At 39.9% G+C, this 144,179-nt stretch overlaps 1 non-coding gene across 1 annotated transcript; it reads left to right on the top strand.

Annotated features, from left to right (window-relative positions):
* The first annotated feature begins 9,929 nt into the window (after positions 1 to 9,929).
* Positions 9,930 to 10,032, top strand: LOC142447469 (U6 spliceosomal RNA). The gene has a single exon (XR_012784168.1). It is a non-coding gene; the product is annotated as a U6 spliceosomal RNA (small nuclear RNA).
* The last annotated feature ends 134,147 nt before the right edge of the window (positions 10,033 to 144,179 follow it).

The raw sequence follows: 144,179 nt of genomic DNA, 5'->3' as shown, positions 1-144,179 counted from the left end.
AATAATTGGCCAATTTTAACTGAAACCCAAAAAACATAAATATTTATTTCTGATGTTTATTTGGGAAACAAAAGTCCTCTTCATTTTCCTTCCCTGCACATTTGTCTTTATCAGCTGTATTTCTATTTATATTACACATTTGCAAAGCAACATTGTCATTCATGCCTAGCTTTTCTAAATTAAAGTCTTCCAGAGCAATTTTGTATTGGATGCTTTTTAAAGCAGAGAAAATGTTGGTGCTGTGGGGAGTGGCAATCCATTGTCCATGTATCTTATTCTTAAATGCTAACTGGTTCCAGGCTTTCTCTGTGGGTTTCTTATTGAATTACTTTGGCCTTTTAAGCATGAATACAAACGAGAAATAAAAGAAAAAGAACATTTCAAAAGAGGGTATTTATCCTCTAAAAATCATTTGAGTTCTTCTATTCCCTTGATATGTGGTAACAGACAAATTCACTAGTCTCAGCCTATTCTCAAATGTTTTTTTTCTGAGGATTATTATTATTAACTTATTTTAGAAGCCATTATAGTCACTGACACCTGGATGCCCTTAGTCCAGCCCCCAGCAGGCCCGAGAGTGGAATAAAGGGCTACATAAATATAAAATCCATCCTACAGTGAGATTAGGAAAGGGGAAAGGGACACATCTGGTGGAGCTCAAGTACATGACTGTAGATAGGAAAAGTGGGAGGCGTGGCCTGCAGGTGAGGGGAAGAATGGCTGAAAATACTTTGTGGGACTCTAGTGGTAGTGTCCCTGGAGGTATGCACCAAATGGGCCATATTGGCCTGGGTTTGGGGTGTATCCTGGGGACCCTGGCTGGTTGTTGTGGGTCACAGGGACATGGAATGCTGGATCTTTGGGCCACAGGGCATGCTCCACAGGCTCCATCAGTGAGATCTGATGTGGAAACTACAAGGTGAACTGGACTCTACCTCAGACACACCTGAGGACTTAAAGCTGAAAACTCATGGTGTTTGAGAAGCAGAAGACAGGTGTGCCAAGACTATTGTACTGTCAGTAGGCAGACAATCATGGACTTACTACATCAATGCCCTCTCTGATGTATGAAGATCTATATTATCCTACCAAACCTCTGAGATTCTCAGTCAATATCATTGTACAATTCCCCTGACAACCAACTCCCATTGTTTGCGTAAATAGTGTCCAGCCATGAAACTATTCTGTACAAGTAAATATTCAAGTATTGAGTACCAAGTATTGTGATACAGAGTTAGCCTACATGGGCCCAGTATCCTTCTCACAACAGCTCTTTAAAACATTAGTCCCAGGGGATAATCAATGACAAAATTAACAGAAGATCTGTATGCCCCAGGGAGATGATGAATAAGACTCTCTACCATAAGTTAACAAGAAAGTTTTGAAAGGGAACCCAAGTCAGGTAAATATGCATAGATGCAAGAATGGGTTTTGGTCTCCCACTAAATTCTAGCTCCAGCTTAAGAACAAGTAGTTCTTACATCATGCCTCTGCTCAAGGCTCACCTGCAGGAAGGGAACACATAAAATATGGTGACATAGCAAAGTGTGGTGAAGAAATGGGATGGTGCCCAGCTATCAGATAAAATGGCATCTGGGGGGCTTAAAGTCTTATTTCCAAATAAGCAGCCATGTAAATGAGATGTCAACTAAGTCCACATGGAAGAAGCACAACATCAACAATCCAGGGATTGTAAATTATATAAGCTGAAGCCAAACAAAGGAATAGTATCACAGCCTACACTGTGAGAATCTGTTTTGCAGAAGACTATGAATGACAGATACATTTGTGAGATCCACACAGGAAATAAGCCTCTGATAATTTCCTTCTATTCATAATAGAGGAGGGGAAGAATCTGGTTATCGGACAGCGAGTGTTGGAGAGATGACTGTAGCAGACTAAAATGATCACTCTGACGCGAACAGTTAAAACCCTGTCACTTGACCTCTCCTGTAATACACTTTGGGGTTGATCTGGTTCTATATCTCTGTGTTTTAAATATATATTTTAGGGTTTATCTCTGTTGTATTTTGTCTTGTGGGTAGCCTTCTTGAATCTTTGTTATGCATTTTTTTTTTGGCATATGAGACCCAGGATAGATGAACTTGTAGACACAACACTAGAATAGGAGTTCCTGGGGCGGGGTTGGTGGGTGGAATATTGTGAGGGAGGGGGAAGGGGGGGAAGGGAGGAAGGGGGAGCTAATATCAAGGAGTTCAAAAGGGAATAAAATGTTTTGAAACTGATTTTGGTAGCATTTGCTTGATGTGATTGAAGTATGGAATGGTATAATGTCTGGATTAGCTCCTAATAAAATGGTTTGGGGTGGGGGTGGGGGTGGTGAGAAGGTTAGGTAGGTTTGTTTGTAACTACAGCAGTCACAAATATACTGTATTGATTTCCAAGTGTTGAGATATTTAATGACGCCAGCGTAAAGCAAATGTGTACGCTTGACATAAAAAAAAACTCAAGAGACTAAATATCCAACTTTCACAAGTGTAAAGTTTGTTTTTCTTCCACCGATTTCTGCTTGGATTAGAGGCTATGGTCCTTTCATTTCCTGCAGGTCATAAAATGGCGAGATTTCTCTCAGATGTTGTATAGGAAGAAACTAGGACATGAACTACAGATAAATTAGCTTTGTGTGAGATTTTCTTAACCTTATCAAAAATCAATTCAGGCCATCTTTTCCAATGCATTCTGATATATATTCTTTCACTATAGTCCATGTCAGTGTAAAAGGATTTCTTAATAATTTATGTTGTTTACTTTGGATGTGATTACTCACAGGAGGCTAGAGAAATGAATCAATATATCCTTAGCAATGTAAGAATCTACCAGCACATCTCTAAAATAAATTGGAAATAATTGTTAATGTAATGCCTATCAAATTAATTCCCCATCTCCTCCTTATGCTACAAGAATCTTAATTAAGAAACAACTAAGGTTGTCTTTTCTTATTGCATGTACTCTTGAGCTCAAGGCTTTAAATAAAGGCATTTAACCGCTTTGAGGTATAAAATAGAAATAACACCAATCTCACCAAAGTCTACAAAATAGTAGCTATGCCATGCATTTGTAAAAGGGATTTACAGCAAAGTATTTCTATCTTCTCCTCTGAACACTGTTCATGTTCTGTTCTGTGAGGTCTAACTTGGGCCTTCGCGGAAGCTACTTCAATCCTGCACAGCCTCACACTGTATCCAGCCCCAAGCTCCACATTTTAAGAGGATCATTGACAAATCAGTCTCCCAAAAGGAGAAAAGCAATTACCTAAGTAATAAAGTCTGTGGAAACCAGAATGAAAGGAGAGTTTGTATTAACCGGGGACACTTAGAAAAGATCCGGTGGTATAGAATTAATTCAGGGAATCCTGATGGCTCAGGTAAGGGCATGGCTGTTAACTGAAAGGTTGGCAGTTCAAACACCAACCTCTCCACAGGAGAAAGCTGTGGCAGGTGGTTTTGTAAAGATTGCAGCCTCGAAATCTTCATGGGACAGTTTCACTCTGTCTTTATAAAGTTGCTGTGAGTTGGCAACAGGTTTAAATTTTTAAAATTTGTTTGTGGGGTTTTTGTTTTGTTTTGAATTTGCAGGGGAGGGCGTTTCTCTTTGTTGAGTGTCAGTTGTGTGGTTATGGTTGTTGAGTTCCAACAAGTTCATTCTAAATGATAAGAACCCTACGTGACAGAGTAGAGCTCTCCCATCGGGCTTTTTCAGAGCAGCAGAATCATTGGGTGGATTTGAGCTGGTAATCTTTTGACCAGTAGCCGAAGGCTAAGAGGTTGCCCAGGGCCTTAAGTTTACAACTTGTTGTAGATGGTAGAACAGCACTGCTGAATGACAGTTAAAAGGGGACTGGGAAACATTGATATGGGATCATTTGACAGTAGAAAGAACTGCCTGCCCCTGGCCAACCCAGGAGCTTAAATTCTGGTATTAAGGTATCCTGTGAAGGACTAAAGGACTACTTGGGGGGGGGGGGGTGAGGGTGAAGGTCAATGCTAAGGGGGTATGAGTATAAGTCCACACACTTGTCCTTAAAAACCTGTCAACTTGGGGAAATCATTCCTTCCTGACCCCACATTTTGACACTTTCAGCATGAGAATGATATTCTAAAACTCCAAACGACAGAGAAAATGATAAGGTAATTCTGCTATCCAACAGAATTAACCATTTCTAGGGCACAGACTAGGTTATTAGACAGCAAGTTCAGATGTCAAACCCCTTTCCCAGAGTTTAAACAGTTCATCTACAACCTGCCACGTCTGCTGACCTACCTAGTCTAGCAATTATTACATAATTTTACAGTTAGCTTTACAGCTACTCAAATATCTGCGATAGTGAGCTCTTTAAGAGCTGAAACTATTTGTCTTTATAACTCCATAGCTTATCCAAAGCTTGGCATTTATGAGATACTCAATATATGCTTAATGGACAAATAAGTTTATTCCATTCCAAGAAGCAATCCCTCGATGCAGGCACTGAATGGCAAGATATACAGAATTAAAATAAAAACAATTCCCTGCATTTAAGGAGTGCAGAGGTTATCCATAGAATAAATCTAGGAGTAATTTAGGGTATCTATATTAAATACTTTTGTCTTTAAGGTTTCCTGTTCTTCTAAAAGATTATCATTTTATGGCCCTTTCCTCAATTAAAAGATTTGTATTTTGGCAACTGGGGAAAACCAGTGGATCTGAAATATCATAACTTCAAGTTCCCCTCGCTGCTGTACTAGCTAGCCATGTAAAATCCCCTAATCAAAACAGAAAAAAAAAAAAAACAGAGAAAAACCCTTCTCAAGGGGACCAGGTAGAGTTTCTATCCCTGAGACATGTGAGTTTCAGTTGGCTGACAACCCTTGTGAATTTTTTCAACCAAAGACATGCTCATCTTCCTTAAAAACCAGGGGGCGCTCTACCCTGTTAATACTATAAAACCTGCCTCATAACCCCTGCTGCTTCACTCTTCTCCCAGGTGCAAACTCCACGTGCGTCTTGCTTTTGTGGTGTTGTCTTCCCCCAGGCTATGAAATAAGGGACCAATAAATTGCTGTCTTCTGTTAGCTATCATGTGTTTAGCCATCCTAATAATACTCTTACCAATGAACTGAAGAGGAGGCAATCAGGAAATGTGGCCACCCCATATTAGGCGATAATTAGATTTCCTTGTTTGTTAACCAAACTGTGGCAATACAAGTCAATTTTTAACCAATTCAATAATTTGAGGAGTCAACCGACAGTAAAATTTATGAAGTTCTTTTAGTTAATATAAAAAGTTGGGAACAAAAATCCTTGCAGAAATTTGTAAGAACCATACAAAATATAGTATTTTCATATCCAAAATGGGCTGAAACACACTTGTAAGAATGGCATATAGTCCAACAGTTCTACTGTGCAGACGATTACTGTGAGTTGAAACTAATTCAATAACAGCTAGCAATAAAATTTCAATGTAATACAGCTTTGATTTTAAGAATATTGTACAAAGAAATCTAGTCAGTGTCCTTTAGAATGAACACAGTGATTGTCAAGTTGACTGGAAAGTATTCTCATAGTTCGGCAGTTGAGGTCTCCTTTGTGATGTGACTTATTACAATGTAAACAACTACATGATGGGATCTGCTGTGAGTACTCAGTCAGTTTTAAGAGGATTAGGGAGCTGTGTGAACTGCTTCCTCAGGTAGTGGCCATGATACAATTGAAAGGAAGCTTCTTTGGGGTGTGGCTTATCCTTATTTAAACACACTGTGGGGTGTGGCTTACTCTTATTTAAACACACTGTGAACTTCTCTTCTTGCAAGTCTGAATCCTGCATTGACTATTAGACCCACTATATTGCCTGCCGGCCCTAGGAGCTATCAGCGGCCTGCCATGTGAAATGTTAATATGGGATCCACTCACTCTGCAGCCATAAGCCTAGTGGCTGCGTAGTTTTGTCTTTTGCTTCCCGGAGACATCACTCCAGCAGCTGCTCCAGTCAGGAAATGCCCCAGCTCAACATCTGACCCCCGGGCTTGAGTTAAATTGACGTAATTGCTTCTACACCTGGGAGAGCCATTTTCTTAATATAAAATTATATCTGTATGAAAGCATCAGTGGTCTTGCTTCTCTAGGAACCTAGCCTAACACAGCGACCCAGTACTGTAGCCCCTCCCTCAGTTCCCTTGGTATTATTTACACAAACCAAGGCAGTTACCCCCTTCTTTGACCCATTCCTCATGCCCATGCAAGAAAGGAAGCAATCACATTACATACATTTAAACACTTGCAACTGGACCATGAATAAAAATGACCCAAAAGGGATTTATGTATTTGAATTATGGTGCTGGGGTACTGGTCAAACAATCGAAAAGACCATGAACTACCAAATGAACAAACAAATCTGTCTTGAAGAAAGAATACCAGAATGTTCCTTAGAGTAAATAAAAAATATTACTTAACTGTATTAATTAAATAAAATATATTACTTTTCACATTCATAAAACAAAAAAGATAATAAACAATTTTTCCAACCATTCTGACATAAGTAGGAACTCAAGTTTGTTAAGGTATATTTTGGAAATGGCTGAACTTCTCTTGACTTAGGTTCACATCTATTATGTTCTTAACTTTGTGCTCTTACTAGTTAATTTGGACTATATAACCAATTCTATGTGCCAGCTGCCAAGAATAATTGTATCTTAATAACGGAAGGAAATCTTACTTGATTTTGTAGGTGGCTCATGGAGTTTGTTAGAAATTGATCTTATCCTCCACAGTTGGATTCAAAATGTTAAGCAAAAACTGAAGATTTCTGACTGTAGGAGGTGAAACTCACTCATCTTCTTTTGTAAACAAATTAACAGTGACTTGTTTTCCTCCCACGGCATCACCTTAGCAACATGGTTATAAAAACAACATGAATCTTCCTTCAGAGAATACTGTCATATTTAGCATGAAGAATCAGCAAGTGGGACTAACAAATCTTTCCATTTATTTTAATCCTTAAAATCAGAGTCAAGATTTCCATGAAACATTATTGCTTTCAGTGGTAAACTTGAAAGGGGTAGAACTTTACTTACATAAAAAATGATAAATTATTTTCAGGCCTGTACGTAGCTTTTTAATTTTTCCCCAAGGTGGCAGATAAAGGTATCTTTCTGTGGCTTGACCAGGTATAAATTAATTTTAGTGCAAGTAGAAAGGGAATATAAGTGTTTCAAATAATTAGGCCAGGCTTATTTGAATGGTAGGTCCTGTGATGCTTGCCGATTCTAGTTACATGTCATTACTCTCTTAGGAAATGATGAGCCTTGGAAAAGTGAGAGAATGAAGGCCCTATACTGAAGCTGTAGAGTCCACTCTGATGTCCGGGGGCTGATAAGCCGTCGGACTTTGGCAAATCCTGCCAGACAGGTGAAGTCAGAAATCCGTGGGAAATGAATGAGCCGTGGCTCTGTTTTGTGCACCTGCATACACCTTTCCTCTCAACCCATTCCCTCCCTACCCTCTGCCCCATCCCCTCGCAAAAAAATACCTCAGAAACATCTCTGCCTTTTTATGAGTTTTGCCCAGATATTTTTAATTGATTGATACATATCCTTATTCTAGACCAGTGGTTCTCAACCTTCCTAATGCCGCGACCCTTTCACACAGTTCTTCCTGTTGTGATGACCTTCCAATCATAAAATTATTTTCATTGCTTCTTCATAACTGTTATTTTGCTACTGTTTTGAATCAGAGGACCCCTATGAAAGGGTCGGTCATTCAACCCTCAAAGGGGATGCGACCCACAAGTTGAGAACCGCTGCTCTAGAGGCTCAATCCACGTGAAGACCCTGCAAATGGATTTCGGGCTTTCTCCAGGAAGAACGAGAGGAAATTTAGCCACATACATTTTTTTAAACCAAAACAATAGTAAAATTGTATTTGTGTCTAACAGGATTACACTAAAATGCATACAACTCAAAATGTGACAGGCTCATTTAAACCTAATACTCTATAAGCAAACAAAAATATAGTTTATTGGTCCATGCAGTACTTACATAATTTCATGTTAACTTGATAAATAAGTCTAGGGGTGGAGTCTAGCTTGTCAATCTTTATTGTTCAACTATTTCAAACTCTTTTTTAGTATATATCTCATTGTCTACGGTAAAAACTAATAGCCATTGCAATACATACTATAACTTAAAAAAAACAATAGGTGAGAATAGTACTTAATCTCACATACTTGGGGCATGTTATCAGCCTTTTCACACCCAGTCTTGGGAGCCCCAGCCAGCCCAGCAACCTGGCAAGAGTCAACTGCCCCCACATGACCCTGCAACCTGCCTAAGACTACTAACTTCACCACAATGCCATGGAAGCAGCAGTCATAGTACACCCCCCCCCCAAAAAAAACACCCAATAAGAACTGCACAAACAAATGAACAACACATAGGACCAAAGGATTATTCTGCAGAAAAGACCCTGGAATTATTAGAAATAGAATGCAGGAGAATGATGTTTAAATAGCCACAAAGGATGGAGGAAATGATTGAAAAAAAAATAGAGATTCTACACCAAATAGAACTCTAGAAGATATATAATGAGATTTAAAAACGTACAACAATAAATAGAATGAAGGAAATGTCTAAACTTCATCTTTTGTGATAATTGTTCAACTCTTTAATACATTTAAGCAACTGAATTGGATGGAATGTGAATTGTTTGTCAATAAAATCACTAATAAAAAGGAAGACATCATGCTTGGCAAAGTAGTTATCAGCAAACAGAGGAAGGCCTTTAATTAGCTGAATTGACACAATGACTACAACAGGGTACTCAAATGTAACTTTGACTGTGAGCATGGCACAGGACGAGGCATAGTTTCATACTGTTGTATATAAGGTCACTATGAATCAGACCTGATTCAACAGCACCGAAACAAAAAATGAATATGAAGTTATATTTGTAATAAAATATCCTGTTAGACATGGTGTTTGTTTGTTTTTGTATCATTCAAGGTGATGAGAGTCTCTTCAGATGTACAATGTACAGATGTACAAACCACTCTAGAATTTTCAAAGAGATTGATTTATACAACTACTACAGGTTGGGGGCACTAAAAGGCAAGTATGCCTAGGAATTTGGGTGCATATGACTTTATGAATTAGGCTCTCTTGGAGAAGTTTGTAAGCAAGGGTGTGCAGTAACATAGGGAAGAGGGGAAAATCAAGTCCAGTAAAGCCTGGCATCGCCTGATGCACAGAGGTCTCTGGACATAAAGCACGCCACACAACCATCCTCTTCTTGCTGTTAGGCAGCTTTCTATAAACTCTCTCTGACATCACTGATGTGATGCCTATCAGCCAAGAGCAAGTCTCAGAGGAGGAAAGTGTTAAGTCCTTAGAAGTCAAAGTTCAGAGTATCCTGATGGATTCACTAGGATTTAAGAGGATCTAAGGCATTTACTACACTGAGGGTGGAAAAACAGAGAAGCCAAAGAAAGGTTAGTGAGGCCATCAAGCATTTGCAACAGCAAGAAGCATTTATGGATTGTGAATCCAAGAAAGACAAAATCCTTGACAACTTCAACTATAGGAGTAGAGCCTTCTGGATCGTCATTATCTGATGGGGCATGACACACGGTAAAGAGAAATAGCTGCAAAAATCTACTGATGATCAGAACTTGGAATGTGTAACATATGAATCTGGGAAAATTGGAAGGGATCAAAATGAAATGAGGTGCATATAGATCGATATCCTTATTATTAGGGAGCTGAAATGGACTGGAATTGGCCATGTACAATTAGAAAATAATATGAGTTACCATGGCAGGAATAACACAATGAAGAGGAATGATGTGGCATTCATTATCCAAAGGACGTTACAAAATCAATCATGAAGCACAATGCTGTCTGTGATAGGATTACATCTATCCACCTTCAAGGAAATACAATGTGCTTTGGCAGCACAGATACTAAAATTGCAATAACACAGAGAAGATTAGCATGGCCCCTGTGTAAGGATGACATGCATATTCGTGAAGTGTTCCATATTTTTTAAAGGAAATGCAATCAATAGGACAATTATTCAACCTTATGCACCAACCACAAAAACTAGTGATGAAGACATTTCATTCTATCAACACCTTCAGTCTGAAATTAATCAAACATGCAATCAAGATGCATGGCTAATTATGCTGATTGGAATGTAAAAGTTGGAAATACACAGGAAAGGAACACTGGTTGAAAACAATGGACTCTGATAGAAATGAATATGGAGGTCGCATGATAGAATTTCACAAAGCCAAAAACTTGTTCAGAAAAAATACTTTTTTTCAAGGACACAAAAGGCAACTATACCTATGTATTTATCCTAATGGAATACAAAGCAATCAAATTGACTAAATCTGTGGAAAGAAACGATAGAGAAGCTTCATATCTGCAGCTAAAACCAAGCCAGGAGCTGACTGTGAAACAGACCATCAATTGCTCATATGCAAGTTCAGGTTAAAGCTGAAGAAAATTAAAAGAAGTCTATGAAAGTGAAAATAAAACTTTAAGTCTATCCCACCAGAATTTCAAAGACATCTCAAGAACAGATTTTCTGCATTAAACACTTATGACAGAAGACCTGATGAGCTGTGCAAGGACATCAAGAGGATCATTCATAAAGAAAGCGAACACTCATTAGGAAGGCAGGAACAAAAGAAAAGATCACAGTGGATGTCAGAAGAGACCTGAAACTTGTAGTTACTAGTAGAGCAACTAGAGCAAATCAAATAAATGATGACATCAAAGAACTGAATAGAAAATTTCAAAGGGCAGCTAGAGAAAACAAAGCCAAATATTACAATGAAATGTGCAAAGACCTAACATTAAAAACAAAGGGAAGATCAAGCTCAGCATATGTTAAATTGAAAGAACTCAAGAAAAATGTCAAGCTCCAAGTTGCAAAACTGAAAGGTTCTTAGTTTAGGAGATTCAAACCAAGCACTAAACTCAGTGCCTAATGAAACAGGAAGTTGATTCTAACTCATAACAACCCAAAGGACAGATTAGAACAGCCCTTTTAGTTTCTGAGCCTTTAAATCTTTAGAGGAGTAGACAGCCTCATCTTTATCCTACAGCGAAAATGATAGCTTTGAACTGCTGACCTTGTGGCTATCAATTCAAGGTATAACCCACTACACTACCAGAGGACTAGATGTCCAAATTCAGGGCACCCTCTCTACAGGAAATGTTTCTCTCTGTGTTGGCTCAGGGGAAATCCTTGGCTTTTCTTCGCTTCTTGGTAGCTATGTGGTATGGCATCTCTTCCCTTTGCTTGTTTATTCTGCTCTTTAATTTATCAAAATGGAGTATTCTAAAACACCTTACATCAATACTGCCTCATTAACATAGCAAATAAAACACATTGCCAAATGAATTATAACCGAGTGTAAAAGTTCAAATTTATAAATCAGATGTTTGTGAGGCACAGTTCAAACCTGACACCATCACGTATTGCTTTCTAAAGGAGTAAAATTCTGTTTGTAGCAGATTGAGGGGAAAACTCAATGAAATTTAGGGAGAAGAGAAGTTAGGCAGAGCTATCTTCAACTTGAACACCATTGCTAGCCCCACAACCATGGCGATAGTCCAGCCAGCCTCTGGAAATGGAAACCGAGCGAAAGCTGAGCTAAAGATGTGAAAAATAAAGGACGATAAACCAAGAAAGCACACAGATTTGGGGGTTGGGGAAGCAAGCTTATCTTCCATTCCCCATTTAAAAGCAATTCTTCTTTTAAATCTACTCTTCTATATTTGTTAGTTTTATTGATCACACTCCCTCATTTTTATAACATCTCTCTCCAATATGACTAGAAAAATGTGCTGTAAAAGGCCACCTACACTCAAATAATCTATGGGATGTTGATGAAATCCTTTATCTCAAACCTTTATTTAACTGGCAGTATTTTGTAGGGGTTTTTTGCGAGTAGCTTTTTATTGTTCTGGTTGTTGTTTTCTGACTTTCTTCTCAAGGTGCTAATGATGTATCAAAAGATCCAAAACAAACAACTATATCAATGCAAACAAGGGAAGGGAGGTTGGAGTAGAGACCCAAAGCCCATCTGTAGACAATTGCATATCCCCCACAGAAGGGTTAGAAGGAAGGGATGATTCAACCAAAATGTAGTATAGCACCAAAGAATCACACCTCATTCTTCCAGTTCCTGACTGCTTCCTCCCCCCACCCCCACTACCATGACTCAGTTCTACCTTACAACTCTTGCTAGACTGGAGAATGCACATTGGTACAGATAAGAGCCCTCACACATGGAATTCAGGCCAGACAAACCCCTCAGGAACAGTAGTGGGAGTAGCGATATCACAAGGGTAGGGGGAGGTTCAGGAAGGGGGAGGAAGGGGAGAACCCCTCACAAAGTTGGATATATAACCCATCACCCCCAAAGGGATGACTAACAGAAATGTGGGTGAAGGGAGACAGTAAACAGAGTAAGATATGAAATAATAACAATATAATAATTAATCATGGATTCATGAGGGTGGGAGAGTGGGGGAGGGAGGGGTATAAAGAGGAGCTGATACCAAGGGCTCAAGTAGAGAATGTTTTTGAAATGATGATGGCAACACATATGCTTCATACAACTGATGCATGGAATGGTATAAGAGCTGTAAGAGCCCACAGTAAAATTATTTTTAAAAGAAAAGTTAATGAACAAATTATATTATCTCTTCATTAAAAAAGGGAATGATGATAAATTGGCAACTTATAATTTGATACTATATTCAGACAATTCATTGTCTTGATTCATAAGTTTAGAACATCATCATTTGATTCTCAGAAAATATTTTCAAGTAGACCTCTTCCTATTACCAAAGATTAAAAGATTCTGGAGGCATGAGGTTCAGATCAATTCATGAGGTATTGCTTGTACTCAGGAGGGCCTACAAAGATCAAATCCATGTTTACATGTAAGAACTTTTTGATGTGCTGGAAACAACTGTTAAACCCTCTGGGACGTCTGGTGGTCTATGCTGAGAAATCTTTATATATTAACTAGCAAAAATTGCACGATCAGAGATAGCACAAGATTAATTCCCATAGTAGTGTGGTCTGAAGGGGAGAAAATAAATTATAAATAGAGAAAAGTGCAGTTGGCTTTTTTAAAAATCAGCTTTAGAAATGCCCCCTCTGATACCTCTAGCAGCCTCATCCTTCTTTCTGTTTTGATATTGCATGCTGGTGGGGGGTGATATGAAAGAAAATGTTGAAAAATAGAAAAAGAATGTTAGAGCAGAGAGTGCTGGTATATTCTAAAGAGACCAGAATGGGGGAGGGGGTTGTTTGTTAAGCTGCCTGCCCTTTATGAAGTAGACAAGGGAATCCTGGACAGAAAGTAATATTTTGTTTTAAGGTCATCTAACCTCACTTCCACCTTTTAGGCAAAAGTATACCCGATAAACACTTAAACATAGATATAATAAGAAAATTCCCCTGAAATTTTATGTGACCTAGAATGAAGTGGTCTCTCCTTGGCCACCTCCACTTACTCCCATTATCATAAGAGTTTCAAGTAGATGGATTCCTTTTTACAAGTTGCTGAAACCAATTACTGCATCTAGTTTTCTACCATGATGTCAGTAAACTTAAGGTATTAGGAGATTTCTCGAAAAAAGCTCTTCCTAGCCACGAATTTATCTTATATCTGGCCGTTGTCTTTCTCTTGGTACCTGGGATTCATCAGTCTCCTCAAGTACACATTTATCAGGCTATTGCTTGTTTGGGTACACTTTGCACCGTACTGTCGGGGATGCAGGAAAATGACCCTGAAGTCCAGGAGCTTCTTGATCCTCTTACCTCAGTCTGAGCAGCCTATTTCTCTCCTTTCTCACCTTTTGAGACTCTATTAATCTTTAAAGATTGAGTATCAATTCTACCTTTCCATTAATTTTCTTACTGCAGTTGTTTCTTTTCTGAATGTCTCTTGTTTTTGTTTTGTTTTTGTCTCACCTTCTGGAATCCAAGGGCTACCAAGATGGGAAGTGGGAGAAACAGTCATCAAAGTCTCAAGTGGCTAAGAAATAGAAAGACATTGAAAGACCAGACCCAAAGAGTCAGCCAGCATGGGACAAGTAGGTATGAGAGGGAAGACAATGACAAGTGAAAGGTACAGAGGTGTAGAATCAAAAACACCCTATATGTGTTCTGAGTAAGCTAATGGGAACGATTCTTATATGAAGCACTCATCATGCAGAGAAGTTCTCAAATTTTGGACCACTGATTTCCAATAGAAAGTAATGTTACACAGAAGCCACGTGGAAACCCCTGGCAGTGCTGAGATGCTTACAATGCCACTGGATCCATAAAACTTCCCACCCACTGACCTGTGATTTTCCTGCGTTTGGCATCATTGCATGTGTTACATGAGTCTGAAGAGGATTTTATAGATTAGTATTGGACATATGGGCTAATATCAGACTTGTGGACTTGATCTGGACTGGGCTGGGATGTTTTCTCTATATTTAACTGCTCTTGTATATAAAGCTCTTTCTTGTACACACACAGTAACATTAGTCACATATGTCATTCTCTAAGAGAACTAGAAATTTTATTTTTCTCTAAGAGAAATTCTAAACTTTATTTTAGAATTTTCATTTTCTAAAAGAAATTCTAAAATGCTTTTTCTAAAAGAATTAGGTGACATTTATTTTAGTAATATGAGATTCAGTAAAAAAATATTGCTATAGGGTTCCGGCTCATGCATGCCTAGGTTCATTCCAAACAAAACATTGAAACAGGACTCTGTGATCTCTGCAGACAAATTTACTCAGCAATGCACATCTTAATTTTGTTAAGGTGCTTGCTGTAACAGTTCTGCTTGGGCTGCTAACTGCTAAGATCAGCAGTTTGAAACCACCACTCAGTCCTCAGGAGAAAAACAGTGCTTTCTACTCCATTAAAGAGTTAAAGTCTTGGAAACTCACAGGGCCGGTTCTACCCTATCCTAGGGGGTTACTATGAGTTGGTATTGAATCAGTGGCAATGAATTTGGGTGTTTTATTTTTTTATTATAGCAGTCTCTCAGCAATTGTTCATCAAGACAGAAAGGTACAAAATGGTTGAAAGTGAAAGCTTGTTTGATTGATCAAGCAAAGGAGCGCAGGACTAGTGTCACAAGGATGGCTCCCAACAGGCTCAACAGTATACGTATGGGTAAGGAATTTTGAGGGACTCTGAAGTTGATTGGATGATGCCAAGAGATGATTTGGAGGTTGATCTTGGTTTGTGTATGGTCTCAGGATTTTTGTGACCCTACAATGGATGCCAGGAGAACAAACTGGCAGAATCCACCACCATGTTGGTGATGGTCCATCAATATAGATTAGCCCAACCTAGGTATTCTCAAACTGGTTGATCTGGTTAAAACCAGTTCTTTCATCCCGACATCTAATTTGTTTTTCTATCACCCCTCTGAATTCAACCCTTAAAAGGTTAATAGTGCAAAGACAGAGCTGGTATTGTCCCAAGCAATTAGGTCATCCAGCAGTTCTACATAATCTTGGGCATTGTCTCACTTTCACAAAATAAAAAAGGTTCAATTAAAAGTTTGGCTTCCAAGATGAGTAAAGGGTTACACTCTCAGTCAACTATATACCTGTTCTGGAGAGTGGCTGATTACAGAAGTATGAAACTTGTACTACAAGCCATCCAGTTGATTTGGACTCAAGGCAACCCAATGGGTGTCCATGGCTTGTCTCTCAGAGCTAGACCACCAAACCTTTCTCGTGTGGTACCTCTGGATGGGCTTGAGCCTCCAGCCTTTAAGTTAGAGGATTAACCGTTTGTAACACCCACATGTTCCATGATCGCTATGCCTATGACCCAATCATGTTATTTGTTTACTCAGAATAGAGAAATAAAACAGAGTTAAACAGTGGAATGTCTATAAAGACTGTGGAAGAATGGCAACTAAAAGGGGGAGAGAACAAACACTAGAAATAAAGAGACATTTTGTGAGCAACGGCATTCTATTCAATATTCTAAATTGATTGATCCCTACAGTGCAATCTTCTCCCTTCCACCTGTTACTCCTAGTCTCCCTTCTTCCCACCCCTAAATGTTGTGTGTCATCAAGCCAGATTCAGCATTCTTCTTAAAACTCGAGTCTCTAAGGGTCTAGAGCCTTTCAATGTGAGGGCCTCTGACTTCATGCAGAAATCCCGTGAAATGAGTTCTCCAAGATGTCCAGAGTCAGTGGAAACTAGGATGAACAAAACCCAACAAAGCTCAGCTGTTCTTGAAGTAAGAGTCTTGAGTATTGAGATGCCTAAAGACAGAGATGTGGGTGAGTGAATAAGTATAGTTTATGATGAAAACAATGATTACAAGATCTAAGCCACAATATGCACCAAATGTCGTTGCTGCGCACTCTGGGAGAGCAGAAACAGATTGTAGCCAATATCCACAGAATATAGATCATATTAAAGCCACGGAGAACATGTCACAACAAGAGAGGAAGCGCTTCGGTGTCATAGTGGTCTTCCTACATTGCCCCATTGTGGTAGTTACCTAATCTGGTGTCAATTTGAGGATTAAGAGTATTGGGGTGGAGTCTACCTTGTGAATCTGGAGATAGCCAATGAGACCTCTATGTGGGCATGGCTTTCTCCTAAGAATTTTGGGAAATCTGTTTCTTAACTCCTAGGAGGTGGGAAAGACTCTCTGTTCACTCCCCGGGAAACATTGCAGCTGATAAGGCACATGGAACTACACTAGTGCCCTGAGCTGGAGACGCCTCATGGACCTACCCTGATGCAACCAGACCTACCTCTCAAGCCAGAGAAGTCATGTAGAGACCCCTGCCAGCGCTGAGATGCTTACAATGCCACTGGATCCCAAGACATTCTCCCCACTGGCCTGTGATTGTCCTGCATACGGTGTCATTGCATGTATTTCATGAGTCTGAAGAGGACTTTATAGATTGGTATCAGACATATTATTGAATTTATAGGCTTGGACTGGATTGGGTTGGGGTGCTTTTTGAACGTACAATTGCCCTTTATATAAAACTCTTTCTTATATACATATGAGTTTCTATGGACTCGTGTTTTTAGTCTACCCAGGCTAACACACCCATAGATAAACTTTAACCTGTTTTTTGTTTTCCTTCTTATTCTTTTTGATGTGTGGAATTCAACCTATCTTACCAATAAAGAACCAAAAAATGGCTAAGGGAGTGATTGTAGACATCAGTCAACACATGTTTAAATCCTTTTGTAGTCCATGACACACATATAATCACCTACCAAAATTTCAGATTCTCAGATCTCTTGGGAAGCTTCTACCCAGCTGTACTATGGTATGTGCTACCTCCTGGTAGGAGATGGTCGAGCTGGATGACTCTAAAGAAATGGGCCTCAGCTCAGCAATCCTACTGCTGAAATCCACTTGGGACATACGTGTTCCCTTAATTGTATCAAAATCCATATTACCTCCAAAGCACGATTTCCCCTTGACTTCAGCATGGCCAAAATCACAAGGCGTCAACAAAAAAATTCAAAGCTGAAAGGTTTACAACTGTTATCCTATCTCCACTGTAGTTCATATCAATCTTTCTGTCTCATTTTGCAAAGAAAGGCTGGTTCATTCCTATTTTAAAATTTGAATAGAGTGTCAGGTTCTTAAGAAGTTTTAGGGTGAATCTTCCAGAGCCTTTCTTTCATCCTTCGTTTCCTCGTCCTTCACCTGGTATTTTCTTTCTGTGCCCTGGTATCTCCTTTTCCTTATTGTTAGTCCAAATTCTTAAAATATAGCCATGGAACCCTTAACAAATACCAAGCCCTGGAGTTCCAATTGCAGTTCTGGGGTAGAGTCCTCACCGTCCATTCAAGAGACCCAGATTGGATTCCTAGTGAAGGCACTTCAGGCGCAGCCCGCACCTACCCATCCCTGGATACTTGCAGATTGCTGAGATGCTCAACAGCCTTCAACAACGCTTTCAAACTAAGACTAAGGGGAAAGGCCTGGTGATCTACTTCTAAAACTCAGACATTTGAAAGTCCTCACAATGTCTGGTGCACAGGGGGTTATGGGTGTCATGCAGGACTGGGTATTGTTTCATTCAGTTATGTGTGGGGGTCACCATGAATCGGGTCAAATGTCAGCAGCTAACAATAACAACAAATTGGCCATTAAGTTTGACCATGGGCCTAAATATTTATTCTGAGGAGCCCCCTTGAAATTCCTGACCTAAATCTTGCTCAGAGTCAGGGCTTCCATTTCCCTAAATTAGATTGTCCACACTCAGACCCATAGTTGACATGCTACAAAGCGGATCGCTTTGATTTAGAAAATCGTCACAGTTTTCTTTCAGAAGATCTTTTCTCTAACTCATTCCAACAGTACCAGAGTTTATCCATTAATTTGAAATCACTTTTAACTTCTGAAAAAAAGGAATTGTTTTTAAGACCAGGCTATCTCGATTCAATTTTTTAGATCCAACTAATCACCACAGTTTTCTTTGATGTAAGCATTCATTTCCTCCATCTATTTCCACGTGGCCTACTTTTGCAGGTAATTGAGAATAGTTGACCGCTGTATTATAAAGGTATGTGCTTGTCCTTCTGTACCACTACACCTCAGCTTAAACAAGAGATCTTGAAACTCTAATTTTCACTCTCACCCCCACTTTTCAAAAGAGAGAAAGTTAAAAGTTATTTGAATCTAAGGCTTAAAATACCCAACTGATGAGCAAGTTCACTTTTTAAAATGACATTAATAGAAATGCTTCATCAGGTCCTGGCAGAGATACAAGTGATTAGAGGCATTTATACTATGCAATTAATGAAACTAAAAGATTAAAGAAGCCCCAGTTCTTAGAATTGAGACTAGAATTGAGACTAAGAGTCAGTATCTACTTTAAGGATTTCATCAGAGAGTCAAAGTTTGTTACTGATGTTTTAAAGCTTGGTACAACAAAACTCAGCGAACATTTCTCAACACGGGTGGACATCACTGGGCTTTTTCAAGGCACTGTGCTTTAGAAGCTTGGAAAATATATTCATGAGCGCTTAGATTTCTGGGAACGAGCTTGCTGTTGATTGTATACTGAGTCGGCATATGAGCATTCATCCTGGGCCACTTTCTCCACGATGTGATCTGCCATAAAATAGCTACAGTAGATACAATATCCCTACTGTTATTTAATTGGTATGTTTTAGAACCTCCTACGTGAACTTTTTCATGGATCACCACTCATTAATATTAAACCTGAAGGATAAAAATCTTACAAGAAATGACTTCCCCCTACGTGCTTTACTCAGTTAAGCAAATCGTTTGTATTTATCAGCTAATTCTCAACTAGGTCTTAATTCTTTTCAAACGAACCAGTTCCCAACATGGACTTCATGCCAGTCACTTGGTTTTGAACCTACACAGCAAAATAAGGTAAACAAATATCCATCCACAATACGGTTCCATCACAAAGCTCTTAATGTGCACGTGCGCTGCAGTAGAGAACTGAGCCTAGAGGCTTTGGGGAAACTATACTGGTGAATTGTACATGAAAGTCAGGCTGATCTTAAAAAAGGAAACACTGTCAGGGTATTCTGATTAATAGTCTGGAGAACTGTTAACAATAGGAGGATAATCTACATCTAAAACTCAAGTACATATTTTAGCTGGCTGTTTGGAATCCAAAACACAAAGGGAAATTATAAAAGACTTTTTGTCAACTTTAAAATATGTTTACCACTTCCATACCAAGCACTTTCACTTGCCTGTCCGTTTAGCACACTATGATGGCCTGTGTGTGCCTATGAAACTGGAAGGTGTGCCAGGACTAATTCAAATACCAGTGCCGGGTCATAGATGGCGCACAGATTTCAGCAGATGTCCCATACTGAGAGCGGATTGCAAAATAGGAAAGGGCTATTTATTTCTGAGGACTTAGCCACTGAAAAGGAGCCCCATTGACATTGTTGGATAAGCGTTAGCTTCCTAAGCAAAAGGTCAGCAGTCAAATACCCCAGCCACTTTGGAGTGGCTCCTGTCAAAAATGACAGTGTCAAAAACACTCTAGAGGGTCACTATGCCTCTGTCATGACTCAATGGCAGTGAGTTTGGGTTTTGGAGACCCATGGAAAGCCTCATGACTCTCAGCAGAACATGGTCAAATTATACTGCTTGGAACTGAGGCCCGAGGGTTGGAAGACATTCAAAACACTACTGAGTAGGGTAGACTTTCATGACATGGTTGGAGGAAAGTGGGGAGGACCTTTCTCTGCTGCTGGAGAATCACTCAAAGTAAGAAAAATACCACCATCCACCGTAGACACCCATCAATATTTGAAATACACAAAATATGAATCTTGAGAAACATGAAGCCATTCGAAGTGAAATACGATACGTAAAGACCCCTAGGCATGAGCGAGCTAAAATAGACCAGCCCTGGCCATTTGAGTCACGCAATTACAAGGTTTACTATGCCAAGAATGACCTATTTAAGTCTTACATATATGAAATTCAGAAGAGCTAAATCTATAGGGACAGTAACTGCATAGGGACATGGCAAGGAAGGATGGGAGAAATGGGGAGCAAACAACAAAGAGCATGAGACGAATGCTTTGAAATTGATTGTGGTGATATTATATAAATCTTAATATCATTGAACAATTAAATTGTATGACATGTGAAGTATATGCCGTTAAAAAAGAAAGAGAAGAAACAAACAAAGAACGAACGAAAAGGAAGGAAAGAAAACTTCTGGCCCAGTATTTGGACAGACACCTAGACCTGCACCGAGTACCTATGAAAAGTTTGCTTTCTTGCTCAGGAAACTGCATCTGACTTGCCTTACTTGATCTCAAACTCTTGGGACACGAGCCAGCAGCCTGGTGGGACTCAACAGCTTCTGTAGACTTGTGAGACAACAACCAGATTTGATGTGGAAAAATAAATTATCTGGTGTCTGAAACTCTGACTTGTGACTTGCCAACCTACACAACTACCTGAGACATTTCTTTAAGGCCTACGAGTTCCATGAAATATTCTATCAAACTGTCAAACCCTCTGAAGGATCTCATGGAGAAAGCTGAGTGGTGGTTATTATCAAGAATTATAGAGTGATTGCTTTAGAAAAGTAAAAATATTGGGATATCTTTAACTTCCACCTCCTTGGACCAGTCATGTACTAATCTTATTAAAGAAATTATCCATGGGTGGCCAAAGCTTGGCAGAAAACCACCCAGCAAAGGCTCAACAGAGAGTCCTTAACCATTACATTAGGCCCAGTTGACTAGAGAAACAAATTCAGACACAGGTTTATATCAAGAATTACATGTCAAGAACTTAACCAAACCCAATCCAATTCAAGTCCATAAGTCCAATAGTAATGCATAAGTCCCTATCCAAACTTATGAAGCCACATGAAATGATACAGAATGAAAAAAATCACAGGCCAGTGCGTGCAAAGGCGTGTGGATCCAAGGTTGGTGGAAATAATAGCAGGACTCCAGCAGTTCTCAGGGTGGCTAGCAAGCAGGAAGGTAAAGGAGAGAAAGAGGGGGAGATTCCCTGACTCCTCCTTATGGGAGAGCTCACAAGGGGGCACCATCAGCCCGTGACCTGTCGGTTGAGTACTATTCCTACATTTGTAGGTCTTCAAAGTGACATGAAGTCATGTAATGACCACAATCACAACCACGATCCCGCTCATTCCTCATAGCCAATCATGGACATTTTCTGAAAATTTCAATGACGAATAATTAGGTATCCCTCCACCTTGACAGTTTTGATTGGCCCCTTCTGACTTCTTTTTCTTTCCTAAACTTTATATATATGTGAACCCATTTTTCTATATTCAATAATATAATAAGATTGCATAGACATAGATAAATTCTCAGGACCCAAACTTATTTAGGGGTGAATCAATGGCTTGGTATCATCAATTATTAAATATTTATTTATTTATGTGTGCAATCATTCATTCATTCTTCCTGCTCCCTGTTTCTTCCCCCTCCCTCCCCCACCCACCCTTTCTCACCAAATCTTTATAAGTTATAGATTATTATTTTCATATCTTATTTTGTCCTCCCTCACCCTGCACCCACTTTTCTGTTGTTCATCCCCCTGGGAGGGGGTTATATGTCAATCCTTGTAATCAACTCCCCCTTTCTCCCCCATCTTCCCCTAATCCTCCTGGTTTCTCTACTCTCATTATTGGCCCTGAAGGATTTATCTATCCTGGATTCCCTGTGTTGATGGCTCTTATCTGTAGCTGTGTACTCATATCTATATGTTAAAAATTAAGGTTGCAAATGGACATTGGGCCTCGACTCAAGTACTTCCTCAAAACAAGAACACTTTGTTCTAATAATCTGACATTCTATGATGCTCACCTTCCTGACATGATCAGTGAAGACAAAATGGGTGCATAAGCAAATGTGGTGAATATAGCTGATGGTTCCCAGCTATCCAAAGCTATAGTGTCTGGGGTCTTAAAGACTTGAAGATAAACAAGCAGCCATCTAGCTGAGAAGCAACCAAGCCACATAGAAGACGCACACCAGTCTGTGTGATTAGAGTTGTCGGTGGGATCAGGTATCAGGCATCTCAGACCCAGAACAAAACCATACCCAAGGTGAATAGGGCCGAGGGGGGCATGGAGTGGAGACCCCATGCCCATCTGTAGAGAGTTGGACATCCCCTTCCACAGGGAATAGACGAGCCAGTCAGGGTGCAGTGTAGCACCGATGAAACACACAACTTTCCTCTAGTTCTTTGGTGCTTCTTTCCGCCCACTATCATGACCTCAATTCTACCTGACAAATCAGATTAGAACAGAGAATGAACCTTTTTCATGAAGGCTTCAAACAAGACCAAGACACTCTTACTACTGAAAGAACTTGTCGCCAGTCATTCACTGATAAAAACAAGTTTTACTTGCAATACACCTGTGTGTGTATGAGCTAGAAATGTAGCAATGGCTTCTACTTACCCTCTTATTTTGTATAGTTTGAATTGTTTATGATGTATGTATGGATATCACTAGTAAGGGAAAACATTTTTTAAGTTTTATACTGAAACGCAAAATGAGGAGAAAACACCTAAAAATATAAAGATATTATGTAACATGCATATTTTTTCTAGTCAAAACTTAATTGTACATCAATTTTAGCATCCATCTTAAATCTCATCCTCACAATTTATATTTTTCCTTTTAAATATAACATCTAGGTTTTCATTTTCTATCCTAAGTCATCCTTCCATGAACTCTTTGGTGATTCATATATATATATTATCATCTTCATTTTCTTATTTCGTTGACTTTGAAAAAATGGATGAAGTATAAATTAAAATTTAAATGAGGATGGCAAGACTTTCTTCTTGTTTTCTTTGAAGTGCCATCAGCATAAAAACCAATTACTGCAGACATATGCTTAGTAGAGATGAGAGTCAAGAAAACCCTCAATAAGATTGATAAAATAGTTGGAATAATGCACCAGATTTATTAATTCTAAGAGCAGTGCAGAATTGGGCAACATGGCAAATTATTATACATGAGGTCAATCACCATGAATAGACACCAACTCAACAGTATCTAACCACAATATGAAGAATATTGCATGGGACATTATTTAGAGACTTAAAGTCCACAAAATAAAATGGTATTCCCCCCCTATCAACAGCTAGGGGACTAGTCCAACTTGCTTGTTCAGAAATGTTTTCTTCTGCAAAATTCAATCCTGCCCTATCTTGTTCCATTCCACCCCACTTAATGATTCCTGGGAATTCCCAATGAATGTTTCCCATGAGCTGAGAAGCCAGCAACCACATGGCAACTTTTCTTTTCTCTTCTGCCCACCTGTGTGGATGTGATTTCCCAAGGTCTTTGCCAGAAAGACTAAAGGAAAATCCTTCAATATTGTGCCAGTACCTTCTGTGAGCTGTTTTCTTCTAGGAACTGCTCATCTGATCAGCACTCCGCTACCACTCCCCTTTCCACCAACTGCTCCTTCTTCGGCTATTATCCTTCCACCAAACCCAAGCATTCCCTCTTGGCACTGCACCTCCTTTGGTGGGTCTACCACTTCCCTTAGGAATGCGTATTCCATCCAGCCACCACTTCCAATGGGCTGGTTATCCACTTCCACTGTGTCCACTGATTCAAGTCCTGATTATCTGCCCAGCTTCTGAGTTCATTGACCCTCGTATTCTCTGATGAAAATTAGCTGGGTTCCCGGTCTCATCCTGGTATTGGAAACTGTTAGGAGAGTGCCCAAAAAACCACCTGTGTCCCAGTGTCATAAGCAATTTATGAAGACACAGTATTTTCTCCTTTTAATTATAGGGATTTCACGCTAAGAAATTTGAATATGAAGAAAAGGAATGGGACAAGGGAAATATGGCTGCAATAGGATATAAATACTGTCCTTTATTAAGATCTTTTAGACTTGCCTGCTCCTTCCTTATGGGCAAGGGTTTGTTATTGATTTAACTTGTTGCCTGACATCCTCTTCCAGGAGAATCAATTCTCTTTCAAGAGATGCATCATTCTCTTGTGCAATTAAGCCTTGGGAGACTGCCCCATCAATTTCTCAGACACTACAACACCTGTCAGAGTTCTTGAGATATACCTGACTTAGGCTGAAGCTGAAAACTGTGCTAGAGCTATAAATGATGACTTGAATAAATAGAAGAATATCATATCCCTGACTAGGAAACTAAGTATTATTTACAAGGTCTTTTGTTTTCCTAAATGAAATAATAGTTTCAACAAATCTGTCAAGCATCATCAGCTTGGGGACACAAAACAAAGTCATATCATATGTTATTTAAATGAATGTGCTTCTGACCCAATTCTGCTCATCATGAAAATTCATGGTCAAAACTGTTGCATTTCACTGCTGCATTTGTTTGATTATCTTCCAAGAAATATATGATCTATAATTGTAATTAATTCTGACACTAACTGGAGTGAAAATAATCTCTTTATTCATAAAACATCTCGTAAACATTGGCTCATATGCTTATTTATGATAGAATAAAAGAGAATTATAAAAGACTATTATGATCATTGTTTCTGTAATTGTTGGCCACTCTAAATCTCTGTCATTACCAATAAGGAAAGTAACTTTAATTGGGTGTTCTCAATAAGGCCCTGCATTTAGTTGGCACTTGGCTCCAATTAGTTTATTTTAAACATATGATCAATTTGGGAAAATTTCCTGAAACGTATCTTATTTCCTTCCCATTGTCTCTGCTGTCTTAGTTACCACCCCAAAGATAATCATCAACAAATGAAGACTTATCAATTTAAAAAAAAAAGCCAACTTGTCCAAGTCTGTTCCTGCCTCAGATTCATGTGTTTTCACTGTGAGAAGGATTTTGACAATTGCCGTATGCAAAAGTCAAAGAAGAAATAGCCTTGCTTTAGCTTAATTAGGCAGCCTCAGGGTACTCTTATTTATGTATTTTTGGGAATGCTCTAAACTAGTGCAGAATTCAAAAACATATTACCACACTAATTAAAATACTTTAAAATGCCAAGTCAAGGATAGAGCGGTTTTTCAAGTGTTTACGGCTGGATGGTGTATCTCTTCCAATCATTCACTGGAAAAAATATGTGCAATTTTCATGGTATGAAGATGCCATTAGGATGAAAAAAAATCGGAGGCCCTGTTTCATGTTTTAAAATGAAAGAGTCTACTTGACTTCAGAATAAAAGATAGCATGCGTAACCTTTTAAAAAATTATCAAAAGCAATGTCCTTGATGTTAGCCTGTCATTTTTCCCTTTGATTAGTCAAAAACAACAATATATATTCACATAACGTTTTCCTTCAAAGGCACCGAAGAACTGGCTTTAAAGGGTTTTTTTTTTTTAAACTGTTTCTCAGTATCGCTTTAAGGGACATGCATGATTGCTAATGAAGATAATCTGTTCAAAGAAACACTCAACAAAATTACTCACTCCCCTCAGCTGTCTATACCCTCTAATTTCTCTCAATCCCATGCAGGGTCTCTTACAGGCATCGTAAAATGTTAAACCTAGCCACAGTGGTGACAGGGAGAGAGCAGTGAATTCGAACTTGTAGCCTCATGAATGGTAAGGACAGCAAAGGTTGTCTGGTAAAGCCACCCACTTGTGGAGTTTTTGTTACAGGAGCACCAGGACACAAATATTCTAGGTCAACCTGGCTGGCTGGCTCCTCTGAGAACAGAACACTTCATATGGGCACTGGAAAAGCAGTCCGAATGGACGAGCCTAAACCCGAAAGACACAAAAAAGAGCACAGGAGATTTTACGTAGCCAGTATTCTTCAAAGCGTAAGTTAAAGGGTCAGGTAAACCTATAATTTTCTAAGCAGCCATGTGATCCGGTTAAAATTTTGCCAAAAGGTAGAGAATAGTGTTCCCAAATATCATCTTCGTAACGTAAGTAAGATTCCCGATTATCCAGAAAATTCAGTTAAAAATAATAGCTAATAAAAATAATCACACAGTTTTTTTTCAGGGTTTTGACTTTCATAAACCATCTCCACAGAGGCTAACATATATTTTATCCTTTGTCTTAAACCAGTTCCTTCAGAGGCTGTATTTCTTTTTCTTTAGGATTTCATTAAACGACCATATAATCTAAAAAGAGTTAAAATTCAGCAGACAAACTACATCAACATTTCTGTGTCATAGACTTTCATTGAATTTCTACTTCGCTGCAAGCCTGGAGCTAGTGACACTAGGTTATAAAGAGGATACTTGCAGTCAAGAGTCTAAAAACCGCGTTGAGTAAAACCAGAAAATTGAAATTTGTTAGAAATAACTACTTTGAATGATAGAGTGATTGCTTCCATCAGAACAAAAGAATTATTTCTTAATAGTATGTAATTACATCTGTACCCACAAAAATGGCAGCTGCGATTAAATGAACAACTCAAAGAAAAGCAGTTAGTTATTTAGGTGGAGGCTCACATGCATGCGGCGCTCACTCCAGGAGAGACAGCACGCGAACGGATCATGGCTACGGACTGTGAAGCTTGATTGTTCTAGGTTCCAACCTTTATCCTGCTACTCATGGACTCTGATATTTTTAGGCAAATGTCTTAACCTTCTTGTGCCTTAGTTCTTCAATCTAGAAAATGAAAACAACGATATTACCTATTTCACTAGATTATAAAAAATAAGGTAATTAATATATATGAAACATTTAGATTCGTTCTTGGTACACTACACATTCTCAATAAATGTTTTGATCATTCTTCTTATTAAATTTACATTTCATGTGCTACCTCATTTGATTAAAGGTATTTTCAAACAAGCAAAATTTCCAGAATTTTACTCTTTACAAATGGAACAGTAGAAATCTACTACAACTTCCTCCTAATCTGAATCAATTTTATGGCACTGAGTTTGATTTTTGAGGTTATTACCTTTATTGAGTGAGCATCTACAGAACAATTGTAGAGACTGGCACTGTGTTCGGAGCCCTGTGCTGTGGCTTAGGCATTGGGCTGGTAACTGCCCAGTCAGTGGCTCCATCCCAGCAGTCGTTCTGAGGGAGAAACCTAGGCTGTCTGGTCCCATAAAGACTTACAGTTCAGAAACCCTCTTATAAGGGCATTATGAATTGGAATCAACTCAATGGCAGTGGCTTTGTTATTTTTGATAGACTACAAAGATATGGTAAATCTAATTTGAACCTGATTTTAGGAACACCTAGTGTCATAGGAGAAAAACAAAAGCCTAATAAATTCATTCTGGAAGCACAGAAGGCCAAGGGACTAACTCAGACTGCAAAGGGGCAGAGCGCCACGGGTGCTGGGAATGCAAAGATAACTCCGAGCTGACCGTATGGAGGAGAGGAATAAAATGCCATTCCTACCACAGGGATAGCGTGCTTCAGCTAATCGGAAACACCAAAAGTTCCTGGCGACGAGCTCAAAGCAGGTCAATAATGAGAGATGTTTGAATTGAAGCTATCTAATAGATGTTTATAGGGTATCACGTACATAATCAGCACTGGAGCAGGTGATAGAAATATATAAAGGAGAACGAATCATACATTATTCCTATACTCATAAAGCTAAGGCTTCCCAAAATAAAATAGTCAAGGTTTATTCTTATTAAATTTAGTGACTAATCCTTCCTCACTCATCTCTATTTCAACAGATCTCAGATTATATAGCCCTGGATATCTAGTGGTGCAAACCATCAATGCATTAGAGTGCGAACTAAAATGCTGAAGGTTTCGAGGCCTATTCCACCTCAGAAGAAAGGCCTGGCAATCAACTGCCCAATCAGTCATTGAAAACCCTATGGAACACCGTTCTCTGATATACAGGAGCCTCCGTGAGTTAGAGGCAACTGATAGCAATTGTGAGTTAAATCCGTCCATTTGTACTGTTGTTGGGAGCATTGCCCCTAGTATTCAAATACCAGCAAGGTCACCCAAGGTGAACAGGTTTCAACAGAGCTTCAAGACTAAGACGCTCTAGGGACAAGAAACGGGTGGGCCACTTCTGAGAAAGTAGCCTTAGGAATATTAGTGGAATATTTTCTGAAGAGGAGCACGTTAGATGGGAAGGCATTCACTGTACGACTGGAAACGAGCTGCCTCCTTGAAACAGACTTGATCTTAAGAATTAGAACACAGCAAGGTTCTAAGATCTTCGTTTGCTGATGTGGCGCCGCTCACAATGGGAAGAAACAGCAGCAAACAAATGTTAACAATCCGAATGTGAAATGAGCAGATTCGAAATTGAGAGACATTGGAAACCTTCAAAACTGAAATGGAACACATAGAAATTGATATGCCAGTCCTTAGTGAGCTAAAATGCACTGGTTTGGATCCCGCTGAACCAGAAAGAATAACATTTATTATGCCAGGAATAACAACATGAAGAGGAATACTATCCTTATCAGCAAAAAGAACATTTCAGGGTCTGTCCTGAAGGGCAACGCTGTCAGTTAGGGTAGCAACCATGTGCCTCTGAGAATGATCACCAGGACTGTCCCATCAAGTTTATGCGCCAACTTTTAAAGCCAATTATGGAGGAGCTGAAGAATTCTAAGTGATTAGAACCTGTACATAGACCAAGAAACAATCTTTCTAAACGAACAAGGGATATTGCACGGTTTAAATTCAGGAAACGTGTACATCAGAGCTACACTTTTACAATACTTGTTCACTGGACATATTCAATCTATAGACTGAACTAATAATCCAAGAAATCTGACTTATATGAAAAACAACAGAACATTACAATTGGACAACCTGCAAACACAGATAGCAAGCCTTACGTGCTGAAAGCCCAAAGGACTTGTAGTCATTATTAATGAAGATCAGAGTCCAGTGTTCAGTATAAATTACACCAAAAGCAAAAGAAAACAAAAATCTTCACAACTGGACCATTAGATGACATCATGATAAACAGGAAAGTGATTGAAATTGTCAAGAATTTTTTTAACTTGGGTCCATAATCAACACCCATAAAAGTAGGGGTCAAGAGACCCAGGCATTGATCAAATCTGCTAAAAAAAAGTACCCTTTGAAAGTGTTAAAGTACAAAGGTGTTACTTTTAACTGACCCAACCCAGTGTCTTTTTTAAATCATTTTTGGGGGTTCATACAACTCATCACAATCTGTACATACCTCCATTGTGTCATACACTTTTGTACATTTGTTTCCCTCATCATTCTCAAAACTTTTGCTTTCTACTTGAGCCCTTGGTATCAGCTCCTCATTTTCCCCTCCCTCTCCCCTCTCCCCCATGAACCCTTGATAATTTATAAATTATTATTTTGTCATATCTTACACCATCCGACATCACCTATCACCCATTTCTCCACTGTCCATCTCCCAGGGAGGAGGTTAAATGTAGATCCATGTAATCTGTTCCCCCTTTCTCCCTCACCCTCCTTTCACGCTCCAGGTATCGCCACTCCCACCACTGGTCCTGAGGGGTTCATCTGTCCTGGATTCCCTGTGTTTCCAGTTCCTATCGCCACAGTCTTCTTATTTGCTTCATTTGCATGTGAAAGTTGGACACTGTCTAAGGAAAACGGAAGAAACACTGATGCATTTGAATTACGTTGATGGCAAAGAAGATTGAAAGTATCCCAGACTGCCAACAACACATCTGTCCTGCAAGGACGACAGCCAGTGTGCTCCTGAGAAGAGAAGTGGTGAGACGTTACCTCATGACATTTAAACATGTGAATCAGAGTGACCTATCTCAGAGAAGCGCATCAGGCTTGGGCTAGAAGGGGGTCCTCAACAAGAGGGACCGATCCAGCGGCTCTGACAATGGGCTCAAACAAAGCAAAGACTGAGAGTGGAACACAGTGAGGCACTGTTTCATTTTGTTGTGCTTGGGGTCCCTATGTAGGTGTCCAAATCAATGACGCTTAACAAGAACAAATAGAGTTAAGTGTTTAGTGTTCGTAGTCTTATAAAGGAGAAACAGTTATTGGGAGGGAGGGGGGCAGAAAATCTCTGTATAAAAATATCCTTAACACAGTTGAGTCTCTTCACTGCTTAAATGAACATGACATTTTTATTTCCACGATTTGGAGTCTCCTACAAAGGAGGAGAGCATGGCTTATTTCGTAGGATGCACCCCTTTCTTCACGGTGTGAAGAACCAGAGGGAGAGAATATTCGTTATCCGCCCTCTCTTCTCAAACCTGTCGCTGGCAGAGATCCAAGCATTTGCTCATCACCTGAATAATCATCTAAAACTCTGACTTATTGCTACAGTTGAGGCTTGAATTTTCATGCTCATCCTGGTAAGCTTTTCTCCCTGCATATCTTTTACATACAGTACATGTTCCATATTTGGAATAACTTCAACTGACTTGGTGGTGAAAATAATGTAAAAGTGATATGTCACTAGCATTTATTGGTATCTCCTAGCACTGGACTAGACACATTACAGGTATGATATTATTTAACCTCAAAAATAACTGATTCACATATATTAGAAATCATAGAGGGGCAGTATATCACTTCTTACTCATAAGAAACAACAGAGTAGTCCAAAATACCCAACTAGTAAGTAAAACAATTGCAAGGGTCAAGAGAGAATTCCTTGATTTTGTCTAACTACAAGGCATATCTCTCCTACATTGTAAATTAAATATAATTTGGATCTGCATCACAGCCAATCAGTGTACTTCACAATTTGTTTTAAAAATATAGACTATTCTTTTAACACGGTGGGCAATTGAACATATTAAAAATACTGCACCTGATGGTGGCTCAAAATTCAAAGTGTTGAAATCCTGCAGCAAACTTAGAAGTGTGTCTACCAACCCTGCTCCCCACCAGCCCCACCTTCCTTTAAACATATGATAGATAATTTGCATACTTCACATGTTTTCTTATTCTCAACAAAGGCTGATCTGGCAATAAATATTTTATGAAATCTTCATGTGCAGTAGCAGAGTTTAATTTTCATACATATTAGAATTCAACTAGAATAAATCATTGTGATATATAGACTTTATATTTACAAAAGCCATATCTACATAAAAATTGGTTTTATTATTTCTTTGGACTGAAGATATAATCTATTGAATGACTAGGAATTTATATTAGCAAGGAGGACAATATTTGCTTCCTTTCATCTCTTTGAGCCCATTCTCAGTTTTCCTAAATTTCATATGTGGAGAGAATCCACATATTCTTCTGGAGATTTTATTGTTTAGACTCTCCCGCTTCTATTTCTTAATGTTTGCTTGCAAACAAAATCTTAGTGTACTATCAGGAAGTACAAAGATCCTTACTGAATTATGGACTCCGGGTGCTGGTGGTGGGGGTGGGCTGCTTGGCTAAAAGGAGACATGTTCTTGATTCTTTTGTTACACAATCAGGCTAAAAGAAACGAAAAAAAAACTGGAATTAGTCTGCTGAAAGCATGTGTGCCAAAATCTCTTGTTACGCAAGTGATACTTATAAATGATAACACTTAAATCCCACCGAAATAATCATGTTTTAAGCCCTAAAGCCAATCTGACCTAGAAACAACATCTGACTTGCTATGGTTTCTAGCGATACAAAACCAGTGACCCTCATGTATGTATAAGAAGGAAATATATATCAAGCAAGAAATTTATATCAAGGAAGTGGCTCAGCCTAGTCCAACTCAGCTCCATGGGCCAGATGTCAGTGAAAGCCCCCGGGAGATTCACAGGACTGGTGGCCAAGGAAACAGAAAGATGAAGCAGGAAGCAAGAGATCAGAATCCAGAGTGTGGAGCAGCAGATCCAAAGTCCTCAGGAATGAGGCAGGGTACCACAGTGCTCAGGGGCAGCAGAATGTATAGGCCACTGATCCCACAGCCAGATGCAGAATCCAGGCAAGCAGAAAAATTAAGAGGGGCAAAATAAAGAAAAGTTTTCCATAATAACCCTTATTGAAAAGCCACACCCCCAACAAGACATTATTAGGCTGTGTCCTGATTGAGGGTTGGCTTTCACCCATACCTTCACACAGGTGCGTGAAGTTGACATAAAAACCAGCCATCCCATCACCTATGCACCTGTGCTGAGAATGGAATATGATCTGCCCTCATGTCTCTCTCTACTTTCATGACCTACAGATACTTAGACCCAAGCAAATCTTAGGAACATGTAGTGCCTCACACTCTCAGAAGTCTCCTTCTCGTTAAGCGAGCAGAGTGTCCTCATTCACTCCACCCTTTACACTTCCCGTCACAGTAGCTACTGCAACACGCTCACAATACTCTCTGGGTGCGTCCTGCCTCCCTTGTATTCAGCTCCTATGGGTTCCTTTGGTTATGAATGTCTTCCATTCATGGAATTTTGCCTGTCTTCGGAGAATGGAACACGGGGAAGGGGAACAAAAAATCTAAGCAGACTACAGGGAAGTGGAAGACTGTGGACCCCCCAAGTTAATAGTTTTTATCCAACTTAAAATGGAATAATTATATTTCTTAAGAGGAGAATTGTATAATGGAAATGGGAAATAATTTCAATGGTCTTTTCTCACACTCCTGAGGAGGTAGTAGTGAAAAATAAAAACTAATAATAATATGATACTTTTCCTTGCATAATTAAATTTCAAATTTAGAATAGGAAGATTTGCCCTATCACCAACCCCTGTTGTTGTGTAAATAGTGTCCAGTCACTTAAAGTTTAATCTCTACAAGTCAAAATTTCATGTATTATAATTCATATCTGACCTATACTCCTATAATGTCTTTTTCTTACAATATTTTAAATTCTATGCCATTTACTAAATTAATGTCACCATCAATTCTTGGTGGTTATGCACTGGGCTGCTAACTACGAGGTCAGCATTTGAAACCACAAACCATCCCCAGATGTTTGAAGATTGAAGGCTCCGTGACTCACAGGGGCAGTTGTATCCTGCCCTAAAGGGTCCATATGAGTTAGCCTTGACTTGATAGCAGTGAAAGTGATGCCCCAAGGGGCTGATTGATAATGTTTTTAACATAAAATGACAATAACATCTCTAAGTCGAGCCAGAGACTTATATAAACCACAGATGCATGAATCAATTTTCAGTTTGCATTAACTCTAGCCCCAATCAAAGAAAAAAAAGCTCTTAGGACATGGTTCTACTTGATGCTTGACTTCATGAAGAGATCACTGAAGATAAGGGCGCTCTAGCAAAGTATAGCAAAGAAACTATATGGTGCCTGGCTATCAGAAAGAATAGCATCTCGGGTCTTAAAGGCTTATTTTCAAACTAGTAGCCATCTAAGTCAGTTAGCAACTAAATCCACAAAGAAGCAGCACCCCAGTCTGTGTGATCCAAGGACTGTAAATAATAGAATCCAAATCTGGAGGGGACGGCATCAGAACTGAAATTGTGAACACTTGATTTGCAAAAGGCTATGGATGACAACAGTGGAAGCTAAAACCCATTTGCAAGGCCCACAGACTGATTTAGCCTCTGGTGAATGCCCTCCAATCAAAATTGAGAGATATGAATAGCTCTGTTATCAGACAGAGCATTATGAGTCAGTCATGGCAGACATAGTTGGGTCAAAATGTCATATCTAAACACTTACTCTTCCTTTGACCCATTTTAAAGATGTTTCTGTTAAAAAAAATGAAGTGGATTCATCCCTGGTGAATCCCCTCTGACCATGGCAAGGATAGGAATAGCAGAATTCATTGGAAAGTAGATTGTTGCAGATGTCATGATTTTAAAAGACAACCCACTCATAGCTACATTTACTTTTTTAATCAATTTCACAAGATTCTTTTAAATTGGAAAATGAAAATCTCTTCGTGTAATTACTGATAGATTGGTATCTATTACCTTATTCTTGTACTTGACTACTTAACAAAAAGTTGGGCCTTTAACCGACCCAGAGGTGCTTCAGAAGAAAAGCCTAACAATTTGCTTCCAAAAGGTCTCATGCTTAAAAATCCTATAAAACAGTTCTTAACCTGCACTCATAGGGCCTCCAGAAGTCAGAATCAACTCATTATCAACTGGTCAGTTACTTGCCTTAAATTTTATGAGCATTCTTACCATTGTGGTTACTCCTTGGAATACTAATCTCAAGGTCAGAAGTTCAAAACCATCAGATGCTCACAAGGAGAACCACTAGTCTTTCTACTTCCAGTCACAGGAAACCAGTTCTGTAGGGGTGGCTATGAGTTAGAGTTGACTACATGGCAGTGAGCTAAAGTTAATTACTACTTCTACCCTGCTTCTTAAAGTCACAAATACAAATTCAACTTTCGATCATCTTTTCCAAGCAGATATGCTATTATGTCTAACATCTTAGCTCTGAAATTTGGGGGTTAATTTTAATTCCTCCAATTAGACATTGTAACTATTGATTTGATAGCAAATGGTTCTTTTTAAAAAATGGATTCCAATTTTTACCATTCCCAATACTCACCATTTTTCATTTTAGGACTATTTCTCTACTTGAAATATATTTTTAGGTATGCATTTAGTCCTATTTGTTTAACTTAGCATTTCATAATATTGCCTCATTCTTAAAGTATTTTTGTTGGGTATAGAATACCAGATGATCATATCTTTATCTCACTACCTTGTTTTCTGTCCTACATTGTTACTCCATTTTTTGTCATTGTTGTTCTTTTGTAGTTGCCTTTATCCCTTACTTGTTTGGTTGATTATTTTTTGTATTTGATGTTCTGTAGTTTGATAACAATATTCTTGGTGGTAGACTTTTTTTTAATTTATCCATTTCAGGATTTCCTCTGCATCATAAGTCTTTATATTTATCTCTTTAATCAATTTTGAAAAATTTTTACCCCCAAGCTGTTTGAATATTAACTTTCTCCTCCCTCCACCATGTATCTTTTTAAATCTTTTATTTTGGAATTTCAATAAGCTGTAAATTGGCTTTATAACCCCATGCTTTATATCTATTATAAACTCTTTGTTTCTGTTTCTAATTTATTTCTTATACTTATTGTTCATTATCTGTATAACTAGACAAAAATCTAGATTTAAAGAAGAAGGGATCTGAACTGGTTTTTTTCATTGATATAACAGGTGGCTACAAAAAGTTTGTGGGAAACTGGAAATAAAAGATACTAAAAATTAGCCACAAACTTTTTTGAAATCCCCTCATATACTACCTAGAAGAGTACTATGTATATGAAGCATTTAGGAACTAGAGGAAAGTTGTATGTTTCATTATTGCTACCCTGCACCCTAACTGGCTCGTCTCCTCCCCATGACCCTTCTGTAAGGGAATATCCAATTGCCTACAAATGGGCTTTGGTTCCCCAATCTGAACTCCCTCTCATTCACAATCATTTGACTTTTTTTGTTCTTTTATGCTTGCTACCTGATCTCTTTGACACCTCTTGATCACACAGACTGGTGTGCTTCTTCCATGTGGGCTTTGTTGCTTCTGAGCTAGATGGCCACTTGTTTTACCTTCAATCCTTTAAGACCCCAGGTGCTATATCTTTTGATAGCCGGGTACCATCAGCTTTCTTCACCTCATTTGCTTATGCACACATTTGTCTTTAGCAATCTTGTCAGAAAGCTGAGCATAATGGAATGCCAATTTAAAGAACAAAGTGTTCTTGCACTGAGGGAGTACTTGAGTAAAGACCTAATGTCCATCTGCTACCTTAATACTAAACCTATAAATATATGCACATACATCTATTTACCCATCCTCATATATAAATGTATTTATATATGTACATGCCTGTATTTAGATTTCTATAAATGCTCTTTGCCTCCTATTTTTTTCCTCTATTTCCTTTTACTTTCCCCTTGTCCCATTATCATGCCCAGCCTTCATTTGGGTTTCAGTAATTCTTCTCAGTTACATTGCCCTTGATCAATCCCTACCAGTTATCTTATACCCTCCTTGCTACTGATTTTGGATCACTTGTTGTTCCCTTGTCCCTGGGTTTGTTAATACGACTTCCTTTCCCCCTCCTTCGCCTCTCCTATGTCCCTCAAAAACTATTGGTTTGTTTCTAGCGTATATTGACTATTCCCTTTATTGGCTTAGAATTCAGATGTCTTCCAGATGGTAGGTCTTCTACTTCTTCATAGCTTCCAAACTCTCACTATTTTTTACCCACTCTTACATTCTGAATCCCTCGGGATTTCTGTCTGCAAAAAATAGTTTTAATGGGGTGTCTCATGATGTATAAATAGATATATATGTTCACCTCCCTTATTTATTCCTACCATTGTGTCTCACAGTTTCTAGTGACCTATATCAGAATCAATAATATGGCTTATTAAAAACGAAGATTATTGGAACCCACCCAAATGACCAGAATATTGTAACTTTCCCAAGAAATTTGGAGAGCTTTTTTGTATATCTAAATTTGAAAACTATTTTCCTAAGCCAGTGACTACTAAAACTGGTCCATCACAGGTATCATCTAGGGAAGTCTAGAAACATGCAGCCTTCTTTTTTTAAATAATTTTATTGGGGGGCTCATACAATGCTTATCACAATCCATACATACATCCATTGTGTCAAACACATTTGCACATTTGTTGACATCATCATTCTCAAAATATCTGCTTTCCACTTGAGCCCCTGGCATCAGCTCCTCATTTTTCCACTCCCTCCCCTTTTCCCCCTCCCCCATGAACCTTGGATAATTTACAAGTCATTATTATTTTGTCATATCTTACCCTGTCCAACGTCTCCCTTCACCCACTTTTCTGTTCAACCTCCAGAGAGGAGGTTATATGCAGATCCTTGTAATGGGTTCCCCCTTTCTACCCCACCTTCCTTCCGCCCTCTCGGTATCACCCTTCTCACCACTGGACATGAAGGGATCATCTGTCCTGTATTCCCTGTATTTCCAGTTCCCATCTGTACCAATGTACATCCTCCGATCCAGCTGGATTTTTAAGGTAGAATTGGGATCATGATAGTTGGGGGGAGAAAGCTTTTAGGAACTAGAGGAAAGTTGTATGTTTCATTGTTGCTACACTGCTCCCTGACCATCTCATCTCCTCCTGGAGACTCATCTCTAAGGGGATGTCCAATTGCCCACAAATGACCTTTGGGTCCCCACTCTGCACCCCCCCTCATTCACAATGATGTGATTTTTGTTCCTTGATACTTGATACCTGATCCCTTCGGCACCTTGTGATCGCACAGACTGGTGTGCTTCTTCCATGTGGACTTTGTTGCTTCTCAGCTAGGTGGCTGCTTGTTTACCTTCAAGTCTCTAAAACCCCAGACACTATATCTTTTGACAGCCAGGCACCATCAGCTTTCTTCACCACACTTACTTATGTCACCATTTGTCCTCAGCAATCATATCAGGAAGGCAAGCACACAATGATATGATTTTTCCTTCTTTGATGCCTGAAGCCTGATCCCTTCGACAACTCAGGATCACACAGGCTGGTATGCTTCTTCCATGTGGGCTTGGTTGCTTCTCAACTAGATGGCTTATAGACTTCTTGAAGTCAAACCTACATATATTATTTATACCAAGGTTGAGCCCTATGGTAGATAAAGGCTGAGTTTAAAACTCTAATGACCTACCAATTTTCAGAAATTACTGTCCCTCACTCATAATGGGATTTTCCTTACTTCCTAATTTGACTTTGACCTTTTATTCAATATTGTATAAATAAAATGTTCACATCCATAATAAAGTAGAAATAATAGGGTAAAAACACCTAATATCTTTCACATAGGCCAATCAGTTATAAATTCATATACTCTCCTCCCACTCCCCATCCCCTGAGGGGGTAAGCCATTTAGAAGTAGATATAACACTTAACTTTTTAATATTTAATCATGTGTCCCCTCAAAGAATGACATTTTCCTTCTTAGTAAAATATTGTTGTAACACCTAGGATATTTAATATTACTAATGTGCCCATTGGCTAGTAATTAGCCCATATTCAAACCATTTCAGTTATCTCCATTGTCTGTGGTAAAGGATATTCCTCATTCTCTACCTCCCCTGGAACCTTGTCTGACCAGTCTCCGATCAAGAACCACACAAGTCTTTCTTTCTGACAGTCAGATGAAGGACCATTTTAGAGGGAATATTTTAGTTCTGTTTGTTTGTTGGTTTGTTTCAGAATGCAGTTTGATGTTATGCATATTCACAGACATTCCCAAGTGTTTCTCATTAGTATATTCCAGGTCATGAGAGTTTGATTCCAAAGATGGCCCCCAATAATTCCTCTTTCCTTATTTACATACCATCATCCCTCTCCTCTTGAATGTTTGTTGTTGGTGGTGGTTGAATTCAAGTGAATTCTGACTCAGGACAACCCGTGTGCAGAGCCCAACTATAGTCTTGGGGGTTCAAGGCTGTGAGCTTTTGGAAGCAACTTTTCAGACCTAACTTTGGGACTGGTTCAGGGTGAATTATTTCAATGGCAGTCAAACACTTAATCATCTGCATTATCTGATAGCCGATCTTGTCACCATGCAGAGTGGCTTTACCCAATAATATCAGATATGGTTTTCTGGGATTTCTCAGTCTAGGTCTCTAGAGTACCAGTACCCTGTACTCCCAAACTCTTGAAATGCTTACTCTTGGAACTTAGTCTTCATGCTGAAAGGCAGTCCACACACCTGTGTAGCAGGTGCCATGTGCAAAATAGCCAGGGCCTCTGGGAGCCAGCATCACCCGCCCTTCTCAGCACACAGTCCTCTAACCTCCCAACAGCCTGGCAACACTGTGGAAAGCAGAGTTTAACAAGATCTAGAAAGGAAGAAATTGTGATTATTTTAGCTACTACATTTGGAATAGCTTTTTCCCCTTCAGATGCCACAGTTGATAGCTAAAACACATGCTTTGTGGAGATGTATATACAATTGTGGTTCAAAAATATTCTGGTAGTAAAAAAAAAATCCAATTCACTGCCATCAAGTTGCTTCTGACTCACTGGGACCCTTTAGGCCAGCGTGGAACTAGCATTGTTGGGTTCTGGGACGGTGAACTATGTCCAGGTGTGGAAAGTTTCATCTTTCTCCCAGAGAGCTGCTGGGAGCTTCAAACAACTGGGCCCAACTGCTACATCCCTAGGACTCCCTTTGTGATCAACATACTATTTTATGTTCCATTTCTTCAACTTGTGTATTTGTTATTCCTTTCTCCCAGAAAGAAATATTCCTTTCTATGAGAAAAGGATAAAATATATATACGTTTAAGACATGTAGTGAGTTGACAGAGTTTTTATTCCATGTATATACCAACAAATAAGATATATTTTTACCAAAATGGGATCACATTTAACTAATATTTTATGGCCTGATTTTATAATTAAGAAACGTCTCTCTGGGTCAATAATTGTGTATCATGTGATTATTATAATTCATAATTGCTGCTATCTATTACATGAATTAATCATACATAGTTAATAATCCCCTATCTCTGAATACATAGGGGCCCCCAGATTTTAATTATGGTAAACATAATGGCAACATAATAATTGAGTTATGCATTTATATAATTCTAAAGAATCACCTTCATATTTCCTTGAAAATATGGAGTGGGAAAGATCATGAGTATTTTGAAGTTTTTGGATATACATTTCCAAGTTGTTTCCATGGAGGTTTGCAACAATTTATGTCCTGCATAGCAATGCACAGAGGGCTGAGTTTCCTATGTAGTACACTTGTGTGGGACATAAATTAATAATAAATACATGATTTTTATCGAAAATGAGAGTGAAGCAAATCTAACCTCCCTGCAGGCTGACATCTAGGAAATATAAATTGCTTGGCTGTGCTCAAATTTGAATGGATCGGATTATATATATGCCATTCAAATTACCTCTCAAGATGTGCACAATTCCCAAGGCTCCATTGTTTGCAGAGCCTATTTGAATCTCCTTGTCAATACTCAGGCAGTATTCAAAGCAGCCCGCACTTCTGAATTTACCCTCTTCAAGATGTCTTAGAAGTGTGTGCTCTCAGCTCAGAATACCTTCCCCCTTTGATCTGCCGAAGTCCTATGCTGGAATTGGCATGAAATGTCTCCTCCTGTGGTGTGGATACTATAAGACTGTCATGGGAATTGTGGAAAACCAAATTAAAGGGATAGAAAAACTTAGAAAGATTTGCAAAAATGAATTTCATCCCTAAGAAGTTCTTTTAAACATCTGTAATATCATTTTTGGGCTCCCAACAGATATAAGGGGAATGAATGTTCTAATAATTAAGTATGCCTACATTTTCATATTTTTATCTTCTGTTGTCTCAGAAATTGCTACAGATCCCCTTTCTAGGAAAAAAAAAACTACCCCCATCCCCCATCCTTGGGATTTCCCAGCTTGAACTTTCTGGTGGATTTGTGCCAGCTGGATGACCCTTGGGTCTTTCCACAGCACTGAAAAAATGAAATCAAAACTGAAAATGAACTTGCCAAAAGGTCAAGATACAGTATTAAATAAATTAGGAAAGTTAGGTAAATTTTTAAAATGAATAATAAAGATTTAAAAAATCTATCATCTAAAGTTAGTTCATTGCATTTTCTCCCTTGATGAAATAAGACTAATTACTAAAGCAAGACCACTTGGGCCAACCCAGTACCACAACCTTTTATGAATGAAGAAGTGAAAGGTGAGCAGCACAGAGTTCTTGAGCCACAAGGAGAAAAAAAAATAAGGAACTCGACTTGCCCTTTTAGTCGCTGTTAGTCCCCTGCCACGCAAGGGGAGCGGGTGCGGGTGAGGTGGGGCAAGGCCAGCCCTCAGATAGTCTGAAGTCTTTCTCCTCGTCAAGGTGCCTCACAGCTGATTTTATCCTTTCCACAAAGAAGCCACCCAGATCTCTGGATAATTTCATGCTCTCTGTAGAGATGCAGAAGACAAAATATATATTTTTAAAAACACAATTCAGCAAAGACAGAAAATAGATGACAGAGCCTGCTTCTATTTTTTCCTCCACACACCTCTAATGATTTAGAGTATGAATAATTTGGAATCATTTTAAGAAAAAGAAGAGAGAAGAGGGGACCTGTAAGCATGTTAGCTTTCGCCTGATGTCTTCAATCAAATGAAGTCACAACCTCTGAGGGCATGATTCAATGTAATTTTTTCAGTAGCAAATGCGTCTCATTTGTCTATTTCTGTTGCTTGTGCTAGCCTAATTTTTGTTTTGTTTTATTTTATTTTGGGGAAAATACATACAACCAAAACGTTTCCTTTATAAGTAACCAATTTTAAATGTACAATTCAGGGGCATTACCTACCCTCATCATGTTCTTCAACCATCCCCGATGTCTGTTTCCAAAAGAAAGGGCATCATGAACGGAAACGCAATGCCCCTCAGGCAGGAGCTCTTCCTCCCCCAGAGCCTGCTATCTGCTATAACATTTGTGTTTTTCCCAATACCAGCCTTTTGGGGGAAGATGTGAAAAACTTACCTCAAGTGTGAAAAAGGCATATGTGAACTGAGATTTGTTAGAATATATCATTTTTAAACTATACTCCCACTGTTCCCCTTTACCAAGGCCCCTAGAGAATCTTCTTTCTGACTAGTTCTCCAAGTTCACCTTCTACTCTGAATAGGTCTTTGATCCTTCAACACTCAAGTTCATTGCTGCCTTGAACTTGTTATATTTACCTTCAACACGTGGCCTCTGGCTCCTCTCATGCCTGTGTCCGCCTTATCGTTTAGATTTTAGCTCAGGCATGCTCACTTCAAAAGTTTTCCCTCCCATCCTTTGATCATATTATACCTTTAAAAATTTAAATCATAATTCTCATATAAATAGCAAATGAACCGGTCAAATATTTATTTAGCTCATTAATTGGGGAAGATGGAAATGCTAGTTGCAAGGAAATTTTGAAGAACAAATAATTGTGTATCAGTCAGGAAATTGTGTAGGCTCCATTCACCTCTGACTCACAACCACCTGAGCTACAAGAAAACAAAACTCTACCCTGTCCTTTGCCATCCTTACAATTGCTTTATTTGAGCCCGTTGTGGCAGTCACTGTGTCAAACACACCTCAACAAAGGCCATGCTCTTTTTCAATGCCCTTCTCCTGTACCAAGGAGGGTGTCTTTTCCCAGGGACCGGTCTCTCCTGATAACACGTCCAAAGTACGTGAGATGCAGTCTGCCCCTCCTCGCTTCCAAGAAGCCTACTGGCCAGATTTCTTCCCAGACAGATTTGGTTGTTCTTATGTGGGTCCATGGTATTTTCAACATTCTTCACTAACACTATGATTCAGATGTCTCAATTCCTCTCCAATCCTTCTTAGTCATGGTCCATTCTTCACATGCAAATGAGGCAATTGAAAATACTATGGTTTGGAAAGATCAGGTGCTTGGTCCTCAAAGTGACATCTTTATTCATTCCCACTGTCAAGTGGTCGTGTGTGTGTCAGATTTGCCCCGTACAGCGCATCATTTGCTTTCTTGAAGGCTGCTTCTAAGCAAAATGAAATCCTCAATGACTTCAGTCTTTTCTCTATTTATCATGATGCTGTATATTGGCCCAATTTGGGAGGATTTGGGTTCTCCTTACATTGAGTTTTAACCCATATTGAAAACTGCAATCTTTGAACTTCACCATTGTCTCAAGTCTTCTTTGCTTTAAGCAATTAAGGTTATGTCATTTATAATTTTGCAGGTTGTTAATCCATCTTCTCCTAATCCTCATTCTTCTTCATATAATCCAGCTCCTCAGATTATTAGCTCAGTTTACAGATTGATTATATTTTATGAAATGGCACAACCTCCTGATTTTAAGCCATGCAATATCCTCTTTGTTCAAAGGACTACTTTTATGAGTTCTGGAATTCCCATTCTTTGCAATATTATTCAGGTTTGTTATGATTCATAGAGCAAAATATCTATAAAAGTTAATAAATCACAAGGAAATATATTTCTGGCATTCTCTCGTGTCAGCCAAGATTCATCTAAGGTCAACAGGGTATTTTTCAATTCACACACTCTTCTGAATCAGACTTGAATTTCTGGTAGCTATCTGACAATATGCTGTTTTAATTGATTTTGAATTATTTCATCTTGAATATATATGACTGTTTTTTAAATTATTTCAGCTTTCATAAGTGTTACTCATAAATGCTACTAATGATCTTGCTTAATATTTTCCACATGCTGTGGGGTCGCCCTTCTTTGGAATGGGCACAAACATGGATCACCTCTGGTCAGCAGGCCACATAGCTATGTTCTAAATTTCTCAGCATAAGTGCCTCCAGACTGCATCAATTTTTGAAATATTTCAAATGGATATCCTATAAACAAAAAGAAAAAACTGTTGTAATTGATAGAGTTTTTGTTGGCTAATTTTCAGAAGGAGATGATCAGGCTTTGTTTTAATTTCACCTTAATCTGGAAGCGCCAATGAATCCTGTTCAGCACAAATTCTGTTCAGTAACACACACCAACTCATCATTTTACATGGATATATGGGTACTGGCTGCACTTGGGGGGCATTCCCTGGATATCAAACCCAGGTCTCCCACATGGGGGGCAAGAACACTAGCACTCAATAATTACTCTCTTTCCAGACCATCACAATGATGGCATTTGGTATTGTCTTTACTAATAGAGAGAACCCACTGGTATTACTACTGAATAACTATCTTCATGTAAACATGTCACTCTGCAGGCTCCGACCCTTATCCTTAGTAAATAATGAGCCACACAAAGATGCATCCCTCAGAAATTTAATGAACTCTCAGAGATTTACTGAACTCTTGAGGGACCTTTCAAGGTGACATTATGTAGACATGTAGTATAGTAGTAATTTTTCACAACATGTTGTAAAGGAGCCCGAGTAGCATAGTGGAAGAGGTGTGAAGCTACTAGCCACAAGATCAAGGAGTTCGAAATCACTAACGGCTCCATCAGAGAAGGATGGGGTTTCCTACTCCCATAGAGTTCCAGTCTCACAAACTCACAAGGTTATTTCTAACTTGTCCTATCAGATCCTTACGAGTCAGAATCAACTTGGTGGCAGTGAGATTGGTTTTCTCCTTCAAGTTGCCTTCTTTTACTTCTTTTTCTTTTCCCACAATAGTTTTATTAGCATAAAATTCACATATCATTTATTATATGAAATCATCTCATTCTTTTTTATTTTATGTCTTATTTAGTTCCTGTCTCTCCACTAGAAATTAAGTTATCTCAGAACAGTCAGTCAGTAGGAAATTTACTCCTATTACTGAGCCCTCAAAACAGTGCCTGGCATACTAGATTCATATTAAATATTTGTTGGACGATGTGGGTGCCCAACAATATTTTAGTGAAAGTGAATAAGGCATAAAAACTAGGGGAAAAAGTACAAAGCAGATAACACTTAAGTATCTTCTTGAAAAGAAAAAGCAGGCACCGATAAGTGGGGAAAAAGACAAATAAAAACCCATAGAAAAAAATAGTGCTTAAAAAATGTAGATAATATATGTTTCGCTAAAACTCTCACGATAGTAATGTACTCAGGTAAACAATTTAACTCCCAAATGTTGAAAACTCAGTAAATATCCTAGAAATACTTACGGCTAAATTTTAGGCAAAAAAAATATTTATAAGAATATTTATAAGAAACCCTGTTAGATGGCACTTGTAGAAAAGGATTCTGCTTGTTTAAATGTGCACATTGCAGAATTGTGCACGTGTACCATGTTTATTTTTAGGGAGTCCTAGTGGCACCGTCATTAAAACACTCCCCGCCAACCAAAGGATGGATGTTAAAGTCATCAGCCACTGCACAGGAGCAAGGTGACGCTGTCCAACCTCGGAAACCCTCGGGGAAGATGGACGCTGTCCTCCGGGATCACTAAGGAAATCAATGTGACAATAATGGAGCTATTGCTTATTTTTAAAGGCTACTGCGAGGGAAAATCCAAATGAAACATTGAAGGAGCTTAAATAAAATAGCCCCTATTTTGTTCAAGCTGACTATATTGCATGGAAATTTCTCATGAAAAACTCTCCAACTCTGAAGGATGGCAGGCAGATCATAGTCACTTATGTACTTATAAATGGTGTGACCATTTCCTCATCGTAGAAAATATGTATGTATATATTGGCATTAAAGACTACCCAGAAAGTGTTGGATTCCCGCCTTTCCCTGCCCTTTCCCCACGGGTGTTTCTCTCCCTATTGGAGTTGTCTGCTTTTGGAGCATAACCTAGAAATCAGTGCACAGATGTCTAATAACAGAGTGTGGGGGCGGGGACTTAATGTGGCACAGAATTCTTGAAGAGTGTTTCCAGTCTTTGCTCAAAAGACATGCAAACAAAGAAAGGAAATCTTAAATTAATAAGCCAGTTTGGACTTGAGCAAATATACAAAAGCAACACATTTCATGCAAATCACAATGTGTGTGTGTGTGTGTGTGCTTAGAAATAAGTGCAAACCATGATAACATTCTGTATTACTTCAATTTCTGGTAAGTGTGTAGTCTTTAAAAACAAAGTTAAATGGAAACATTATTTAACTTATCTGTAACTGTGTAGGTGGACTTGAGTCTGTTGGAGGAAAAATAATAAACACAATGTGAAACTGCTGCCAAAATTGAAGAGCTATTATTTCTTTCCATGGAGTAACAGTTAAAAACAAACAAACAAACCCCCCAAAAGGTGCATGTGTGGCTGTGTGTGTGTGGTGTGTGTGTATATGTGTGTGTGTGTTTAATGATTTAAGAGACAGTTAGTATTAAGCTTTCCACTGAACTTTTAGTTCCAGTATACAGAAGACATAAAAATCCCCAGGCCCTTTAGTATGTATTTGTTTTATAGTGCCTACTCATTGTCATGCCAGATCTATGAATAATGGTTGGTTGGTTTATTTATTTTTAATCATTTTATTGGGGGCTCATACAACTCTTATCATAACCCATACATACATCCATTGTGTCAAGAACATAGGTACATTTGTTGCCAGCATCATTCTCAAAACATTTGCCTTCTACTTGAGCCCTTGATATCTGCTGCTCATTTTCCCCTATGGTTGGTTTATTTTTAAGAAACCAAAACACCTTTCACTGAATCTCAAGACGATCTTTAACAAATAGGACAAACACGTTATAGATAAATTTTAGCGGTATTATATAAATATAAAGTTCCAAGACAGATAAAACAATTTAAGCGTTATGTTTAAAAGATATTTACATACAAAAGTTATTATGAAGGGCAAGGGTATCATACCACAAAATTCAGAGTATCGTATATACTCGAATATAAGCCAACCCGAGTATAAAGCAAGGTACCTAAGTATTACCTGGGAAACCAGAAGAATTGATTGACTCGAGTATAAGCCTAGGGTGTAAAATGCAGAAGCTATTGGTTAGTTTCAATAATCAAAACAAATGAAAGTAAAATTACTAAAAATTGAGACATCATTGGGGTAATGTATTTAAATATTTATTTTAAATAAAAAACATAGATAAAGGGACAAGTCATTTAACATTCGAAAACCAACACAGTAAGTGGAAAATAGGTTCAACAAAAACAATAAGGTTTCAACAATGATACCTAAAGAGTACTATTCCCTGAGCTCAATCAGCAACCAAGCTAAAATGTAAAGAGTTAAAATCCTTCAAAACTGGATTCCTCATCATCATCCGTATCCCAATGCAGAGCTTCAGCTGGTGTGAGGTCATCATAGACGCTGTCCTCACTGAGATCACCATCATCACCATCACTTCTGTCATTTTCATACAAAGCACAGTCTTCACTGCCATCCATAGCATTACTAATACTACATTTCTGGAAGGCACATCGCACCATGTCTTCTGGAATGTCTTCCCATGCATCTCGAACCCACTTTGCTATTAACTCTATGTCAGGCTTCGTGAGATTTCCTCCTTTTGTTAGTCGGGCTTGACCAGATGACATCCATTCATGCCACATGCTTCTCACACGGTCTTTAAAAGGCTTATTAAAAGATGCACATCATAGGACGTCTCTGATTGGTTGGATGTGAGTAAACAAACATTCAAAGCCCTGCAGTGTCAGCGGGGCTTTGAATGAACATTGGAGAAATGGCAATCATCTGCGAGATAACAGCGCTGGTCCCATTACCTCAGGGGGACCCTAGCGAGATGTTACACCTCGCTGGGGTACCACTGACCCGTGTATAAGCCGAACCTCAGTTTTTCAGCACATTTTTTGTGCTGAAAAGTTCAGCTTATACACGAGTATATACGGTAATTAATGTATGTAGGGGAGAAAAGGTAATGTAACTATAGAAAGCAAATAGGGAACCTTAAATATGTTGGAAATACTCTTATTTCTTTTTTAAAATATCATTCTGTTAGGGGCTCATACAACTCTTATCACAATCTATACATCCATCAATTGTGTAAAGCACATTTTTATATTTATTGCCTGCATCAGTCTCAAAACACTGGCTCTCCACTTAAGGCCCTGGCATCAGCTCCTCATTTTTCCCTTCCCTCCCCGCTCCCTTTTCCCTCATGAACACTTGACAATATATAAATTATTATTTTGTTATATCTTGCACTGTCCGACATCTCCCTTCACCCACTTTTCTGTTGTCCATCCCCCAGGGAGGAGGTTATATGTAGATCCTTGTCATTGGTTCCCCCTTTCTACCCCACTCTCCCTCACCGTCCCTGTATCGCCACTCTCACCATTGGTCCTGAAGGGATCATTCACCCTGGATTCCCTGTGTTTCCAGTTCCTATTTGTACCAGTGTACATGCTCTGGTCTAGTCATATTTGTAAGGTAAATTGGGATCATGATAGTGTGGGGGGAGGAAGCATTTAGGAACCAGAGGAAAGTTGTATGTTTCATCCTTGTTACCCTGCATCCTGCTGGCTCGTTTCCTCCCTGTGACCCTTCCATAGGGGACGTCTAATTGTCTACATATGGGTTTGGTTCTCCACTCCGCACTCCCCCTCATTCGCAATGATATTATTTTTGTTCTGATGAGGCCTGATACCTGATCCCTTCGACACCTCGTGATCACACAGGCTGGTTGTGTTTCTTCCACGTGGGCTTTGTTGCTTCTGAGCTAGATGGCCACTTGTTTACCTTCAAACCTTTAAGACCCCAGATGCTATAACTTTTGATAGCCAGGCACCATCAGCTTTCTTCACCACATTTACTTATGCACCCGCTTTGTCTTCAGCGATTGTGTCAGGAAGGTGAGCATCATGGAATGCCAGTTTAATAGAGAAAACTATTCTTGCATTGAGGGAGTTCTTGGGAAATACTCTATTTCTTAAGGTGTTTGATGGGCTGTAGTTTTGCATGACATTACTTACAGTAGAGTCTACATTAACATGCCTGGATGGTTAAGCAGTTTATTACTAAAGGAAGTGTTGGTGTTTCAATCTACCCAGTGGCACCTTGCGAGAAAGTACTGATGGAGGATCTCCTTATGAAAGATCACAGTCACTGAAAAACCCCTGTGCAGTACTCCTCAGAATACACAGGCAATAGATGTTTAGACAGTAAAAAAAATTAGGCTTTTTAAAATGTCTTGTCATATCCCTATGTCTAGTAACATGGTACACTGACAATCCTGAAAATTTCCATCTGTAGGCAATAAGCAGTTTAAAAATGCCACAAATAAAAAGTTCAAAAGATTGACTTACATCTAAAAACATAGAGATTCTTCTCATGGCCAGGAGGGAATCAGAAACCCAAACATCCAGAAGATGCGAGCAAATGAAATGCACAGCTTAACCCAGCCTCATTTAGAAGAGTCCCATAAGGGTTTGCAGCTTCAGGTCCCTGTGCAAAGGAGGAAAGAGCTTCACGTAAAGAAGAAGTTGGATTTGGGTAATAATGTTGATGGGTGGTGTGAGTCAAACCATATGTGACACAGAGTAGAACTTAGCCAGTTCCCGATTACAGAAAGATGATATTTCCAGGGTTATAATCTGATGGGAGCAGACTGCTAGGTGTTTCTCCAACAGAACTGCTGGGTGAGTTAAAATCATCAAGGTTCACAGTTAGCAGCATCATGATAAATGGAAAAGAGAATGAAGTTGTCAAGTATTTTATTTTACTTAGATCTACAATCGGTGCCCATGGAAGCCATCGTTGTTGTTGCTACATACTGTCAAGTCAGTTCTGACTCATAGGACTCTGTGCAAGGCAGAATAAGATACTACCCAGTCCTGTTTGAGCCCATGGCTGCAGCCTCTGTACAACTCATATCACTGAGGGCCTTTTGCACCAGTTCTCTACCAAACCTGATGTCCCTTTCCAAGAATTAATCTCTCCTGATAATATCTCTATGAGCATTCTGACTGTCCTTCATTCAAGACACGTTTCGTTATTCTCCTGGCAGTCCGCGGTACTTCAATAATTCCCACCAGTGCCATAATTCAAATAGACTAGTTCTTCTATGGGCTCCCTTATCAGTGCCCGGCTTTCACAGGCATGGGAGACAATGGAAAAGACCATGACTTGGGTCAGATGCACTCAGTCCTCACAGTGGCATCTGTGTTCTTTAGCTCTTTAAAGAGCTCTTGTGCAGCAGGCTTACCCATGGAAAAATACATCGTTTGATTTCGTGAATGCTGCATTCATGAGCGTTCACTTTAGACCCAAGCAAAATGAAACCCTTGAAAACTTCCATCTTTCATCTGTTTATTATGATGTTGTCTATTGGTCCAGTTGTGAGGATCTTGGTTTGGTTTCATTTTTTATCGAGAGGGTTGGGGAGCATCACCCCAGGGAGTGTCCATTCTAATTATCTCCAGCTTCCTAGTAATCTCCACATCTGCCTCCTTTGCCTGGCCAGAGAAAAGTGCTCAAAAGGCTCTGTGGGGACCCATCACCATCACTGCTCCCAGTCACCTTACACTAGATTAGGGTATTAAAGTTTATAAGGTCCACTTTATAAGGCCAGGTTGATACAGTCCATCATCTCCAGAGATTTTTTACATTGGGTTGTAATCCACATCGAAAGCTGCAGTTTTTGATCTTCATCAACAAATTCTTCAAATTCTCTTTGTTTTCAAGAAGCAAGGTTGTGTCATCTTCATGTCCCAAGTTGTTCACAAGCCTCTTTTAATCCTGATTTTGCATTCTTCTTCAGAGAGCCCAGCTTCTCAAATGTTTTTCAACATACTGATTAAGTAAACTCTTCGTGAGTACAGTGAAATGTTTTGGAATTCCCATCCTTCTCAATGTTATCCCTCGTTTGCTATGATTCCCTCAGTGGAATGCCTTTGCACAGTCAATGAAACACAAGTACACATCTTCTGGTATTTTCAGCTTTCAGCCAAGATACATCTGACATCAGCAATTAAATACTTCAGTGGTCAGTGTGCATCTTGTTCTGAATCTGATTGTAATATCTGGCGGTTACTTGTTGATATATTGCTACAGTCATTTTTAAAATTATATTCAACAAAATTTTACCTGCATTTGATACTAATGATAGTGTTCAATAATTTCCACATTCTGTTGGCTAATGCCAATGAAAACAGAAGTTAAGAAATTAAATGATGGATTGCATTGGAAAAATCTATTATAATATTACAAGAAATCTCTTTAAAGTGAAAAAAGAAAAGGTATCATGTTCAGATTAATGTGTTTCATACCTAACCATTGGTACTTTTAATTTCTTCATCTGCTTGTAAATGTTGGACAATTGATAAGGAAGATCACAAAGATTTTATGCATTTAAGTGATGAGGTTGGTAAATAATATTAAATATGTCATGAACTGCCAGAGAATGAACAAATCTATCTTGGAAACAGTAAGCCAGGATGCTCCTCAGAAGAAAGAATGGCAAGATGTCATCTCAAATATTATCAGGAGAGATAAGCCTAGAGGAGGACACCATGGGAACAAGGAGACCCTGAATGGGACAGGTTCAAAGGAGAGCTGTAACAATGCACTCAACCCTAGAAGTGCTGGTGAGGGTAGCTCAGGCCCAGAAGATGTGTTGTTGTTCTTTTGTAGAGGGTCACTGTCAGTCAGAAAGTACAATGATGAGGCTATAGAAAGAAGTTGACTTATAACCACATCTCTTCAACAATGATAGCTCAAAAGGAACATAAATTTAATCTCTGTGTTTTAGTTAGATTTTTTTTAATCCGTGGGATTTAGCAATACAAATTACCCACACAACCTAGAATTGCATGTATATCTTTGTGGTCCCAAAACACTCTACAGGAGAATCTCATTAAAAAGTAAGGCAGGGCCCCTCAGTCCCTGGAAAAAGTACATGCTGATTCTCCCACAGCCCCATCCTCATGGATGTCATGCAGAAATTTCAGATTTCTGGCTGTAATTCTTATTAGGTGCCCCCAAGTTGGCTCGGGCCTTTACAGACCTTAACTACAACAGAATAAAACACACCCCGGTCCTGAGCCCTCCTCACAAGTGCGCCATGTTTGGGCCCCCGTGTGCAGCCATGCAACCCCTGTATGAAGCTATCTAGTGGAGGGTCCTCCTCGTTTACACTCACCTCCTCCTTTACCACCCTACTGTCCTTTGCCACGGATGGGTCTTTCCTGATGACATGCTTACAGTACATAAGATTTCCTACCACCCCCACTCTCCTACGTGCACACACATGCAAGGCATTCGCAGACAGCAGCCACGACAAATCCTGACCACCTCTTCAGACACTGGACTACTTAGGTTCTGATTATAAAGCAAATTTACCACGGATAAAGATATAAGGAGGGGATAAAAAGGATGGTAAAGGGGTGGAGATGATCAAATATGTTCAAACAGATTCGCAAGATGACTAAATATAGCTCTTAGACCAAAATACGTAATAACGAAAACAAAACAGAGGCTCCAACAACAGATTCAGCCCACTTGGAAAAGTGACTGGACTCGGCCAGATTGCGATCAGGACTGTGGGAACCAAACGCAGTCAGGAGGTGTCTGGGGGGCAGGTGGAAGGAGGGCAGGCGAAACGGGACAATTTTAAGAAGGCAGTCTGAATAGGTGTCACCTGACGACAGGTGCCATCTCTAACCACCGGTTGGCCAAATTCAAACAAAAAATTGTGTCTATTCAGCTGATCCTGTGTGAGCTGGCTGAATCCCACCCCTGATTATACCTCATTTATTCTTACTGCCATGCTAAAATTAGTTATTTCTGTTCGTTATAGATATGGGAACTAATGCACAAAGAAATCAGTGGCTTCTCCAGATTGACGAAGTTAATAAACAGCAACTCTGGGTTTCCAATTCGGGCAGTCTGGCATCACAGAAAGATTAAATTTCAAGAAACTGTCAATGTCTTTCAGGGTGTTTGCAGTTGGCTGAAGATAAATAACTAATGGATTGAAGGGAACACTTTAAAACAGCAGTACTAATCAAAAGGTGGGCAGTTCAAATCTGCCCAGAGGTACCTCAGAAGAAAGACCAGGCAATCTACTTCATAGTATTCACAGCCATTGAATACCTGATGGAGCACAGCTCTAGAGTGATATACGCGGTGTTACCAGGAGTCATAATTGACCTGATAGTTACTCCTTTCTGTTGTCTTGGGTGCTTATTACTACTGGCTATCTAGTGCTCTGTAACCAATTATCTCAGACAATTTGACTGAAAACAGCATGCATCATTGCACCTTTCTGTGGGTCAGAAATCCAGACGTAGTTTAGTGGTTAGGACTCACAAGGCTGCAGTCATGTCCAAGCAGGACTAAGGGAGGAGGTGTTTCTAATATCACTCAGGTTGGCTATCGGCAGCCCTCAGACCCTGATTGGCTGTGGCTGGAGACATTAACCATCTCCTAGCTGCATGGGTCTTTCCGTTGACAACTTGTTGACTTCAGTGCGAGGGGTGGTACAAGGGTGGCCAACGAAGGCAGAAGTCACCCTCCTTCTATAATCTAATCTCAGAATTAGCCTTCATCACATGTGTATTTTATTCAATTAGAAGGGAACCCCCAGATCTATCCCACAGTCAAAAGTAGGGAATTATGAAAGAGCCTGAGCACCAAGAAGCACAAATCATTGGGGTCCAGTCTAGAGACTGCCAAGCACAATGGCAAACAGTTATCCAACACTTAGCTCTCGGAAAGGTTCTGCCTGTTCTTTCATTAATTATTTACTCTTCAGGAATTTTTTAGCGCCTGCTTTGTTCAAGGCCCTACATCTTGCACACTCTCGTCACCTTCAGAAAACCTCTAGTCCAGGGTCCTCAAAATTAAACACCTAAATGATTTCAAACCTAAAGAATAAAATGTTTATGTAGAATGAAAACATTTTTGGGGAGCTCTCTATCTCACTAGCTGCTTTTTATTACCTTCAGTTCTTAAAAATAAACAGGAAAGGCAAAGAACCCCCTGGCGTGCCCTAGGACATAGTTCTGTTATAGTCCCTTGCTTAGATCTTCAGCCCTTCTAGTTCAACGGCAGGCAGAGTGATTGACATTAACTTCTAGAGAGACAAGACTGTAAAAGGCCTACAGGTGAGATGTTTGATCTCATCCAGCTGTGAAAGGAGAAGCTATGTATTAAGTTAGATCTTTGTCCCTCGCAAATGAGAAACTAACACAAAAATCTAGGAGGTCAGTAAGGTCTTATTCCGTTTGTATGATCACTCTTTGTTCTTTAACAAGAAATAGATTCATATCAGTGATTGAAGGAGGCTTCAAATTTTATTTTTGATAGAGATTGAAACCAGCATGATTTCAGTGATTGCAAAAGAAATAATTCATATCATATCAGTGATTGAAGGAGCCTTCAAATTTTATTTCTAGGACTCTTAAAGTTCTTCCTGTTATCCTTATGAATAATAACAGGATACTATTTTACTATGAATATTAGCCTGCCTTCTCCATGAATATTTCATCCAGTGACAGATGTCCATATTCTAGTTCATTCTCAAGAGACTGATTTTGATAGGTATTATTTGTTTTTAGAGATCATAACATCTCTGGATATTTGAATGACCAATTTAAGTAAATAATAACTTGATGCAAGCTACTCCCACCCATTACCCACCCAACCCCCACTGCCTCCTTCTCCTGCTTCAGACATACACACACACACACACACACACACACACACACACACACAAACACCATCCCTTGCTCACCTCATAAAAGCTTACTGGAACGGTCTCTGTTGATTTATTTATTACTTTGTAGGGCTTAAATCATCTGAGTATTTCAAACTGGCAGAAAAAATTGACTCAAATATTCATAACAAATTAAGCAGATAATTTAGCTCAATATATAGTATCAGTGAATATATATGAAGGGAGTTCATGTTGCACTTAACTTAATTGCTGATAAGAACCCTAAAATACCTCATTAAAAAAAATGTTTCATGAGAACTAACTAACCAGATCCCAATGCATCAAAACTTTATAAAACTCACTAAAATTCAAGAAACTGTCTATTCCTAATTTCAATAACTTTTCTATATTTTTAAAGCTCTCATTCACCACCAAAGTGAAACGCCTATAACCATTCAGAACTGATGAAATGGGTTTTCAGACTCTGGCACGTGAACCATAGGAAGAATCCCAGGACACATAAGTCGCGTATGTGGAACCTGTACATAGACCAAGAGGTAGTTGCTCAAACAGAAGAGGCTATTGCATGGCTTAGCATTAAGAAATGTGCGCATCCTTTTCTCTATTCATATAGTCAGTCTACCTGCTAAGAAAATAATCAGAGAAACTAGACTACATGAAGAAGAACAAGGCATCTGAATTAAAAGAAGATTCGTTCACAACCTACAATATGCAGTTGGCACAACTTTGCTTGCTGAATGCACAATAGATTTGAAGCACTTAAATGATGAAGGTCAATGACCATAGCCTTCACTATGATTACACTTCTACATGAAGAAAACCCACATCTTCACAATTGGACCAATAAGCAACAACATGCTAAAGGAACAGAAAATTGGAGTTGTTAAGGATTTCATTTTACTTGAATCTTCAATCAATGCCCAAGAAAGCAGCAGTTAAGAAAACAAATGATATGTTTTTTTTAAAAGATCTCTCCTAAAAGTGTTTATTTTTAAAAGAGCAGGATGTTACTTTGAGGGCTAAGATTCTTTTGATGGATGCCATGATATTTTCATTCACCTTATATGAATTTAAAATCTGGATAATGCATACAGGAGACTGAAGAAGAATTGCTGACTTTGAATTATGGTGTTGGTGAAGATTGTTGACTCTTCCCAGGGTCTGCCAAAAAAGCAAACAAATCTGTCCTGTATTTACAGCCAGAATGCGACTTAGAAGTGAGAACGGTGAAACATCATCTCAAATACTTTGGCCATGTTATCAAGTGGGACCAAGTCTTGAAGAAGAACATAAAGTTTGATGGGGGGGAGAGCCAAAAAAAAAAAAAAGAGAGAGGTGGGAAGCCTGTCAACACTATGGTTGACATAGTGCTTGTAACCTGGGCTCAAACATTGTAAGGATGAAGCAGGAGGGGTGGTGTCTCACTGCTGTTATGCATGCAGTCCCTGGGAGGTGGAGCAGGCTCACCACGGGACGAGAACACACCCCCCCCAGAAATGAGCACAGATCTGAAGATGGGCGCTGACACTTGAGAAGTCATTTTAATCTAATCTTTTTCCACAGTACACATTGTTTACAAAACCACTGTACATCCTTCTTGAGATCAACGGTGGGCCAATGATTGAAACGCTCTAACCGATGTGAGTTATAGAACTTAAAGACAAAATATTTCAGTTGAAAAATACTACAAAATTCTATGACCTAAAAGTAGAGGAAATTACCTGGGAGCGTGGGTTTCTCGAGGGAGCTAAAGGTAAAGCTAAGTCCAACTTAATAATTGCAATATAAACACAATCACAAAATTTGAGTAAATATTCTTCTCATATTTAAACCTATCATCAGATTCAACAAAGAAGCATCGAAGCTCCCAGTTACATTTCAATGGTTCCTTTTTATCTTACACATTAGAAGAAGCAGAAAAATCAAGTAACATCACTGGAGGATATACTCATTCATAAATTGCAACCACAAATTTGCTATGGACCCAAGATTTGGCAAAAGCCAGTCATCCATTTTGTGAGAATTGTCTACACAAAATTTAGAATAATGAATATTTTATATTTTATTATAAAATGATACACATGTTTAGGTGTTACAAATATAACTACTTTGTAATTTATTAATTTAAATTCTTTATATCAGTAGAATTTATAATATACTTATACATACACTTTCTGCGCATAATGGATTACTTAACATGTGTAGAATACTTGTGGCTTATAAGAGCCTGAAGTATGCTCACCAAGGTCACAAGTTCAGTAACACATACCAGATGATACATCTTCTAAAAAAAAAAACCCATGCATTAAGTATGACCAAATTGAATTGGAATCCCAAACCCACTGACGCCGAGTCAATTCTGTCTCAAGCTACCCTACAAAACAAAGTAGATCTGTTCCATTGAATTTCCAAAGCTGTAAATCTTTACAGGAAATGACAGCTTCATCTTTCTCTCCATCCATGAGGGACAAAAGCACTCAAGCTTGCATTCTAAAGTTGAAAGGAAATTGGAATAAGGAAGCTAAACTAATGGAGATGATAAGGAAAGACTAATTTATAAACTCTGCGCCGATTTTTCTATTTGGCTGTATGCTTATTAAAACTAGCTGCTTAAAACCTTTAAATTATTTTACAAACAATATGAATAAGCCTTCTCAAAAAACAGTCAATTAAAATTCCATGCACATCTGTAAAAGCTGATTTTGAAAATAAACCTTATGAACTTATATGAGAATTTTTAAATAAACACAAGTAATTTTTCTTAAATACTCAAAGTTAAAAATAAATGAACTTTAAAAAATTCTACTAAGGTTCAACCATCACAAACAATATTAAACACTCCCACAGCTAAGCCACCATGGTTTTGTGGGCCACGGGGAGCACGTAAGACCTGGTCTTTATGACAGCATGTTTGCATTTCACAGTCTGTTTTTTGAGGAAGGGAAATAGCTGAAAGCTCAAGATTTGGTCTGTTGCAATTAAGCATTTGTTTGTAACTCTTTGGCGCTAGATAAAGCACAATAGGTCATTAAATCATCTGCTGTTGCTTTGCTTGATTTAAATATAGGTAAGTGTTGAGCAATTCTTTTATCTTCAGTTTTAGTCCATGTTCTAATGAAATGTGCAGAAAAATAATAGTTGAAAGAATAATGACAAATCTGTGAAACACTGATAACATGGATGAACCTGCAATACATTACACTGAGTGAAATTAGTTCATCACAAATGGGCAAATATTGCATCAAATCACAACTGTAAAAACCATCAAAGTTTACACACAGAAAGAAACATGCCTTGAAGGCTACTAGAGTTGGGATTAGGAGAGAAGATAAGTCACTAACAAGAGGGTATCACGTATTAACTTGGACCTAGGGAAAAGCAAGGACCCCTTGTGATGTAGTTGTTAAGTGGGCTGCTAACCACAAAGTCCATTGTTCGAAACCACCAGCTGCTCTGAGGGGAAAATACAGGGCTTTCTAGTCCGGTAAACAGTTACCATCTCGAAAATCCACAGGGACAGTTAGTTCTACCCTGTCCTGTAGGGATGCTATGAATCAGCACCAAGTCAATGGCAGTGAGTACTTTTTAGAGGAAGACAATATGATAAAGAGGTCTCCAACACAAAATGACAAAGGCGAAGGAAGACAATAGGAGAAGCACAAGAGTTAACGGCCACAAATGTTATTACTACTAATACCCAAGCCAGCCATAATAATGACACTATTATAAGTGTATACAAAGGGAAATGGATACTCAAGCTGAACACGGATGGGCAGGCAAATGGAACTATATCTACTAATGCACATTACTTTGACAGAAGACACTTCTATGTCTGTATTTACAACTTCTGTATACTCATGAATTTAATTGAGAATATAGGCAAAGATGTGAAAATGTCTTAACCAGAACCAAATATCTTGAGGGAATGATGCATGGGTCCTGGGGACTCAGGACTAGACAGAGATACTATGGCCGATTGCTATAACATAGCCCACCAGGCTAATGTTCTGAATCTCAAACTAATTTAGAGATCTTTTAAGTTTGACAGAGGATATTTGCTCATGAGTATTTTCCTTTGCTGCAAGCAAATCCCCCAATGTAGGGGAGCATACAAGGGCCAAAGTTATCAAACTTCTTAGATATGACCAGACATTTGAGAGAATGAGTGACTGCAACTGGGGCCTCCAGATCATAGTCTTGGTGGATACCAAGGTCAACTGGAATGACATTATTCACAAAGACAAGGTTCTGTATCTTCTTTGGTGAGTAGTGACTGGGGTCTTATAAGCTTATGCAACATCCTGGCCCACCAAGCCCCAAGGACGATATTCCTGCTCAGAGCAGATAACGCACAGAGAGGAACATAGGGCCAGCCCCGCCATGAGACATGATGTTCCTCATGGAACCATAGCGCTATGGGAAACAACACTGGAGACAAAGTGCTGGAATTATGCCAAGTCTGAACCCATCACACTGGGGTGAAACACTAAGGGCATGCAACAGAGCAGCAAGGAGAGGAAAGTGATGAAATCCCGGGGGAATTCCAAAAATAGACTTTGGAGACTGAGTGTGGCACCCCATCACCTCGACTGGAAAACACTCATAAAGGCCAACAAAATGACTTTGAACTACTTATAGGCTTTTCCATTTTTGTCAGTGGCTTTCTTTGTGTTGTTGTTATTTTGTTTTTGTTGTTATTGTTTTGTTGGCTTTGACTTCTTTTGTTGTTTTATTTGGCTTTGCCTGGTTTTTGTGCTTATTAGTGTCTCTGTATGTCTATCTAGATAAGATAGGCAGGATAAACAATTTGGAGATGAAAAGAACAGGCCCAATGGCTCTGAGGGGATACAGGAGGAGGGGAGATGGGAGAGAGGAAGGGGGTGGGAATAACAAGTGAACTAAAATCGATGGAGAGAAGGGTGTAGGATGCCTAGTGCGCTTAATCAAGATCAATGTAGCAGCAAGGATTTACTAAACCCCAATGAAGGTCAGACATGATGGTGGGACAAGAGAGAAGAGAAAAGAACCAGAAGACAAAGGACATTTATAGAGATCTAAATGCAGGCATGTACCTATGTAAATATAGTTATATATAAATGAGAGGGAATAGATCTATGCACTTATATCTATATGTTAAGAATTTAAGTTGCAGATGGACACTGGACCTCAATTCAAGTACTCCCTCAACATAAGAACACTTCGTTCTAATAATCCGACATTCTGTGATGCTCACTTTCGCGACCTGATGGCTGAAGCCAAAAGGGATGCATAAGCAAATGTGGTGAAGAAAGCTGATGGTGCTTGGTTATCCAAAGATATAGCATCTGGGTTCATAAAGGCTTCAAGATAAACAAGCAGCTATTTAGCTGAGATGCAAACAAACCCACATGGAAGAAACTCACCAGTCTGTGTGATCATGAGGTGTTGATGGGATCTGGTGTCAGGCATTTAAGACCCAGAACAAAATCATACCCAGTGTGAATGGGGTGGGGGGAGAGAGCATGAAGTGGAGACCCAAAGTCCATCTGTAGACAATTGGACATTCCCTCACAGAAGGGTCACAAGGAAGAGATGAGCCGGTCAGCGTACAGTATAGCACCAATGAAACACACAACTTTCCTCTAATTCTTTAATGTTCCCCCCCCCCACTATCATGACCTAAATTCTACCTTACAAATTGGATGCACACTGCAACAGGTAAGAGCCCACAACACAGGAAATCCAGGATAGATAAACCCTTCGGGGCCAACAATGAGACTAGAGATACCAGGAGGATTAGTGGAAGGTGGGAGGAGTAAAAGCAGATAAATCACAAGGATCAAAATAGAATCCCCTCCCAGGAGGATGAACAACAGAGAAGTGGGTGAAGGGCAACAGAGGATGATGTAAGATATGAAAATAATAATCTATAACTTAGCAAAGATTCATGAGGGAAAGTGGGTGAGGGAGGGAGGAGGAAAATGAGAAACTGATATCAAGGGCTCAAGTAGAAAGAAAATTATTGACACAATGGATGAATATATGGATTCTCATAAGAGATGTAAGAGCCCCCAATAAAAGTATTTAATAATAATAATAATAAAGTTTCTGTGGGTTCCATATAAAGTACAATTTTGGTTTCTCCCTGATTGGAGGAAAGACAGCAGATTAAATTGAAGACATATGGAAACAATCAGTCCAGGGGAATTAATGGACCAGATGAACATCAGTCCCATGACCCTCAGACCAGACAAGATGGCACCTGGCTACCACTACCAATTGCTGTGAAAGAAATCTCTTTCGAAGGTCAAGAATAAAGTGGAAGAAAAGGTGAGACAAACTCAAAACCATTGAAAAAAGAAAGGCAGTCTCACTGGTCAGATAGAGATTGGTGGAAGCCCTGACACTATGGCCCTTTGTCACTCCTCAGGTCTGGAACTGACCCCACCCCCATGACTCAACTTTTAAGCAAATGATAGGTCTATAAAGGTGAGCAAAAACACCCAGAAGGCACACATTCACTAGAACTATCTGTCATATGAGAACAAAAGGGCAGCTTTCCCGCAGGACTATGGTTTCAGAAAGCAGGAAGGGATAGGATAGAAGATTGAGTGAAAATGGTAGACACAAGGGGGAAGTGGGAAGAGTGCTATTAGAGGGGACTCACCACAAAATGCAACATGTAGGAAGAGAAAGCCAATTGACTAATTGTCACCCAAATCACAGTACTGTTTCACTGTTGATTTTGTTTTCATCATTGAAAACCTAAGGTGACATGTACAGACCAGGACTTCTAATGAGTTCTTCCCAGATCAGCCATGACTGGCAAAGTGAAACCAGGGCTGAGTAGACCTTGCAAAATGCGGGTATCTGGAACAATTATGAGTTGACAGCATCCTAGACATTTCGTGTCCCTCTTAGAAAATAAAGGGAAAGCGTTCCTTATATAGCAACTAAATAGCTTGCCTGGCAGAGTTGGGAGGAATGTTGCCCTCCTCAGGGTTGGTCACATACAGCACTGCTGGGAATGTGTGTTGCTCACCTCGAGTCTGGCAATAATTCAGTAGCCCATGTCAGACTCCTCAAAGGGCTTACCATCCCTCTTCTAAGTATCACACTGCAGGTCTTCAACCCATAATTTTTCCCATTCCAGTTATGGTTCCGGGCCCCATATTTTGCACATTCTGATTCATCCAGATTTCATGTTGTTAGCCATGACTGAACGAGTCCGAACGAGTCTGAAGCCCTGGTAGAAAATGATCACAACAGTAAAATAAAGGCCAACTATTTATCGTACTTGGTGCACAGGCCTGGTTTTGCATCCTATTTTATACAGCATAAACCAAGACCAACCAGGTTTTTCTTGTGCATAATTTGCAGAGGCTCAATGGGAGCCACGGGACTTTTCTGATTTATTCACAAGCTGAGCACACCAGTCCTTTTGCCGTTAGCTACCACGTAATGCCAGCTATTTGTTCTTTCCTGGTCCTCCCCCTTCTCTACCTCCTCCAGGTCTCATTTTAAAAACCTACCCCAAAGATACCCAATTCAATCCTTCGGTGTTGCCTTGGCAACTCTCAAAGATAGGATAGCTCCCAGCTTCCTGGTCTAATTCCATCACATCCCCCAATTAGTTGGTTTAGTTAAGCCTTTTATAGCAGTCCGATATTCCTTAGAACTATGATCAGGAATTGGCTCGTTCTAAATTATGTTTCTAGACCCCCATGGGGTAGTTTCCTAGGCACATCCTCAGCGCTCCCTTCTTGCCGGGTTCCTTTCTCTAAAGCCAGAGAGCGGCGCCAAGTTATTATGCAACCCAATTTCAGGCTTTCCTCTATGAACAACAGGCTGTACCTTGAAGATTTACTTCTGCTGAGGATCTTTTGGCCGGCCTGGCCTTTGGCACCTTCCAATGTTTGGCAAGGATCGTTGGATGGCAGAAATTAAAAGGTTGCCAGGATTTCAACCCCAAGTCCTCAAATGGGAGCCAAAATGTTCATGCTTTAAGTAAACCCTTTACGGTGGGTGAGGTTTTCAAAGCACACAAACATAGGTCATTTGGGGGTTCATATTTTGAGAGGAGAAAAATCACTCTGGGCCTAGCTTTTCACCCAGATATGGCTGACACACAGCAGAGGGCACACCGCCACCAAACAAAGTCCTACCCACATTTCTCATTGAGAGAGTCTTCCCTGGTGAATTACCTGGCTATTTGAATCTGAAGAATGTTTTGTTGACTTTGAAAAAGTTAGATGGGAACACATGTTTTCCATTGGAATTTGACAGTACTCCTGTGAAACTCTAGATCAGGTTATGAATTAAACATGCTAGGACATTAAACATGATAGAACATGGACATAAATAAGGTATTTTTATTTCCATTTATTGTATAAAATGTAAGAATGAAAAAACACACAGCTATGAGTTGGCTAAACTTTCTTATATGAGGGATCTTCAAAAAGTTCGTGGAAAATTTTCAGTATCTTTTAACTCCATTTTTCCACAAACTTTTTGAAGTCCTTACTTAAGAACAAATTGAATTGGATTTTTCTTTGTAATTTATGCTGAATGTAACCCATATTTTGTTATTGTACATTTACAATGAATATGAAAGCAAAGCAATAAAAATGAAATTGGTATAAAATAACAAATCATGCCTATAGCATGATGAATGGGAACATGCTTTTAAGAATTAATTCAATTAGGAATGTATATTCTTAAAACATGCAGGACTGTAACAGAGCAATGAGGGCCCCTAGAAATCTAATTAGAGTTGTGAATTCACACATCTAGAAATGTTTCCATATTGTCCAAGCCAATGGGCATTTAGAAAAATAGAAATCACAGTTTGTGAAAATGTTCTATGATACTATGAATACATTGCAGTGAAAGACTAAGTTTTCTTTCTTTTTATTGTATTTTATTGCCAGTTTTGTATAGAGTTCTTTATTGTCAGCCATTGCATTTTTCATTTACCATAGAGCACTAATAAGGTACAAGGTTGGCTTCTCCTCCTGTGCACCTATTCTCAAATTCGTGGATGACGCATTCTTCTTTACTCAAGTGGCCTTTGCCATTAGGTGTGATAATCTTGCTCGCTTTTCAAGTATGCTTATCCACAGCAGGGACGTTGAGAATCCCCTGGCACCCGAATACCACCCCAATCTGAGGAACACCACGGAATGCAGGAGATATGCCAGTGAGGTCAAACGTGCCACGCAAGTGTCTATCCTTGATCATGGCAAGTCCACCTTCATACACCTGCATGAGTACTTAAAGATGGTTGTCTGAGTAGGTTGTGAATGTCTGTGTCCGCTTGGGAGGAATGGTGGCATTTTGCTTCATTAGGAGAGTCATGACTCCACCACAGTTTCAATTCCAAGGGAAAGAGGAGTGACATGGAAAAGCAGCACATCATGAACGTTTGCACATTCGTCTCCAGAGACGATGGCTGCCGTAAGCAATAGCTCCCTTAGGGTTGATGCTCGTTTAAGTCTTTCCCATTGAAGAAATCCTGAAGTTTCTGAATCTTGGGAATATGGTGCGTATATCACTTGAGCTTGGGACTGTCAGATCCTGTCATCTGGCTGACTGTTGGTGACCCAACCTGCTGTTTGCTGCCTGTGGCCGGACTGCTTGCCTTGTTCTACAGAAGACTCAGCTGCCTGCTTCCTTGACCTTGGACCCAGTGGCCCTCATCAGTTGAAGGACTTCCAGTATATTAACTGTTCCACTAAAGTGGTTTGAACTGAGCCCTCTGTACTGCTACATGGCCTAATTAGCTGTTATATTCCTTTGTGCTGTGTGTGTATAAATATATAAAATCATAAGTGTCCTGGTTTTGTTTCTCTAGAGAACCCTGTCTAACACAAGCTTAAACTGGGCAATAAAATGGTTGAGCATTCAGTGGTCAAAATTTTCTCCAAGTAAGATATTTAGTTTATTATGCCAGCCTGGCGATAAACACATGTGGGATTAATTGAAGGGGGCAGAGATAGATGGCTCCGCGAGCCTCGCCTTTCTTGTCTCTCGCTCTTTGATCATCTGACCAGTGTGTGGCAGCCTTGTTTGTTCTGTGCCTCAATTTGCAAGCTACACTACCTGTGGGACACCTTACCTGTGGACTGTGTCGCTGTAATTTGAGGTCCCTTTAAGACGACACTATTGGAATTTACATCTCTTGAGCTGGGAACTGACTGTTGGGGACCTGACTGACTGTTGGTGACCTGCCTTGCTATTTGCTTCCTGTGCCAGGATAGCCTGCATCTCTCTACAGAGGAGTACCTGGTGGCCCTAAAGACTTAAAGGACTGCTAGTGTCTCACAACAATCTCATGGGAGTGAGTTGAACTGAGCCATTTGTCTGCTTTATAATTTAACTGTTCATTTCTTGTATTATATATCTATATATCTGTATATAATTTAACAGTTCATTTCTTGTGTTATATATCTATCTATCTTTATAAATAAATAAATAAATGTATATATATATATTATTAGCAATCTGGTTTTGTCTTTCTAGAGAACCCTGTCTAACACATTTTGGTACCAGGAGTGCTTCTAGAGAAATAAAATCATAAATATGGGCTTCTTAAATGGTAGATCAGGTGAACAGCAGAATAGACAGTCACAATCACTCAGTCAATTCCCAGACCTGAGCCAGTTTACAGACCCACAACCCATTGATGTAGTAGGGCCACTCCTGTCACACTGCCAACTTTCTCCTAGTCTGCACCTATGGCCTCCTGGGGAGTTTCCTTACCATACTTTCACTGAAGACCAAAAAAGTCAAACTTGGTTTACGGATGAATCTGCACGATATGCAGGTGCCACTCGTAAGTGGACAGCAGCAGCACTACAGCCCCTTTCTTGGATCTCCCTAAAGGACAGTGGTGAAGGGAAATCTTCCCAATGGGCAGAACTTCGAGCAGTGCACCATGAGACTGAATGCTGATTCATGGGCTGTGGCTAATAGCTTGGCTGGATGGTCAGGGAATTGGAAGGACCATGATTGGAAAATTGGTGACAAGTTGTTGTGGGGAAGAGGTATGTGGATGGACCTCTCTGAATGAGCCAAGAGAGTAAAGGTAATCATGTCTCATGTGAACGCTCACATGAAGAGGAGGACTTTAATAATCAAGTGTGTAAGATGACATGTGCTGTGGAGACTGGTCCTCCTCTTTCCTCTGCCACTCCTGTTATCACCCAATGGGCACATGAACAAAGTGGACATGGTGGCAGGGATGGAGGTTATGCATGGGCACAGCAACATGGACTTCCACTCACCAAGGCTAACTTGGCCACTGCCACTGCTGAGTGTCCCATTTGCCAGCAGCAGAAACCAACATTGAGTCCAAGATATGGGACCATTCCTCTTGGAGATCAACCAAAAACTTGGTGGCAGGTTGATTACATAGGACCACTTCCATCATGGAGGGGACAGTGTTTTGTTCTTACTGGAATAGACACCTACACTGGATAAGGATTTGCCTTCCCTGCACATGATGCTTCTGCCAAAACTACTATTCGTGGACTTACACAATGCCTCATTCACTGGCATGGCATCCCACATAGCATTGCTTCAGATCAAGGAACTCACTTCACAGCAAATGCAGTGTGGCAATGGGCCCATTCCCATGGAGTCCACTGGTCTTATCATGTTCCTCATCATCCTGAAGTTGCTGGCTTGAGAGAATGATGGAATGGGCTACTAAAGACACAATTATGGTGCCAACTATGTGGCAACAACTTGTGGGGCTGGGGCAATGTTCTCCAGGAAGCTGTATATGCTCTAAATCAGTGGACGTTTTATGGAGCTGTGTCTCCAATAGCCAGAATTCAAGAGTCCAGGAACTAAGGGGTGGAAGCTGGAGTGGCACCGCTCACTATTACTCCTAGTGATCCACTCGCAGAGTTTTGCTTCCTGTCCCAGCAACCCTGTGTTCCTCAGGCCTGGAGGTCCTGGTCCCGAAAGAAGAAACGCTCCTACCTGGAAACACAGCACAGATTCTGTAAGGTCTCTCTCTCCGGGCTAGATTCCAACCTCGGTCCTTGGGTCCGCACGAGAAAGAATTCACGCCGAAGCCTGGGTCGTGATCCAAGTGAATTTAATGAGAGTTAAAAGAAGCTTCAGGTTTTACGCAGCACCCATAGGATTCCTTTTGACCTTGCGGTCTGGCAGAGACTGCTCAGGGTCACGCAAAGATCTCTCTCCCAAGTTTCCTTCGAAACCAGACGACCAGACAAGACCTCTCTCCCTGTCGGTTCCTGCCTCTTCAAGGATTCCCGGGGGAGGCGTGGTGAACGACCCCAGGTCGATCCCATTGGCTGAATTGCAATCACCTGGCCCACGTGGGCTGATCCAGGTTCAACACCCATCCGTGCCCACCGTCGGGAAAATCCTGCTTTGTCCTATGCTGACTCTCCTGGGCATGCGTCAATGGACATCCCAATCCCTAGGCTAAGCTACCTAACAATTCCACTGAACTGGCAGCTGAGAATGCCTCCTGGCCACTTTGGGCTCTGTGTTAGACAGGGTTCTCTAGAGAGACAAACCAGATTGCTAGTAATTATATATAAATATATTTATAAAGATAGATATATAATACAAGAAATGAGCCATTAAATTATAAAGCAGTGAGACACTAGCAGTCCTTTAAGGCTTGAGAGCCGCCAGTTGCCAGTCCCCTTCTGTAGAGAGAGCTGGGCTATTTAAATCCAGGCAGCAAACAGCAAAGCAGGTCCCCAATTGTCATCAACTGTCGGTCCCCAGCTCCAGAGATGAACATTCCAATCGTGTGGGCTTAAAGGGACCTCAACTTACAGCGACACAGTCCATAGGCTAGGCATCCCACAGGTAGTGTACCCCTTTAAACTGAGGCACAGAACAAGCAAGCCATTTATCCCTCTGCCCTTCAGTTAATCCTACTTGTATTTATCGGCCAGGCTGGCACAATAAACTATAGCAGGCTCCTCATGCCTTTGGATCAACAGGTCAGGAAGGGTGTCACTGTACTAAGTGGTGTGATTGATCCTGATTACCAAGGAGAAATTGGACTGGTGCTACATAATGGAGGTAAAGAAGAATATGTCTGGAATCCAGGAGATCCTATAGGCCGACTCTTAGTGTTACCATGCCCTGTTATTAAAGTAAATGGTAAATTGCAGCAACCCAACCCTGACAGGACTTATAATGACCCAGACCTCTCAGGAATGAAGGTCTGGTCACCAAGTGAGTGTGTCCAGCCGTGGATTTTACTTCAAAGATTCCATAGGGAGGATTGACACATCAGAAGTGCCAACTCCTAAATCCAAGATCAGCACATTTCTTTCAGCATTGATCTTTTTGACCAAGCCACAGGCACTGGCAGCAGAAATTGGCTCTTGGATAAATCTAAGTAACTGAGGATGGAAATGGTTCCAGCATATTTAGTAGCTTGGATTTGAGAATTGCTTGTGTAGGCTGGTTCAGTGACAAGAGCACTGGTAACAGGTTGGCTTCTGTAATTTCCTTCTTCTTCATCAGAACCATCAAGGACACTGCCTCTGGATAGAAATGTTGTTTTGTTTTCCCTTATTTTCTGTTTGAATCGTGGTCCTGCCTGCATCATTCACCACCTCAAAATGTCAATGCACAGACTCGACATCAGCACAATAGCAAATTATTCTTTGTCACATCGTCCATCAATCGTTTGGAATCAGTGAAAGCGACATAGCTTGGGGTGGTTCCATTGCTCTGATCATTTGCAGTCATCTCCACTTTTCCATGCTGGAAAATCTCCACACAGGAATAGGGAGGGCCCAGATGAATGCCAACTGCAGGTCCCTTAGACATGGTTACTCAGCACAGGTCCTGGCTAGATGAAGCCAGACTGCCGCCATACTAAATAAGCTAGTTTTTCTCTTTCTTATAATGTCCTCTCCCCTTCCATGCCTCCTTTTCTTTTTTGGTCAAAGCTGATCAAAGGGATCTAATCAATGTTTACTGCCTGTAGTCATGGTGGAGAAAAGCAATAAGCCTTAAAGTCTCCTCAATCCTCGAGGTGCCCATTCTGCTAAATCTTGTCATTGTGAATCCTTCACGATTTTTGAAACTCAAAGAAATGAGCACCTGAGAATGTAATTTCACTCACAAAGACAACTTGAAGACAAGTGAGACCCAAATAGACTCAACAAATGGATATAAATATACAGCAGCTGCTCACTTGTTTTAAGACCCATAAACTCATGAAAGGTAATATATTCTTTATTTTTCATGGCCAACAAGAGGTAATCATATATCAAAAAGTTATGAAATGCATATGATCCAGTAATTCCACTCTTAGAATTTATCCTAAAGATTTGAGAACAAGGAGTCAAACCGACATTTGTATACTACTGTTCATTGAAGGATTGATTATTCACAATAGCCAAAGGTAGGAATAGCCCGTGTTCATCAACAGGTAAGTAGATACACAAAATGTGATGTATGCATACAACAGAATATTATTCTCCAAAAAGAAAACAAAAAAGAATGAAATTCTAATATATGCAATGACATGGAAAAACCTTGAAAACATGGTGCTAAATGAATGAAACTGGACCCAAAAGGACAAATCTTATATGATCGCATTAATATGAAATATTTAGAGTAGACAAATGCATAGAGACAGGGAGTATACCAGTGGGAATGAGGGGCCTGCGGGGTGCTGGAATAAAGAGTGATTGCTTAATGGACTGAAGTTTCTGTTTGGCATGATAGGAAGTCTTAAAAGTAGATAGTGGGGATAGTTTCACAGTATCGTGAGTGTGGTTAGTGCCACTGGACTGTAAACTTGAAAGTGGTTAAAATAGCAAGTTTTCTGCTGTGTTCCTTCTATCACAATTTTTTTAAATCCTAAAATTCAGAGGAAAAAATAAGAATGTTGACATTGACCTGGAAAACCTCACAAGAAATAACCCAGTCCAGTTGTTGACTCAAAATACATACTTTAATTTATTAGCTTAATCATGGGAGGGGCATTCGAAGCACACCATGTACAGGAATTGCTGAAATTTGCTCAGACAGTAAACAATCTCCGTGTAACAGCCTCTAAACATCGTCATGAAGCACTCACTTCTACTGAAGAGAGTCTGGTTGTTTCCAGCGAAATATAATCATACCTCCTTCTTCACTTATATCAGCTTAATTATAAAAGCAGGTTCTTACAGAGATAAAATGAAATGTATTCTTTATCAGTCTACCATAAAAATATATTTCATTACAATCTAAAATGTTTGAGGTCCTTGCTAGTGTCTATTTGTTTATAAAATGCCTTTACTGCCAAAAAACCCTTTTTCTATGCCTAACTCCAGTCGCTAACTCTATAATTTGCTTTTGTAATGTTTTCAGTGGAAGAATAGGTTAGCAGGTTATTCTTCTTCATATGTAACTCAGCATGAATAGAACTACTTTTAATTTTAAAGGCAAGTAATGGTCCCTGGCTGCTGACTGGTTGGGGGAGGGGGGAGGCTTTTTTTCCATTGTACCTCCGTGGAAAAATGTAGTTTAAAAGAGGAGTATTGAAATCCTTTTAGATTTACTGAAAACATGATTTAATTTAGCCTAGAACAGCTGTCTGAGAAGGGCATGAACAAAAACTTTTAAGCCTTTCTGATGTTAAGATAGATAAATCTATATTATAAATCATTTTAAATTATTATCAAATATTCCTGTCATATTTATGTCTCCAAAGTAATAAAGAATTCTTACAGATAGCAGCCTGTAACCTAACTGTATTTTTGCTACCTGTTACTCCAGTGAAAGGGTCACTTGTGATGCCGTGGATTGGCTATTGAGCTGCTAACTTCAAGGTCAGCGGTTGAAATCTACTAAATACGCCGCAGGAGAAAAGTGAGGCTGTTTGCTCCTAGAAAGAGTTCATGTGGAAATCCTAGGAAGCAATGCTACTTTGTTCTATAGAGTGCCTCTGGGTTGCAACCAACCAATGGCATTTATCACAATTCAGGATTGAAGTTCTAATAGAGTTTCCTTGCAGAAGGAAATTAACTTTACAAAAACAACCTTATGAAAATTTTGGGGGACTCCCAAGTTGTGTTGATGAAACCCTGCTTCTCTGAACATTTGGAGAACACTGGCCGTTCCTGCATTGCTTCCTTATTTGAGCAAGTTGTTAAGGCCTGAATCAAATCAGGATGTCCACTGGCTTTCCTTCCCTTTCCTCAGGGCCCATCCAGTCCGACAGCAAGGCCTCTTATGCTTTCAAAATGGGTCCCAAATTTGACCATGTCTCAGTACAGCTACCAGCCGGGCTCATATCAGCCTTCTCCCCCAAGGTCACTGCATCCTACTGGCTGCCCTGCTGAAAGGTGCATTGAAGGTGTCCTGCAACAGGCTATTGTGCACTTAGCACTCAAAATTCAGAGATCTGAATGATAAAGAAAAACTGATCATGCCTTTGCCTCTGGTGAAAAGTTACCAATGACCTCATTTCAAATTTAGATCAAAATTCAGATGCTTGGCCCTGGCTTCCTAACCTGGTCCATCTCTCTCTACCAATTCACTTCTTACCAGAGGAACATGTAATCCTCACATGCTTCGAGCTTCTGGAAACAGGGCAGTCGTGCTTGCTTTTTCTTCTCTCCTCCAGGAAAGCTCGTCCCCTAGAACAAGAAATCGTCGTGTCTCAGCATGTAGGGGTCATGCATGTAGGGGTCTGCACTGTTCTCACCTCTTCAGAGAGCCCGTTCCTGAACTGTCTCACCCCAAGCATTAAGCTTACTTATAGTTTTGCATTACACTTGTTGCTAGGAAATTATATGTGCTTTGCTTTTCTTTTGCTTCTTTTTCTATTTTGGTTTTCCTTTTTGTCTGCTGACCTCACCAACACAGAAGTTTCAGACCACATGATCTTTGTCTTTTGCGGCAGCATCTCAAGATCTTGCGCCGTACACAGTAAGCATTCAGTACACATTTGGTTATAGGACTAATACATGAGGAACATATTTTAAGATACTAGAACCCATTTTAAAATTTCTATTTGCTTGTAATATTTATATCCACTCTCATCCTGCTGATGCCAATTCATGGGGATCCTGTATAGGGTCTCCAAGGCTGAAAATTTCTGTAAGAGCAGACAGCCTCAACTTCCCAGGTTAGAGTTGGCTAGAGCGTTTGAACTTCCAACTTTGTGGTTAGCAGTCAAACAGTTACCCAACAGCACCATCAGGATTTCTTATAACTTTTATTTGGCCTAGGTCTCCTAGACAAAAACAAAAAGGAAAAATATATATATTCTTCTTGTTTATGTTTTTCTGTTGGGACAGCTAAGAAAACTAAAGGCAGAGTTTCTAAAAATTTCCCAAATTTTTAATATGTAGCAAAATCATGCATAATCATAAATAACCTAAAATCAAATCACAACATGTTTCATGTGTTACTTTAATTTCCATTGGTAAAAACATATTAGCCCTAAAATTACCCATTTAAAAGTTATTTGCTCAGAAACATCTTCTTGTTATATTGGCTTTAGGCTAATTTATCTCTTTAGCAGTTTAAGTCAATATTTTTGCCATTTATTTGGATTATGTACATTCTTACCTAGATACCATAGAAGCAAAATGTCCATCAAAAACTTGATAAATGCCAGTCACAAGTAATTCTGGAGGCATTTTTTCTTTAATATACTCAATAGGGACCCCTATATACTTCAAAGAAAGTCTTGGGCAGCCCAGATAAATAATATATTCTCCCACTAATACAGCAAAATGATCAAAATTCTAGGCAGGTTAATGTGAAGTTTATTTTTTCTTTATCTGAATTGATCTGTCTGTTATTGTGAATTTAAATTAAGGTTATTTTAATGAGATTCCCTACATGATCATTATTATAAACTTAATAATCAGAAAATTATCTAAGGTGGCTTAAAAACTAAAGTATAAACAGTCTTATTGACCCAAATTAAATTAAATTGTGGCTATAATAATGAAAATAAATGAAAGTAGGTAACAGGTGGGTTATTTGTTCTGTTTAAGAAGTGAGCATCCAACATTTAGGGAATGTCCTTGTACTAGCAGGAGCCCTAGTGGCGTAGTGGTTACAAGTTGGGCTGCTACTCTCAAAGCCAGCCGTTCAAAACCACCAGCCAAGAGGTGGGAGAATACTGGGGTTTTCTGTTCCCACAAAGAGTTACAGTTTTGGAAACCCATAGGGGATTCGATAGCTGTGCATATGGTTTGGTTCTAGTACTAGTACTCTTTCTCCCCTTAGGCACAATATGCACCCCCGAATAAATTAACATGAAGGCAGGTAGTGCCAACAGTAAGCATTTGGCTGCTAGCCACAAGGCAGCAAATTCAAAGGTTGCTGCATGGGAAGAGCTGTGGTGGTCTGTAACCACGCAGAAGATGTATGACTTTGAAAACTCTATACTCTGTCCTATGTCATCACTATTAGTCCAAGCTAACCCAACGATAACCCAATGACAAGAGCTTTTTTTTTGCCCCAGAATAAATTAATGGCCAAGAATATCTTAATGAGTAACCATATTCATTATTCTTTTCAGTATTGACTTCTGGCCTGATAAATAGATTGACATTTCCCCAACCGTGTTCAGCAGAACACGAACTGTAGAAGGTAAAATAGAAATTTGTTCCCTATCCCCCCCCAAAAAATAGTATTACATTTCTTTGATTAATAAGTTTGAAAAACTTTAGTCAAATTAAATCTTTGTGTCTCTGCTGCAGGATTTCTCAGTGCCTTGGATATGCTAAAAATTAATTGTAAATCTCCAAGAGGACCTTAATTGTAGGTTTCCTGAATTATCTGACTACTAAACTCTTATTTTAAGGAATAATTTATGAACAAGTGCTTTGGAAAACACTTCTCCCATTCATTACCTAGAAACCTTTGACACCTTGCTTCGGCATCTCTCTGATGGTGAGATGAGTAGCACTGTCCCATCAACTTAGTAGACAATTATTTCAAGAGAACCACCGGGATGGAATCTGGCCTCTGCTACCTTTGGCTGTACCATTCAACTTGCAATGTCTACTGTTTATTATTTATTTTAAATGTGATCCATTATTAAATTATAACTCCAAAATCCTATGTCTTCCCAAGTAACAAACCTAGACCCTTCCCACAGCATATCTCATTTATTTTCTCTGGGAATCTGATGCTACTGAGCACTCACTACCACTAGAAAGTTTTTAGTGATCGGCTCTTCTTTCAGTTTCCTAACATGTTTCTGCTGCTTTGTTCCTCTCTTACATATTAGTATTCTCCAACTTTCTGCTACTATTCGCTTTTCCTCTCTTCACACGCGTGGATTTGTCATATATGTGTATGTTTGCGTGTGTGTGTGTGTGTGTATGACTTTTGGAGGGGGGAGCGGGGAGGGAGGGGGGAAAAAAGAGGACCGATGCAAAGGGCTTAAGTGGAGAGCAAATGCTTTGAGAATGATTGGGGCAGGGAATGTGCGGATGTGCTTTATACAATTGATGTATGTATATGTATGGATTGTGATAAGAGTTGTATGAGCCCCTAATAAAATGTTTTTTTTAAATGTCATTATTGACTGGTAGCTGGATGATTTCATGGCAAGTTGTATCTTTATGAAAGTGTAGGGGTGGAATCCAACCTGTCAATCAGGTCGCAATCATGATGTGACCTTCTTGGGGGTGTGGCCTTCTTATAAGAAAAAAATGGAAACCTCTTTCTCTCTCTCTCCCCCCGCCCCCCACCTTCCTGCCTGCAGAAACTCCACATCAAGCGGCAGCCCCATATGAGCCACCCGACCCTGAAGGTGGTTGGAATTCTGCCATTCGTCCCACTAACTTGAAACTACAGGACTCTGCATCTGCAGCCCGTGACCTTCCTGCTTCCTTGTACACTCGGTACCTGGCTCACCTTTCTGAGTCATAAACCTGCAGCCACGTGAGTCGGAAGAAGAACTCATGGACCAGTACTGCACTTGTGGCCTGAGTTGGGCTGGTCTAGGATACCTCCTTGATCTATAATGCACTTCTTGATATAAGACCCTTTTATATACAAAAATGGTGCCACCAGATTTGTTTCTCTAGACAACCCGGCCTCACACATTGAGTGATGACTCACAAAGCTATACCTTTATCTTGGATCTCTGCAGACCTCCAGATGCCCAAAAAACTGTTCTACTTCCATGTGAAGCCTCCAATCCATTAGCAGCCTGCTTCACTTTAGTGTCCACAGACACTGAATTTCAATCTTTATTTCTAAACATCCACTCATCGTCTCCCAATTGACTAGTGAATAAAATTTCCATCTACTAATATATTCATTCAATGTTGAATCTACAGAAATCATCATGGTCAATATTAGGATGTTATATTCTTAGCTTAGATTTAGATTACTTAAGTCTGAGTTATACAGTAAGTTAGTAACATAGAGTCATATTATCCTGGGTATATCAGCTTATAATTCTGGACCTCAGTTCTCTCAACTATAAATTATTAAGCAATCCTATAATTCCATGTTACAATCTTCCACTAATCTCATATTATTTCCCATTATTCTGGAAGATCTTTTTGCTCCTAATTCAGTCTCACTCTCTTCAACACTCTCCCTTAGTGATTTCAATCTATTTGGATTGTCTTTCCAAACATCTTAAAGTCACTGGGTGGGACAAATGTATTTTAGACTTCTAAACTAACAGTAGGAAAGGCAAGCTCACTCAATAGGACCACGTAAGAAAATTCTTATCATCTATTTTTGTAAAGGCTACTGTCACGAAAAGTTTATGAAGCAGTTCTACTCTGTAACACACGGGGTCACAATAGGTCTGAATTTATATCACACCCCACACGGTCTGGTCTTTGGTCTCCAGAGTTCGGTGCATCAAATCTGTTCTTGGGATGGTCCCTAAATGCGGGCGGAATGTAGTTAATGTGCAGATGGGAAGTACTTTGGCTCCTGTGGGTTTGTTTTAATTTTCTTAAGCTTCAACCTAACTTGCGTATGAACAATTCATGAACTGTTCTGCAGTCGGCCCCTTATTTTGTCTGATCCTCTCATTTGGATTGGGTTAAAGACCTCCTACTATCTCTACTCTACTCCTTGGGTCCATGTTTCATTATCAATTATTACACCAACCATAATAATCCATCCAAATATCCATTCATGTCCTATCATTTCTCTGCTGAAAATTATCTATACTCCAATCTACTGTCTTCCTGATCTCATCTTTTACTCTTGTCCTTGATCGTCTATGCCAGTCATATCAGATTCAAGGTTGTCTTCCAAATGCATCCAGCAGGCACTTGTCTCAAGACCTTGTCTTTCTGTTTTCCATGCTGGAAATGCTTTTCCCACACATATCTACATGGCTTTCTCTCGGGTCATTCCGTTATTTGTGGAAATGTCACCTTGTCGATGAAAATTTTCATGTCCACCTATTTAAAATATCATTATACCACCACCACCATAGCACTTCTGATCACATGTTTGACTTATTTTTCCGCATAATACATATGATCCTGCAAGTTGCTACATAATTTTTACTTCACTATTTATCACTCTCCACTTATTGTAATAGAAGCTCTATGTAGACAAATTTTTGTTTCTTGTATGATTCACTAGTAGATCTCTAGCTAGTATAGTACAAAGGCACCATCATAACAAATAACAAACTCACCATCGTTGAATTGGCTCCAACTCATATCAATCCTCCAGGACAGCGTAGCCCTGCCTCTGTGGGTTTCTGTGAGTGTAACTTTTTACAGAATTAGAAAACCTCGTTTCTCTCCCATGGAGCAACTGGTGGTTGCCGGCCTATGGTTAGCGCTCTAACCCATAGTCACCATACCACCGAGGTGCTCCTGCAGGTAGAACGGCGCACAGAATATAGCGCTGAACAAACATTTGTTAAATGAATAAATAAATTATACGTACTCATCATTTGCACAACGTTCCATTGACTTAGTCAGAGATATACATCCCATATTCTTCCACTCACTATAGAATTTGAAAGAGGTCTAACTAATTTTCAGAGGATAGATTGGTAAAAGCCCTAAGTGTATTTATAAGTTGGTGGATCCAGAGTTAATATTTTCACTTTATTATGGAGATTTCATATCAAATATATGATGATTACAGGGACCGTAGCATTTTCCTGCCTCAAAGCTTTGAAATAATGATATTTTAAACTAATCCTTTGCTGCAACAAGAGAAGTTTAGAGTGCTATAATATTGGTGTTTTAATGATGAATGAGATAACACTGGCAAGATTTCAGTATCCATAGCAACGGGAAGCTCTTCCCATCTTTCAAATGACTAAAGGTGATTATTTCTTTGCATTGCATTATCATATGTTCAGTTTGTAATGGAGGAAAGGAGCACTTGCTGGCATTCAATTGTGGAGAATACATTAAAGGAAGAAGTGTGTTTAACCACCATTGCCCCGCCTCCCCACAGGGGCCTCCCTTCCACCAGTACTGATAAAGGAATGGGGATCTTTTAACCGTTCAGTAATGAAAGTTCTAAAAGTAGGACTTAAGGCATTATTTTTAAATTTAAACTTCCAACCAGGTTGAGAACTGAAACTACGATACACACTCCTAATCAATTTTAAAAGTTATACATACTAGAGAAACGAAATGAGTACCAGTAAGACAGCAATTCAGTCAGTTGCAAAATTTATGAGCAAAAGAACATTTAGGTAAATGCAGCAATGTTAATTAATATATGAGTGACAGCTGACACAGGAGGGCAGGGAAGTCATGGCATTTTTTCTGCATATTTGAAATATTTTGTAATTAACATCATTCTAAAGGTGTACGTTGAATTATCAGATAGGAGGTAGTACATTTTGTTGTTGTTGTTGTGAGTGCCATCCAGTTGGTTCAGACCTGCATCGATCTGTACACAACAAAGTGAAACAGTGCCTGGTTCTGTGCCACCCTCACAGTTGTTCTGAGACCTGGTCCCATGAGTGCAGGCACCGTGACAACTCATCTTGTCAAGGGCCTTCCTCTTCCCCACTGCCCCTCCCCTGCTCCGGAAATTGGTGACTTGACCAAAGCACATGAGACAGAGTCTCAACATCCTTACCTTTAGGGAGCAGTCTGTCCATACTTCTTCCAAGACAGATCAGTTGTCCCTTTAGTCATTCAAGGTTCTGTCAATATTCCTCCCCAGCACCACAGTTCAAAGGCATTGGTTCTCCATTGGTCTTCCTTATACAACTTTCATATGTACTTGAGGCCACTGAAAATACCATGGCTTGGGTCAGGCTCACGTTAATCCTCAAAATAACAGTTTTGCTTTCAATACTCTAAAAAAGGGTCTCATGCAGCAGATTCACCTGATGCAACACATCTTTTGATCTCTTGACTGCTGCTTCCATGAGGATTGACTGTGATCTAAGCAAAATCAGACCTTGACAATTTCTATCTTTTCTTCAGTTATCATATTGTCCCCTAATGCTCCAGTTGTGAGGATTTGGTCTTCTTTACATTAAGCTGTAGTCCATATCAAAGGTTGAAATCCCTGATCTTCATCCTCATTTTCAGCGACCACAGTTGTGTTGTCTATATATCAAAGGTAGGTAAGCCTTTCCCCAATCCTGGTGCCGCGTTCTTCTCCAGATAACCCAGTTGCTCTGATTTATTTGCTCATCATACAGATTGAGTAAGGATGGTGAGAGAATAAAAACCTGATGCGCACCTTTCCAGATTCATAAACCATGTGTATCCCCTGTTCTGTTCCCACAACTGCTTCTTGATCCATGTACATGTTCCACATGAGAACAATAAAATGTTCTGGAATTCCAATTCTCCTCATGGCTGCCCAAGCTTTGTTATGATCCACACAGTCAGTGCTTTGCACAGTCAATAAAACACAAATAAACATCTTTCTGGTACTTTATGCTTGGAACCAAGATCCATCTGACATCAGTGATGATTGCCCTTATTCCATGTCCTCTGGCAGTTCCCTGCCAATATACTAGTGTCATCTTTGGAAGATTTTCAGCAACATTTTGATAAATTTAATATTAATGTATTTGAAACTTGAATAGTTACTTGGCACTGTCTTTGCTACATGTGACTCTGCCTGTTAATTAACAGATGGTGAGGATAGAGTTCATCAAATAATCTACATGAGTCTCCAAGAGCTTTTACACTTACCCTGATGCCCTGTGAGATGAATGCTGGATGCTAACAGCAGGGTCTGAAATTCAAACTCGTTAACCACTCCACTGGACAAAGATAGGCTGCCTGTCCTGATAATGATTTGCAATCTCGAACACTTTATACAGGGTCACTATGAGTCCGAATAAACTCCATGGCAATGGGTATTTTAATAAGCTATCTAATTCTTTGACATTATTGAATTCCCATTTTGGACTGTGGACATATAGCTCTGGTTTTCTAAGAACAATTGCAGTCTGCGTTTGAATTTATGATCATGACATGGTCATCTAACTTGCATTTCCAGTTCTCCTTCCAGTCTGGCAAAGTAATGATGATGATAATTACAACACTTACTTGTGGCCAATACATAGCAGTCAGTTTATGTATTAATTCATATCATCCTGAAGCTAACCGAGTGAGGTGAGCATGGCCAGTCCCTTTTTTTACAGAGGAAAAGGAAGTACAGGGAAGTACAACACTTGCACAAGATCAGGGCTGACTCCGGGGTCAGTGTTTTATAGGGTCCTCCAACAGCGCCTCTAGAGCACGGCTCTGGTAGTGAGGGTAAGTTTATTAGCCACAGGCTCTACTGTAAATTATCTACTTGACTCTTATTAGATGCTAGAAATTTTAGTGAACAAGGAAGGCCTCAAGAGAGAGAATTAAGTTAGCAGTAGCGCATAAGAGAACTACGGTGCTGGAAGTACCCAGAGCTGTGGCAATAACTGCCTCCGAAATAGCTTGTCCGGTTTAAGGGAAAATCAATTTCTTGACAATGATGAAATTCACCAGAAAGCAACACATTATCAGAAAAGGCAAACCACTCATTGGTCCATGATGCTAATGATGAGCCCTGAACGAATGAGTCAAGAGAAAGAGTGATCTGGAGGTGACAAGGGACCCAGCTATCCCCAAAGAGAAAGAAGTCAAAAGGTTGAAAGAACCATTTTGCTGGCATCTTTACCTGAAGAAAGGGAGTCGTGCAGGGTGCGAGGCAGCACCGATGAAGAATACAGTGGTCCTCCAGTTCCTAAATGCTTCTTCCCCACCAACTATCATGATCCGAAGTCTACCTTGCAAGTCTGGATAGAGCAGAGGATGTACACTGGTGCATATAGGAGCTGGAGGCACAGGGAATCCAGGGTGGATGATACCTTCAGGACCAGGGGTATGAGGGGTGATACGGGGAGGGTAGAGGGTGAGTGGGTTGGAAAGGGGGAACTGATTACAAGGATCCACATGTGACCTCTTCCCTGGGAGAGGGACAGCAGAGAAGGGGGGAAGGGAGACTCCGGACAGGGCAAGATATGACAAAATAATAATTTATAAATTATCAAGGGCTCATGAGGGAGGGGGGAGCGGGGAAGGAGGGGAAAAAATGAGGACCTGATGCAAAGGGCTTAAGTGGAGAGCAAATGCTTTGAAAATGATTGGGGCAGGGAATGTACAGATGTGCTTTACACGAGTGATGTATGTATGGATTGTGATAAGAGTTGTATGAGTCCCTAATCAAATGTTTTTAAAAAAAGAAAAGAAAGGGAGATGTGAAGATCTCATATGGGGTTGACACAGAGAACTCCTGGCCTTCAAGGAAGGACTTGCTCCCTAGCGATGGGCTAAGTTAGCGCCACTGGCTACAGTAGCTGGCTCCTTCCAATCTGCTCCGGTTGTAAAAAGCCACATCCCCCAAATTCATCTCTTCCCCGGTAACATGTTTTTGGTGGGCTCTTTTTTTTTAATTTATTTTTTTTACATTTTATTAGGGGCTCATACAACTCTTATCACAATCCATACATATACATACATCGATTGTATAAAGCACATTCATACATTCTTTGCCCTAATCATTTTCAAAGCGTTTGCTCTCCACTTAAGCCCTTTGCATCAGGTCCTCTTTTTTCTCCCCTCCCTTCCCGCTCCCCACTCCCTCAAGAGCCCTTGATAATTTATAGATTGTTATTTTGTCATATCTTTCCCTATCCGGAGTCTCCCTTCCCCCCCTTCTCTGCCGTCCGTCTCCCCGGGAGGAGGTCACATGTGGATCCTTGTAATCAGTTCCCCCTTTTCAACCCACTCACCCTCTACTCTCCCAGTATCGGCCCTCACACCCTTGGTTCTGAAAGTATCATCCACCCTGGATTCCCTGTGCCTCCAGCTCCCATACGCAGCAGTGTACAATCTCTGCCCTATCCAGTCCTGCAAGGTAGAATTCGGATCATGGTAGTGGGGGTGGAGGAAGCATCCAGGATCTGGGGGAAAGCTGTGTTCTTCACCGATACTACATAGCACCCTGACTGACCCACCTCCTCCCCTAGACCCCTCTGTGAGGGGATCTCCAGTGGCCGGGTCGCCACTCTGCACTTCCCCCTTCATTCACTATGGTATATATATGTATATTGCATGATGCCTTATACCTGGTCCCTTTGGCATCTCGTGATCGCACAGGCTGGTGTGCTTCTTCCATGTGGGCTTTATTGCTTCTGAGCTAGATGGCCGCTTGTTCCTTCCCCAATAACTTAATGAGGCAAGAATATTGTGACACAGTCACTTGGGCCTCTTGTAGGATCCTCTGAAGGACAACACACACACCTTCAATGAATCCTGCAGGGTGGGCTGGAGACTTGAGGGACCTCTGTAACAATTTAAGGAGCTCTAGGCATGCTGTGGGTTAGCCATTAGGCCACTAAGCTCAAGGTTGGTGGTTCAAATCCACCAACTGCTCTGTGAGAGAAAGATGAAGCTGTCTCCTTCCACAAAGATTTACAGACTCGGAGACTGTCTGAAGGGTTACTAAAAGTAGGATCAGCCTGATGCCAATGGGTTTGGGGATTGGTTTAGCAGTTTGACATCTTCTTTTCAAAGATGTCCATCTCTAATAAATGTCTGGCTTCCCAAAGTCCATCTCAGCATCTCCTTTCAGATACGTCAAACTTTGAAACTTAGTAACTGTAAAATATGACTGCGATAATTTAGTCTTTCTCCTTGAATTCAACCCAGCTAGTCAACTAAGAGCATTCTTGGTGATATAAATTAGATGTTAGATTAGACTTACTTTGAACAGCGTGCCAGCTATGGAATGTAAAGTTGGCTAAATTCAATCAAAATTCAGGAAGTTTCTCTTTGTTCCCTGACCAAGTGGTCTTTAAAACAAGAATGTGAGGAATTTTTCCCTCTGTGTGTATGTAACAGACATATAATTCAATTGTATAATTTGCTCAATGTTTATCATTCCCCAGTAAAGTTTTTTAATTTATAATGTCATAGTGATAGAGATATGAGACCACTTGAAACTTAAGAGTCACCTACAATAAACTGTCAATACTCAGCATGTATATTTACATGTTGCTGTTGTTGGTAGGGCCCATCAGGTTCACACGGACTCATAATCACCACATGCACAACAGAAAGAAACACTGCCCCGCCCTGGGCCACCTTCACAGTCTCTGCTGTGTGAGTCCATTGCTGTAGATTAATTTAGAAAAATAGTTAGTTGTGACTTCCCCAAATCACTGTCATTATGGTATCCCACCATATTTGAATGTTTCTGTCACTTCCTGAAAAATATGCCCCAGATTAAACAAAGGGGTTTGTGTAATTAGTCCATAATAAAAAGATAAGTAAATGTAACCCTTATTTTATATTGAAAATATACAAAAAGGGACTCAAAAAGTTCATGGAAAAATTCCATTCATTTTTATTTCATTTTTCACAAACTTTCTGATGGCCTCTCATATATTCAGAGAGAGATAATTGTCTTAGTTCCACAGTTTTGGTTCTAGAAAATTTATTTGGAAAAGATACATTATGTAGTACCCACATAACAGTATATCAAAATCAAATATATGCTTGCCAAACCTTATGCATGGGATTGAACTATTGACATGTATGATCTGTGAAATATATGTCAGTGAAATAAACAAGCCAATTTAAAAATAATAAATGTATGTGGAAAACGTCGATGTCTAATGCCTTTCGGTTATTATTTTGAGATTTTAAACAATAGACTCTTTCTGCGAGGCTTCCCTTTTCTGCGCTTGTAGTTGGGATTGGTTTGTGAAAACTCACCCACAATTTACCTGATTAAAAGTGCTTAAGACTCCCATTGAAAATGACTCCATTTTATTAGCATCACATTAGCTTTCTTCTATCATTGCCTAGTGGAGGCAAAGTCAAGGATGACGGCCTCCTCTGGGCTTCATTTTCAGGGGTTTTCCCAAACTCATCTTATCCTTATTCTGTATTTCTTCATTAAGTTCATTATCATGGAATAAACACTGCACATCAGCTTATCCTGGAATGAAGAGAGAGAGAGAGAGAAGAAAATTAATAATTGATCCAGAAATGATTATCCGAAGAATAAGGTGTGAAAAGGATAGAGGCAGTCCGAGATGATCAGCAACCTTGGACTTCAGGTCAACTCATGCTTGATGTTTAATGTTATGTAAATTTCCCCTCATTTTGGAAATGATTTCCCTGCTGGAAACCAATTCTTCATCACAGTCACCTTTCCTTGCTACATGTACGGCTTTTACATCAGCCAAAGTCGTTGTGCTTGTTCTTGCACTAATTGAGGCTAAGTAAGAATTGTGCACATCTGTGCAGACTCACACATTTGACTTAAAGACACACTTAGAAACTGATCTCCTGTAAACTGGGTACTGCTTGTAAATGTTTTAAAATATAGTCGGGTCATTTAGCAACAGATCAAAATTAAGTTAACAACAACAGATCTTTAGGATAGACATAGTCATTTATCACAATTATTTTGTGAACACAAGTAATACGCAATCCCTCATGTTTACAGAACGAGTCCTCATTTCCGTAGAGCCAGGTTGGGGTTGTCCCATTTCCCATTTCCCTTGCACGGATCACACAAAACACCAGGGGAAGAAGCAGGAGGGAAATGCCGTCTGGGAAAGAAGGGGGGAAATAGTTTGCAATGTGAACAACTTCTTCACTATGACATCAAGAAAGGAAAATCGAGCTGGTGACACAAGCGTCTCTTCTGCCAATGTGGCTCTGAGAGGCAGAAGAAGGGAGGCAGCCTGGTCCACCAAGCAGCACTTGGTTTGTAGGAAGCAGTTCTCTAGTGGTGCGCATGGCTAAGCGCTCAACTGCTAATGGCTGGTTTAAATCCACTTAGAGACCGCTCCGGAGACAGGCAGGAGATGTGCTTCCAAAAGCTCACAGCCTTGACACTCTATGGAGCCATTCTGCTCTGTATGTCTTGGGACTGTACCTCAGCGCCCATTCAACTGCAGGGCTCTTCCTGATTGGTGGGAGGTGGGAAGCTCAAAGGTTTGACAGACAGCAACACGGAAAAATATTGGAAATGTCTGCTGCTCTGGCCCCTTCCTTCCTTGAACCTCTAGCAAAGAACTGACGTGGGGGGAATTTGGCTCATTTAAAAATAAACAAAACTCAAATCCTAACCAACATATGATATGAAGGCCTTCTATGGACAGCCCTTAAAGATAATAAAGTAATGACAGAGGCACTTACTAACACTTCACAATAAATTGTATTTCATTTTAAAGGATGTTAATAATTTTTAGTAAACTAGCCTATATGGCACATAAATTAAATTCAGATTAAACTAATTTTTATAAGGCTTTCGTAAGGGCTAGAGACTTTGGTGTGCAATGCTCACCAAATTTCAGTGACATGGTTATCATGATGATCTTTAAACCCCCAAATCAAACTCACTGCCATCAAGTTGATTCGGACTCACCAAGCCAGTAGGACGGAACAGAATTCCTCCTTGGAGTTTCTGAAGATGTAAATCTTTCAGAGTGGAATTCAGCTTCTTTGGCCCTTGGAGCTGTTGGTAGGTTCAAACTGCTGACCTTGAAGCTAGTCACCCAACTCATAAGCTACCCAACTCAGTTAGGTAAAATTATTTTTAGAAAAGTTAACTAACTTATCCAGAGACAAGCAACTAACCAGTAATACATAAACTATTACACAAAGGGAAGTCCTCTGAGTTCCAAACTGTGTGTGCTTTTTCTTTCAAACCAGTACTGGCAATACGACTGCAGCAGATCACTAATGTACAGACGTTGGTATGGATGCTAGCTCTTACTTCATTTCTGTTTGCTTTAGTCCCACAGTCTATAAAATGAGAATTATGAAAGTACCAATTTCAAGAATATTTTTTTGCTGTTGATGATGGTGTTGCTTTTATCATAACACTTCAGGAAAGGCTTGAAAATAAGAGTTCTGAGAGTTCACATCTTCAATTGAGGGCTTTATATTAAGCTAATGAGCTAAGAAAGTATTTTTCATAGATTCTTATTATAAAAACAATGCAAAAATATCTTATAATTTGTGGAGCTATATCATCGGAATTTTCTAATTAGATAAATTATAAAGAACCTTGCTGCAGCAGTGGTTAAATGCTTGTCTGATAATCGAACGATCAGCTATTTGAGTCTACCACTTCTCCCAGGGAGACAGCTGGGGCAGGCTGCTAACACAAACACTTACAGCCTTGCCTCTGGGCAGCTATTCTCTGCTCTACATGGCTTCTCCGAGGTGGAATCAGCTCAGTGGGAGTAGATGTAGTTTGGGGGGAAATTTATATAATTTTCTAAGAATGCCAAAAAATTACCTGATTCAACTTTTAATAGTTCAGTATTTTTCTTTACAAAATTTTGACTGTCTTTATCACAGCTGTGATCAAACTCTACCACATTTTCCATTTGTCGTTAAGTGCTGTAGACTCAGTTCTGACTCATAGAGGTCCCATCCGTGTACAAATAATACCCTGCTCCGTGTGGAGCCAGCCCCACTCACAATCATTGCCACAATTGAAGCCATTATTGCAGCTGATTGTTGGAGATGCAGTCAGATTAAAAGTTGGCACCTATCACATGATCTCCAAGCAGCTCTGCTGATGTAGCAGTTTTTGTTGGGCCGCTCTGCCTGGTTGGCAGTTCAAAACCACCAGCAGCCCTGGAGGAAAGACAGAGCTTTCTACTCCCATAAATAATTACAGTCTCAGAAACCCACAGGGGCTCACTATGAGTCAGCATTGACTTGATGGCAGTGAGAGATGATCCATTTAAATATGTTTTAGTGTTTAATATTTTCTTTTTTATTGAAGCTTTTTATCTGTTTCACTTTGTTATTGTTGTTAGTTTTTCTGTTTACTTGTTTGTTCAGGGGGTGTTCTTAATCATTTGGGGTGAGCTCTTACAGATAACAATCCACGATTCAGTTAGATCAGGCATAATTTTATAATTGCTACCACCATCAGTTTCAAAACATTTTCTTTCTTCTTGAATTATTTTATATCAGCACCCTTTACCCCCTCTCCCCCTCTTTACCCCCCAAGGACTCTTATTATTATATTATATTATATTATATTATATTATATTATATTATATTATATTATATTATATTATATTATATTATATTATATTATATTATATTATATTATATTATATTATATTATATTATATCATATCATATCATATCATATCATATCATATCATATAGTAGTAGTAGTAGTAGTGTTTGCCATATCTTACACCAACCAATGTTTCCATGCACCTGAAATTCTGTTATTCATCTCCCTCACTTGGAGTTATACTGTCGTCAATGCTATCTCTTCCCACACCCTCAGGGAATCATTACTCCCATTACTGTTTCTGAAGGGTTCTCTATCTTGGCTTCCATGTCCCTAACACTCTTAATTATACAAGTGAACATACACAGGTCTAACAAGATTAAGGATGTAAAAGAAAGACCATCGTGGTAAGAGGAGAAAATATTGAAGAACTGGTGGATAGGTATGTGTTTTATCAATGCTATACCACTCCCTATATTTATCAACCCTTTTGTGTGGTCCTTCTGTGAGGTTCTGTCCAATTATCTTAGAGATGGGTTTTGGTCTCTACTTTGTCCATGCTCCTTCATGTCAATTTGAGTGTTTGTTTTTGAACTTCTGATACCTAATCACATGGACACCTCATGATCACACAGGCTGATGTGCTTCTTCCATGTGGGCTTTGTTACTGCTCTACTAGATGGCCACTTGTTTAACTTCAAGATTTTTTTTTTCATGGTAGCATGCTCACCTCAGCCCCACTTGGTGGTCTACGTGGAGATGTGGAAGGTGAGAATTTCAGGAGCAAGCCACAGGGAGAGAGCTTCTTTATTGCTAACCAAGGCTTATATACCTTTGGAGGCATACAAGCCCCCTAATTGTGGGTAAAGACATACTTTATGGGAAGGGGTTGTGCTGTACGTACTAATGTAGGTAGTAATGAGAGAGAGAGACGATCTAGGGGTATACACATAATAGGATGGGGAGGTATTGGGGGTACACATGTAACAAAATCAATTTATTGAGAGCTCTTACAATGCTTATTACAATCAATACATCACTTGTATCAGGCATATTTGTACATATTTGTACATGTGTTGCTATCTTTCCTTTCTAGACAGTTGCTTTCTTTTTTTTAAAATCATTTTATTGGGGCTCATACAACTCTTATCACAATCCACACATACATCAATTGTGTAAAGCACACTTATACATCCATTTCCCTCATCATTCTCAAAACTCACTTTTCGCTTGAGTTCCTGGAATCGGCTCCTCATTTTCCTTCTTCCCTTCTCCCTCCTTCCCCGCTCCCCCTCCCTCATGAACCCTTGATAACTTATAAATTATTGTTTTATCTTATCTTACACAGTCCAGCGTCTCCCTTTACCCACTTTTCTGTTGCCCATCCCCCAAGGAGGAGGTCATATGTAGATCCTTGTGATCAGTTCCCTAATTTCAAGATTTTTAGACCCCAGACACTATACCTTTTAATAGCTGGGCACCATCAGCTTTCTTCACCACATTTGCTTCTGCACCCAGTTTGTCCTCAGCGATAATGTCCGTATCATATGTGCAGGAAGAACAATGGGGACTTGTAGGAGGCGTGCCTTAGTCACAAATGCTGAGAACTAAAAGGGTACAACTGCTACTACATCAGTAGGTCCCAGGATATGGATCCCTGAAAGAAAGGGGGATTGGACTGATGCATTATATCAGGTCTTGCTTGCTATTTAACAGAGAGACACCCATCTACTCTGGATCAGGATAACATTTATGCTTGTAACTATTTGTATGGTCTTTCATTTTTCTTTTTTTTCCCTTCTGGTGTCTATCTATATAAGATAGGCAGGATAAGCGATCCAAGGGAGACAGTGAAGGGACCAATAGTTCCGGGGGGAGGGGAGGAGGTGGGGGGAGGTTGGTGGCTAGGCAATAAAGACAGGAACAGGAGAAAGGCAAGTGTTCTAAAATTAATGGGGAGGAGAGTATAGTGTTCCTGGTCCTGTTTGGTCAGTTGAAATGTATCCTAGAGAAATTACTGAGAGGTAAACAATGGGTAAACATGATTGATATAAAGTTTATTGTGCCAACCTGACCAATAAACACATGTGGGATTAATTGAAGGGTGGAGGGATAAATGGCTTGGTGAGCCTTGCCTTTCAAGTTCTCAGGTCTCTTGCTTTGGGATGGTTGGACCAGGGTGCAGCTGCCTTAGCCAGTTCCCTGCTTCAGCTGGTAAGGCTCACTTCCTGCAAGACATCCCCACAGAGAAGCCGCATGAACCTACCCCAATGCAGCCCTGGGTGCTGGAGCAGCCATGTGGAGACCCCTGCCAGCACTGACATGTTTACACATTCACTGATTCAGCTTTCCTCCTGCAGTCGGCATCATAGTGTGCGTTTTGTGAGATGGAGGAGCACTCTGTGGTTTGGTGTCGGACATATGGGCTAATGTTGGACTTATGGGCTTGGACAGCACTGGATTGGAATGCTTTCATAATGTATCTTTACCCTTTAGATAAAACTCTCTCTAATACATGAGTTTCTGTGGAATTGTTTCCCTGGTTTACTCAAACTAGCACCCGTACACAGATAGGAACTGGATTATTGCTTCTTTGGAGGGATGTCAGGGGAGGCTGGGGAAAATGAAGAACTAGTAACAATGAGTACAAGGATGAGGGACATGTTCTAAAATGGATTGTGGTGATGATCATACAACTCATCTTGATGTGATTGAACTAGTGGATATGATATGTATCAATAAACTGTTGTCACATGTCAATAAAAATTTTTATATGACAATAAAATTATTGGGGACAGACCAGGGAAGGGTTTTTCAAGAAGCATATTTGTATACTCAATTGTGCTTTATATGCTATACAGACTTGCTAGATAATTAGTTTGGGTGAATTGTCTCACTATAAAAGGAGTTACATATATTAAAACTAGATTAAATATAAATTTTCTTTAATGATGAGCACAATTATATTTTAAATGAATTTACATACGCCCTTTTCAAAGATTTGTTACAATGAGTGATATATGCTTACATTAGTAAAATTTATTCATAATTCCTTTTATAGTCAATATCTTTGAAGTAGTACACACAATATATATTGCCAAGTAATTTCCTATTATATCCTTGGGCTATGGTTTCCCAGATAAGTGATGCTAGGTGTTTTGAGAGAGGGAAAAAATGTAATGAGGAGAAATTGTTATCCTGAAAAATTTCTCATATACTATGTCTTTAAGCATATGTGCCAATTTAACTCATGTTTTAGTGCAAGAAAAATTATTTCCTGAGTCCTAAAGCAATGCTAACCCAGTTGTCCTAAAACATCTTCAAGACAAAATGTTTAGGAAGCACATCTAATTGGATATAATAGAGCTACAACGAAGGTGACCAGAAGGAGAAAGCTCTGTACTTCCAAACTCAAACCATCATTTGCTAGCTATGGTATCTCCACAAATAGCACACCTATGTAAACATGTAAACAGTGTACGTGCATATAGCATGTATAGAGTGCATAAGAAACTAATTCCTGAAGGGGTGGTGTGGTTTGGAAAATCCTATTAATTCACACTGTATTTGTTTAAAACTACTGTAGTCCTACACATGAATAGCAGAAGGCAGTGTGATCATCATTTTCTTTTCAAACTCAAAACCAGCCTTGATGACAATGAAGAAAGATGTTAGTGAGAGGGTTGAACTTGTCTTTATTTCTGACAACTCACTTTCCCTCAAGAAATAATAACAGGAGTGTGTGTGTGTGTGTGTGTGTGTGTGTGTGTGTGTGCGCGCGCGCGCTAAATGAGGCTGGAATCGCTTTCTATCTGAGCTATACTTAAATGGCAATTTCTTTAAGAGGAAAAAAGGAATCCTGATGACCTAGTGGGTTATGAGTTGGGATGCTAACCACAAGGTTAGCAGTTTGAAACCACCAGCTGCTCTGAGGGAGAAAGGGAGAACGCTCTGCTCCTATAGAGATTTACAGTGGTGGAAATCGCAGGGCCAGTTCTACTTTGTCCTATAGGGCTGCCATTAGTCAGAATTTACTCAACGGCAGTGACTTTTTTAAAAAACATTTTATTAGGGGCTCATACAACTCTTATCACAATCCATACATATACATACATCAATTTTATAAAGCACATCCGTACATTCTTTACCCTAATGATTTTCAAAGCATTTGCTCTCCACTTAAGCCCTTTGCATCAGGTCCTGAGCGAGTTCAAAACTTTAGGTTCAAAATTAAGAAAAGAAGAAGTAAGGTTGCTTTTAAGTGATTAATATTGTCTTACATAGAAGGTGAAGGGAAAGGGATTTTTTTTGGGGGGGGGGGGAACAAACCATACTGTTCTGTGAACAATTTACTAGGTCTGATGGGGACTCATTTTTTTCCTTTTTTAATTAATCATCTTAATGGGGGCTCATACAACTCTTTTCATAATCTGTACATACAGCCATTGTGTCAAGCACGTTTGTACATAGGTTGTCATCATTTTCAAAACATTGTCCTTCTCTCTACATGAGCCCTTGGTATCAGCTCTTCATTTTTTCCCATCCCTCTGCCACCCTCCCGCCTTCATGAGACCCTGATAATTTATAATTTGTTATATCTTAGACTGACCTATGTCTCCCTTCACTCACTTTTCTGTTCTACATCTCCCAGGGAGGGGATTATTTGTAGATCCTTGTGATCAGTTCCCCCTGGAGAATTATCTTAATATGAATAATTTAACCTAAAATACCTCAGAAAGTAAAAACTCCAGGGACTCACTGCTGTGCTGCTCAGGGGCTAATAGAGGTAGCAATTTGAGGTGGACACCTGAACATGCCAAGAAATTTTGCCATCAGGAAGACTCCCCTGGCTTCCTGATAAGCATCCAAGTCAGATCTCTCACAAATGAGCAAGTGAAATTGAGCAGCCACCACAGTTTCTGCAGCATTACCAAAACAAAAACAAAGGGGGGGGTTAATAATAATGATCAAAATATTGTCCCTGTGGGAAATGATTTGGTCTGATTCCAATTTTACTATATTAATGAATCCCCTTTGGAAAAGAAAGAAAGTCTGAAAGATAGCTTGCTAGTTTTTTAATGAAGAATTACTCTAATACTACTTTTCTGGCACAAATTTAAATTTTAGTTAGCCTCTCAGTAAGAAACATAGTACTTAGGTTTTTTTAAGCAACATTTCAACATAATGTTTGAAAATAAATGATAAGTGTTTTCTACCAATATTAAATCACTTTGTCTCCAAGTGCAGCAAAATGCTTTAAGGATTTACATTAAAACAAATTTCCAGTTACTACTTTATACTAGCCAGCCCTTAACAAGCAGTAGATCAATGAGTACATGATACAAAAAGATATATTATAAATAAATTTTAAATTAACAACTACTCCTCCACCCCCCAAAAAAACTCATTTGGGTTATTTCAATAACTCAGATTTCAAAGTATTGACTGGCCCAATACTTATAAGATTTATATATAAGTTCTCCTGCATAAAGTAATTTTATTTCCTCATTAACTAAATATTTATTGAGCACTCACCATATCCCAGGACATTGGAATATACTATAATAATGTATAAAGCAAACACAAATGTTAATGTTTCATCCTTATGAAGAGACTGTTCTCTCTGCTGTGTGTGGTGGTGACCACAAAAATCTATACATACGATAAGCTTGCAAAGAACTAAATTTATATTAGAACATAACTTCATATTAGAAATCTGAAAATGATCCATGTATGATAGTGCACAATAGCTTTGCAGCATCGGGGGACAAGATAAACCCATTCCCCATTATGCAAAACTGGGTAACTGGTATACAAGAACTCTCTTCCATAAATAAATAAACACACACACACAGCCTTTCCTCAACACACACACAGACACACACACACACACACACAGCCTTTCGTCATAGCTGAAAGCATAGTGGACTAAATCCAAATGAAATTCACTGCCATCAAGAGGGTTTTGATTCATAGCAATAAAAGAAAACCCCATAAAACAGCAAAAAAAAAACCCATAAAACAGAGTAGAACCACCCCTGTGAATTTCTGAGACTGTAACTCTTTAGGGAAATACGAAGTCTCATCTTTCTCCTTCTGAGTGGCTGGTGGTTTCAAACTGCTAACCTTGTGGTTAGCAGCTCAAGAGATAACCCACTACACCACCAGGGTTCCTCTAGTGAACTAAAGACAGACAAAAAGCAGAAGTATAAAAATAAAATCTAAAGTAGTTTAGAAAGTTATTGTTATTGGAAAATCATAGGAGCAGAGCCAATGGCCTAAGCCTATCACAAAAGTGATGTTTGAGCACAGCTCTAAGGGGGAGGTGGGGATTAGCATCTAGGAAAAGCATTCCAGCAGAGGTAACTGCCAGTGGAAAGTCATGAACTTGAGAACTGCCAGGGGGACACCTGATGAGCGCAGACTGAGCAGAGAGACCTTGGGAGAGAATGAAGGCAGAGAGAGGCACCACATGGGACAGGGCCTTGGGAGCCATTGTGAGAACCTTGTCTTTTTCTCTGCATCCGGGAACCACTGGCAGGTTTTGAAGCAGGATGGTTTGTTTGTATAGGATTATTTTGACTCCCGTATTGACAAGAGTGTGGGGGCTGGGGGAGGAGTGGTAGCAGAGAGACCAGTTAGGAGAATGTTGCAAACATCAGGGGAAGAGAAAACAGTGACTTAGACCAAAGGAGGTAATGAGAATCGAAAGGACAAACTCTAACAATGTGCTAATCGAGACATGATCTCACCACAGCAATGACTAAATCATAACAATAAAACTCACAAGATATTTCCAAATCAAATCGTGTATCAGGAGATTGTGCAGTACCTAGTTTTGCCCTTGATAATGGGAAATCACAAGGGCTCCAGCTGTAAATGCTGTGTTAAGTCTTTTCTTTATGAAGAACCAAAAAGTTTCATGAAAGTCTTGCTGTATCTGATTCAAGGCTCTGCCAAAGCATCTGTTTCAAGAGGTTGAAGCACAGTCTCAGACGCGTCTCTCCATCACACTGGCCTCATTGAAGCGCTGTCGGGCGGGTGGTTAGTAACTCTGGCTCCCTCTACTGACTCAACAGGGGGGTCAACAAGAAATTTCAGATTCTTCAGTCCACAAACAAATGGGAGAAGAAGAAATCGTTTTCTTCATGCTTTCCATCTGTGTTGCTCTCTCAGGTAAACGTGCCCGCAGCTTTTGAGGAGCATAGAAGCTTAACGCTGCCTCCCGCAAGCCTGCTCTTGTTTCTTTACCTGGGTCGTTGTTCTCTGATGACAGTAAAAGTAATTTATGGACTCTCTGTATGGTCCATAAAAAAATGGACCGCTTTCAAATCCTTAAGCTAAACACATGTGCTTGCTAAAATAAGAGATAACATTGTGAAGCATTTCAGCCGGTTTCAGTACTCAAAAGCAGATGTTCTTTTGAAAATGTGGATTGCCCTAAAGTTCTCCCAGACAGGTGGGTATGTTTTAATACAATCTCAAGTGTGACTGATGCTAAAGCAGGGGGGAAAAATGCACTTCGTGTTAGCATATACTAATATTAATGCTACTTATTACTTAACTCTTGAAAGTAACAGGAATATATGCCAAAGGTGGTCTCAGCTTTCTTTGGGGGAACATTATATCGACGGTGAAAGGAAGGGTTCACTCACTTGAGAGTGGATCTGGAAAGACAGTCATCTCAGCACTATTACTTCTAGGGGAAACTTTGCCTTTTGTCATGATCAGCCAGGGCTTCTGTTCTGTTCCCAGACATCACAGCAGGGGGAGTCACCGCCCAAAGGAAGATGTGCGTGTCCTCAGCCCCAGTTGACTCAGGGTTTCTTCTCTGGTTTTCTAGCAGGCACAATCCTTAAGAGGAGGAGCTAAACGGAGATGAAATTTTTCTGTACCTCCCTATCTGCTCACCAATTCATCTAAAAACCTGAACGTGAGTCTGGCTGGCGCAGGGCTTAAGATGCAGATTCCCTGGAAGCAATGCACTTATCCGCTTTAAAAATGTGGTTGTGCATCATTTGCTGTTTTGTTGTTGTTTTATTTGCATTAGGCTTTGTAAATTATTCATTAGCCTAAAGCACCATCACGTTACGTCGCATTAAGAGTGATAGAGACTGAGGCTTTTCATTTACAACAGTGAAAGATTGCTCCCTTGGGATCCATCCCACATTCATTACTGTGCGAATAGTCTCAATAGATCTTCAAAACCTTTCAAACATTGCGGAAATAATGCTTTCATTTTTAAATTTTTCCATAGAAAAGTGTTTTCCTTGACTTCTTCAATGCCTCATCTTTTTAGCATAAATAAGCTCTTACTTTCAATTTTTAAATAATCTAAAAGAAGAGACCATAATTAAGTTCTCTAACCTCGCTTTTTATTAATAGTATTTCCCTGCATGTGGGTATAAGATGCATGTTTTACAATGTATATATCTACGTAAATATTTTACGAGCAGTTGCCTCAAACTGCCCTTTTGTTCCATTACAAAATAAATCACTCTGTTATCTCTACAATCCAATACTTATTTCCCCATTCTTTTTATATCCTTTTCTCTCTGGGTAAATTTGCACATTACAGCAAGCTGCTCCTAACCCTTCTCCCACTATTCAAATAAAATAAATTCCCAGCACTTCCTACTGCTTATGTGTAGTCATAGGACATTTTTTCTTTCATTTCTGAAGTGACTCAGCTGTTCACAATGCAACTTATAAGTGGTGATTATAACTAGCACCTCATTTTCCCTGTAAGCGCATAGCTCATCCCTCTTTCTTAATTACCCTCCTTGCCCTTTCTCCCCTTGCAGCCTCTGACATGCAATTTCCCCAACATAAAAGTCTTTGACTACACCCTGTGTACCCCTGCTATTGCTTACGATATCAATTTGCAAACATTATTGTCAAGCCTCACAAGTAAAACTGTGTCTTCAATTTTCTAATAAAACAAATCCATAAGCCTGCCCATCCATCAATGCAACCTTTTTCTCTGCTTATGAAATAGGAAATCTGAGATTGACCCAGAAGGCAGAGAACAAAACTAATCAAGGGAAAGCACTGTCTTAACAACAATGCTCCAAATATATCAGTAATAGTTCAATATTTACAATAGTATCCAAAATATGCTTATAATACCAAAAAGGATCAGTATTGATATGGTGAACTCATATTGACTACCATAAATGTTTTAATTAAATATTAATCAACACTTAAATAGCATCTACATTACCATTCACAGAAATTACCAGACCTGAGGCAAAATCAACTCTCTTAGAAATTTCTACATAAGCAACTTGTTAATAGACTGGATTGTAGCCTCTGAACATATGTCTTGTGAATCCTGCACTCTAGGTTTGCCTTTGGTTATAATCCTGTGGTTTTAATCCCATGTGCTGTCCTTATTATGTTAATTTGTCAGGATTCCTGTAAATCCCTGTTTCCCAAAATGGTGATACTGCTCTTTGTTGACTACTGGAATGATCCAAACCAAAAATAAACAAACCAAACTCACTGCCATCAAGTCAATGTCAACTAACTCATAAAGACTCGAGCTGCCTCCTCGGTAACTCTTCACAGTACCGGAAAGCCCATCTTTCGCCCAAGGAGCAGCTGGTGGTTTCAAATAGCTGATCTTAGGATTGCAGCCCAATGCGTCAAAGCAGATGCTGACACTTTCCCCTTGACTCTGGGCTCTCAAACAAAGGTGTTGAATTGCTAGGGAGCCACACTGAATTTGTTTTGTTTTGTTTTCGGAAAAGGGTGCAGAAGGCCAAATAAGTTTGGGAACTATGATGTGCAGTGTATCTCGAATCAGTCTCGTAAGATATAAAAGAGGTTGAACACAAGCTAGCAAGCTGAGATGGGAGGAAAAGAGATGCCAAAATGCCCAGTCGCAGAAACCCAAAATGACAACCGAGAAAGACTCCCACTGAGCTCACACCCTGAATTCCGGCTGCTAGCCTCCTCAATCATGAGATAATGAATTTCTGTTTGTCAAAGCCATCCATGGGTGGCATTTCTGTAATAGCGGCGCTGAATAACGGAGACAAAAGTAGAACAGTGTCCAGAACAAAGAAGAGTGAAGAAAATCAAAGACACAGGCAGCAATGAGCCCGAAGGCCTGATTGAGGACCGCGGACATCGCAGCCTGCACGACCCTGAGACAAGAAGACCTAGATAGTGCACAGCTCCCACTGCTGCACGCTCTGAAGCAAATCACACACAGGAAATCCCGGCTGGACTGAAAATCAGGTATGTAACAAAACACAAACCATTAAAAAGCATCCAGCATACTGCTGGAATCTGAGAGGCAATAGCCCTCAGACACCCAGCAGGCCCGGAACTGAATTCACCTATCAGCCAAATGATAAGCCTGTATGGTGAACTATTAACCCCAAGGAGGTGCATACTCTTTAGGATAATTAACCACGGAAGATCCAAAGACCAGAATTTGCCTAGAGATGAAACTCAGGAGGCAGAAAGGGACAGGAAAAAAAAGGACAAATAAAAATGGAAACACACAGGAAGCAGGAACAGTGCTTTCAATTTGTGAAGACTAATCAACGTCACAAAGCAAACTGAAGAATTATATATATATATTTCATATATATATGAATTGTTGAATGGAAAGTGTGTTCTAGAACCTCTCTCCCAAATCACAATAAAAATTTTAAATAAATTGGTAAACAGTTGCCATTTATGACTCATATCAATGCGGGTGTGTCACCATAGAATCATGTTTTTTTAATTAAATCATTTTATTGAGGGCTCTACAGCTATTATCACCATCTATACATACATCCATTATGTCAAATATATTTGTACATATGTTGCTATCTTCATTTTCTTTTTTTTAAAACATTTTATTAGGGACTCATACAACTCTGATCACAATCCATACATACATCAATATTGTAAAACACATCTGTACATTCTTTGCCCTCATCAATTTCAAAACATTTGCTCTCCACGAAAGCCCTTTGCATCAGGTCCTCATTTTTCCCTCTCCCTCCCCGCTTCTCCCTCCCTCATGAGCCCTTGATAATTTATAAATTATTATTTTGTCATATCTTGCCCTGTCCCACGTCTCCCTTCACCCCCTTTTCTATTGTCCGTCCCCCAGGGAAGAGGTCACATGTAGACCCTTGTAATCGGTTCCCATAGGATCATTTTTCAATGGAGAATTTTCCAGCTATAGTTCAGTGGGATTTTCGCCTGAGGCATCTCTTGATGGACTTAAGCCTGTAACTTTTTGGTTAGCAGTTGAACATTTTAGCTATTTGTACCTCCCAGAGACTCCAGATAAAGAAAGCACACTCGAACACTCAAGTTGTCTTACCCATTGCTGAAAGAAAGCCTAATTTCTCAAGTGGACCTAAAAATTCCCATCCTTTCATTTTTATATGAAGAAAGAGTGATTTCCTGCTGGTGGTCTTGTAGATATGAACAGCCACTGTGGAAAGCAAGTTGGCGATACCTAAAACAGATGAAAATTGAGTTACCTTATGAGATAGTTAAGGTTCATTGTGTCAACCTGGCCGATAAACATATTTAGGGTTAATTGAAGGGTGGAGAGATAAGTGGCTCAGTGAGCCTTGCCTTTCTAGTTCTCGGATCTCTCGTTTTCTGATGGTCAGACCAGGCTGCAGCTGCCTTAGCCAGTTCCCTGCTTCAGCTGGCAAGACTGACTTCCTGCAAGACATCCCTGAGGAGAAGCCACATGGACCTACCCGATGCATCCCTGGGTGCTGGAGCAGCTATGTGGAGACCCCTGCCAGCGCTAAGATGCTTGTATGCTCACAGATTTGGCTTTCCTCCTGCAGTCGGCATCATTGCATGTGGTTTGTGAGATTGAGGAGGACTTTGTAGATTGGTGTTGGACATATGGGCTAATGTTGGACTTAAGGGCTTGGACAGCACTGGGTTGGGATGCTTTCTCAGTGTACACTTACTCTTTATATAAAACTTTCTCTTATACATATGAGTTTCTGTGGATTTGTTTCCCTAGTTTACCCAGACTAGCACACGTTACAACCCAGCAATTCCACTAGGAGGTATATACCCACAAAATATAAGAAACCAGACACAACCAGACATCTGCATGCCTGTGATCATTACTGCATAGTTTGCAATCACACAGAATTAGACCAGCCTGAATTTCCATCAACAGACCGATAGATTTAAAAACTCTGGTATATACACACAACAGAATATTATGCATCGCTAAAAATTAGTGATGAAATGATGAAAGAGCTGGAAGATACTATGCTGAGTGAAGTTAGCAAAGAACAAAAGGAAAAGTACAACATGTGTCCCCTGAGGTAAGCTGAAACAACTGAATGGACATAGAGGAAATGTACATATTGCAAAGTTCCCTGTCTGAGGACCAGATACTCTGGCAAGAACCAGGCCAAACACCATGATACATACATCATCAGAAAGAAAAAATAAAGAAAATTAAGATGCAGACGACACCTATGGGCAAAGACATCTTCCACTCCCCCTTATATGGTTTTATGGTCCCTAGAGGGAGGTGGGGACAAATGGCAATAGGGGAACAGGGCACTAATCTACCCAAGGGGAAGATTGTTTATATCCCCACAGGAAATGGAGAGAGAGAGTAGACCACATTCTGGTGCGCCAACCCTTGAGGGCAATGGTCCTGTTCAGATCAGCTCGTTCAGAGAAAACTGGAGGGCCAGCCTCAGCTGGAGACATGATGTCTCCTCCCCAGATGACAGTACTACAAAGGACAGCAATGAAGATACAGTTCAGGGAGTGTGGCCAGTCTGACCCACCCACATGGGCAAACCAAGAGGGGACTGCAACAGACCAGCCATGGGAGCAAAGTCACAAAGTCCCTGAGGAATCTTGATTGTAGACTTCTGACTGGGGGGTGGGGGGGCAAGAAGGGGGAGGGCTATTCACAAGGGGGCTACATTGAAAGTCTAAAGGTGCAACAGAGTGGAGGTGGGCACGAGACTGCTCCATCCTTGACTTCAGGAAGAGCAATGTAGAAGGTGCACCCCTCGAACACAAATGCTGAGGTCTAAAAGGGTGTAAATGCTTTTAGGCAAGTGGGTCCTGGGTTATGGATCCCTGAAAGAAAAGGAATTGGACTGATGGATTGTAACAGGGTCTGCTCACTATTTAACAGAGAGATACTCATCTACTCTGGATCCAAGTCAGACTTGGAACCATTTGTGTGTGTGGTTTTTTAAAAATTTTTTCCTCTTGGTGTCTCTATATAAGATAGACAGGATAAGCAATCCAAACAGGATGGATGGTTCTGGGGGAGCATGGGAGAGAAGGAAGAGGGGGAGGGGAGTGATGAGCAAATAATGACATGGACAGGGCAATAGCAAGGGATCTAAAGTTGATGGTGAGGAGGGTGTAGTGCTCCTGGTCATGTTTGATCAATTGAAATGTATCCAAGAGGAATTTCTGAGAGGAGAACAATGGGTAAACATGGTAGTGGGGCAGGAGGAAAGAGAAAAGAATAAGGAAATAAAAATTATATACAGGTATAAATATGTATATATGTAATTTATAAAGATAGATTTATGTGTATATATGTGCGTGTGTTGTGTATGTAGATAGATAAACAGAGATAGAGATACAATAAGGAAGCAGATGGGCAGATAAACTTTGGGCCTCTACTTAAATCTTACCTCAGTATAAGAACAGTCTGTTCAAATAATGTGGCATTATATGATACCTTCTCAAAATGATCACTGAAGACAAACTGGGTACATAAGCAAAGATGGTGAAGAAAGCTGATGGTGTCTGGCTATTAAAAGATATAGTGTGTGGGGTCTTAATGGCTTGAAGTTAAATAAGCAGTCATATAGCAGGGAAGCAACGAAGCCCACATGGAAGAAGCACACCGGCCTGTGTGATCATGTGACGTTGACAGGGATAGGTATCACAAATTCAAAAACAAGCAATCAGATTAACGTGAAGGACCATGGAAAAAGTGGAGACCCACAACCCACCTGTAAGATAATTGCACTGTCCCTCAAAGAAGGGCCACACAGAAGGAATGATAGATCTAGGGTGCAGTAAAGCACTGATGAAACACAAATATCCTCTAGTTTTTTAATATTTCCTCCCCTTACTAGTATGGTCTTAGTTTCACCCCATTAATCTTATGAGGCCTGTGTATGTTCATTTGTATAATTAAGGTCATTTGATGCATGAAATCCAAGCATGATAAACCCTTCTGAAGTAGTAATGGTAATGTGAGTAATGATCCCTGAAGGTATGGGAAGAGAGGGGACAGGGGGCAAAAGAGGAACCAATAGCAATGTTGACTGTATAACCCTACTTGAGGGGAATGAATAACAGAATTGTAGATGAATGGGTACATTGGCTGATGTTAAGATATTATATTTTTCCTGGGGGTATGGTGTGGGAGGTAGGGGATAAAAGGGAGCTGATATCAATGAGTTCAAAAAGAAAGAAAATGTTTTGAAACAGATGGTGACAGCAATTGTACAATTATGCTTGATCTAATTGAATTATGGATTGCTATATCTGAAAGAGCTCCCAATAAAATGATTTTCTAAAAAGAAAAGGTAATTTCACTTCTGTTGTTGGGCAATTTGTTAATGGGAAAAATACTTAGCATTCTTTATATAGACCCCCAAAGAGAGAATACACCTGGTCTGATGTTCCTAATTGGACAATTTTGACCTAGTTTCTATCTAGCCCTTGATGACTCAGACAGCATGCAATAGACACCTGTGAATTTAGACTCTATCCTTTCAAAGTGCACAACATCCTTTATAGACTACACCTGAGGGATCAATTTGGAAAGGCCAGGAAGTGAATTGGACTTTACCTTAAATACACCTGTAGCAGATTAAAAGAACTGAAATTCTCCCTTGGATTTACGGCTGAAATGCCCTGGAATGAGAAGAAGCATATGACTACTATCCCAAGTTCATGGATTTGGAACTCAATGGACTTTGTTCTAAGATCTCTTGCTTTGAGCGTGCCCAATCATTGTGAACTCAAAACTGTCACATGTTTGCTATTTTCATAACCTCTTTATTTTTTACTTCATCTAGTAGACACAATTCTGCCTTTGTGAATGATTGCCATTGTATGTATAGTGTCCAGTCACTAAAGTTTATCATCTTTACAACTCATTGAGTGGATTAATGATACGATCAAGAGAATTACCATATGCCCCCAAACCAAAAGCCAAATTCACTGCCATCAGTGAATGTTGACTCATAACAAACCTGTAGGATAGGATAGAGCTGCTCCTGTGACTTTCCAAGACTGCAGCTCTTTGCAGAAGTAAAAAGCCCTGTCTTTCTCCCAAGGAATGACTGGTGGTTCCAAACTGCCCACTTTGTAGATGGCAGCCACTATCCCACCTGTCTACACCGCACCAGTGAAATGCTAATGATCTCTCTAAAGTGGACCAGGGAGACATAATATGAATGGATTTGGGGCTCACCCTTAGTTGTAGCCCTGTACTAAGAAAAATTAGTTCATATGGCTTGTCCCTACTCAATACTTTCCCTCAAAAAGAAATCACTGAATATATGGGGGCTATTTCAAAGCGTGTATACACCAGAAGGTGCTCAGCTATCAGAAAAATAAAAATAGTGTCTGGGGTCTTAAAGTCTAGTTTTAAAACAAGCAGCCATCTCAAATAAATGTCAGCTAAGTCCACACAAAAGAAGCACATTGTCCTGTGTGATCCAAGGATTAATAATAAAATCTAAGACCAGAGGAGAGAATAATAGTAGATATTAAATTCTGAGCACCCAGTTAGCAGAAGGTTATGGATTACAGTGAAAGTCCAAAATCCATTTGCAGGGTCCCCCCCCCCAGATTAAGCCTCTAGGGCAGCAGTTCTCAACCTGTGGATCACGACCCCTTTGGGGGTTGAACGACCCTTTCACAGGGGTTACCCAATTCATAACAGTAGCAAAATGACAGTGATGAAGTAACAAGGAAAATAGTTTTATGGTTGAGGGATCACCACAACATGAGGAACTGTATCAAAGGGTCCCAGCACAAGAAGGTTAAGAACCACTGCTCTAGTGAATCACTTCTGACCATAGACCAGGGATGTGAATGGCCTTGCTCTCAGACAGTGTGCATTGGAAAGTGGAATATGGCGCATTATTTAGATTAAAATTCAACACCTTATTGTATGATCTCCCTTTCTACTAATTTTAAATTTGTTCTAGTTTTTAACATTTTCTGCTTTCTTTTTGATAGAGGTTTTTCTTTGGTTTTGTTCTATTATTGTTGGGTGGTTTTTTGCTTCTATTTTTGTTTGCATGTTTTTCTGTATATGAAATCCAGGAGAGATAAATCTATAGATAGAGTAGCCAGAATAATGGCTTCCTGGGGTATGGCAGTGGAAGTTGGGGGAAATGGAGGGCTAGTAACAAAATGAATTGTGGTCATGATGACACAACTCTTTTTAATATGATTGAACTGTTAAATTGTATGCTATACTCTGTATAATTATTTAAAATAATAAGACACAAAAACCGTAACTCCCTCAGCCAGCCATACATTAGCTTTGCTGTGCTTTCATCACTCTGTGAGAATTGGTTGTATTAACTCGTCTCTTCATCTGAAACTGCTGCTCCTTGAGACTGAACTGGCCAGAGTATCGATGCCATGCAAGGAAAGGGCAGCTATGGATGTTACATATTCTGACTCAAACAGCTAAGTGTTTTCTACCTAGTGAATGTATATTGACGGATAGTGTACATTGCACCTGCCATGTCAGAGCAGGCTAGATAAGGTGATGTGGATAAAACACCCAAAGGTTCTTTTCCCAGCCCCGAGTTTCCCATGAAACTAAAGCTCAACCAAAGAAGTGAGGCGTTAGCAATGGCAGGAACCTCTTCTCCTTCCCCTGTGGTGCACCCCATCGCAAAGAGAAAATTCAGTAACTGTAAAGTCTGCTCTATGTCTTGTCCACTTTACTTGAATGAAATGTAGTTACCAGATTGCAGAGATTCCATTTGTGAGCAAGGATGAGAATGTGCACGAAAGTTTTGACAAATAGCTTTAAACCGACCTTGTCCGAAGACCATAATCTCTCAACTACATTCACCCTTTTCTCATTCATTTTCCCTTAAATTTTGTTTATATTATTGTTTTTGAGATTACATATAGCAAAGCATAAATCTTACATTTACTCTTATAGTTAAAAAATTATGATCCAGACTAGAGTTCTACCCACATGCTTCATTGTTTTTGTCTATTTCTTCCCAAAGAGTCTGGGGACCTCTAGACTAGTTTTTCTAAGTTTATGTCCTTAACTTGTATTTTAACAATCCAAACTGGATGTCTTTAACCTTGTCTTATATAATAGATTTGCATTTATATTTTTAAAAAGCTGATTCAATGCATGATGCCATTCCCATCTCTCCACATTTGCTCAAATTCACATCCATATGGAATGTGATTTTCCATCGCCTTAGCTATCTTTTGTTGCTATGATAGTGATACCATGAGTTAGCGGTATTAAAGAACAAATATTTTCTCACAGTTCAAGACACTAGAAAGCAGAATTCAGTAACTGGTTCTAGAAGGCACGCTCTTTCTCTGACTACTCTGGGTGAAGGCCTGGCCTCTTTCCAGCGTCTGCTCCTAGGTTCTTGCATCATGTAAAATATATTTTCTCTTTCGTGTGTGCTTGCTTGCTTAATCAATATGCTCTTTTATATCTCAAAAGAATTTTATGCTAAATGCTATTTTAAGTTTCAGTAGAGTCACAAAGAAACCTATACCATGTGGATTTAAAGCCACAGGATAGAGGCTAAGATTTACAATGCATCTTTTGAGGGGGATAGAATTCAATGAATCATATTCATCTTTTTTTAATTACATAAGAACCATGCTTTCTTCATGATTAAGATGATGGTTCCATATTTTATGAAAGTCTCCGAAACCACAGTCAGCCTCTGGTCATTCTTTTTTTTGGTTAAACTTTGGTAATAGTTGATGTGTGGACACACAGAGAACCTAGATATTGGAAAAGCAGAAAATATCATTGAAAATGGCATATACAAAATGCCAAATTCATCTGCAAGTTAAAGTAAATAATTACTATGTGCATATCCTTCAGGATGAATAATCCTGAAAACATCAAGCTAAGGGTCAGACGAAAATTCATGTTTAATTCACAGTTCCTATAAATGACAATTTTATATTATTGGGGAAAAAAATCAAGCTTTCTTTCAAAGTAACATAGCTAACTCAGTGTTCATATACTAAGTAAGGCATCCTTATTCTGAGGATTATGAACTCAATGGAAATAACAGCATTTGAAAACCCCATGCTACATTATAAAGAATAATATGTTTATATGATGCACTGCTGAATAAGTTTGAGGATGAAATTCTCACGAGTCCAAGCACCAGTAGCATGGGTCATTTTCTGCTACATTGTGTACATGAAATACTTTTTTACTATATTTTATTAAGTACTTTTCTTATAGGTAGAAAAATTGCATTTATATTGGAAAGAACTATATAAAGAACAAAGCCCATGGAGTCTACATAGGACAACATAGATGAAACACTCCAAGATACTTGATCTAACGCTGACACCAACCAAAGTCAACAAAAGTTGCCTGGCCTGCAGCAAGAAAGCCATGATCATCCCAGAAACACACAGCAAGGAAGACCCTGCTAGCCTCATGCCTGAACAAGGAAGTCACCCAGGTGTCCATATCTTGACCTGGCAAGACAAAACCAACAACTCGAACATGACGTAGGAGCCCTACCAACACTAATAGCTATAACATGAGGCCACAGAAACAGCAGTCAACTGTAGTCCATATACTCACATACACCAGAAAAAGCAAGGGGGGAGTGTCCCCACGAGAAACATGCATAAGCAACTGAACAACACACAGATTCAAAGAAATATTCTGAAGAAAAGGCACTGGAGCGAACAGAAATAGAACGCAGAAGGTTAATGTCCATGCACTCTCAATGGATATAGGAAATTGTGTGAGTCTGGGTTGGCAAGAGAAACAAATCCATAGACACTCGTATGTGTATAAGAAAGAGCTTTAGATAAAAAACCAGTTGAATATTAAGAAAACATCCCAACCCAGTCCAGATCAAGTCCATAAGTCTGATATTAGCCCATATGTCCTACATAAATGTATAAAGTCCTCTTCAGACTCATGAAACACGTGCAATGATGCTGAATGCAGGAAGAGCGCAGGTCAGTAGGTGGGAAGTCTTGTGGATCCAGTGGCATTGGAAGCATCTCAGTACTGGCAAGAATCTCCACTTGGCTTCTCTGGCTCCAGAGCTCTAGTTCCATCAGCCTCTCTCCATGGTTGTCTCACAGGAAGTGAGCAGGGAGAGAGAGAGTGGGTGTGTGTCTCCTGCCTCCAAGAAGGAATTAACAGGATTTCCCAGAATCCGCTGCAGAAGGCCATCGCCGCACAGAGACCCTCATTGGCTATATCCTGAGTAGCATGCTAGACAGCCACCCTATACTCTTAATTCTCAAATTGACGAAAGATTATGTAACTACCCCAGAAATGTTTGTAAAAACAAGAGAAAGAATATGAAAACTAGGAAACCTACACCAATATAAGTCCAGAAGATAATGAGAACAAAATTTGCATCGAGTGAAAGAACAAAGTAAAAGAATCAAATATATTGAAAGCTGAATCAATGAGCTGGAAGGAATTCCCTCTACTACAACTGACAAGAGCAACACTCAACCCAAAAGAACAAAGGAATCTGAAGAAAGTCAAAGAATTGTGTGTTCAGCTGCACAACTCCCTCTTGATCCATGTATGAGAGCCACATGAACACGATGAAGTGTTCTGGAGGTCCCATTCTTCTCAAGGCTAGCCATGGTTTGCTATGGTCCACACAGTAGAATGCCTTGGCAGAGTAAATACAAGTACAGATCTTTCTTATATTTTCTGTTCTCAGTGAAGATCTATTTGATGCCCAAATGGTATCCCTTGTTCCACATCCTCTTCTGCATCCAGCTTGTACCTCAGGCAGCTCCCTGTTAATGCATCTGTTGGTGGATTATCTTCAGCAAAATTTTACTTGCATGTGTTATCAGTGATTTTGTTCTTTACTTTGTGTGTTCTGTTGGGTCACCTTTCTTTGGACGGGTACAGATCTGGATGACTGCCAGGCAGTCGGCCAAGTAGCTGTCTCATATTTCCTGACAAAGAGAAGTAAGTGCGCCCACTGCTCTATCAGTTTGTTGAACCATTTCCACTGGTATCTCATCAGTTGGTGGGGCCTTGTTTGGGGCTAATGCTTTCAGTGCAACTTGAACTTCTTCCTTCAACACATCATTGTCTCTTGCTTATATGCTGCCTCCTAAAGTGGTTGAATATCTACCAGTTCTTTTTGGTACAGTAACCCTGTGGGATGCTTCTGGGCACTTAATTCAGGGGTTGCTGATCCACAAAGCTTGAGCTGAATGCCTTTGGGCTGAGGCTTACAGTGGAGTGATATGCCCTTTGCGGAATTTATTAGCAGATCTGAAAGAATTTTATAACTTGTTCTGATAAACAAGTCAACCCTGAGCACTTCTCACTTGTATTGCAACCTGTTAATTTCTTTAAGAAACCCTTTAATCATGAATTTCATCTGTGAGTTCTGTGTAGTCATTGCAATGGATATTAGAACCCAGCCAGGCAAAATTAACTCCAAAAGAGAAAAGACTCAGAGCAATTTACAGTGTCCCTGTAGGACTAGACAGAACTGTCCCTGTGGGTTTTCAAGACTGCAGCTTTTTCCAGGAGTAGAAAGCCTTATCTTTCTCCCACAGAGTGGTTGGTGGTTTTGAATTTCCAATCTTGCCAAAGCATAACCACTACATCGCCAGGGCTCCCTAGAGAGTTAAAAAAAACAGAGGTCCTCAAACTATGTCCCGCAAGCCACATGCTGCCCATCAAGGACATTTATCCAGCCTGCCAGGTGTTTTTGCCCCATTTGTTTTTTTACTTCAAAATAAGATATGTGCAGTGTGCATAGGAATTTGTTCACAGTTTTTTTTTTAAACTGTAGTCTGGCCCTCCAACGGGTCTGAGGGAAAGTAAACTGGCCCCGTTTAAAACGTTTGAGGACCCCTAAATAGATAATAAAGCAATACAGTTGGACACTTCAATACATGATTCTTAGGAAAAGAAAGATCATCAGGAAGATAACTTAATAAAGACATATAATTAAGCAACACAATTATCTAATGAAGCATCCTAGGCATATACAGAGCACTCCACCAAACAATAATACATTATACATTCTTTTCCAGTGCACATGTAAAATTCTGTAGAATAGATAATATGTTATTTCACAAAGCAAGCCTTAATAAATGTAAACACATCAAAATTCTACACTCCATTTTCTTAGAGCACAAAACTAGAAATCAACAATAGAAAGAACTTTGGCTAAAATTCAAATGCATGGAAACAAAACATCAAACTACTTTTAAAAGTCTGAGTAACACATGAAATAAGGGATGACATTGTTAAATTCAGAAACAAATGAGAATGATGATATACCAGAACCTTTAGGACACAGCAAAAGCAGTTAACAGGGGGCAATTTTTCAAAATCAATACATACATTTAAAAAGAAAGAGAAAAAAAACAAAATCAATTACTTAACAGCATCTTCAACAACTAGAACAAATGCAAGATAAACCATTACCAACAAGGAAAAGGAAATCATAAAGTTTAGAGCAAAAAAAAATGAATTGGGAGAAAAAGAAAATATTACCCCAAAAAATCAACATGGCAAGAAATTGGTTATTTGAAAGGATTAACAAAATTGACAAACCACTGGAAAACTTAGCAAACGAAAATAAAGATAAGATGCAAATATTAAGAATTAGTGGTGAAAAGGCAGATTATCACAACAGAACCAAATGAAATATTAAAAATTAGTGATAAATAGGCTGATTATCACAACAGAACCAAATAACATATTATTATGAAAAACTATACTCCAACAAATTTGAAAACTTAGGTGAAATGGAATATTTTCTAGAAACACATCATCTACCCAAATTCAGACCTGAACAGACACATAACAGATGGTACTGGAAAATTATATCTTCATCTGTAAAAGAGTACCATAGGACTCATACCTCACCCCATGTGCAAAAATTAACTCAAGATAGATCAGAGACATAAATGTAAATCCCAGAGCTATAGAGATCATCAACAAAAAATACGTACAAACTATAGAACCCTATTGTAAGGCATACATGCACTATCAATTATCATAAAGGAAACACCCACAGTAGAAGACAAACTACATGACTGGCATATACTAGAGATAAGACACCTATGTGCATCAGAAGACTCCATCAAAAGAATTAAAAGAGAATCCACAGACTGGAAGAAAGTCTTCAGCAAAGATACAACAGACAAGGGACTAATCCACAAAATCTGTAGAAAACTATAATACTTCAATAAAAAATTTTAAACCATAAATTAGCCAATTAAAAATGGGCACAGGACCTGAACAGACAATTCACTACAATGGCATCTGAATGTCTAACAAACAAGGGAAATGCTCACCAGGATTAACCATCTGGGAGATACAAATCAAAACAACTAGGAGATATCACCTTACTCTACTACCAACAGTCCAATTCGAAAAAACAGAAAACAACAAATGAAGAGCAATTGGAATTTAGACACTGCTGCTTGGTCTGTAAATATGCACAGCCATTGTGGACAGTGATATGGTGTTACCTCAAATAAGTGGAAATAGAAATCCCGTTCGGCTCAGCAATATTTCTGCTAAGTATATACGCTAAAGAAGTAAGAACTATAACACAAACAGTCAGGAATAGAAAGCCCCATCTTTCTCCCGCAGAGCAGCTGGTGGTTACAAACTGTGAACCTTGATGATCTCGGGGTCCAATGCGTCACCACTATACCACCAGGGCCCCCTTCTTCCTAGGAGTCTCTAAACAAAATAACTTATGATGTCTTATGTCTTCCCAAAGTCAATCTTCCTCTTGACAAAACAAGAACCTGAATTCTGATAACACCATGTGCTGTTAATTGCCAATCGGTCCATCGTTGATGTGCAATTACCACAAAACAGCGAAGGCTTAAAGCAAGATGCATTTATTTTATTCATGGTCCGGTGGATCATCTGGGTCAACTCTATGGTTCATGTCCTTCCTCTTGACGTCTGTGAGGGTGTTCTTTTCCTGCAAAGTCATAAGACTAAAGGGAGAAAGGAAAAAAAAAGTTTGTATTGTCCAATCCATTCCTTAAATATTTTATTGGCTAACATCATGTTAGCTGAAGTAAATCATATGACTAGCGCCAAACCAGCAAGTAAGGATGCCTACCCCTGTTGCGATGCAGGCAGTCAATTGACAACAAACCATAACACAGGAAGGGATGAGGAATTGGGCCCAATAGTCCAGCACACTGACAAGAGAAAAGCTCTCCCATAAAATGGTTGAGTTCAAAAGAAAATCCCTTCAGATAATTGTTGGGGCTCAAGCCCAAAAGAGGGAGAGTCCCTATAGGTAGCAGTTGAGGCACCAAAAGGCCAACTTGAGACACATGTGTTTCCTTGCATCGAGGGAGGATTACAGACTAGGACACGCAGTTCTGCGTCGAGCAGTGGCTGGTTGCACCCCAAAGGGTCTCCCCACCTATGAAATTTGGAAGCCAACCACTTCATGCCGTTATCCCCCAATTTGGGGTATCCAATTTCTATACTGCCCACTTACAACAACCCAGTGCTCTCTGGAGACAATCCAGTTGGAACCTTGTGAAGTTTGCATCCATAAGCAAAGTCAAACCCAGACAGACCATCTGTAAAGTCAGCAAAAATATGCACCAGTGCCAGGCTCAAAAATCTCCAACTGGTCAGGTTCTGGTCAACTCAACGTGGGCTGCCTCACTCAGCCTCCACAGGATGCCCATTGGTTGCCTTGCCTTTAGATCATGGGCTCTCACCAATACTTAACAAGCCTCGCCCCCTCATGCTGGGTCATGAACTTTAGACCAGTCAACCTGCTCTCGTCTTCTCCTTTTTCCTGTAAACCAAGTCCACAGGTGTCAGTGGCCAAACTCAACCTGTCTTTTTATTATTGAATTTCTCCCACTTCCACTCAACAAGTAGATCCAGGTGGTCACCTAGCAAGTATCTCAGCCTCCCCACAGGCTCCCTGTAATGTTCAGTCCTAGAGGGGAGTTTTCTTTATGGTTACAGATTTGTACCAGCTTCTGACAAAGACCACTGGTTCCTGAGTACTCCAAAGCACTGGGTAGGGCATATCTTTTCAATCTTTCTTTACAGGCATGGCCTAAACCCATTTAAACACCAAATGTTAATGGTTGAAAGCATGTGGGCTTACACACTTTCTATTTGTATACTTCCTATATTTTCCCCAGAAAATAACAGAGTAAACAGTGTGGCTTATCTGACCTCTGGCTAGACAAAGAAGAAAAACTACCGTGAGGGAGAAGTCAAACAAACATCTACTCTCCATCTTATGATTAGTTTCACCAGTACTCCTCTCCTGGTACCATACTGTGTTAGTCTGGGCACTTTAGAGAAACAAATCCACAGAAACTCATATATATAAGAGAGAGTTTTATATAAAGGGTAAGTGCACATCAAGAAAACACCCCAACACAGTGCTGCCCAAGCCCACAAGTCCAACATTAACCTATATGTCCCACACCAATCCAGAAAATCCTCTTCCATCTCACAAAACACACGCAATGATGCCAACTGCAGGAGGTAAGCCAAATCAGTGAGCATGTAAGCATATCCGCACTGGTAGGGGTCTCCACACGGCTGCTCTAACACCCAGGGCTGCATCAGGGTAGGTCCATGCGGCTTCTCCTCGGGGATGTCTTGCAGGAAGTGAACCTTGCCAGCTGAAACAGGGAACTGGCTAAGGCAGCTGCACCTGGTCCGACCATCAGAGAACAAGAGACTCAAGGACTAGAAAGGCAAGGCTCAGTGCGCCAATTACCTCTCCGCTCTTCAATTAACCCCACATGTGTTTATCAGCCAGGTTGGTACAATAAACTAACTCAGGCATGAATCCATATTTTCCAACTACTTTTCCTTCCTGTTTGTTTCCATTTTTTCCTTCCAATAGCAATGATTATCAATGCATCTTGATTATGTGCTTGATCAATTTCTGACTAAAGTCAGTGGAAGAATTCTTCAATTTCTTCTTCACTAGGTTTGTGGTAAATAAATAAATTTGAATAAAACTGGTCCTTGGAGATGGATAGATATAATCTGATCACAGATTTCATTGTACTTCATAATGGGTTTAGCAAGAACTTTTCTTACAATGAATGCCCGCCATTCATCTTGGTTGTGTTATTCCCGGCATGGTAAATCATACAATTTTCTGATTCAAAAGAACCAATACCAGCCCATTTCAGCTCATGAATGCCTAAGCTATTGATCTTCATGCATTCCCTTTCACTTTTGACTAATTCAAGTTTTCCTAAATTCATACTTTGTACATCCCAAGTTGCAATCATTAAAAGATTGTAGTTTTTTTGAAACTGTTTCTCTTTACTTCGAGTCTTGCATTATCAGTAAATGAAGATCCCAAAGTCTCCACACTCACAAGCTTTATTGGCTCATGTCACCTGGAGTGACTCTACTCTAAGAAATCATCTCTCCTGTCACACTTCAAGTACTCTCAGACCTGAGGGACAGTTTGCCAGCAGTCTCTCTGACAGTGTTCTGCTTTCCTTGTTTCAGCTTTCAGTATTTGAAAATGCTTTGAAGTTATGCAGAAGGAAGCTCCATTGAAATCTGCTCCCTTTGCATCACCACATTATAATTATTTTTCTTAAATAATGAGCTTAAATCAGATAGGTATATCATAGCAACTTGAGGGTGCCGGTGATAAGTCAAAGGGGACATGTATAAAGCCATGGCATGGCATCCAAAAGAAAAATTTCAAGAAAGAGACTGTGTTGTGGTTAAGATCAAGTCCTCAGATAGTTAGGCTGTGGCAGCGTGTCTGAGAATTACTGTGACCTTTGAGAGATCAAAGGCTCAGAATTTTGAGTTAAATCAATTGGTAGGAGAAAGGTTAGTTAGTTCTTAAGCAAAATGGGGAGAGGATGCTTTTCCAAGTTAATTGGTAATAAAGGAAGTCACAAAACTGTGGGGAAAATAGTGGTGTTTTGTTTGCTCTTAATAATCAGGAAGGATCAGTGGTGTTAGTAAGGAGCCCTGGCACCACAGTGTGATTTAGCACTTGGCTGTGAACCTAAAGTCAAGCAGTTCAAAGCCACCAACAGCTCTGAGGGTTAAAGATGTGTCTGCTTTTCTAAAGATTATGCAGCCTTGGACACCCTGTGGAACAGTTCTACTCTGTCCTGTAGCTTCACTACGAGTTGAAATCTACTGGATGGCAAGGGGCTTGGTTCAGTTTGATGGTGTTAACAAAGGGTTTGGTTTAACTTGATGATGTTAGCAGGCAGAAGGGAAGGAGGCAAGCAAATGAATGAGAGGTTACTATTTCTGAGTATGGAACAGGTCCAGGAGAAGGTAAACTATGCGTCAAAAAGCAAAGCAGAATAAACTACTTTGGGTGAGTAAGTGAGGCATATTCAGAATCTGTGTGCGTTTATCATTTGTTCTGTGTGCTTTGTAACCAGGTTCAGCTCATGGCAGCCCTGTCGGACAGAAAGAGACTGCTCCCAAAGAATCTTTTAAGCTGAGTTTCTCTACAGGGACAAATTACCAGACTTCTCTCTCACTAAGCTCCTAGTAGATTTGAACTGCTTACCTTTTAGGTTAGCAGCCAAATGAATAATGACTGTGTCACAGGAGTTTCTAGATTTTAGAATTGGGTACCTTTTTTTAAGGTACAATATTCCAGATTCAAAATATTCCAATCAACTTATATTTGCTTCTTATTAAAAACAGAACTCAGACTAAAGGAAACGGTCACTGATGAAGATAGTCCTTTCTATTTGGGGTAGCATATAAAGAACAACCCAAACCATTGCCGTGGGGACAATTCAGATGCATGGAATGTCAAGGTTTCAAAGTTTTGTGGGCATACATAGGCTCCTCTTTCTCTCTCGGGACAGCTGGTAGACTTGAATCTCCAACCTTGGGGTTAGCAGTTCAACGCCTACCTGGCTTCACCTCCAGAGCTCCTTATTTAATGAGAAGTGTAATATACATTTGAAATACACAACTATGGAAAAGTTCTATTAAAACATTAGGAAAATAGCATAAGCAGGTAATTCAAAAGAAAAACAATTCTGGATATTCAGAGTCAGTGCCCAGAAACAAAATTACAATATAAAATTAAAATATATTAGTAGAAACGACCTTTGCAGATACCTGCATTTGTTACTAATTGTGTTGTGGAGGATAAAAGGCTCCAAAGAACTAAATGGCTTTCATTAGAAAAGTGTATCCTATGCCTAAAACATGTAGAGAGAAGAAAGCGATTTTTATTAATATATCATAAGTAAACAGTATAATCATTTTTTAAATAGGCAGTATAGGGTAAGGAAATGATTATTCACCCTAGAAAATGCAGATTCTTTCATGTCAATTTGCTCTTTCTCTCTTTATTTTTTACTTAACTCATTCCAGGAATGGATTCAAAGGCTCCTTTCAATGCAAGATCAAATCACCACAAACACAAATGTGTCTTCAACAATGGATAACAAAGCACATGTAAACTTAAGGCATGTCTCTGAGGCGAACGCAACATCAAACCAATGATGTAAACCTACTTATAGTCATGGTCTCTATAGCCCTGTGCTGGGAGAGGTTTCAGTTACAAAACATCATGAAGATAAATCTGAGAGGCTTGATCACAGTAAAGTGGGAAGATGAGCTAACCACTCAAAAATGCACTCTCCTTAGTTCCAAAGTGGCTCCACACCTGGAGGGGACAGAGTCAGCATTCTCACCTTGTCATCTCTCTGCGGATGTTCGAGTGACTGCTGGAGTCACAGGATTTCCGACGACTAGTTCCAGCCCCATGGTTCACTCATCTTGGCTAGCAGGTAAAGCACTCAGCATTGTTTAGATGCGTGTGAATTTAGGGAAACTTCAGAAGATTCCTTGTAATTGAGCCTCACCCATTCCAAAATGCTGCTGAAACCACTAACCAAAGAAACTGAAAAAAATGAAATGTGCTCTCATTTTCCACATATAATTACTGCCAGAGCCTATGCATTAATTTCCCCCAGGGCCTCGCCAGCCAGGGAGATCCAGTGAGGTCACAGAAGAAAAATCTCCCTCCTGCCAGAGGACTCCTCCCAGGGTTTCTAGCTGTCCTGGGGCGTTTCTCCATGTGTTGGCACACAAATTAGCTCCCGTTCTTCCTAAGTGATGTCTGCCGCCTAGGAAGCCATCTGAGGCACTCTGGGCACTCCCAGCCAGGCCCCTGGGGGAAGGAGCAGGGAACCTCTCCAGGGTTGGCAACGCCTTTGCCTGCACTTCAGCCCACTGAGCTTCCAAGGCCTTCCTGGTAGGCAAAGGTATAACTTCCTCTTCCAACTCAATGTCAAGATAAAACACAATTTATTTCCCTCCCTTAGCCATGTTTGAGAGGAAAACGGAACTCTGCTTCTTAGTTTCCCAGGACAAGAAGGATCAAGTAGGACCATTCCAAACCGACAGAGATACAGGAAGGGACTTCAAAAAGTTCATGGGGAAATGGAATCAAAAGGTAATGGGACTTTTCTACAAGCTTTCTGAAGCCCCATGTGTTGTCCCCCTGCAGACAGCTCTTTTCTCACCCAGGACAGTGGGGCTGGTCTCCTGTTTTTGTGCCAATCCTTCAGCTGCTTCTACAATTTCTTTTCTTCTCAGGCCTTGTGTTTATCCACAGGGTTGGACTGGGGAGCAGACATCATATTATCCTGTTCTTGTCCACCGCCACAGGTCCCTACCAGCCCCCAAGACGCGTTCAGGACAAAATGTCCACTGTGCTATTCATGCCAAAATGGGAAGCATAGAGCAGCAAGCTCAGCCTCAGCTCAGTGATCAACCCACCACACTAATTTTTGAAAACAGAGATTGCCGCCTTTTTCCAAGTTCAATAAATAAGTGTGCCTGTTTTTAACATATACAAATAGTGAACATTGCCCTTCTCTCTGTAATTAAATATTGATAATTGCATCTGCTTGTTGGAAAAACTTGTAACAAAGCATTATCAGTGAAATAATGTATATAAAGCATTGTTGAGTTCTGGGAAAGGCTATTTATTAATAATAATAATATTGTTCAAAATAGATGTCTAAATGTGTGATAACATGCTCGTACTGCAAACGTACCCATAAAGTATCTTTAATATTGATCATATAAAATGACTCTATCCATCACATTTATTAACATTTACGGGATGAAGGGGATTCATAAACTAATTATCACAATCTAAGCGTTGAGCGTGCACGCTCCACAAGAGAGTCCCAAATCTGCGAAGAGTGTTTTCAATGACAGAGTGCACAACAACCTTCCGAAGCCGAAAGCATTAAAATCAGAACATGACACAGTCATAGGCACAACTTGAAGAAAAGAAAAAAAGTTTTTGTTGAGGCCTCCACAAGGAGCCTTCTGTGTTTCTCCTTAGCCCTCACACCAGAACCACAGCCTTTGGTCACATGTTAAACAATCAGACATCATGCTTAGGTTTGTTCCATGAAGCTAGCTAGACTGCCCCTCAATGAAAAATACAACATGGACAGACATGAAGTCTAGGATTTTGCACATTTGGGGCTGCTTAAAGCTATTTGTGTGACTTGATGACAACCTTGGTGTGTCCCCTACCAGACAAGCAATGTCATATTTCTCAAGATTCTGATTTTAGACTAAGAGTTAGGATATCATCTCTGAGAATAGTCTGATTTCCCAGACTGCTAGATGCCATGGGACGTTTCACTGGCAGTGACTCTGGTGCAGGCAAGCAGAGGGTCAAGCATATTGTGCAGCCTGTGTGATGCAAGAACGCAGTTTGAATCCCATCAGAGTGGCCTACTGAAAAAATAGATTTCTCAATATGGGTTCTCATGAGGTCCCTGGAAGGGTCACATTATCCAGCAGGATACATGAGGCCCGTGCCAAAGCATTCTCTCCTCCTCATAACCTTCCTGACTCTCTTAATACTTCACATTCCACCACTACAGGGTCACACTGTCTTGTTGGTCTTCTAGAATTCCCATTCCTAATGAAGATTGTCTTTGGGAAGATTAATTATGTAATAAGGCATTTCTAAAAATGTGTATTTTCAGTCCCTCAAAATAATTTCAGGGGGAAAAATCCTTTGGTTAAAGAAGTTTGGTTGGGGTGGGGGAAAAAAAGAAGTTTGGTAAACACTGCCTATTGATTAACACTTGAAGATTCACAATTACAAACTGTATATTTTAAAAAAAATTAAGGTCTGGAATATACTACAAATGGGGAAGTATTTTTATTATTATTTAATCCAGTATTTTAAAAGCTATTTTAACTAGAAAACAATGTGAAATATGTGTTTGTATCCTGGCTACTCCAATACCAACTAACAGTGAATCATCAGGGTCTGAAAATATGGAAATACATAATCAGCAGTTAAGGATCCAGGAGCAGCTCTTGAGTGACTGGACCCATTGTCACTGGAGACACTCATTTGACTAAGACTTACTGATCGCTGTCAGTGTTCAACATGCCCCACCTGAAAAATTAATGATTAAGAAAATACTTAGTTGAATGCTGACGCAGTTATATAGATATGTTTTGGAATTGCCAGAAAAAGGAGCTTTGAATCCTGGTAGCACTGAATAGTCAGAGAAAAGGTGCCTTAGGCAGGATACCGTGTGGGCATAGGAGCAGTGGATGGTACAAAAATGTCTACCAGGAAAAGACCGCGCCCACAGCCGAGAGAAATAATCAGAGCCACACAGCCAGGGCTGCTCACTATACACAACTCAGTGGCCCGGATTACAGCATACTGACTTCACAAAGAATCTTTCTCCATGTGAGATACATTAGGCAAGACCGGTTCTTGTCCCGCTGCATCTGTTCCCCAGGTACTGCCTCTCTGCTTCTACCACCAGATTTTTTTCTGGGGCCTTGATCCCCGTATTCAACTTTCCATTGACTGTGCATAGCAAAGGTACCATTTTTTAATGTGGAACTCTCTGATGGGCAACCTTGGAATAAGAATTCCTAATCGGCCTGCCTAAACCTTTTTGAAAACTGTTGAGGCCTGAAACTCTATCCAAGCTTCCTTCCTCCCCATCTCCTTCACAGCAGTTGGTTTAGCATTGTGGCCTCTACAGCTCTCTCTTTTACTTATCCGGTGTCCCCACCACCCCCACTCTATAAGCCTCATGCGTGTTTAATCCTTGCTTGATGTTGACTAGTTGGGAGACCCCAAACAATACAGATCCCCAATTGTGACACAGTCCATACTGAGATTCCAGCAATTGTTGGATAGTGTTATATTTAATTTAAATTTTTAAGGGAATTAAGAGAGTGTTCATTGTTTCTGGTATGAAAGTTTGTATGGAATCTATTAACAAATATCGTAACAAATTCTGTTGTTAAAAAGGAAGCAGTTTAACCCAAACTGGGCATTCCATTATTTTCAGTGAAGTCTATCTTTCCTACAAGCATTCCAGTTCTCAGTGTTCATACAAAGGGGAAAAAACTCTATTTCCCATTGTCCCTGCCTCCTGGCATTGAATGCCAGGCTCAGATCTACTCCTTCTTGTATATGAGTTTGGGTTTGGAAAGGATTTTTTGATTTTATAAATGTAAACTAAAGGACATTAGCACTGGGAAATTGACCACCCAAACAAAAGGAAAGGAGATATGCAAGCAGAATAAGAGATCATGGCAGTCTAAAATAATCTCTTGAAGATAATTTACCTTCCAAAAGAAGGTAAATACATGTCTACTGTCCTTCCATACTCAGTTCTAGGTACGTTTCTTTGAATGTACGTGCAAAGCTGTATAATTAAACAAAACTCCCCCGTGACATGGGTGATCACAAGACAAAGAGCTCTGTGCTGCTCCCTCTCCTGGGCCCTCAATGTACACCCGATGTCCACCCAGGTCCTTTTCATCTTAAAATGAAGCTAGCAGTTGGCACTTTGGGTCCTGACTAAATATTGTGAATAGAAAATAAGACAAAAATGATTTTAGTCTTCTAAATGTCAGCCTGTGGAGGATATGACTTGACAGGCATATTTATGACAATTGGTAAAAGCACTGCTGGTTCGGAGTGATGACCTTTCTAAGTGAAATTAATTGAGTCTCTTCAATGACACTACTTGAGCATGAATATACTTTACTGATTCAGAGAAAACAGAATAAAGAAACTGCCAAGTCAATCAGCTGGAAAAGATTTCATGAAACACTTTCCAGATAATGAATTGCAGTACACTAAGGCTTCACATATGAATAACTAAATATTTCCAAAAGTTTTTAATTCCTGTTACTTCCATCCGCCACAGAGAAGTGGCTGAATTAAGATGGGAAATGAAATAATATTGTGGGTGGGCTATTCAAAACCAACCTACAATCCCTCTTTCTCTCATACCTACCTCCATTATAGGAAGTGAAAGTGCTAAGAACTTGAACTTCCAACCTCTCTGGTAACCAGGATTAGCCAGCTGACGATCAGTTTGGGCATGAATAAGTAGGCAAAAGTCACTGGGGAGGGCATCTCATTTCAATAAAATGGCAGCCTCTTTGGAAAGGGTTCTTGCTCCTCTTATTTGCCTATCTTCCCTCTTCCTATCAGGAATATAAAAGAAATCCCTTGAGATTCAGCAGCCATCTTGCCACCTTGAATTTAAAAGCCTCACTAAGAATGGTAAAGACCACTGAGGGTGGCATAAAGGGAGCAATACATTTGCACCGATAAGCAGCAGCATGCTGAAGACAGGAGAGATTGAAGTTATCAAGGATTCCCTTTTGCTTGGCTCAATGCAGGGGCAGTGAATTCTTTATTGTGACTCTTTAGCCAAATGACTTCTTTCTGAATGAGTCTGGGTAAGAAGGTGAGGGAAAATACTGATAGGATTCAATCATGAACTGTGAATAGGATGCATTAGAATGTCATCCTGCTGCATATAAAATGAGTCCTCTGAGAAGAAGAGAGAATCTCACTACCAGCAAGAATCAGGAGTGGAGCATGTCCTCTGGACCCTGAGATCCTGTGCAATGAAACCTATGTGACATCAGAGGAGCAGCCATGGCAGAACCAGGAGGCAGAGTATGAAACAGTGGTGGTCTTGCCAGCCCAGAGAACAAGTAAAACTGAGTGCTTGGGGGCAAGAGACTGGTTTGTGGAGTGGGGTGTGTCTGGGCACTTAAGTGGGGGTGTTCGACAATGTGCTGACCCACAGAAGTGGAGCTGAGTGCCTTCAGGCTGAGACTTACTGGTGTGTGGGGGGTGGGGCGGGGCGTGGGGGCTGTCTCTGGTCACTTACTTTATGGAGCTGGATTTTTTGACCCTCAGAAATTGAGCTTAATACTTTCAGGCTGAGGATTATGTCATAGTAGTATGCCCTTTGCGAATTTAATAGTAGTCCTGAAAGCAACTTGCAACATGAGCTGATGAACAACTGTATCCTCAGTATTTCACACTTGCGTTGCAATCTATCAACTTCCTTAATAAAGTCTTTAATTATGAATATTGTCTGGTAGTTCTCGGTGGCCATTGCATTGCATTATAGAACCTGGATCAAAAGGGGTAGAGAATATTGTTTGAGATAGGACACACCCATCAACGATCAAAGCCCATGGGAAGAGCAGTCAATCAATCAAACAACCTGTGGCAATGCAAGTGCAAGCAGAAGACTCCTTAATAGGAAGCTACAGAGATGTCTCATGAATTTTGGAAACATTATCAAAAGAGATCAGTCCCTAGTAGAAGCTCGATAAAAAAAATTTTGAAAAGGAAAACCCTCCACAAAATGGAATGGCACAATGTCTGCACCAATGAGCTCAAACACAGCAACAAGTAACATTTTCTTCTGTTTTAAAGAAGTCACTGTCAGTCACAATGGGCTCAACACACCTAAAAACAATAGATTTGGAATCAGGAACCACATCTAACATCACACGTAATAGTGATAGACTACCGGCTTCCTCCTCAAAATCATAGACAAGGCAAGGATGTTCACCCTTGTCAATTCTTTCAAAATTGTACTGGCTCGGTAGGGTGATTATGCATGACAAATAAAATTCTAAACTTTAGAATTTTAAATTTTAGACACCAGTTTTCATCAAGTCAACCTAACTTATGGAGACCTCATGTGTGTCAGAGTAGAATTGTGTTTCCCAAGGATTTTGATAATGTGTTATTCTGGGTAGACTAGAGAAACAAAATTCATAAACACTCATATTTTATAAGAGAGAGTTTTAGATAAAGGGTAATTGTACATTAAGCATCCCAGCCCGGCCCAGTCCAAGCCCATAAGTCTGACATTAACCATATGTCTGAAATCAATTTACAAAGTCCTCCTCAAATTCACACACAATGACACTGATTGGAGGAGGAAAACTGAATTGGTGAGCATGTAAGTATCTCAACGCTAGCAAGGGTCTCCACATGGCTGCTCCAGCACCCAGGGTTGCATCAGGGTAAGTCCATGTGGCTTCTCCTCAGGGATGTCTCGCAGGAAGTGAGCCTTGCCAGCTGAAGCAGAGAACTAGCTAAGGCAGCCGCAACTGGTCCAACTGTCAAAGAACAAGAGTTAAGTAAAGACCTGTCTTTCTCAAAAGCATTTATGGGTGGACTTGAATTCCTAACTTTTTGGTTAGCGACTGAGTAAGTTGTGCAGGGTTTCTCTCAGAGGTGGTGAATATGTTCTAAAATTGACTATGGTGATTCGTTGTGTGCATATGTGAATATACTAAATTGAATTGTGCCTTTCGAATAGGTGGATTGCATAGCATGCAAATGATATCGCAATAAATCTGTTAAAAACTAAGTTGAGCATTATAAGCTACTGTAGCCTGTGCATCTCAATTTCTTCAAGATAATATAGGAGAATTTGGGAAAGATAACATTTCTCATTCCTTCCAAAAATATTCCCAACCACAGGATACTTGAGTTATAATATATCCACTCAGTGACAATTTTAACTGTATTTTAAAATGATAGTTACAAAGCCTCAGTAACGGTAGCAAAAGTTACATGTGTTAAGTGAAAAATAAAGATATATTAAAGTGTAGGGAATGACTGTTGCCATTGTAATCAAAGAGCAACTGAACGATTATGCCAAAATAATAATATTTGTAGGGCAGATTTCACATGAATGTTTTCCAACCAATTTGAAAGCAGAGTCAATGTGACTATGCTATTTTTCTGATTTGAAAAACAAGTTTGAAGTAATTTACTGAAAGAAAATATTATACCACATTAGTCTTCATCTATCCACATTTTTTTATTATTGCTCAGCATAAAGGCTGAATAATTATGGTGAGAGGATACAACAGTAGCACACCCCTTTCTTGATTTTTAAACCATGCAGTATTCCCTTACTCTATTTGCACAAGTGTTTCTTGGTCTGTGAACAGTGAAGTGGTCTGGAATTCTTATTCTTCTCAAGGCTACCCATAGTTTGGGATGGTCCAAATGGGCACACACCTTTTTATACTCCACGAAAAACTGAAAATCTTTGAAGCAGCCATCTGATATCAGCAATGATACCCCTCGTTCCATGTCCTCTTCCGAATCTCAGGCAGGCCTACGTCAATGCACTGCTACAACCATTGTTGGATGATCTTCAGCAAAATTTCACTTGCATGTGATATTAATAAAATTGTTCTATAATTTGTGCATTCTGTTGAGTCATCTTTCTTTGGAAAGAGTACAAATATGGGTCTCTTCCAGTCAGTTGGCCATGCGGCTGTCTTCCTAGTTTCTTGACACAAACACGTGATTGCTTCCAGTGCATCTTCAGTTTGTTAAAACTTTTCAATGGCTACTCCATCAATTCTTGGAGCCTTGTTTTTGGCTAATGCTTTCAGCGCAACTTGGACTTCTTCCTTCGGAACCACTGGTCCTTGATCATATGCTGCCTCTTGAAATGGTTGGACGTCAACGAGCTCTTTTAGGCGCAGCGACTCTGTGTGTTCTGTCCATCTGCTTTGGATGCTTTGGGGCTGCTCCATATTTTGCACATAGAACCTTTCACTATTGAAACTCAAGGCTTGAATTTTTTCTTTAGTTTTTCCAGTTTAATACATGCTGAGCGTGTTCTTCCTTTGTGGTTTTCTAACTCTATGTCTGTGCACATTTCATTTTAACATTTTACTTTGCCTTCTTGAGTTACCCTTGAATATTTTTCAGCTCTTTGCTTCATCATTTTTCCCATTTTCATTGCCTTAGCTCGAATGAAGAGCGAGTTTCTGAGTGTCTTCTGGTATACGCTTTGATCCTTTCTTTGTTTCTTGACTTTCAAAGAACATTTTTTTCTGTCTTCATGTCTGATGTTTTTGATGACATCCCACAGCTCATCAAGTTTTCTGTCACTCGTGTTCAGGATGTCAAATACACTCTTGAGATATTCTCTAAATCCTCAAGGTTGTGTTTTGAATTTCATAGATTTGCTTTCAGTTTCTTCGGCTTTAAATTGAACTTACATATGAGAAGTTTATGGTCTGTTCCATAGTCAGTCCCTGGACACATTTTAGCTGAATGATATCTGCATATTCCATCTAGTGAAGTCACGTGTTCAAAAAAAGGTATTTGCAATGAAGAAATTGTTGGTCTTGCAAAATTCTAAATTGACATCTCCAAATGCCTTTCTATCACTGTTCCTTCCTCTTTTGTTTCCCGCTTTTGCATAGCAGTTGAAAATAATTATCTATGCATCTTGATTGCACATTTGATCAATTTCACACTCAAGATATTGGTAAAATTCTTCAATTTCTTAATCACTAGCTTTAGTAGTGGGTGCATAGACTTCAATAAGAGTTGTATTGACTTTATTCCCTTGTATGTGGATAGCTACTATCCTATCACAGATTACATTGTATTTCAAGATAGGTCTTGAAATGTTCTTTCAGAAGATAACTACAACACCATTCCTCTTGATTGTGTCATTGCTGGTATAGTAAACCATATAATCATATAATTTTTCTGGTTCAAAATGGCCAATACCAATCCACTTCAGCTCACCAAAGCCTAGGATATTGATCTTTATGTGCTCCATTTCATTTTTTATGGCTTCCAATTTTTCTAGATTCATACATTGTACATTCCATGCCTCAATTATTAATAGAGGTTTATAGCTATGTCTTTGTATTTTGAATCATGTCCCACCAGCAAATGAAGGTCCTGAAGGCTTTCCTCCCACAGATTTTACTCCATCATTTGGTTGACTCTACTTTGGTAAGGGAATCTTCCTTAATCATATTTTGAGTCTTTTCTGGCCCATCTTTTGGCACTACCTCTGACAATGCTCTGCTGCAGTTCATGAGGTTTTCAGTTTCTGACCATGTTTCTGTGTTACCCATATCATTTTCTGTGGCTAATTCCACTGAAGTGGACATACATTCATTCTTTGTAGTTTGTTCTTAGTCAAGAGACTGCTGAAACCTGTTCACTTTGGTTGATCTTGCTGGCATTTGATAATACCACTAATACCAGTTATATAGCTTCCAGTATAATACCAAGACTCAAGTCACCCCAGTACAACAGACAAGTGGTACATACACTAAGTGGCTTAAACTAACAAAAATTTATTCTACAATTCTGAGGGTCAGAAGTCCCAACTCAGTATCACTGAGAGAAATCAAAGTGTCATCAGTATTTCACCTTTGGGAGAGTCTGCTTCTTGCCATCTCTCAATTCTGGTGGCTTCTGATATTCCTTCACATGCAGCCTCATCCCTGAAATCTTGCTTTCATCTTCACATTGCTTTCTCCTCTTCTGTCTGCAGCCAAATCTTCCTCTGCCTCTTCCTTGTAAGGATACACAAAATTGCACTTTGGGCATGTATAGACAATCAAGTGTAATCTCCCCATTTCAAGATTCTTAAGTTAGTCACACTTACCAAGACTCTGTTTTTTCAACTGAGGTAACTGAAGTAGACTGAATTCACTAAAGAAGCAAAAGAATTAGCACTTATGTATGTATGTGTATATATACACATATATGTATGTATGAGTACCTATGTGTATACATATGGCTGTATATATATATGTGTGTGTGTGTATATATATATATATATATATATATATATATATATATGAAAAAGTTACCCAATATCTAGAAAATGGCTCACACAGTTTTAGAAGCAGGAAAGTCCAAGTTTAAGTAGGTTCCAAATCATTAGGTCAGATGTTTGGCTGGAAGTTTCGAATTGTGCAGTGCAGAGACTGATGGCTCCATGATGGACAGGAAGACGCCAGAATGGTGAGTGCATAGGCAGATGAACCCCAGTTAGTAAATCAGGTTTGTGATTGCAGAGGCAATGAGTCCAAGATTGGCAGGTCTGGTGGGACCACTGATGACTCTAGGATTGGCCAGCAAGATGGCAGCTCATTCAGACCCTACAAAAAGCAAACATTGTTTTCCACAGTGTCCACTATACTTGAAGCTGACTCCATCCCTGGGTGCGCTTTCCTTCAAATGCACCAGGGTTGTGGACTGAGTAAAGGTGTCGCATGCCACCCTAATCTTCTTCCATCTGATTGACTAGTCCGAGCAGATCTCGTTATGGAAATAATTGCATTGTGTTAAGTCATATCCTAGGGGATTGCAAGGTTTTAACTGTCAAACCACTGAGAATACTAGACCAGCTAAATGAATATAAAACCTAATTATCACAGTAACATTTACAAATTACAGTCATTTGGACTTGATATATTTGGGGATTGCTATTCAGTCTATTACAATATAATAAAAAGACTATCTAATCCTAATTATAATCTGAAACTTTGAATTTCCATTCATACCTAGTTAAAGCTTCAAATCTGGTTGTACCATCCAGGATCTTAATCCTAGGAAGGTCTAGTGTTAGAAAAGGCCCTCATGCCATTCCTACTACATGAAAAAATAGCACCGTGGTAAAATATACTTATTTTTAACAGTTTTATTTACACATAATTCATGTATCATACAATTAAAGTGTTTAAGTACATTGAAAAGAATTGTACAATCATCACCAACATCAAGTTTAGAACAGTTTCTTCATTCTAACACGACATTGTGACATGACCCAATAAAATTAATGTTATCTATATCAAAGTGTACATACAAAATGGCCTCATATTTTAAAATGGAGGACGTAATGTTGATTTACCATATTTTCCCAGATCCGGCAAGCATCCAATTACTAACCAAGATCTCCAAACCCAGCAGTTGCTCTGAAGGAGAAAGATGAGACTGTTCGCATGAAGATTACAGTCTTGAAAACACCAAGGAGCTGTTTGAGCGCACCCCGGAGCCACTGCGAGTCTGAATGAACTGAGTGACTCTGGCTTTGTTTGTTTGTTTGCTTGTTAGTTTTTTGTTTGTTTATTTGTTTTATGACATTCGCTATCTGGTTTTACATTTCTATGTTTTGTACCAAGAACATTTCTGAATCTAAATATTAATTTGCGTATGATTTGGGAGATGATTGAACTAGGTGTGGAAGGATCTTTAATGCTGCTCCTTGAGATTAAGTTCATTAGTAAAACAGTCTAATTGTTTTCAATGCCAATGTTAAATACGCTATCCGCTGAACTTTAAACAAATCTGTATCATCATGCCCTACCGTAGGCTAGTCACAATTCGCTCTTATTGCAGTACAGGTTGGTGTTTATATGCTTCCTAACAGGGTACTTGAGTAGTGCTGTGGTTAAGTGCTTGGCTATCAGTCAAAAGTTTGATAGTTTAAAACTGCAATTTCCAGCACTCATGCCAATAGGGCTAATGTTCCTTCTGAGCTGTAAGCATATATCTCCATGAGCATTTGTACCCACTCAATCATATCACCCTACCTTTCTTGAACTTTGCTCTTACCTCTAATCCTTCTTTCTCACCTTTGACTTCAACCCTATCAACCTCAAATTCCTTTGTAAATGAGTCACTTTTGAATCTTTATTAATCTCACCCTTAAAAATGTCTCCATAGCTGTCATCCAAGAGTCATGTGTATTTCCTTAGTTTTCTCTCACTGCCGTCAAGGCAAGGCTGACTTGTAGTGAGTCCCTGGGGGCTTGGGGGACTGCAACTGTTTACAAAGGAGTAGAAAGCCCAGTAGTCTCCCACAGAGCTGCTTGTGGCTTTGAACTGCCAACAGTGCAGATCACAGCCCACTTAGGAGACTAGCATCAGGAGACTAGCATCAGGCCTTAGGAGACTAGCATCAGGTCTCCAGAATTGGCAGTCCTTTTATTCTATGACTGAAGAAGTCCCACCTACAGGCTCAACTCTACCACTGAATATCTGTCAAAAAAGATTGAAGGAATTTTAGGCGCAATTAAGAGCTCTGGTGGTACTGCCCATAAGCATTGGGCTATTAACCTGGAGGCTGGCAGCTCAAATCCAACAAAGATCCACAACCTTGGAGACCCTATGGGGGATCGTCATGAGTCAGAATGGGCCTGATGACCGTGAGTTTTACTTCAATTATGGAACACAGAACCAATGAGCCATTGTGGCTTTCCTTCCTGAGGGTGTAAGGTAGAAAGTGCCCACTAACTTTGTTTTGCCAACATTTGGCCTAGCATCTCAATATATTTAAAACTAGGACTTTATACCTAAACTTCACATACCAGTGACTAGAGTTCTGATCAATGTTCACAGATATTTTAAAAACCAAAGATCACAACTCTTGCTTAGATCTGGCTTCTCCATCATGCCACTGAACCACCTACTAAAAATCCAAACCACCTGCCATCAATTTGATTCCAACAGATGGTGCCTCCATATTTGTCTACCTTTCTTTCTTTCTGTCTTTCTTTCTTTCTTTTTTTTCTTCTCAGAAGTACATCACTAGGGTTTTCTTCCCAGACATCTCTGGGTGGACTCAAATTTCAAACCTTTCAATTAGCATCCAAGTGCATTAACCACTTGTACTGCCCAGGAGCTCTGACTATCTGTTAAGGCACATTAGGGACCCAAACTCAAATTGCATATCTAATTAAGTCCATGGTCCATCTTTTTAAAAAATTATCTTGAATACAAATATTTAACAATTTATAATTCACAGAGCATGTTTACATTTGTTTTCACTGTCATTGAACAATCTCAACTCACAGTGATCCTATTGGACAGAGTAGAACTACTGCAGGCTTCAGAAAGTGTAAATCTTTATGGTAATGGAACGCCTCGTCTCTCTCACATGGAGCTGCTGCTGGTTTCAAACTACCTACATTGCAGTTAGCAGCTCTATACTTAACTCTCTATGCCACCAAGGTTCCTATTTACAAGCATGTCTTCATTTAATCCTAAGAACTCTAAGGAAAGCTAGAAATTAGAGAATTTAAATAACTTGCACAGCTTACGTAGTGAGCATGTGTGGCACTAGCCCTCAGATACCAACCTCCTGGTTCTACATCCAATGTTCTTTCTGCTCCACAGCATTGCGTGCTGTTTCAGTCCTGGAATCCACGACCTCGCCAGAACTCCTTCCAGCTTGGGTGCATTCACTGAGCATGTCTCTCTCTTTCTCTCTCTCTCTCTCTCTCTCTCTCTCTCTCTCTCTCTCTCTCTCTCTCTCTCATTTACATTGGCCAGCTGTAGACAGCCAGCCCTTATTCCATCATGTCCAAGGATTTGACAGATGACCTTTTTTTTTTTTAAGTGACCTTAAGACTATGACCACGACCCCCTTTAGCAAAATGTCAGAAATGGCGTAAGGGATTGCAACATTGCAACCATGGTACTAGGAACAAGTAAATAAGTTTTCAAGTACAAGGTAAGTATAATGTTCCTAGGAAGAAAACAATCATATTTTCAGGAAGAAAATATTAGAGAAGGTTTAATGAGATTGAGTATAGTACCAACCTAAACTGGATTTCAAGAGGAAGAGACTACAAATAAATAAGTGACCAACTTCAGGCGATCTGGTGTCGTAATGGTTTACGGTCTGGGCTACTAACCCAGGTGAGTCGTTCAAAACCACCAGGCGCTCCCTGGGAGATTGTGGAGCCTTACTGGTCCCATAAAACGTCCAGCTTCAGAAACCCACGGCAGCCGTTCTGCTTTGCTCAACAGGATGGGTTTGAGTTGGAACTGAGTCGACAGCATGAGTAAGGACTGATTTCCCCTCTGAAACTTATGTCCCCCTTCTCCATTCAACATGGTGAACGTCACCTTTTCCTATTTCTTCCTTTCTTAGTAGCGAACTCAACCAGCTGCCCTGGAATCACTGCATGGCAACCCCATGTGTGTCATAGGAGAACTGGGCTCCACAGTGTTCTCAATAACTAGTTTTTTATTTTTACAACCCTGTCAACCCCTCCTTCTGACATGACCCTGCAGAGACTGGAACCACCAACCTTTCGGTTAGTTGCTGAGCTGTTAACCCCGTGTATCGCCCATGGACTGTAGTTAATGATAGAGGGCGGCAAGACTCTGCCCTCCTCTGGCTGAAAGAGTTGAGGAAAAACAGCATCCGGGAGGGCATAGGCTCTAGCCTGTGTGGGCTGGAATCCTTGTCCTGCCTTTGTGAGATGGCTGCACCCTGGACTAGTTACTTAACATCTCTCTACCATATTCTCTCCACTGTAAAATGGAGCTATTAATAGTGAGCCAGTCTCATAGGGTTAATTGAGAGATTAAATATTTCATACCGATAAAGTGCCTAGAATAGCACTTTGCCTACAGAACTCACTATTTAACTGTGTGTTATTATTCGAGTAGACAGACGTGCAGGACTGAGGTAGTAGCACGTCCAAATCTCTAGAGGAATCATTACCACCAGATCCTCAGGAGAATTTTAAAATGAAGACTTCATAAATCTCACTCAGTTAGTAGCTGTGCAATTCTCTGTCGCCTTCCCAAACACAAGCACGCACACGCACACACACACACACACAAATAATTAGTTTTCCACTTAAAAATATACATGAAATGTGCACATTAGTTGGACAATACCAATCTACCTTATTTAGAAACAGCTGGAGTAAATGCTGCTTCACCATAAATACGTGGACAGTAAGGCAGGATGCTGCACAAAGCATAGGATCAGGGTGGCCTGCCAAACACAATTTCTTGAAAAAGATGAGCTAAAGGCCCATCATAGTCTGTCTCCAGTGACCTACTTACAATTGATGATGAATTAAAGATCTGTGATAAGTTATGCCTTCCTGTTTTCATTGCATACTCTTAAAACTTATGAGTTAGTTAACACAGACGTCAAGAGAATTAATCAAAACAATAGCGTAATTGTACCATCTCCTGTGCTTTTGAGTTACTTCCTCACAAAAGAAGAAAAAAAAAGTTTTCTGAGATAGTGTCCAATTATACAGATTCCCTGATAATATAATATATAATGAATTACTCTTAGTTCTCCTCACCAATTTTTGGAAAAAACTGAACCTACCATCAGAAACAGTAAGAAACTTATTGTGTTGTTTCTCTGGATCATATTGTAACTTTCAAAATTACCAATATTCAGATAAATGAAATAATGTTATATAAACAAAAATAAATGAAAGCCAACACATGTTTATAGATTAGCATGTAAAAATGATGTAAGTACATTCTTAAGGGGAAAATCATAAAATATATTCAATCATTTATATTTTTAAGTACAAGCTATGTGGTGTTTTAGATGACTCTTTACTCAAACCCACTGCCCTTGAGATGATTCCAATTCTAGTGACCCTTATAGGATAGTATCGTTGTCCCATGGAGGTTGTGAGACAGTAAGTCTTTCTGGAAGCAAACTGAAGCATGTTTCTTCTATGGGAAATCGGTGGGTTCAAACCATCAAATTTTGGGTAGCAGCTGAGTGCTTTACCCACATCATCATCAGGACTCACTAGATAGTAATGAAAACTGGGACTGAAAATTATCGTGTCACTTTTCAAATCCATATGTACATTCTAACCACTACATGAATAAAGAGCAGCAACAAGAATTGATTTCAGGGGTGTTGGGGAAGAGCTGTTGTAATGAAAACAAATCTCATTGTATTCATTAATTTCAGTTTTCCTCGTGATTTTGGAAGTACATCATTGTGATATTCAAGGCTCTAAACAAAACAACACGATATGGTGGATTTAGCAGGTTTGTTTTTGGACTTTTAAAAGCTAGATTGAATGTCCAATGGCAAGAGTTGTGTTCTGATAAGCTCTTCTTTATCTAAATACCTCCCTTGCCTCTAATCTCCCATGACTACACCAGCCCTGAGATAGTACTGAGCCATCTGATAGAAGATAAGCCCGGTGCCTGTTTTCCACCCTCATTGAAGAAAGCCTTTGAGTCTGTAACTTGCCCTGAAGATACAGATCACACAATGTTGAGTTGCCAGGTATTTAAAAGTGGGCCATGGCAGCCTGTTCTGTAATCTGGCTTCTCTGCTTCTATTTGTCTTTGGATTTTTGTCATCGTTTGTTTTTTGGATTTTTTTAATTAACAGCACAGAAGACTTAGCTGGAGTTTAGTACACGGAACCAGAAGGGCCCTGCAACACCTTCAGCAGCAATGTAGCTGAAGAAAAGCTATTCAAAGTTGCTGATAGTGCCCCAGATCCTCTTAAGGTTCTGATTTCCTCCGGGCTCTGTATGCTCTCAAAACAGTAGTGTGTGTTAACACAATTTCTAACCCAGCATGACACAAAAGCCAAGTCCAGGACCTACGACAACATCTAACGTGAAACTGACAAAAAATAAGAGGGAATTCAAAAAGTAAAGTTAACCTGACATTCTGAAGCTTATCAAAATTCATCTCAGCACTTTGTCTTCCTTGAAGATGTTTAATGCACCTCATCTAACACAAAGGTTATTTTTTTAATGTGTTAGCATAGCATTTATGGCCATCAAAAATAAAGGAAAGATGTTTATTTCCATGGACTGAAGAACAAAGATCTTGGGGCTTAGAATGTTTTATTTCCTTGATAGGTAAGAATATAAAATGGGGAAACGTTTTGTTTCCACACATTTTACCCTTTTCTTCTGTATATTCCTCTCAGTGCCAATGAGTTAATCATGATTCACCCCGACCCAATGGGATTGCCCCTGCAGCTTTCTGAGACTGTAACTCTTCACAGGACAAGAAAGCCTCCTCTTTCTCCCTCAAATTGGTTTCCAACTGCTGACCTCGATGTTAGCAGCCCACCGCATAACCACTACACCACCAGGACTCTTATTTCTCCCTCTAGGCTACACTTCTAAGTCTTTTCCTGTCTTGTTTTCTGTTTCCTTCTCTATTTGCCATATTTAAACTTCTCAGCCTTGAGACATCTGACTATTATGAGAAATGAATCTTTGCTGCTATCTGACAGTGCTCCAGAAATGTGAATGCAACTGTACTCTTGGTATATGCAATGTGTATTATAGAAGAATGTTTCCACTAATTTCCTCACATTGCCAGTCAGTAAGTGATTCATTTTCACTCCACTGGTGACCACTTACATTTAGTTATCATTTTTCCAGCATCTTAAAACTCTTGGTCTTCTTTTCCATTGACATTCAATCAACCTTCATTGACAACCAAGCACAATACGAAGAAAGGTGGGTAAAATGAGACATTGGACAGTGTAAGATATGACAAAATAATAATTTATAAATTATCAAGGGTTCATGAGGGAGGGGAGAGCGGGGAGGGAAGAGGAAAAATGAAGAGCTGATGCCAGGGGCTTAAGTGGAGAGCAAATATTTTGAGAATGATGAGGGCAATTAATGTACAGATGTGCTTTACAAAATTGAGGTATGTATGGATTGTGATGAGTTGTATGAACTCCCCAATAAAATTATTTTTTTTAATGTTGATATACAAATAGACCAGTGAGCCCTGATAGCATGCTGGTTACACCTTGGGCTGTAATGGCAAGGTCAGCAGTTTGAAACCACTTCAAGGGAGAAAGATGGGCTTTCTGCTCCCATAAAGCAAAACAACCATACTGGTACATATGGGGGCTGGAGGTACAGGGAATCCAGGGTGGATAATACCTTCAGAACCAAGGGTGTGAGGGGCGATGCTGGGAGAGTGAAGGGTGAATGGGTTGGAAAGGAGGAACTGATTACAAGGATCCACATGTGACCTCCTCCCTGGGAGATGGACGGCAGAGAAGGGGGGGAAGGGAGACTCCGGATAGGGCAAGATATGACAAAATAACAATGTATAAATTACCAAGGGCACATGAGGGAGGGGGGAGCGGGGAGGGAGGGAAAAAAAGAGGACTTAATGCAAAGGGCTTAAGTGGAGAGCAAATGCTTTGAGAATGATTGGGGCAGGGAATGTGCAGATGTGCTTTATACAATTGATGTATGTATATGTATGGATTGTGATAAGAGTTGTATGAGCCCCTAATAAAATGTAAAAAAAGGAAAGAAAAAAAAAAGCAATATAACCACAGAAAAGCACCGGGCAATTCTGCCCTGTCCTGTTAGAATCTCTCTGAGTCAGCATTGACACAGTGGCAGTGGGTCTGCTTTTGTTTTGGGGGGTTATGAAGAGTCTTAGTTGGCACAAGTAACACACTCAGCGGCTGAGTGAAAAGTTATGTATTCTGGCAAAATAATAATTTATAAATTATCAAGGGCTCATGTGAGAGGAGGGAGGAGAGAGGGAGAGGGGGAAATGAGGAGCTGATGCCAGGAGCTTAAGTGGAGAGCAAATATTTTGAGAAAGATGACGGTAACGAATGCACAATTGTGCTTAATATAATTGATAAATGTATTGATTGTGATAGAGTTGTGTAAGCCCCCAATAAAATGATTTTAAAAAGAAAAGTTAAATATTCAATCTACCCGGCAACACTTGAGAAGAAAGTCCAGGAAATCTACATCTGAAAAACTAATCCCTAAGAACCCTATGTAACCAAAACTAGATGGTGATAGGCACTTACTAACAACCATCTTAATCAAGACAGAAATGGATTGGCCCTTATAAAATGTGGGGAGATATGGAACAGAACTCAAATCCCCAGCACCATCACAAGAAAGAAAGAAAGTAAGTAATAGATTGGTTGGGACTAGATGCGTCCTTGAGACTAAATTGTTCTGAGAAAGTCTTAAAACCTTGAACTGAAGCAACCCCTGGCAGCTAGAAAATTGGCACGCAAATTTTTTTTTAGTATCACCCATAAATCCTATACTCCTTAAAAAATATTGTCTCTATGAAACCAAATAAGGAGCCCTGGTGGCATAATGATTACCCATTGGATTGCAAACAGGAAGCTCAGCAGTTAGAGCAGCCGAGCGTTAGGAGAAAGACAGGGCTTTCTACGTCATAGTTACAGTCTCCTTTTTGTTTTTGTTGTTTTTGCCAGGTCTCCCGGAAAGACACACGTGCATAGAGAGAATACTGATGCAATGGTTTATCAGGGACAAGGGGGTGCAAGGGTAAAGGGAATTGGGCAGCCAACCATGCATTTGGGAGGAGGAAACTTTATAACAGATTGTATGGATGTATCTACAACCCTTTTTAAAAGTGATTGAAAGCTGATACCAGGGGCTCAAATAGAAAGTAACTCTTTAGAAAATAATGGTGGCAACATATGTACAAATGTACATGTGTACGTATATGTACAACATATGTGCAAATATGCTTGATACAATTGATGTATGGATTGGTATAAGAGCTCATAAACATCAACAAGAGAACTACTTATAGGCTTTTCTTTTTGTTGTTTTGTTTTGGTTTTGTGCTTATTACTGTTTTTGTTTGTGCATGTTTGTCTAGATAAGAGAGCTGGGATAAACAATCTGAAGGAGAAAACAATGAGACCAACGGTGGTTCCGGGGGACCTGAGAGAGGGGGATACAGGGAAAGGAAGGGGGCTGTCAACAAACGTTGGGACAAGGGAGCAGTAAGTGATCTGAAATTGATGGCAAGGAGGGCGTAGGATGCCTGGTGGGCATTGATCAAGTGCAATGTAGCTGAGAGGAATTACTGAACATGATAGGTTGAACATGCTAGTGGGACAAGAAGAAATTAAAAGGAAAAAGGGGAAAGAACTAGGAGGCAAAAGACATTCATACAAGTCTAAATACAGGCATGTACATATGTAAAAATATTTATATAATGATAGGGAAATAGATCTACGTGTATATATTTATATAAGTATTCAGGTAGAGATGGATATTGGGACTCTACTCAAGTCCTTCCTTTATGCAAGAACACTTTGCTCTAATAACTTGGCTTTCTGTGATGCTCACCTTCCTGACATGATCACTGAAAACAAAATGGGTGCATAAGCAGATGTGGTAAAGAAAGCTGACAGTGCCAAGCTATCCAGAGATATAGCGTCTAGGGTCTTAAAGGTTTGAAGATAAACAAGTGGCCATCTAGCTGAGAAGCAACAAAGCCCACATGGAAGAAGCACACCAGCCTGTGTGATCATGAGGTGTCGATGGGATCAGGTATCAGGCATCAAAGACCCAGGACAAAAAAAAAAATCATATTGATGTGAATGAGGGGGAGGGAGGAGTGGAGTCCAAAGCCCATCTGTAGACAATTAGACATCCGCTCACAGAAGGGTCACAAGAAGAGATGAGCCAGTCAGGGTGCAGTACAGCACCGATGAAATATACAAGTTTCCTCTAGTTCTTTAATGTTTCCTCTGCCCCCGCTCCTCCCTAATATAATGATCCCAATTCTACCTTAGAAATCCAGCTAGACCAGAGCATGTACACTGGTACAGATAAGGGCTGGAAAGACAGGGAATCCAGGACAGATAAACCCCTCAGGACCAATAATGAGAGTAACCGATACCAGGAAGGTAGGGGGAGAAAAGGGGAACTGAGCAAATTAATCGACATAAAACCCCTCCCACGGGGATGAACAACAGAAAAATTGGGTGACACAGCAGTCAGTGTAAGACATGAAAAAATAATAATTTATAAATTATCTGGAGTTAATGAGGGAAGACAGGTGGGGGAGGGGGAAGACCAGGGCTCAAAGAGAAAGAAAAGGTTTTGGAAATGATGATGGCAATATATGAACAAATGTGCTTGACACAATGGATGGATGGATGGCTTGTGATAAGAGTTGGACGATTCCCCAATAAAATGATTTTAAAAGTAGAATTAAATTAAAATAAATGGTTAACTTGAAAAAGAGAGTTGTAAGAGCCACCAATAAAATGTTTTTTAAAAATTAAATTAAATGTTTAATTTGAAAAAGAGAGAGTTTAAAATATTTTTAAATAAAAAGAGAGAGTTGTAAGAGGCTCCAATAAAAGATCTTTTAATTAATTGGTTGATTAATTAATTAAAAGCAATTTCACTATGGAAGTGTATGATATGTGAATATTATATCAAGAAAACTACGAACCAAAAAGAAACCAAACTTGACCTATGGTTACCATGGGTGAAGGAGGAAGAGTATTTGCTTAAAAGGCATTGAGCGCATGTTAATGGTGGGGGAATAATCATGTTTTAAAAGTCAATCAAAGTGAAACCATCTTTCTGAGCAGAAGAAAAATTACACAAATTAATAAGTAACAACTGAATAACCATGCTAAAATATCTAATGTTTGTAGTTTCATTCCTTCTCTGAAAATCAGATTAGATTTAATGAGTTGAGACATTTCCAAGGAGTAATCAGAGAATTAAAAATAGTTTATCTTCCAGATAGAACAATCACCGAGTCACTGCATTTATTGTGGACTAAAAGCTGGATATTTCCTTGTCCTACATCTTTGCAGTTTATGAATCATTTGGCTCTAAGTGACACATTACAGAACAGTCTGTAACATTCCCACCAAACCCAGGTAATAATAGATAAAGACACAAGGAAGACAGTGTCTCTTAGTCAGTAACCTTCAGAGAGCAATTTATAATTGACGTCTGCTTCTAAAGGCAGTCTGTCCTCCACCCCCATTCCTTTCTTCCTGGATCCTGAAGCACTAAGTATGGTGACCATGGAAGCTTTGGGTGTACTTGTGAGCCCCTGAACCCAGAAAGAAACACAAACTGTGATGCTGGGCAACTCTTTAGGGAAAGTGATCTGAGGCCAGATGGGGTGAAGCTGACCAGCTCTGTGTTGGGCCTTTTGTTCTAAAATAGACATCCTTTTACTTCTCTATTTAAATTCCTCCACTTCATTTTATTATATCGATTCTACAGAGTCAAAGTTCACTTGAGTCAACAAATGTGTTCTTCCAGAAGTAAAAACACCTCCATGAAAACGCGAGGTCTCCCTTTAGGCAAAATAGACTCTGGCTGTGCAATTTGCTTTGTTTCTTTGTTTCAAATAAGGAGCCTTGGTGGTCTCGCTGGTTAACCATTGGACTGCTAACCACAAAGTCAGCAGTTTGAATCCAGCTCACTGTGGGTTTTCGGTGGATTATTAAGAAGATGCCAGGTTGCCAACTCTGTGCTCAGCACCGAATGTAGACGATGGCTATGAAACTGAACAAAGCACAAGGACTTCCCACCTGTGTGAACAATCTGGTAGAAGAAAATATGTGTGTACAGAGACTTCGCCTGACAATGTGCTTGTATGTTATCATTTTTCCAATGTTAGACTTTTTTTTAAAGTGATTTCTCAGTTATTGACAAAGGGAGTTCTTTGCTGGCCCACTGAGATCACCTGGTCAGAGACTCGTGTTCTAGGCATTCCGCTAAGAGTGAGTGACCTGCACAAGGGCTGCGGGGCAGGAGAGCGAGGCCAGGCAAGGAGGAAACATTTGGGCTCGCCTTGGGTGTGGAATGGAGTGGGGCCAGTGAGCTGATAAGGAACCCGGATGTGAGGGGCATATGCCAGTCAGATTAGGAGGTGGGGATGAGCTACATTTAACAGTTTAGGCAGGCCCCTTGAGTCAAAGGAAAGGTATGCAAATGTTGGAACCAGGCATGGCAGGCCCAGATTTGCATTTTCCGAAGATAATTCTGACATCAGCATTTCTGACTGAAGCACGTTTGCCTTTTAAAGCATTAGCCGGAAAGCGATTTCCAGGCGATGGGAAAGCAGTGAAGATAAGGCTGGAGAGAGCAGCGCAGGGGCTGTCTGGGGGTTGGCTCACTTGGACAGAGACATTCAAAAGGAGAATTGACGGATTCTGGCCAGGACGAAATGAGATGGAGGCGCAGAGATCTTGGCAAATCGGAAGCTCAGCACGGTTGGTTTGGAACGGGCAGAGGTGTGGACGCCAGCTCGCTGCTCGTTGGGGTTTCTTCTGTACACAGCCCACGGGCTAAGAAAACCTCTACATTTCGAAATGGTTGGAATAAAATCAAGACGACAACGCATCTTTTTGACAAATCGGAATTCTATGAAAATCAAATTTTAGTAGTTCCTAAGGACGTTTTATTGTCGCACAGCCGGGCCCATGTGTTTATGTATCACCTGGTACAGCTTTCGCACCACGGAGGTGGACACTGACCCGGAACACCACAGGGTCCACAATGACTAAAATAGTCGCTCCCTGGCCCTTTAAAGAACGTTGACAGGGACCACCACAGGAAGCCAGGAGTTCAGCAGAGGAGAGGCAAGCTTTTTTTTCCAGGGGCCAGTGCAGGCACAGAGGACCTGGAACCATGGGAACGGCTGTCCCTTTCACGCAGCTGTATCATAGATAACTGAGGTAGTTTATTGTGTCAACCTGGCCAATAAACACATGTGGGGTTAATTGAAGGGTGAAGGGATAAATGGCTCAGTGAGCCTCGCCTTTTGAGTTCTCAGGTCTCTTGCTTTGTGATGGTCGGGCCAGGGTGCAGCTGCCTTAGCCAGTTCCCTGCATCAGGTGGCAAGGCTCACTTCCTGCAAGACATCCCCGAGGAGAAGCCACATGGACCTACCTCGATGCAGCCCTGGGTGCTGGAGCAGCACTGAGATGCTTACGCATTAACTGAAACTCGCTTTCCTCCTGCATTCTGCATCATTGCATCTGTTTTGTGAGATGGAGGAGGACTTTGTGGATTGGTGTTGGACATATGAGTTAATGTTGGACTTGGGGGCTTGGGTAGGACTTGGTTGAGATGTTTTCTTCATGCACATTTACCCTTTATATAATGAGTTTCTGTGGATTTGTTTCTCTAAAATACCCAGATTATAACAACATCTGTGGGCTTTCAGTCCATTCTGACTTATGGCGACCCTATGTGTGCCAGAGGAGAACTGTCTTGCAATGGTTTCTGTGGTTGAATTTTTTAAATCATTTTATTGGAGCCTCATACAATTCTTATCACTATCCATACATACATCCATTGTGTCAAGAACATATGTACACTTGTTGCCATCATCATTCTCAAAACATTTGCCTTCTACTTGAGCCCTTAATATCTGCTGCTCATTTCCCCCTCCCTCCCCACACCCCCCTACCTCATGAACCCTTCATCATTCAAAAATTATTATTATTTTGTCATAAGTGACACTGTCCGACATCTCCCCCGCCTTCTTTTTTGCTGTCCATCACCCAGGGAGGAGGCTATATGTAGATACTTGTAATTGGTTCCCCCTTTCTATCTCACATTCTCTCCACTCTCCAACCATCGCCACTCTCACTACGTGTCCTAAAGGAGTCATTTGTCCTAGATTCCCCGTGTTTCCACTTGCTATCTATACCTATGCACATCCTCTGGTCTAACCAGATTTGTAAGGTAGAATTGGGATCATGATAGTGGGGAGGATGAAGCATTTAAGAACTAGAGGAAAGTTATGTTTCATCGTTGCTACACTGCACCCTCACTGGTTCATCTCCTCCCCACAACCCTTCAGTAAGGTGTGCTTCTTCCATGTGGGCTTTGTTGCTTTGTTGCTTCTCAGCTAGATGGCCACTTGTTTATCTTGAGCCTGTGTGACCATAAGGTGTCAATGGGATCAAGCATGTCTTCCAAATTTTTGAATTCGTTAGAATATAGACCTTCATAGCACTGTGTAATAATCCTTTTGATTTCATTGGGGTCCGTTGTAATGTCCCCTATTTCACCCTTCATCCTTGCAAATGTTGTTTGTTCCTTCCTTTCTTTGGTTAAGTTTGCCAGAGGTCTGCCAATTCTGTTAATTCTTTCAAAGAACCAACTTTTAGCGGCAGTAATTTTTTCCATAGTTTTCTTGTTTTCTCTCTCCTGTATCTCAGCTCTGATTTTTATTATATCTATCCTCCTGCTGTTAGTAGGGTTGTTCTGTAGATTCTGATCTAATTGGCATAAGTTTTGTGTCAGCATACCATCCATGATCTCTCTTCTTTTTTTAATGTGTGCATTTATTGCTATCAGCTTTCCTCTGATAAACACCTTTGCTGTAACCCACAGGTTTTTGTATGTCGTATTTTCGTTCTCATTGGTTCTAGGAACTTCCTTATTTCATTACTGATCTGGTTCAATATCCACTCCTTTTGCAATAGGAAATTGTTCATCCTCCAATTGTTTTTCCTTGTTTTCTTCACTGTCCTTCTGTTATATTCCAGCTTTATGGCCCAATGATCGGAGAGAGATGTCTGTATAACCTTTGTGTGCTTGAATTTACTCAAGTTCGACTTGTGTCCTATCATGTGGTCTATTTTTGAATATGTGCCATGTGTGTTTCAAAAGAGTGTGAATTTTTTGCATGTGGGTGGAAAGCTCTGAAAATATCTATCAAGTCAAGTCATCCAATTGTGCTACTTAGGTATGTAGCCTCCTTGTTGAGTTTCTTTCTCAATGATCTTTTTCAGAGAGTGGTGTATTAAAGTCACCAATTATAATTGTTGAGCCTTTGGTCTCTTTTTTCATCTTTTGGAGTATTTGATTTACGAATTTCGCAGGTCTCTCATTAGGTGCATATGTTTATTAAGTATATTTGTTTATTATGGTCACTGGTTCTTGGTCTATTATTCCCTTAAGCATTATATAGTGCCCCTCCATGACTCTTTTTATGGCCTGTATCTTGAGGTCAATTTGGTCAGATATTAAGATTGCTACCCCACCCCTTTTTTTTGCATGACCATTTGCTTGTTATATTTTCCTCCAGCCTTTAATTCTCAACCTGTTTTTGCCTATAAGCTTGAGATGAGTCTCCTGGAGGTAGCAGATTGATGGGTTATGTTTCCTGAGCCAGTCTGTTAACCTCTGCCTTTCAATGCCCGAGTTCAGGCCATTGATATTCAGTGTTATTATATCCATCTGTGGACTCTGTGATGTCATCTTGTACCTTTTGCGATGAATATTTACTTATATACCTATCTTATCCGCTTGTTTTTTGTGTGTGGATTATGTTTGCCTTCTTTCCACTATCGCGCTGATGCTATCCTGGAGGCTGTTTCATCTTTGTCGCCCTATGGGCGGAATTATTCTATGTGTTGTTCTCTTATTTGCCCTCAATGAGTGTTGATCTTCTGCCCATACTGGATTGGCAAGGATCTTTTGTAGGGCAGGGTTTCTTTTTATGTACTCTTTGAGGTTGTCCCCATCTGGGAAGACTCTTACTTTTCCATTTAACTTAATAGATAATTTGGCTGGGTAAAGTATTCTTGGGTTTGCGTTGTTTTCCTTCAATTTTTGGAATATGTTACTCCATTCGCTTCTCTTCTTCATCATTTCTTCTGATAGATCTGAACAAACTCCTATTGGGGTACCTATATACGTGACTGTTTGCTTTTCCCTAGCTGCTTTTATGATCTTCTCCTTTTCCTCACAGTTGAATAATTTGACAATTATGTGTCTTGGTGAATTCTTCTTGGGATTTAGTCTGGCTGGTGTTCTTTTAGCCTCTTTTATTTTTGCCTGATTTCCATTTATTAAGCTGGGGAAATTTTCCTCTAAGAATTCCCTTATTATTTTCGCTGGTGATTTCTTTGTTGTGTCTTGTTCCGGTAGTCCAATTATTCTAATATTTTTTATTTTCATAGCATCAGACATGGCTCTCAAATTTTCTTCAGCTTCTTTGATTGTCTTATTTGACTGCTTTTCCCGTTTGCGGATGTCTGCTGAGTTGTCTTCTAGGTCACTGGTGTGATTCTCTGCTTCCTCAAGCCTATTCACAAGGTCTGTCAATTTGTCACTGGATTTTGTTATTTCATCCCTTAACTCTTGTATTTCCCTTTGGTGCGTTGCCATTATCTCCTCTATCATTTCATCTTTTTTCTGCATTGCTTCCCTCATATCCTTTATGACTTCAAGTAGTATTTTGAAATTTTCTTTTTGTGCCAGGTCAATATCTGCTTCTTCTATGCCCATCATTAGGTTCATGACTTCTTCCGTCATTGTCTTCTGTTTCTCCTGCTTTTTGTTGAAGCTGTTAGAGGTTGGTGTTTATGTGTTGCTTTAGAGAAGCCTGGAGCTATCTTCCTGAGTTAGAGCCCTGGGCTCCCTCTTGGGGGATTTTTATGAGTACTTTTATGAACTACCTGCCAGTAGATGTTCTCAGGAGTCAGGCTATCGCTATATCTTCCTGTGGTTTCACTCTTATCCTAGCCGTACAGAATTCCATTATTTTAATGTGTGTTGGATATTCCTCTCATGTGACACTGGTCAGGTTGTTGTGGGCCCACGAGGGTGTCACTTCCCTGGCCTATCACTAAGTAGGCTTCACAGTTCTTGGAGCACTTAGGCTGGTCTGTGGTGCTTTTTTCTGCAACTGTAGCACTGATGAGGGCGTGCAAGTATACCCTCCTTGGTGTGGAGCTCTGTAGCTGGCAGGGGAATTACTGTAGACAGAGAGATCACCTTGGAGGTTGGGTGGATGTTCCCGCAGTAGCATGGAGCCCCACGAGTGGTGGTCAGGCGTTTCCCTCAGTCACTTGTAGGGCCTCAGGATTTAGGCTGGGGTTGCCCCCAATTTTGGTAGGGGAGAACCCCCTGATGCCTGGTGTGTGGTAAAGGACTAGTGTGATATCCCCAGCCGCTTGCCAAGGCAATAAATATGGTTGGGAGCTCCCCCAGTTGGGCCTTCAGAGTTGCTCTAGGCAGAGGAGAGTGGCCTGGAGGCCGCTAGTATCTTGTGACAGGATTTAGAGTGATAGGAGAGGAAAAAGAGAGAAAGAGGAAGACACAGACTGGGGCAACAATGCCAAGCAAACTGACACCCACTCACCCACGCACAACTAAAATGCACAGAGTAAAAAACGTGAAAACAGTAATAAAAAAAAAGAAGAAAGAAAGAAAACTAAAAAGGAGAACTAAATCTGCTGAGGCTGTGGTACAAAATACAAAAGAGCTAGAAGGAGAGAAGAAAAGAAGAAAACATGTAAGAAGAATGCAATGAAAAAAAGAGAAGGGAAAAGGAAGGAGGAGAGAGATTTAAAAATATATATTTAAAGAAATAGCTGACCCTGTGCTGTGCTGTGCTATGTGTAGCACTGACTCGCCGCATATGCAGCACTGTCTTAGAGATCAGGCTGCCCACTGGGAGGCCAGGGCTGCCCTAGCCGAATATAGGGGTCTGGAAACCAGAAGTGGCATGTGAAATGAATGAGAGGGAGCAGAGAGAATCATAGAAGCAGAGAGAGAGGTGAAGAGAACAAAGACAAAAAGAGGAAAGAAAGAAAAAGAGAATAAAGAGAAAGAGGGGGGGAAACCTAGCTGAGTTATTAAGATTGGCTGTGATGGTAAAGAGGGAGGAGGGATAGAAGGAGGAAATAAAGAATAAAGAGATAGCTAATCCCTGATTGCTTGAATGTGGAGCCAGAGTTGTTTAGACCCTGCCTCACAATGTTTGGTTGATGTGTCCTTTTAATGCCAGGGTCCAGTGATGCTGCGCAGAATTGCCCTAGTTGACGAGATCACCTTAGAGGTTTGACGGAGGTTTCCTCAGCATTGCAGCACGGATAGATGTTTGTCCCAGCTGCCTTATGTGGTGTACAGCACTCCCATAGAGGGCGATCTGGAGTTCCTCCTGCTATTTGGGTTGATTTGCCCTAAGCAGAGGGTAGTGACCTGGAAGCCAGTAGTAGCATATGATAGGAGAGAGTGGGAAAGAAGAGGGGAAGGAGGAACAAAAGAAAAAAAAGAGGGGAAAAGAAGAAAGAGAGAAAATAAAACCCCAACACAAACCTGAGCTCGTTGAGACTGTGTGCGGTGGGAAAGAGAGAAGGGCTAGCGAATGAAGCGAGAGGAAATAGAGTAGTAAGTAAGGCGATAACTGAGACTTGATCACCTGTCCGTGAGGCTGGAGGAGTTCCAGCTCTTCCTCAAGGTAGCGGGATGGTGTACCCGTTTGATGTAGGGTTCCACAGATGCTGTGAGGGATTACTTCAAAGGCAAGATCACACCCATGGCCAGGTGTCACTTGGGTTGAATTTTTTTAAGTAGACGAGTAGACCTTTCTTCCAAGATTTCTCAAACCTGGGTGGACTCTAACCTCCACCTTGAGATGATCAGCTGAAGGCATGAATTGCTTGCACCGTCCAGGGGATTCCCCTCTACTCCACAAACCTACTGTCATAGAGGCAATTGTACTCACATCGTTCCTATAGGGTAATAAGGACCTTCTCTCTTAGTTTCCCAAGACAACAAGTGTTTACGGGAGCAGATAGCCTCTTCTTTCTCCCCCAAGGTGGTTGCGGGGAGTAACCTACTGCTCTGTCATTAGCAGCCCAATATGCCATCACTATAGGAGCAGTGGTGGTACAGGGATCACCAGTTGGGCGGCTCATCGCAAGGTTAGCAGTTCAAAACCACCAGCCCTAACATGAAAGAAGGATTGAGGTTCTCTTCTCCCACAGAATTACAGGCTTGGAAACTGACAGGGACCGTGTTTCTCTAGGATTGACTTGAAAGCAGTGAGGTTCAGGGTTGGTTTGTTGGTTTTTTTTAAACATTTAATTTTATTTTGAAAATCATTTTACTGGGGGATCTTACAACTCTTATTACAATACATATGTCAATTGTATCGAGCATATTTGTACATATGTTGCCATCATCATTTTCTTTTTTTAAAAATATCGTTTTATTAGTGGCTCATACAACTCTTATGGTTGTTTGTTTTTTAATGCCCACAGCACCACTAAAGCACTTCTTCTATTCAGACACTCATAAAGGGGTGGGGGTATAAAACAACTTTTATAGTTATGTATTTATGTTTTTAAATGGTTGAAATAAAACCAAGGAAAGAATTTTTTGACAAGTGAAATTTATATCAAAATCAAAATTTAGCACATATATATTCCCTACTGGCAACCTCGGAGCTCTACCCGTATTTCCTGCACCACAGGGGCAGGATCCAGAACTCTGACTTAATGGTTAGTATTGCAATTCAGCTTTATTGGAGTTTAAAAGAAATGATTTGGAAGCCTATCCTGGAAACTGCAAAATCTCC

The sequence above is a fragment of the Tenrec ecaudatus genome, chromosome 4 (genome assembly GCF_050624435.1).
Source record: "Tenrec ecaudatus isolate mTenEca1 chromosome 4, mTenEca1.hap1, whole genome shotgun sequence".
Taxonomy (NCBI): domain Eukaryota; kingdom Metazoa; phylum Chordata; class Mammalia; order Afrosoricida; family Tenrecidae; genus Tenrec; species Tenrec ecaudatus.
The sequence above is the reverse complement of the archived record's forward strand: the minus strand, read 5'-3'. Positions and strand labels throughout refer to the sequence as shown.